This window comes from Mirounga angustirostris, unplaced genomic scaffold (genome assembly GCF_029215605.1).
Source record: "Mirounga angustirostris isolate CCGP_5_RB_7025 unplaced genomic scaffold, mMirAng1.0.hap1 SCAF_10, whole genome shotgun sequence".
Classification (NCBI taxonomy): domain Eukaryota; kingdom Metazoa; phylum Chordata; class Mammalia; order Carnivora; family Phocidae; genus Mirounga; species Mirounga angustirostris.
The window spans coordinates 137,049,773-137,183,619 of NW_026991718.1; the positions used below are offsets into that span (position 1 = coordinate 137,049,773).

Sequence of the window (133,847 nt, forward strand, 5' to 3'; positions counted from 1 at the left end):
ACGCCTACAAGGAGGGGAGTCCCGACACCTGCTGCCACGTGGACAAAGCTTGAGGACGTCGCTCTCAGTGAGATAAGCCCATCCCAGAAAGACAAATACTGCAGGATTCCCCTTACATTACATACTTAGAGTCGTCCAAACATGAGAGGCAGCAGGATGACGGGGACAGAGGGGGTGGGGAGTTAGTGTTTCACAAGGCGACAGGGACTCTGATGCTGCACATCATGAATGTATTTACCACCATTGAACGGCTCACTTAAAAATGGTTAAGATGGGGGGGCGCCTGGGTGGCTCAGTTGGTTAAGCGACTGCCTTCGGCTCAGGTCATGATCCTGGAGTCCCGGGATCGAGTCCCGCATCGGGCTCCCTGCTCGGCGGGGAGTCTGCTTCTCCCTCTGACCCTCCCCCCTCTCATGTACTCTCTCTCATTCTCGCTCTCTCAAATGAATAAATAAATCTTTAAAATAAATAAATAAATAAAAATAAAAATAAATTATTCACAGCCCAGGGGCGCCTGGGGGGCGCCTTGAGCGTCTGCCTTCGGCTCAGGTCATGATCCTGGAGTCCTGGGATCGAGTCCCACATCGGGCTCCCTGCTCGGTGGGGGGTCTGCTTCTCCCTCTGACCCTCCCCCCTCTCATGCTCTATCTCATTCTCTCTCTCAAATAAGTAAATAAAATATTTTTTAAAAAATGGTTAAGACGGTACATTTTATGTCCTGTGTTTTTTACCACAAAAAAAAAAAAGGAAAGAAGCAGTCAGCGGTTACCGGGTTCGAGAGGAAGGAGAGATGGACAGGAGGAGGGCAGAGGACTTCAGGGCAGTGAGACCACTCAGTGCGGCACTATGATGCTGGGGACGTGTGTCACACATTTGTCCAAATGCACGGCCGGCGTGCAGGGAGATGGGCCGTTGGCGACACCACGTGTCTGTGCAGGTCCACGGGCTGTCACGTACCCTCCGGTGGGGGTGCTAATGGTGGGAGGAGGTGTGTGCAGAGGGTTATGGGGGAGCTCTCAGTACTCCCTGCTCACCTTGGGACTAAACCTACAATTCCCCCCAGAAAGAAAGGATCATTAAAAGGAAAGTAAGACGATCGCAAAAACCCGCCTGTCAACCCGTGTTGTCAGGGGGCGGGCCGCTGTGTCCTCACTTAGTTCTTTTTTTTTTTTTTTAAAGATTTTTTTTATGTATTTATTTGAGAGAGAGAGAAAGAGAGAGAGCACATGAGAGGGGGGAGGGTCAGAGGGAGAAGCAGACTCCCTGCTGAGCAGGGAGCCCGATGCGGAACTTGATCCCAAGACTCCAGGATCATGACCTGAGCCAAAGGCAGACGCTTAACTGACTGAGCCGCTCAGGTGCCCTGTCCTCACTTAGTTCTGTCACGTGTTCTGCTCCGTGCTCCTGCCCTTCTCATCAGTGTGTTTTAACTTGTGTTTCTTATATGAATAATGGCGTGGGCTCTCTTCTCCTGTGCCTCTTGCTGGCTGTACCCCTTTGGTGATGTGTCTGGGCACGTCTCCTGCCCCCTTTCGAGTTGCACCCGCAGGCCCTGTGCCTTGCCTGCTGCCCGTGCAGGAGCCCCTGGGCCGCCCGCCCTGCTGCCTTGTCCCCCATGGTGCCCCGCAGCCGGGGGGGCGGGTGCACCCAGGGGCCTTGGCCATACCCGTCTGCCTATGGCCGCTGTCCTTGCTGGACGTTTGTCGTGGAACTAGCCTCAGAAGCGGGCCTCTGGCTCGAGGAGGGCAAGTACTTCGGGTGAGGGTCCTGCGAGGCCACGGGCTGGGAGGGAAGCATGCTCTTCGGGGTCTGCAAAGTTGGTTTTCCTGTACCCTGCTGAGGCAGCTTTTTAATTTTTCCTAACTTTTCCTGCCTGCTGGCCCATGTTCAGGCAGCCAGATTGGACTTTCCCATTGTTGTCTTTGGTTTCCCGGAGCGTCGCGTGCGGGGGTCTCGCTGTCATGGGCTCATGGCCGTGCCCTCTCCCCTGTGGTCTCTGGGACCCTAGGGTTTCAGGATTGATCCAGGCCCCCATGGAGCTCATGTGTGTGGATTTGATCTGTTGGTATTTACCATACTAGGAAATGAAATGAAGAAAAGTAAAAGTATTTAGCTAATTAAAAAATAACAAGCTCATTATTTGTTAAACAACATTTTTAATGAAAAACAGCTACATTTTCCAAAACAAAATTGGTGAGTCTTTAGATCACGAGACAATGGATAAAGAAGTGGTTGTCCTTCAGGGGCACCTGGGCGGCTGGCTTTTGATTTTGACTCAGGTCATGATCTCAGGGTCCTGGGATGGAGCCTCGTGTCGGGCTCCCTGCTCAGTGGGGAGTCAGCTAGAGATTCTCTCCCTCTCTCCCTCTGCCCCTCCCCTGCTCACGTGCTCTCTCTCTCTCTCAAATAAATAATAAATCTTTAAAAAAAAGTGGTTATACTTCAGGTATTACACAGAACATCATATAGGAGTTAAAATGAACACACCAGACTTACGTGTATCAACGTGAATAAATCTTCAAAACAAAAACTACCTTCCACTTTGATACTGTTTATAAAAAGCTTCACAAAGTTTACACATATAAGTGACAAATCGTCAGGCAGCACACATGGTGGCTTTGCTTTTGGAGGGGGTCTCTAGAGCGGGCTGGGGGGGCACAGGGCTCCGAGTGGGTGTGCCCCACTTGCTTACTGCCAGCTGCCGCAGCTGAGTGCAGGATGGAAACGGAGGGCATCCGGTCCGTCCTGTGAGTAGCGAGTCTGGCTAGACGGACAGCGGCCTCTTCCACTCCATCCTGAGCACGCGCATCACGCCTCCGGGAGCTCCCCGCACAGACGGAGACGCCGGCGCTGTCATCACGGGGGGAGTGGGGGGAGTGGGGGAGCCCGAGAGGAGAATGGGGGAGTAGAGAGACCCCCAGGGGAGAATGGGGGAATAGGGAACCCCGAGAGGAGAATGGGGGAGTAGGGAGACACACCCCGGGGAGAATGGGTGGAATAGGGGGACCCCGAGAGGAGAATGGGGGAGTAGGGAGACACACCCCGGGGAGAATGGGGGGAATAGGGGGACCCCGAGAGGAGAATGGGGGAGTAGGGAGACACCCCCCGGGGAGAATGGGGGGAATAGGGGGACCCCGAGAGGAGAATGGGGGAGTAGGGAGACACCCCCCCGGGGAGAATGGGGGGAATAGGGGGACCCCGAGAGGAGAATGGGGGAGTAGGGAGACACCCCCCAGGGGAGAATGGGGGGAATAGGGGGACCCCGAGAGGAGAATGGGGGAGTAGGGAGACACCCCCCAGGGGAGAATGGGGGGAATAGGGGGACCCCGAGAGGAGAATGGGGGAGTAGGGAGACACACCCCCCGGGGAGAATGGGGGGAATAGGGGGACCCCGAGAGGAGAATGGGGGAGTAGGGAGACACCCAGGGGAGAATGGGGGGAATAGGGGGACCCCGAGAGGAGAATGGGGGAGTAGGGAGACACACCCCCCGGGGAGAATGGGGGGAATAGGGGGACCCCGAGGGGAGAATGGGGGAGTAGGGAGACACCCCCCGGGGAGAATGGGGGGAATAGGGGGACCCCGAGGGGAGAATGGGGGAGTAGGGAGACACCCCCCGGGGAGAATGGGGGGAATAGGGGGACCCCGAGAGAATGGGGGAGTAGGGAGACACCCCCCCGGGGAGAATGGGGGGAATAGGGGGACCCCGAGGGGAGAATGGGGGAGTAGGGAGACACCCCCCGGGGAGAATGGGGGGAATAGGGGGACCCCGAGAGAATGGGGGAGTAGGGAGACACCCCCCGGGGAGAATGGGGGGAATAGGGGGACCCCGAGAGGAGAATGGGGGAGTAGGGAGACACCCCCCGGGGAGAATGGGGGGAATAGGGGGACCCCGAGAGGAGAATGGGGGAGTAGGGAGACACCCCCCGGGGAGAATGGGGGGAATAGGGGGACCCCGAGAGGAGAATGGGGGAGTAGGGAGACACCCCCCGGGGAGAATGGGGGGAATAGGGGGACCCTGAGAGGAGAATGGGGGAGTAGGGAGACACACCCCCCGGGGAGAATGGGGGGAATAGGGGGACCCCGAGAGGAGAATGGGGGAGTAGGGAGACACACCCCCCGGGGAGAATGGGGGGAATAGGGGGACCCCGAGAGAATGGGGGAGTAGGGAGACACCCCCCGGGGAGAATGGGGGGAATAGGGGGACCCCGAGGGGAGAATGGGGGAGTAGGGAGACACACCCCCCGGGGAGAATGGGGGGAATAGGGGGACCCCGAGAGGAGAATGGGGGAGTAGGGAGACACCCCCCGGGGAGAATGGGGGGAATAGGGGGACCCTGAGAGGAGAATGGGGGAGTAGGGAGACACCCCCCAGGGGAGAATGGGGGGAATAGGGGGACCCCGAGAGGAGAATGGGGGAGTAGGGAGACACACCCCCCGGGGAGAATGGGGGGAATAGGGGGACCCCGAGAGAATGGGGGAGTAGGGAGACACCCCCCGGGGAGAATGGGGGGAATAGGGGGACCCCGAGGGGAGAATGGGGGGCAGCCATGCCAGCGCTGTCATGGGGGGGAACAGGGAGGCAACGCGGCACTTGTGTCGCTCCCCAGACGGCCACGGCCCGTGTCTCCGGCGCTGCGCCCACGCGCGGGAGTACACGGCTGTGATTCGGTGACCTACCCCTGAGGTCGCGAAGTCGGCCCTCCCCAGCCCCAGCGTCCTAAGAGCCCCTACCCGGGGGCTGTTTCCCGCACGTCTTGGGACCTGGCGTGTCGCCCTAGCCGTGAACCTGAGACGCCCCTTCCCGCCCCGCAGGTGCCCCCGCTCTCCGGCGACGGTGGGGGTGCGGGCTCCAACGCCCACCACTCGGTGGTCGCCCGCCACGCTGTTCCGGGCGCCGCCGCCAGGGGCCGCCGCCGCGCCCCTATGACACAGCAACAATAGGAGCCGCTCTGGCCCGCGCACCGCCCTCCCGCGCTTCCGCCGGAAGGGAGCGCGGGCGCGGGGCGGGCCGGGGCGGGCCGATGGACGGCTGTCTCTTCCAGTCGCTGGCGGCTCGGCGCCGACCCCGCCCCTAACACGGCCCAATAGGCGGCGAGAGCGGCGGGAGGGGCGGAGCGAGAGGGGACTTCCGGCGGGGCCCGGCAGGCGCTGAGGAGGAAGAGCGATCCCGGACGGCGCCTCTCGGCCGAGTCGCGGCGCGGGCCAGGTGCGGGGGTCGCCGGGGGCGGGACGGCTGCGGGGGCGGGGTCTGCGCCGTCGGGGTGCCGGAGCCGCCCGGGTGTGTGTTCGTGGGGGCGGCCGGCGAGCCCGGGGGGGGCCCGTGCGCGGGGCGGCGGCTCTGGGGGGCCTCGGGCTCGAGCCCGCCCGGCCGTGTGGGCCCGTCCGCCCGGCGCGACGCGCGGGGGCCGGAGCTAGGGGTGCGGCCCCACGCGGGGTGCAGCGGCGGGGCGGCGGGGGGCGGCGCGCCCCCCGGCCGCGGAGCCGGCCCCGCTGCCCCGCCGCGCGTTTCCCCTGCGCGGCCGCCCAGCCGCCGCGCTGCGGTCCGGGGGGCGGGCCCCGCAGAAGCCGGCTGACGGCTTCGCTCCCGCCCAGCTCAAGTTTGTCAACTTGTTGGGGGCCCCAGGCCGTAGGAAACCCGCGTGCCGCGGGGGGCTTGGGGGGCCACCCGCAGCGGGGCGGGGAGGTCATGCTCGGGAAACCCGAGAAGCGGCGGCGGCGGCGTCGCCCCGGCACCTGGCCCCGCGGCCGGGCTCCGCGACCACAGCTTCCCGGGCCCCCTTCCTCCCCGCCCGAGGTGGCCGGCGGGCGGCCCTGCTTTGACCGGCTTTGCATGCTGGCCCCTCTTCCAGGATGACGACTTCAGGCGCTCTCTTCCCAAGCCTGGTGCCAGGCTCCCGTGGGTCCTCCAACAAGTACTTGGTGGAGTTTCGTGCAGGAAAAATGTCACTGAAAGGAACTACCGTCACCCCAGATAAACGGAAAGGGCTCGTGTACATTCAGCAGACGGATGACTCCCTCATTCACTTCTGCTGGAAAGACAGGACGTCTGGGAACGTGGAAGATGTAAGTGTCTGTTACCCTGAGTCTGGCCTTAGGGAGCGTGCGGCTTCCTCGGGACGGGAGCGCGTGGAGCTGCCTTCGCTGCCTTCGGGACACACAGCAGCTGTTTTACACTCGGAGCGCGTTGCTGGGATTCGAGGGCACTGCTGCTTTGGTGCCCACATCAGCTGTTACGCTTTGCTCGTGCATGTTCCGAGTCTCAAGGATTCTGTAGAGTCCTTCCATCGTGGTCTGTGCGTCACACTCTGAAGATTAGATGCCCAGAAGTGCGCCGCGTGTGAATGCTGACCTGTTACCAGCTGCTCTGTTTAGCATTCTTTGTCCTTCAGACTAACTTGTTCTTTGTTGAGAGCAGTGCAGAACCACCTTTTAACTCGTTGTGGAGCATCATTCCCAAGATGTCTTTCTTAAAAATCCTTGAAAAGCTGCAAGCCCACCTTCCTTGTTGCGGACCGAGCCCCTCTCCTGGCCCTCATGCCCTTGGTGGGGTGCCTCTGACCCTGGCTTCTCCACCCGGTGGAGACCCTGCTGGTGAGGGGCCTTGGTGACTTGATTGTGTCTGCATCCTGTGCCCCCTCCTCCCGCCCCCACGCAGACGTAGGAGCCAGCGTGTTTCTCTGGGAGGCTGTGGGATCAGCAGTGTGTTTCTGTGAAGCTAACTCTCTCCTCTTCTGTGGCTCTTGGAAGGACTTGATCATCTTTCCTGACGACTGTGAGTTCAAGCGCGTGCCGCAGTGCCCCAGTGGGAGGGTCTATGTGCTCAAGTTCAAGGCAGGGTCCAAACGGCTCTTCTTTTGGATGCAGGTATGTAGAAGGTTTTGATCTCAATATATGTTTCTCTGTCATAGAATCAGGTTAGAAACTTGCTCACTGGACCGTAGAATTCACTTTCATGAAACGGCTGATGCTGACTGAACGTGATTGTCACGGACCCTAAAATTCCCGTGTGTCCTCTTGTGGGGGTGGTAGGTGGGGGGCACTGGAGCAAGGGGCCTCTTCCAGAGTCCAGACGCTTGTGGTTGGGCTCCGGGTGCCCATGCAAGATCGGAATCCCTGGCAGACCAAGAGTGGTTTCTGGCCTCGGCCCCAGTGTTGCTGCGTTGACAGGTGCATAGCCTCTGGTTTGCTTGTCTCGCGGTGCGTGCCCCCCATCCCCCCTGCCATGAGCACCCCAGAGCGGAAGCAGGGGTGACTATGTGTGTTCTCCTTGCTGTGTTTTTTACAAAAACGGAGTGTTTTCTCCCAAGCTTTTCTCAGCCCTGCCTTCCCTGGTTGCGTGCTTTGGGGGTCTTTGGGGGTCAGTGCACCAGGGCACTCTGGCGCCCACAGCTGCAGTCACTATTCCGTTGAGTTTAACAGCCGTCGCTCCTTCTCCCACGTGTCGGCCATTGGGCTTGTTTCCGTCCCCGTTTTGTCGCTGGCAGTGGGTTAAAGGGTGACTCCACGCCGAGGCTATTTTCCGAACAGGGTGGGGGTGGGGGGGTTCTGTTAAAATCGAGAAGTAGACTTGTTAGAAGTGGGTATACGGGGGCATTTACAGTTCTGACAGATGCTGCCACTTTCCTTCCCCAGAGGTTGACCCCGCTGCCCTTCCCCTAGCACGTTCTAGAACAAGGCAGAGGTTTCTCTCTGGGGGCCGGATAGGCTGTGCTGCAGACACTTGCCTCTGCCCACGTAGCGTGAGAGGCACGTGGACAAGGAGTAAATGGACGGGTGCGGCGCGTTGCACCGAAACTTCATTTGCAAACACAGACGGGGGCGGGGGGCCTGAGCTTGTTTCTGCACGGTTTTGCCAGGGAAGTTTTCATCAGCCCTACCTTACCTGATTTTGCTTCTCTGCCCTGCTGCCCTCCACCCTGGGGGTGGGGAACTCTGTCTTGTCCCCCTTCTTTGTCCCTGGCCCCCCAGCAGACCCACGGTGCCTCCTCAGTCGTGGGTGCTTCGTCTCGTAGTTCTGGGGGCACTGATGGGACAGTGCTGCCTGGTGACGCCCTACACCCCGAGGTGCTGGTGTCGAGTGCCTGCCAGGTGCTTTCTTGAGTTTCCACCTAACCCTGAAGGGCCGCGGGCTGGGGCTGGTTCGTGGGCGGTGGTGTGATAGAAGGGTTCTTGTACTGTTACACGGGTCACAGGAAGGCATCGGGGCGTTTAGACTGTTGTGGAAAGCACGAAATTCTGGAGGGTCGGAGGGCGTCGCGGGGTGCAGACTGGGTGCCCTCGGTGCTTTAGTCTTCCCGCCCTCAAAACGAACGTTGCCGCAGCCCAGCGATTTCAACGGGCTGCTGTCCTTTCGGCCCTGCTGGGTTCTCTCCTCAGTGCTGCGTGGCTGTGGATTGGTACCTGCCCTGTTGACCCTCTCGTCTGTAAGCCACGTCACTGGCAGCGGGCCGCTCCGTTGCAGCTGTGGTCCTGTCCTCCCCCCACAGGAGCCCAAGACCGACCAGGACGAGGAGCATTGCCGGAAGGTCAACGAGTATCTGAACAATCCTCCGATGCCTGGAGCGCTGGGGGCAAGCGGGAGTGGAGGCCATGAGCTGTCTGCACTGGGCGGTAATGGTCACCTTCCAGAACGTGTTGGCATGTCAGTGGATGTCAATGACGTGTATTCCTGATGATGCAGCCTGGTTGTTTTTGCTTTTGGTTTTGGTTTTTATTTCATTTTTTTAATAAAAGAGCATGTGCAGGTGGGAGGGACAGAGGAAGAGGGAGAAGCAGGCTCCCCGCTGAGTAGTGAGCCTGACGAGGGGCTCGATCCTAGGACCCTGAGATCATGACCTGAGCTGAAGGCAGACACTCAACCCACTGAGCCACCCAGGCGCCCCCGGGCTGGTTGTTTTTGAGTAGAAATGGAGGCTTTCAAGTCAGAAGCCTCTTAGTTCCAAGTGCAAGCCTCCGCCCAGCTTCTGGTGATAAAACTATCTGAGCTCCGCCCTGTTGGCTCCTTCCAGGCGCTTCTGTACAGTGCCGGGAAAGCCAAAGGGAGGGATCACGGTGCGTGCTATCTCAGCCCAAGGCCCCCAGCCTCCCCATGGCCCCGTGGGTGTCGACCCGGGGACCCGGCAGCCCCAAGTCTGACCTCTTCTGTCTTACAGGCGAGGGCGGCTTGCAGAGCCTGCTGGGGAACATGAGCCACAGCCAGCTCATGCAGCTCATCGGACCTGCTGGCCTCGGAGGACTGGGTAACTCCTGTGTTAGGAGTGGACAACCTTCAGTCACGGTTGCTTTGGGATTTGAGTTTTTCCTTCTCATTGGCTCTCAGTGACATCTGTGAACGTGTGTTCCCTGTGCCAGCTTCCCTGGGAAGGGCCGCATGCTCTGTGGTTTGAGCTGAGAGCTGGTCCGTGGTGAGGACCCAGCTCTGTACTCGAGGGGAGCACAGCTGGCCTGGGAGCGGGGCTCCTGCCTGGGGCCCTCTGCTCTGGTGCCCCTCTGGTGGGCCTGCCCGCTGCCGCCTTCTGTTGGGCTGGGATCGGTGTGTTTCTTGGGCGGCAGGGAAACACTTGCTACTCTGCCAGGTTTGGACTGCGTGTTACCTTGGACCTAAGTGTGTTGTTAGTGGAACGGGAGACAGAAACGATCTGACTTGCGGAATAAGCTTCCAGAACGCTACAGTCTGAGCCATCGCTACTCTGGCACCCCAGCCCACTGTGGTCACCACTTCTCCCTGCTTGTCCCTTGGTGTTAGCACGGGATGTCTGGTGGTGAGGTGGGCTCTTCTGGAGAGCATGGCGTCTGAGCTCATGTCTTCTTGCAGGTGGGCTGGGGGCCCTGACCGGGCCAGGCCTGGCCAGCTTACTGGGGAGTGGGGGGCCTCCAGCGAGCAGCTCTTCATCCAGGTGAGCCTTGTCCTCTGCCCCACCATGCCTGGGTGCCACCAGGGGTCCCCCACCTTCAAGGAGACTGGACATAGGAGATGCGGAAGGGCGGAAAAGACACCTGGGGAGGGTCCTTTTCGGGGTCTAGACGGATTCCCAGCAGTTCAGGGACCCCTGCCACAGGACGACTTGCTGTGGGCGCCTTTAGGGTGCCTGGCCGCTCCATTGCTGCCCTCGCTCTTCCCAGCTCCCGGAGCCAGTCGGCAGCCGTCACCCCGTCCTCCACCACCTCTTCTACCCGAGCCACCCCAGCCCCCTCTGCTCCAGCAGCTGCCTCGGTGACCAGCCCGAGCCCCGCACCCAGTTCAGGTAATGGAACCAGCACGGCAGCCAGCCCAACCCAGCCCATCCAGCTGAGCGACCTTCAGAGCATTCTAGCTACTATGAACGTGCCGGCCGGGCCAGGAGGCGGCCAGCAAGGTAACATGCTGCTCGGCTCCAGGCTGGGGGGTGAAGGTGCCTGCTGCCCCCTGCCTGCTCGCTTGCTGGCTTTCCAAGGCATGGGGCCAAGCATGTCCCTGGGCTGAGCCGCTGCCCCCTTCCCTCACCACACCCAGTGAAGTCATGGCTCGGGCGTCTGTGGCTGGCCTCCAGCCGCTGATGGCCGTGTGCTTACGCCTTAGTTGACCTGGCCAGTGTTCTGACGCCCGAGATCATGGCACCTATCCTTGCCAACGCGGACGTCCAGGAGCGCCTGCTGCCCTACCTGCCCTCCGGGGAGTCACTGCCGCAGACGGCAGAGGAGATCCAGAACACGCTGACCTCGCCCCAGTTCCAGCAGGTAGATGCTGTGGCCTGGGTGCCCCCTGCTGTGTGCTTGGTGGCAGGGGACATGACTTACCTTCCACGTGGCTCCCTGTCACCAAGCGTCCTTGCACCTGCGACTGGCCCAGGCACCTCCCCCCCCACCCCCCCCAGGGCCTTTGCCAAGTGAGTGCTCAGGAGTGTCTGGCTTTCCTTTGCAGGCCCTGGGCATGTTCAGCGCGGCCTTGGCCTCTGGGCAGCTGGGTCCCCTCATGTGCCAGTTTGGCCTGCCTGCAGAGGCCGTGGAGGCCGCCAACAAGGGCGGTAAGTGCCTGCCCCCCCACCCCCACCCTCCCCACCCCGCGTGGCGAAGGCAGAGTTTGCACATCATAGGGCTGGCTGGCCTGGCTGGGGCATCTCGGGGGTCCTGGGCCTCAGTCTAGAAATTTTTATGTTCCCTCCGGTCAGCAGTTCCAGGCCAGGGTCTAGAAAGGTCACCTCGTGTTTTTAAATGCATTTTAGATGTGGAAGCATTTGCCAAAGCTATGCAGAACAGTGCCAGATCCGAGCAGGAGGGTGACGGGAAGGACAAGAAGGACGAAGAGGAAGACATGAGCTTAGATTAATTAACTGGTGTCCCCAAGGGGTCGGGATTTGCGGCTGGCGACCTCAGTGATGGGGCTTGTGGTGCGGTACATGCCCTCACCTCCGTTCCAGCTTGCTGAGAAATAAAGGTCTTGTCTTTTACCTGCCACCTCTGGTTTTCCTGTGTGCCCAGGAGGGGAGCTGGTGTGAGGGGAGCCCCCTGGGCAGGTGGTTCCCCGCCACGGGCATGTCCAGGGTCTAGATCTGCCTCTGACCGACTGCTCTACTCCTTTCACATTTGAAGTCAACGCTCAAACAGAAGTTACTTTTTTTTTTTAAGATTTTATTTATTCATTTGACATAGACACAGCGAGAGAGGGAACACAAGCAGGGGAAGTGGGAGAAGGAGAAGCAGGCTTCTCGTGGAGCAGGGAGCCCGACACAGGGCTCGATCCCAGGACCCTGGGACCATGACCTGAGCCGAAGGCAGACGCCTAAGGACTGAGCCACCCAGGCACCTCTACTTTTTAATTAATTTTTAAGAAGCAGGGCCGATTTCTGATGTTATGAAAAATTGGTGGAGGGAAAATCTCATCATGAAGCTGAAAGATAAACAGTATTAAAAACGCCAGTTTAAAATGTCCGGTATAACTTAAATCGTTTTCAAAAAGATTTATCGCCTCTAGAATCTAGAGTCCAAATAAATAGACTTGATGTGAAGTGGGCTGAATTGCAGGGGCTGGAGGCTCTGAGACGTGGGAGCCTGCCTGCCCAGGGCGGCCCTCCTGTGGACGCCAGGCCGGGGCCCCCGAAGGCTCTCCTGCGTGGCTGCTGGAGGGGCAGCTTGCTAGGTGGCTGGGCAGCCGCTGGCCCCCACTGCCCCCTGGATGCCCACAGAGCGAGACCAGGTGACGGGGGACCCGTTCAGCATCAGATTCCTCATGCAGCCGCGATAGGCTAGAGGCCTAGCCTGTGTGTTCGTGGGCTCTGGGGGAGCAGGGGAAGATGGGGAGACAGGTCAGAGCAGAGGCCAGCGGCCCACTGCCCCCCCTCCCGCCACGCCTCAGTCTCCCTGGCTGCCCCATCACAGGAGGGTGGAGTGAGAGTGGGGTGACCCGATGCCTGGTCCTGGAGGGGCAACTCCCACCCCAGGCTGAGGCTGCACTCACTAGGCAGGCCCCCGAGGTGCAGAGGTGCTTGGGCGGTGGCCATGGAAGCCACCAGCGCAGGGCCCAGGGTCTGGTTGCTCCGTGCGTCCACCTCCAGCTGGAGCACGTTCCCGCTTCTGGTCACTGTGGGCACAGGGTCCTTGTGATGGGGGGGCGGGGCCAGGGGCTGTTTGCCATGCAGCCTGCCTGGGGGGCCCACCACTGTTCCCTCCTGGGTGCTGTACTCAGCAGAAAAGCAGGGATGGGGGTGGGGCCAGCTTACCCGCCAGTCGGTGCCACTGGCCGTCACACAAGGCCGCCGGGCACATCACCCACGTGGAGAACTCCCCTGCACCATCGTCCGCCCGCAGCAGGACCTGGGAGCGGGGCAGTGGGGGGAGGTCAGGACGGCCTTGCGAACCCCAATCCCCCGCTGCGGCCGTAGCCCCCTCTCCCACAGCTCACCTGCTCGGCCCGCACCTGCAGCTGCAGGTAGGGCGGTGCCTGGACCCGGCCCAGGTGGAAGATGAGGCCGGTGGCCGTCCGAGGCCGTACCTCCAGCTCCAGGGCCGCATGAGGCAGCACGGCCCCCGCGGTGTCTGTGAGAAGGGGGCTGTGAAGAGGGGCAGGGCTGCCCAGGCTCCCCCCTTCTGGAGCCCCGCTCCTGCCCCATTGGGCCAGGGGCACACCCACGCCCTACAGACCTAGGGTGACCACACCCCCGCTGTCTGCGAAGAACAGGCCCTTCTCCAGGGGGCCTGAGAAGCACGGCGTGACCCCCATCACCCGTGTCGGGGCCCCCAGGGGCCGCCCGTCCAGCCTCAGTCTCCTCACACAGCCACTGAAGCCAGACCTGCCGGTGGCCACCTGCGGGGACATAGATGGGCTGGTGTGGGGCAAGGTCCCGGGGCTGGGGAGGGCCGTTCAGCCGGCGAGGGGGGTGGAAGTGAGAGCAGGGGGCAGGGTGCGGAGTGAGGTGGTTTAGGGTTGCGGGGGTAGATGGAAGGGGTTCTCACTGGGAGCCTCGGGCTGAAGCCACTGGCAGGGAGGCCCCCCACAAAGAGAATCTGGGGCCGGGGGCTCCCTGCCCCCTGGTGCTGCTGGCCGGGCCCCTCCTGGTCCTGGGCCCAGACCCCATCTGTCGCCAGCTGGATCCGAGTCTTTCCCCACCGCACAGACACCTGGGGGCAGGAGGGGGCACGTCAGAGTGGGAGCTCCCAGGACCCGGCCCGTGTCCCCTCCTCAGCTTCTCTCACCATGTACCACCGGCCAGCCCGTGAACGCTGGCGGCTCTGGACACGGAGCTGGGGCCCAGGGCCCTCTGTCTGGGCAACAAAGTGTCCGTGGCTCAGGAGGAGAAGCAGAGAAGGGCTGCTGGCCGTGCGGGGGGCAGCGAGCAGCAGGAGTCCTCGTGGGGTGCGAGGGCGGACCAGCATCGAGAGGTGGGACCTGGAGGCCAAGCAAGGCCGTCAGCCTGGGCGGCCCCTCCGCACCCTCCCCACCCGGCCCAGCCTTACCAGTTCCCGGGGGGTGCCGGGATGTGAGCAAACTCCAAGTAACTGGACAGGGGGCCCCCAAACTGGTAGGCATCTTGGATGGTCCTGGGAGGCCAGGGTGGTGTGCAGGCAGGGTCCTGAGGGGGCTGGCGGCTGCGTCGGCCGGGCTGAGGGGATCAGATCGGAAGCAGGAATGCGTGGGACCGCCTTCTGACCGACCACCCCCCCTGCCCGCACACCAGCCTCCGGGTGCCCCACCTTCCGCGCCGCTGCGGCCCTCAGTCCTCGAGGTGCCTGCCCTGGGGTCTGGGTGCGCGGGGTGGGGGCACAGCCTGAGCTCACATTGACTTTCTTCCAGTCCTGCTGCAGGTCGAATACACGTTGCGGCCCCACGGGCCTGAGGAGGGTGGCACGGTCAGCACTGGAGGGGTGGGGGGTGGGCACTGGCCCCCACGCCCCCCCGCGCCCCCCGCCCGCAGCTCACCGCATCACGAATACGTTGCTGATGCAGCCCTTGAAGTTGAAGTAGTCGCCAGTCTTGGACAAACCTCCTAAGAAGAGATTCTGGGACTCCTGTGGCTGGGGCCTGGGGGGCGGCCCCTGGTGGGGCTTCATCTGCTGAAGCTGGTCGTCCACATAGAGCCAGACCCTGCAGGGAGGAGCAGTGTTTCCCCCGCCCTGCCCCATCCTCCCACCGCACTGCCGCCTTCCTGTCCCTGGACACCGCCGCCAGAGGCCCGGTGGGCCAGGCTCACCCTGTGTCGTTGCTGTAGAAAGCCACATAATGGGGGACGCCGTCGGCAAACCTCCCTCGAGTCTTCACCTCTGTCCTCAGCAGCTGCAGTGTCACACGGCCCTGCTGCAGGGACACCTGGTATGGCCCATCCTGGGGACAGTGGCCAGGTCAGCAGACCGGGCCGGGGCCCGGACTCCCGCCCTCCAGCCCCCCGAGCCCCACGCGGCCGCTGCTGGGAGCGGGGGCGCACGCACCAGGAACGCTTTGTGGTAGAGCAGACCAGCGTCCTGGGTGCTGCGGAAGCCGAAGCCGGAGTAGATGTGGCCCGAGACGGGGGGGACATCGGGGAGCTCCAGGGACAGGTAGCCGTCGCCGTGGAAAGTCATGGCCCGTCCCACCTGCGGGAGGAGGACCATGAGGGCCCACGGCACAGGCCTGGAGGGGGTGCTGCCGGCCAGGGCGGGGGTGGGCTCACCAGCAGGTCGGCAGTGCAGCCCGAGCTGATGCCCGTCGTGTTCAGCCTCTTGAGGTCCACGTACTTGCCCTGAGCCTTGATGCCCTTAATGCAGCCGCGGATCGAGCCTCCAGAGGGGAAGAGCTGCTGCAGGCTGCAGGGGACGAGCATGAGGCCGCCGCCGCCTTCGAGACCCCGGCCGCCCCCGGCCGCCCCCGGCCGCGCCCGGCCGCCCGCTCACCTCGGGGGCAGCTGGTCGGGCGGCACGCCCCCCAGGTAGTAGGCGTCGGCCAGCTCCAGCGAGCTGCTGTGGTCCACGCTGAAGACGTTGTTCCTCTCCACGCGCACCAGCACGCGGCTCACACGGCCGCGATTACCCCCCAGCAGGAACACCTGGATCTGCAGGGTGCCCACGGGCCAGGGCTCTAGGGTGCGCCGTGGGTCCTGCAGGTCCTCCCGGAGCCCCCGAGCCCTCCCCCGAGCCCAGCCTTACTGCCTTGCTGGCCGTGGTCATGGTTAGCAGCTTCTGCATGTCCTCGTGCTGCGGCTTGGCCCGCATCAGGCCCGCGCCAAAGTCGTAGAGGAGGAGGAGGCTGCCCTTCTGCGCGGCCAGGCACAGGAACTGGTCCTGGGGGGAGGGGCAGGGTCAGTACGCGGTGGGGAGCGGAGGGGGCGACGTGCGCTGGGGCCGGGCAGCCCGCGTGCCTGGTGCCGCATGAAGAAGATGATCCCGTTGGAGGACACAAGCCGTATCTCCTGCTCGAAGCGTTTGGTCATGCCGATCTGACTCTCCACGCTGATGCGCGCGAAGCCAGAGCCGTCCAGGTGGGAGCCATCTGTGAGCCACGGGTCCCCGGTCGACTTGGAGCTACAGGTCAGAGGCCACAGGAGTCAGCCGAGAGCCGGCCGCAGCGGGATGAGGGCCAGGCCCTGGCTGCACGTACCGGGCACAAGGCCTGTCCACGGCTGTGTCCAGCTGGAAGGTCTCCTCGAAGTTATAGACGCTGAGCACCTCCTCGTTGAGCGTGTCCATCTCGATGCAGCCCAGGTAGCCAGGGAAGCGGAGGGGCTCAGGGGGCTGTGGGCAGGGGGCACAGTCAGGGCTCCTCGCCCCCAGGCAGACCCAAGGGAGGGCGCTCAGTGCGCAGCCGGACGTGGAGCAGGACTTGCTGGGACAGGAGTGCCGGGCCGCCCCCCACCAGGCCAGGCTCACCGTGAAGTGGCTGGGGTAGCCCCCCACGTAGAAGACAAAGTCGTCAGGCCGCAAACTGAGCAGCCCCTCGGCCCCAGGGGCCACTGTGTCGCCCTTGGTCTCATGGAGCATCTGCTTCTCCACCGTGACAGACATGTGACCAAACTGGAGGGTCCTGAAGGCAGAGGGGGGGTGAGGAGTGGACCCCGCCAGGCGGTGGGGGGAGCACAGGGGGCCGGGCCACACACCTGTCAATGCTGACTGCTGCAAACTGCTCCCCGATGTCTTCGTCGACGCTGAGGGCTGCGAGGCCCGCCTCCCCCAGGCGGTACACCCAGTGCACCTTCTGGTTCCGCAGAGCCACGCCCATGTAGTCCCCGACAGCCTGCAGCGACAGGAGACTCAGCGGGACGGGGACCCAGCCCCGCCTGCCGGCTCCCAGCTAGTGCCCGGCCTCGCCCAGCCCGCCGTGCCCGTCCTGCCCGCCTGGTACCTGGCGGCTGCCCATGTAGAGCACAAAGCGATCCCCGGGGACTTGGCCAGACTCCGGCTCTGGACTCTGGAGGTAGAACTTGAGAGCGGTGTAGGCGGCGAGGTCAGAGAGGTCCCGCGGGGCACGCAGCTGCACCCCTGAGCGCCCGTTGAACTTCATGGACACCTTGACCTGTGGAGGGGGGGGCGCGTGGCTCATCAGTGTCTGCTGCCTGGTCTTCCAGAGGCGACTGTGCCCCGGCGCTTGCTCTCACCTTGCTGGCAGCTCCGCGGGCCTGGGCGATGAGCTCCCGCACGCGGCCGATGCTGGCGGACAAGGCCAGGCTGGCGTTGTGCGTGCCACGGTTTTCCAGGAGGCTCAGCTTGGCTAGCAGCTGCGGCAGCGTCTTCTCCAGGGTGGACACTGCAGGGAGCAGAGGGTGTGACCCCAACAGCCTGGCCTCACCCAGTCCCTGGCCACCCCCCACCCCCACATCAGGGGACCCCGGGGCCCACCTGAGCGGCCCGCGTCGAGTACCACCTGGCCCAGGTCCTGGCTCCGCAGGCCTCCGTACTGGCCCTGCCACTGTTCCAGGTGTTTCTGCATGTCCTGAATCCGCGACTGCACGCGGGCGGCCGTGTCCTGGGCTTCGGCGGCCACAGCTTTGGCGTGAGCAATCTTCTTGCTTGTCTCGTCTGTGGCGGGCAATGTACAGGCAAGCTCAGAGGGACACAGGCAAGGACTGTCCTGGCTTCACCTCCCCTCTGCAGTGGGTGGGGGGGGACCACCAGCCCCACCTTGACAAGGTCCAGCAACAGGGGGCCCAGCCCCCAACGATCTCCCGGGAACCACAAGCAGCAGGAACACCACGTGTGTGTCCTGCCCGGACAGCTCCCTGTGCCAGCCTCTCAGACCACAGCCTGGTCACCCCGACACCCGTCAGCTCAGCCCCGGCCCCCCACGGCCACCATCATCTGTCCCAGCGCCCTGCCTGAACCTCCACAGCCCCCAGGTCCGAGCTTGCTGGGACCTTCTACCCAAGTTGGCGGCTGCACAGATCGACCTGAGTCAGGCGCACCACCCCTTGCCCAGAGGCCTTCCCCGGGTCCTTGGCTCCAGCCACACTGGTCTCCACGCTCCCACCTCCACCTCATACCCTCCAATCTACTGTCCCCTCCCTTGATGTCCTTCCTGGGAGCCCGAGCAGGCCCGTGCCCCTAACTTTGGGGGATGAAATGTCCCTGCCGCACACTCCCTGTGCTCCCCCAAACCCACTTCTATTTCTCTCCAAAGCACTTCCTGTTCCCTTCCCACTTTCACCTGCTCCTTAGAACTATTTTGTGTGGCTTCCTGCCCAGCGCTCTGGACACCATGGGTGTAAACACCCCCCCCCCAAGTGCCCACTGGAGAGCCCCAGCTGGCACCCTGCCCGTGGGGGGGTGCTGTCCACCTTGGGATAAGCAGAGGGCCAGGGCAGGGGCAAGGAGCAACTTACCGGTGTCCATGGCCAGCATGGCCTGTACCTCCTGGACTCGGGCCACCAGCTGCTCCTTCTTGGCCTGGGCATCTCGGAGCTGGGTCCCGGTGCCCTGGAGGGTAGCCCACACTGCGGGGGAAGGCAGCCTCACTCCCAGCGTGCAGGTACAGCCCACCTCGGCCCACCTCACCAGGAGGGGACAAGGCCAACGTGCACACAGACGGAGACATCCAGACCTGAGGGCCCTCAGCTTGGGGAGGCACCGGCCCCCCCGCAGATGTAATTATCTCCGTTCCACAGGTCACACAAGAGAAGCTCAGGAGAGCCAGGCCACTGCCCGGGGGCCGCCAGCACCCTGAGGGTCTAGCAGCAGAGCGTGTGCCCTTTGCCCTTTCTCATCCACCTGGCTCCCATCGGGACAGTAGGAGGAACCCCTTCCCAGCGCCCCCACAGTCCCCAGGGCAACATGCCGAGCCGGTGGTAAGCAGGACTCCCACACAGGGCAGCCATCACCCTCCCTCCCACCATCACCTACGACCACCGGTCCCCCATCCACCGCCCCCCATGGGACCGGACATAGGGCTCCCCAGCATTCACCGTGGCCCAGCCTCTGCTGCCCCCTGATGGTGGCCTCTGCCAGGGCACTGCTGTTGGTCAACAGGTCCCGGGCTCGGGACGCCAGGCCTCCCCGCACCACCATCTGCAGATATGGGGGCAGGATGCGGTTCATACCTGCCTGGTGGGAACCAGGGTCGGGTCGTGGGGCGGGGAGGGAGGCAGGGGCTCCTACTGGGGCTGTGGGGAGGGCCAGGGCCTCACCGCCCATGTGTGGGTCGCCTGCCGCAGCGCCTGACCAGCAGCCCCCTCGGCGGCCTGCACGGCTTGGAGAATGCTGCCGTAGGCGTTAGCGGCCTCGATGGCCCGCTGGATGAAGCGGTCCTGGTTGACTCCACGGATGATGCTGTGTGGGGGCAGGAGAGGGACACAGGATGTGTGGTCGGGGGCCCGGGCCCAGACAGCTCAGGCTCTCCTGCTGTCACAGCTGCTGGGCCAGTCTGCCTGCCCCCTCCAGCCCCCGACCCTTTGCCCCTGCCCTGCTGCCCGCCAGGCATGCCTTTCTTATCCCTTGCACCCCATTTGGGCCAGGACCTCGTGGGGACAATGGCCTCTTCCTCCAGGAGCCCTCCCCGACTGGCTGTGTCCCAGCAAGGACTCGGCTGCGTCCCCGGGGCGCCCTGCAGGCCTCGCACCTGGACAGGTTGAGGGCCAGCTGGTCCAGCTGCTGTGCGTGGGCCTCCGCGGCCTCCACCAACTCCACCTTGCTGCTTGCGGGGGAGAAGGCCCGCATCTTCTCCAGCAGGGGCGTCCGGGCCCCATCCAGGTTGGCAGCAAGGTGCTCATACTCCTGGGTGGGGACAGGTGGGGGGTGTAAGTGGGACCCCCAACCCGATCCCTTACTCACTCTCCCCTGATTTGGGAACCCAGAAGCCACGCCCTGCGTGCAGACCGCCATCGGAACCTGCCTCGGTGCCCCCGAGAGGGGCGGCACTCACCTCCCTGGCCTGGTCCATACCATGCAGGAGCCCAGAGAGCTGGGCCAGGGTGTCACTGGCGGCCTGCAGAGTGGCCCTCAGAGTGGCATTGTCCCTGGACAGCTCCTGCTTCCGGTGCTGGAGGCCACGGGGAAGAAAGGGGGTGACAAGAGCAGAGGTATGACATGGTGGGGACAAGGGGCCGCAGGGTGGGGGGGAGCGGGGGAAGGGAGCAGGAGAGGAGGGCCCCTCACCAGGGCATCCTCCAGGCGCTCCTGGTTTCGGCTGTTGAGCTCCTCAGCCTCCCGAGTGGTGCCCACTGCCAGGTTCAGGGCCCCTCGAAGGTCCATGAGGCCAGCCTCGTGCTGGGCCAGCTGGTCCCGGGCGCGCGCGGCCAGTGCCCGGTTCCCCTCCCAGCGGCTGCTCAGCTGCTCCTGCACACGGGCCAGCACTGGCCCAGACCCCAAGTGGGGATGGTTGTCCAGGCAGGAACTCCGGGTCCCCGCCCAGTGCCCACCCAGCCCCCGTCTGCCGCATCTCAAGCTGATCTCAGCCACTCACGTCTCTGGGCCGCGTCCAGCTCAGCCTCAGCCGCTGCTCTCGGGGCACCCAGGTCTCGGGCCCGCATCTCCCCCAGCAGCCGCTCCACCTCAGCCAGTGTCCGGCGCACGTGCTCCCCCGACGGGGCCGAGGCGTTGGCCGGGAACAGGTGGTCCGTCTGGGACTCGAGCTCTATGTGGCGGAGGGTGGGGGCAATTAGGGCCGGCCTGCTGCCCAAGCAGACCTCTGTCCACTAGCTCCCACGCCCGAGACCCCACCCAAGCATGCTCAGAGTGCCTGCACACAACCCAGAAATGCCCCGGATGGCTCCAGGACACAGCTCTGCTCGGCTGTTCGGCTGCCTGAGCTCCTCGCCCCCACCCTCTCACCTTCCTCAGCCCCCACCCCAACACCCTGCTGCCCATCTGCTCCACCTGGCCCAGCCAGCCCCTGCTCCAGGTCAGCACTCAGCTGCAATTTCATTCCTCCCCGACCCCTGGGCTGGGCCACGTCCCCCCAGTCTCTTCTTTTGGCAATAGGTCTGTTTGTAATTCAGGTATCCACCACCAAGTATTCCCATGGAGCAGGGCACCTCCAAGGGGAGGCATGGTATCCCCAAAGAGGGCACCAGCATGCCCCTCAGTGCCCACCTGCCCCGTCTAACCACACCACATCCTCTCCTGCCTCCCACATTGCCCTGCTGTTCACTCAGCCACGTCTACACAGTCAAAACCCTGCCGGTTCTTCAAACCCTGCCCCGACCCTGAGCACCATTCTATTTGCCCACCATCCTCTGCCCAGCTGGGCTAGCCCCTACCACTCAGGATGCGGTCCACAGCCCTGATGGCCACCAGCAGCGTCTGCGCCTGACCCAGGGAGGCCTCAGTGCTGTCCAGCAGCCGGCCGGCCTTGGCGAGAGCTCTTGTGGCCTGTGGACACAGCATCGTGTCAGGCCACAGCCTGAACCGAGGATCAGGGGCGACACTGGACAGTCTGGGGCCCCGGGAGAGGGGCCTCTGGGGGGTGCAGTCTACTGCAGGGGAAGGGTCCCAGGGGAAGGGGCTTTTGAGGGGAGGAGCATCCCAGGGAGCTTTGGGGAGGGGCCTCTCAGGCAGACATCCCCAGGGTCCTGCCTGGCCGTCCAGCCTCTGTGCGTCCTGTCTGAGGCTTGAGCTCTGCTGTTCCAGGGTCTCCAGCTGCTGCACCGTCTCGTGGCGGAGGCCCAGGGGGCTCTGGAGCTGCCTCTGGGGAGGACAGAAGGTGAGAGCCCGCAACCCCAGAGAGCAGTGGGGGGGGGCCGGGCTGAGAGGTACCTGCAGGTCGGCGACGGAGGCGTTCAGCCTGTGCAGCCGGGCCCAGGCCACGGAGCTGGTGTTGACGCTGTGCAGCTGCTCCCGGATGGCGGGGAGGAGGGCGCCAGCCCGCTCCAGGTCGTCCAGGAGCAGGACCACACAGTGGTCACACACTGCGGGCAGCACAGGGGTCAGTGCAGGGCTGGGGAAGGACTCACGGGGCCAGCACGGTGGGGATGGGTCGGCCAAGGGTCATGGAGTTGGCAGGAGGTGACAAGGTTAGTGGGAGTCAGAGGTAAGCATGGCCTTTGCAGGACCAATTGAAAGGTCAGTATGGAGATCAAGAAGTCAGGAGGGAATGGGGCAGGTGCCAGGAGGTCAGTATTTAAGCTCGGGGTGGGGCCGGGGGCGGTAGGGGTCAGCTGGGGAGTTCTGGACTTGGGAATTGGAAGGCGGGAGTGAGGTCAGCGTGGAGCCCAGGGGTCCCTGGGAAACATGAGAGGGAGCTGAGGTCGCAGGGTGTCTCTGGAAGTGGAGATTAACAGAGGGGCCACCAGATCATGAGGGCTGGGACTCACATGCCCCCAAGTGCACCCAGAAGGAGCAGGCCTAGGGCACAGCGACGCACCTTCACAGTGGACGCCATGGCCCCCGGACCCGCCAGGCACCAGCACCTCGTGCTGTTGGCTGCAGGCGTCACAGCGCTCCCCACTGAGCCCGGAGGGGCAGGTGCAGTGGCCCGTGTGCACGTCGCAGTGGCCCCCCTGGCACTGGCAGCCTGGGTGGGGGGAGGGGCGGGGTGAGCGGCTGGCAGGGGTCCCAGGGCGCCGGCCACCCCACAGCCCCCACCATCCGTACTCACGCCGGCAGCCCCGCTCAGGCAGCCCCCAGTGGCCAGGGGCACACTCGCGGCACTGGGGCCCTGCGGCCCCCGGCCGGCAGGGGCACTGCCCAGTCTGGGGGTGGCACTCGGAGCCCTCCGCGGCTGGGCCACAGGCGCATGGGCGGCAGCCCCCACAGTCCTGGAAGCCGAAGTATCCCTCCTGCGGCACAGACTGCGGTCAGGCTCCGCCCGCCCCTGCCCGGAGGCCCCACCTCCAGGCCCCGCCCCCTGTCTGCAGGCCCCGCCCCCTGTCTGCAGGCCCCGCCCCGCCAGGAAGCCGTACCTGACAACGGTCACAGCGTGGCCCAGTCACGCCTGCCTTGCACAAGCAGTGCCCACTGTGGGGGTCGCAGGTCTCTGTCCCGCATGCGGAGCAGTCACACCCTGCAGAAGGGGTGCTGTGACAGTGGCCCCGACGCCCCTCCCCTTCCTGAGCTCCCGCCCAACGCGGACCTCCTCCGCCCCGCGTCCTTCGCTCTCCCTTCGCTCTCCCGGGGCATCGCCCGCCCGGCCCTCCGCACGAGCTCCCGCCCGCCGCTCCCCGCCTACGGGTGCAGTTGCCGGGCACCAGGGCGTTGCCGTAGAAGCCGGGGGCGCAGCTCTCACAGCGGGGCCCGGCGGTGTGGCGCAGGCAGCTGCGGCAGGCGCCGGTCAGGGGGTCACAGTCGCTGAAGAGCAGGTTGGGGTCGCCGTTGCCGCTGCAGTCGCACGGCTGGCAGGAGCTGCCCAGCACCAGCGGGTTCCCGAAGAAGCCGGGCGCGCACCTGCGGCGGGCGCGAGGGCGCGGTCGGCGGCCTGGGTCCCTCGGCCCGCGCGCCCACCTTCCCGCACGTGCACCTGCACGCTCGCGCACCCGCCCGCCCTCCTGCCCGGCCGCCCCGCACCCCACTGCCTGCGGGCCTCCTGCGCCCCCCCGCCCCCCCGCCGCGCCCCCCCCCGCTCACCGCTCGCAGGAGGCGCCCGCGTAGCCGGGTTTGCAGAGACACTGTGTGCGGGCTCCTCGCAGGACGCAGCCCACCGCAAAGCTGCAGACACCGAGGGGCTTCTCTGACAGCTGCACGCCACCCGCGGTCCCCACCTGGCCAGCCCACCCCCGCTGCTCTGGCCTCCAGAGGGCAGTGCTGGCCCAACCGGGTAGGAGATGATGACCTTCCCTACCGGGGCTGTAAGGGCATCTGACCTTGGCAGGGCTGGCCCAGCTTACTTGTTGGAAGGCACTGCGAGGGGGCAGGGGCAGCTGACACAGGGGGCCATCGGGTCCTCGGACCCACTGCGCACAAAGCCAGCCCGGCAGTGCTCACAGTGGTCACCTTCAGTGTTGTGCTGGCAGCCCTGGGGCAGAAGGGACGGGTCAGCACTGATGGTGGAGGCTCTGTTTCCCATTAGCTCTCACCCCAACCGTGCCAGGGACTCTATGCCCAAGGCCAGCCAGTGCCCCGCCCAGGACACCGACCTTCCCCCTGGACCCCAGCGTATCCGTACTACTGGCCCAAAGGCCCCTGGTCTTCCCTGTCTTCCCTAGTCTGTGTCTGGGGTGTCTGCCCTGCTTACCATGCAGACGCCCGAGCCAGGGAGGCAGCGGTCTGAGTGGCCATGGCACTGACAGGGGACACAGCGACCCAAGAAGAGACCTTTGATGTCCCGGTAGTAGCCAGGGGCACATTCCTGGGGCAGAGGCACCGTCGTCAGGAAGGAAGCAAGGCCAGCCCGAGGCGCCGGTGAAGGACCATGCTCTCAGACCCTCAGAGGTGCTGGCCCTGACCGGCTAGACACAAAGTCAGAGCCCCCAAAGCCATGCAGATGCCCTGGCTCAGGTGACAGCCCCCCCCATGTGGGCCAGGGTCACCTCTTTGTCCCCCAGACACCTCTTCTGAGCAGGTGGGCGTTCAGTCACAAAACCCCTCAGATGAACAAGCAAGTGCACAAATGTGAGACCCGGAGGGAAGGCAGGGTGTGGGTAGGCGGCTGATGCCTGGCTGGACCGGGCGATGAAGGAACACAGAACAGCTGGGTGCACGGGGGGCCAGGCAGGGACACAGGTGACAGTGCAGGGGCAGACAGATAAGCCAGCGGGCTGGCCCGGCCCGTGGCGGGCAGGCAGGGCTGCGGGAGGATGGTGCCCAGCGGGTGAGGGAGGAACCGGGGAGACAGAGCGGGGGGTGCCCACCCCCACCACCTCACCTGGCACGAATCTCCACGGTAGTTGGCCGGGCACATACACAGCTCCACGTTGCTGGCCGGAGGCCCCCCGCCCACCTCGCCGGCCACCTCCAGCACCACGCTGCGCAGGGAGACGGCCGAGGAGGTCTGGGAGAACAGGGCGCGGATGTGCAGCCGCTCCAGACTCGCCAGCACCATCATGAGCTCCTCGCGGGACACGGCGTTGTGCGTCTCCGTGTGCCGGAAGGTCCCCTGCGGGCCGCGGCGGTGCTCAGGGTGGGGGCGGGGTGCCTCGGGGGCTAGAACAGCCCACCGCCCACGGGGAGTCCCACGCCTGGGCCCCTCCCTCACACCCGGCACAAAACCAACTCCAGACGCATTAGGAATTCAAACACACAAAGAAGATGCTTTAAGCTTTTGGAACAAAGCACAGGTGTGTACTTTCTAATCTCGGAGAGACAAATACTTCCTTCAATAAAACAAAAACACCAACCGCATGTGAAAAATTGATAAATTTGAGTAAACACCTGAATTGCTGTTCATCAAAAGACACTTTAGCGAAAGACCAAGACTACGAGCTGGGAGAAGAACCGCGGCTCCCAAGGCGGACATGGGGAGGCGGCAGGAACTACACACAACTTCTCTAAAAAGGTAAGGAAAGGCCACAAGCGAGCGGAAAGCACAAGACAGCTCACGGAGGGAACTGCAGGGCCGTGAGCACCCAAGCAGCTGCTCACGCATCCAGGGTCAGGGCTCCGCGGGCCAGCACGTGGCCAGGAGCGCTCCTAGGCCCCGTTTTCCGTCCTAGAGGGCAGGCACGGCAGCCTTTGGCCCCTTTGGCCCCCCTGGGCTGTGCCAGGCTCCCAGAGGGACCCGGGTGCCCAGGCCAGCTCCGCTCACCTCCACCAGCTGCAGTCGTCCGTGGTGAACGTGGCCGGGCGCCGGGTACATTGGCTCTAGGAACGTGATGCTCATCTGGTTGCCCTGGGGAGGTGTGTGGGCAGATGAGGGCTGGCAGCCGGGCTGCCCGCCGTCCTGCCTGGCTGCGCCCACCTGCCCACCCAACCACATCCACGCCGTTGGCCACCTGTAGCACCACGTCCGGCCTGCTTTCTGTGGGGATGAACACGTCTCCACGCTGGGCCTCCGAGTGAAGTTCATAGCGGAGGGTCCCACCATAGGATGACACCTGGCGGCAGGGCAGAAGGTTGTGACCCGGCCAGACCCTGATCATGGGCCCAGAGTCGACAGCAATGGTCTTGGGCATCCCTGGTCTGGGGGCCGGGCTAGGCCTGGGCACCCTCACAGAGTCCCCATCCCTCCCTGGACACGGGCAGCCTCGTTGTCGTCTTCCCTCCACCTCCAGGGGGGCCTGGACATCTTCACAGTGCCCGCCCCAGGGCCCGCCTGGCCGGCTCACCCTGTCCCCCAGGTAGGAGGGTGGGGCCTGCCAGTACAGCTCAGGGAAGGCCTCGAAGCCGTGCCGCAGGTCCGCGTAGAGCAGTTCTGCCTCTGCCCGCAGCTCGTGAGGAACCACCTGCCGGTCGCTGCTCAGCAGCGTCCAGCCCTCCATGTCCACGTGCTGCAGGCACACGGGAGGAGCACCGACGTGAACGCCCAGGGCACGCTGACAGGGTAACGTGCCCCCTCCCTGAGGGGGCGCTACCCTCGGTCTGGGTCCCACTGCCCGCACACCTCACGGCGGGCGTGGGCCGAGCCCCTGCAGCGCTCGGTGGCCCCGAAGCAGAAGCAGCGGGTGCAGCCCTTTGGGTTGGTGTCTTCAAGGGAGAAGGTCCCAAGGCGGCACTGGTCACACCGAGGGCCCTGCACGTTCTCCTGGGGGCGGGAGGGCAGGACGGGTCAGTTGGCCGTGCGCTGCAGAGCCCGACCCACCCTGGCTCGTCGTCACCCCCTCCCCATGGGCTGACTCTCCCCAAAGCGTCCAGGAAGGCCCAGGGGTCCCCAGGGGCTCCGGCGGCTGAGGCGGCGTGGCAGTGGGGGGCCCGCTGCCTCTCACCTTGCAGTGGCACTGGCCCGTGAGGGGGTCACACATGCTGGGCATGGAGCCCGCCTCATGGCAGTCGCAGGGGCGGCAATTGGGGTAGCCATGGAAGCCAGGGGCGCAGGCGTCACAGCGGCGCCCGGTCACATTGGCTCTGCACCTGCCGGAGGGAGGCCAGTGGCTGCCGGGCCTCCCCTCCACCCCGGCCCCTCAATTTGAACTGAGACTGCAGGGCCCCCCACCGAGGCGGTGGACCCCCAAGGCGTACCCCTCCCCCAGCCCCCACCCCCCGAACTGGACAGAGTGCTCTCGGTGGCCATGGCGCCCCTGACTCAGGACCAGCCCAGGGCCACGGGGGCAGCCCCGCTGCCCGGCTCACTTGCACTGGCCACTGTCCACATCACAGGTGGGGTCGGTGAGCTCCTGGACTCCAGGCCCCGAGCAGTTACACTCCTCACAGCCCACCAGGGGGTGGCAGCCGAAGCTCTGGGGCTGGCAGACCACGCAGTCTGGAGGGATGGTGCGTGGCGGGCAGACACATCGGCCCGTGAGCTCGTCACACAGACGGCCTCGGCACTCGCAGGCTGCGGGGAGCGTGCGCGGAGGGGGATGAAGCCCTGTGCCCCATCAGAGGCCCTGGCTGCAGCCCGGGGGATGCACCCGCCCCCACCCCGGCGCAGTTTCACCCAGCTCCAGGCCCCAAGCCTCCGGCAGCTCCTCTGATGGGGGCCCAGTTGCCCAGAAATGCCGTCCGGTCCCTGGCGTGTGACGCCCTGCAAGGCCTGGGCCACCAGCTGCCCGAGGGCCTGCGGACAGGGGCCGGCAGGGGGGTCTGCCGAGCCCTGGAGCTTCCCCTGGCCGCAGTAGCCACGCTTCCGGCCACCGGGAAGCCCCCCGGGGGTCAGGCGCCGCCCCTTGGCTGGCCCTCCCGAGGCCTCAAGTACTCACGCCTGCAGCGGGGGAAGCCCCAGTATCCGGTGGCACAGCGGGAACACACACGGCCGATGACATGGGCCCGGCAGGGACACTGGCCCCCAAAGCGCTCACACGCGGGGCCTGTGGCACCCGCTTCGTGACAGCCGCAGGGCTGAGCCCCGTTGTTATAGAAGAGAGAGAGAGAAGAGGCAGCGCCACGACAGAAGGGGGACGAGCTGGCGGGGCTGTGGCGAGAAGCAGCTGGTGAGCCCAACCCCCCGGCCCGGCCCCGGACCCCCCTGCCCCGGGGACCCTGCCCCACCGCCCCGGGGACCCCCCTCGGCCTGCCCCGCCCCCCCCGCCCCCGCCCACCTGATGTGGTACCCATGGCTGGCACACTGGCTGATGAAGTCATAGGATTTGTCCAGGGGCTCCTCTCGGAGATAGCTGGAGCTGTAGACCTCCTCAGGGACCACCAACACATACTCCTAGGGGATCAGGGCCTGGTGACCTTCCCGTGGCGGGGAGAGGACCCGGGCTAGGGAAGTACACCAGAGCCTGCCAGCCAAAGCACATCGCCAGGGGTCTCTGTGACTGGCCAGGGTCCAGCCGGACAGCCAAGACAGTAGTGCCCACGTCACACCCCAGCCTGGGCCCCAGCAAGGCTGGCAGGTGCTGGGCCCCCACTGGGCTGCTCAGAAGGAGGTCGGCTTCTGTGGCCTAATGGAAGCCTGGGGGCTGTGAGGAGTGCCCGGCCTCCTGGTGTCCCCTCCCATCCTTGCCTGCCAGACATACCTCTGCCCTCCCTCTCCCTCTGGCCAGGCCTCCTCCTCCAGGAAGGCCACCCTGACCAGCAGGGCCCCAGGGGACTGGTGGACCACATCTCGGCTCTTAGGTATTCGCCCCACACCACAGCCTCACAGCTTGGCCTGGAGGCCCCTGAGGGCTGCTCCCCGGCACCTGGCATGGGGCTGGGCCCAGCCAGATGGGGGACGCACCCGGGCTGGGTGGCCGATGGCGTGACAGCTGGGAGGATGGCTGGTCCCTGAACAGGGTCAGGACGTCCACGCCCAGAGAGGCTAGCCCCACGTCAGGCCCCGAGAGTTCCACGTGCAGACGTGGCAGCCTTGGACTCACCAACCAGAGCCACCGGCCCTCAGGCACCCGCATGGTCACGGTGAGCTCGCTATCAGTCACGTCCAGGACGGCCTGGCCCTCACACACAACCAGGGTACGGCAGCCGTAGGCGTGCGGGCAGAAGCTGGCATTGGCATGGCCTGGGGGGAAGGAAAGGCAGGTCAGTGTGTCCCCCCACACCCCACGGGCCAGCCCAGGGCCCCTCCTGGAGTCAGCGGGGAGGAAGAGCTACCACCGCCCAGGAGCGTGCACCTGTGACCCGCCTGAGGACGCCTGGCAGGGCCCACTCACGTGACACGAGTCAGGGGTGGCCACGCACAAAGGTCACTGGGTGCAGATCCCTGAGCTCGGTCCCGCAGAAACAAAACACACACACACGTAGGAACACAAGTACCATCACCGTGTGTCCCACGGCAAACCCTCAGTTACCCGTGTATGTGACGGGGTGAACCTTGACTCCTAAAATGGAGTCGGGAGCGGAATCTGGGGCTGCCATGTGCGCTGGGCCCGGGGCCCCCATTCGAGAACTGACGGCAGGACGGATCTGTCCACGGATTGTGACGACCACCACACGGTGCGGCTGTGTGAGGAGTCCGCCCCCACGGTCCCCCACGGCCACTCACCCTGCCAGACTCGGCCCCCGCTGATGAGGACCTCCACGGGGAAGGTGGGGTGGTCGGGCTGGTAGCCGTGCAGCACGAAGGCGTAGCGGCCCAGAGCGGGCACCTGGGTGGTGAAGACCACGGTGCCCTGCGGGGAGCGAGGGGCTCTGGTGAGCAGGTGCAGGGGTGGGGACCCGGCGAGGGGCAGGGCCTGGAGTCCTGCCCCTGTCCCCCCTGGCCCGGGCCCTCACCTGGGGGTGGCGCAGCAGCGTGAGCTCCACATCGGGGTCCACGGCAGTGGGGGGCCGAGGCTGGGGCCCCGACGGGGGTGCGCCGGGTGTGAGGTCCTGCGAGTGGACCAGCGGGAGGCCAGAGGGCAGTGGCAGCACCTGGCAGTCCCTGAGGATGATGGGCTGGGGCGGCTTCAGGAAGCGAGAGAGCAGGCAGGTGGCACTGGGGACGAGCGTGGAGGTGAGGCCCTGCAACCTGGCTGGCGTGCCCCTCCGGCTGCCCGGGCCCCTCCCGCCCGCACCTGCTGGGGCTGAAGGCACCGTGACTGCTGACACAGCGGACCCGGGGCTCCACGAACTCCACGCTGAATGTCTCCATGGGCACCAGGGTGACGCTGTGCTGCAGACAGACGACCAGGCGTGGACGTGGAAACGCAGGCCGGGCCCCTCCCACGCCCCTACATCCGACCTGCGTCCCCCTCTTTGCACCAAGTCCCTGCCTCCTCGGGCTGCTCGAGCCCCAGCCCTCAGGTGCAGTTTCTGGGCCAGGAGCACGTCTCGGCTCTCCTCACCGCCACCCACCCTGTCGCTCCAACTCTACACGTCGGCCACCAGCCTCCCCTCCAGCTCCAGGGAGCCGGCACGGACAGGCACTGGGCGAGCACGGGCTCGTGCGTGGGCTCTCTGCCCCGTGCCATCCAGCACGATGTAGGTGCGTGCGAGGCAGATATGGCAAGACCCAAGGCATCAGAACTGTCTGGAAACGCCCCACGGGGAAGACCGGAATGCCGCGTGGCCGACCTGGCGTCAGCACGAGACACAGCACGGAAGCCTGGCCTGTGGGACGGGCTGGTGAAGCAGCTGTCAGAGCTGGGAGGCGGCCACCGGGGACCGCGGGGTGTCTAGGGGCAGGCGCGTGGCTTCCTGGCCTGGGTGCTGGGGGCGGGGGCACGCCGGGCATGCCCATGACGTGGTTCTGTGGACACTTTACAACAAGCCAGTTGCCTGCCACAGGGCTGAGGGGAGGACGGGCCGCACATGCCCGACGCCACTAAGTCGGGCGGAAGCGACGGGGTCTGCGCTCTAGCACCGCGGGTGGGACGCATGGGCTCCCGCGAGCCTGAGCAGCGGGCAGCCGCGGGCGGCTCCTTCCATCTGCAAGTCTCTCGTCAACACTGATGCGTTTACAAAAACAGGTGCATCGGTGATGCATCTGTTAAAGGCTCGAGGGAGGCAGACGTCACTCGCTCGGTCCCTTAGCGAGTGGACACCTGTGGGCTCTGGGCGTCAGACGGGTCTGCAGGGGCCCGCCTCACCGGACGCAGCCCTCAGAGCACTGACGAGGGTCTAGAGCAGGCTAACGACGACGCCGACGACCCCGCCGAACAACCCCTTCCTCCCACCGGGGTGTTCTCGGCAGATATACCACGAAGCGGCCCCTTGTGAACATGGTTTCCTTCTGCCCCAGCTCCGATCCATCACACGCCCCCTTCCCCGTGTGGAGAGCGGAATGCTCTCCAAATAAGTCCGTATTTTGTGCCCACTGGAAAAAATACCCCACCCTGCAGGTGAGGAAGGTTCCGGAAGAAATGTGGGTGGGCGCCCAGTAACGGTGCTGCTGCTGACGGCCCCCTGGGCTCGCCACGCTTCCACCACGCTGCTTAATGTTGTCTGATGGGCCTGACGCCACAGGGGAGTCCCGGGGGCCTGCGCCGTAGAGGGCTCAGGGCCTTACCAGGAAGAAGCGCGCCTGCTCGGCCGTGAGCCGGACGCTGGCCTCCGTGTCCAGGTGGAAGGCAGCCAGGTGGTGCTGGGTGTCCAGGGCAGCGCCCCGGCACAGGGTGCTGCGGGATGGGGGCAGGGCAGTCAGTGGGGAGGGGGCGGGGCAGCCCTGGGGCCCGCGCCCTCCCACACAGCTCCCCCGCCTGGAATCCTCGGCCCTCCCTGCACACCTGTAAGAGCAGGGGTGGAGAGTGAGTGCCCCCTGCTGCGGGGCCCGCTGGGGGGTGTGCACAGCCACGCCCACCTCCTGCTGGGTGTCCTCACTGGCGTACTCCACCACCAATGTGTAGTGGCCCGGCCGGGGCACTGCCACCTGAAGCTGAACGTCCACCTGGGGGGCGGGGGGAACGTGACCAGAGGGCCCAGCCCAGGCCCCCATGTCCTCCCCGGACACTGCTGGACACGGCCCTTACCACCCTCTGCTCCCACAGCCTGGCCCCCAGTGCCAGAGTCTGTGCCCCTGCTGTCCTTGCTGCCCGGGGCACCCCTCCAGGACACCCCCACGGCCCCCTGGCCTTCCAGCCTCTGCTCACTCCGAGCCTCCCCCGCCTCGCCAAGGCCTGCTGCCCAGAGGCCTAGCTTGGGTCCTCGGAGCGAACCGGAGGGCAGGGGTCACTGACACCCCATCTACGAGTGAGGCCCCAGGTCAAACCTGTGTCCTGTCCTGGCAGCGTGGACCCCACCCCGTCCCTGTCCTCCAGGCCAAGGACACGCCTTCCCCAGGTCCTGGCCCTCCTTGCCCCTCCACGAGGTCCCAGGGACACGCACGTCACTGCCCAGGCAGGCGGCCAGAGGCGGGTGTGAGGGGCTGAGCCGCTCCGTGGGGCAAGGCCGGGGTAGGCTGTTGTCATGGCGACACAGGGCCTCGGGTCCAGCAGCTGAGGGGAAGCCATCCAGGGGCAGGTGGGTGTAGAGGAGGCAGCTGGGGTGCGGGAGGGGCGACACGACTGTGGTCAGCAGGGGCGAGTGGCCCGCGGCCCAGGGAGGGTCAGGCCCCCCACCCTGCCGGGCCGGCCCTCACGTCTCCCCGGAGCGCTGGGCGGCAGGCCGGAACGTGCAGGCCTCGGTCACCCGCAGCTGCAGGAGCGCAGCCTCGTAGTAAGTGCTGGGTAGCAGAACCACGTAGTCCTGGCGGGCAGGGGGAGAGGTCGGTATGCTGGCCCTCTCCCCGGGCCCGCTTCCAGCCCGCTCAGCCCCCGCCTCACCAGGAGCACCCCTTCGGCCTCCACGAGCAGGGCCCAGGTGCCAGGGTTCAGCACAAAGGGCCCCCCGAGGCCCCTCTGGGGCACAGTGACAAAGGCAGGCTCCGTGCTGGGCGGGAAGGCGACGGGCTGGCTCTGCTCTGTGCCTGGGGACACGGAACGGGAGACTCCTAGACTCCCCACCCACCGGCCACCCTGGGCGGCAGCTGCCCCAGGGCCAGGGTGCAGGCTGGCCCCCCACCCACTCAGGGGTCCGAGGTGGGGCTGGGGCGAGGGGAGGGGGGCAGGGGCGGGTCAGGACAGGCGGTGGGGGAGCAGGGCGGCCCCCAGGGACTCACAGTTGCTGCAGGTGGCAAACCTGCCCTCTTCCTGCACAGAGACTCGCCCACTCACACTGGTGGGCCCACGGTTGACATAGCGGAAGACGAGCCGGAAGAGGTCGGGGGAGGTCACGTTCAGCTTTGCCACGATCCTGGGCTGGGGGGGGAGGGGCACGGGGAATCAGGGTGGCCCCTCCCTGGCCATTCCCAGCCCACCCCCCCACCAGCCACAGGGGTGGGGGTGGGGGGCGTGAAGCCAGCATCAGGGAGGGGCAGCCCCTCCCCCACCTGGATGAGTGTCATCTGCGCATAGCCCCTCCAGCTGAAGCTCTCGAACTCGAGGGGGTTGAAGCCAAAGCGCACGGTGTGGCCGTCGGGCGTGGCCGCCTCCTCCAGCTCCAGCCGCAGGTCGTGCAGGTCAGGGAGGTAGTGGTCTCGCGCCGGCCTGGCCAGGGCAGGGGTGGTCAGGGGCAGCCCGCAGGGTCTCTAGCAGGTCAGCTGCCTTGCCAGCCCCCTGCTCCCCGGCCCCGGGAGTGGGGGCACCCACTCGCTGCAGGTGAGGCCCTGGGTGTTGGGGCGGCACCGGCAGGCGCCCGTCCTTGGGTCACAGCCCTGTCCTAGCGCCCCACCGACGTCACAGCGGCAGCCTGCGGTGGGAAGGAGCAAGGTCAACGGCTGGCCCCCACCCAGCCCCGCCACTCTGCCCACACTGGGCTCCGGATCCTGCTGCGGCCACCCAGGCCCCTGGGGCTCTGTCCACTCTCTGTGGAGAGCAGCAGGGGCTGAGAAGCCAACTCCTACTGACCACCAGGGGCTGCCTGGGGCTTTGGACAATAACCAGACCCTGGGACTGATCAGCGAGGTCTGCCAGGGGCGCAGGAAGGAGGGGAGGAAGACCAGAGCAGCCCCTCCCTCCCGTGCCCAGCACAGGCCTTCCCAGACCCAGGCGCCCGCCTCACTCGTCCCTCCCTTGCCTCGGCCTCCCCCAGGACGCGGGCTGAGGGCTGCCGGGCACTTACTGCGGCAGCCAAAGTAGTCGGCCTGGTCCAGCCCGAAGAAGCCATCCCGGCATGCTGCGCAGGTCTGGCCGCACACGTGAGGCTTACAGGAGCACTGGCCGTCGCCCTGCAGCCGAGGGGAAAGGTGAGACCGAGCTGGGGGGGGTGGGGGGGGGTGCGGTCTGGCCATGCCTGCCCCACAGCCCCTGGGAAGCTTGGCCCTCAGACTCACCGGCTGGCACTCGGTAAGTCCGCCCAGCGTGCCCCGGGGATCGCAGCTGCAGCCTGGAGGAGAGCAGAGCGGGCCTGGACGCTGTGGGGCCGGCCCTCACCTCCCGGCGCTGCTCCCCTCCCCCAGCACTCCCACACACTCCCCCCCAACCCCACAGACTCACGGGTGCAGCCCTCAGGGTTCCTGGGACTCAGCCCCCAGAACCCGGGTTTACAGCGATCGCAGCTGGGCCCCTCCACATGGGCCCGGCACGTACAGGGGGCCTGTGCCTGGGAGAAGGTGAGACTGAGGGTCAGGATGGGTCCCTGCCCTTCTACCCGAAACCCTCAGCCCTGGAGCCCGGACCCGGCCCCATCTCTGGCATGTCCCCGGAATGGGGACAGAGGACCAGCCAGGGGACCAAATGGGCCCGGAGGTTGCCAAGGCGACAGAGCAGCCGGGGAAGTGACCGTCTCCTGGAAGTGATGGGCTGACCCCCACTGAGGGCTGACCGGGACTTACCTCAGGAAGGCTGGGACTGGCCGGGGCCAGGCCGGCAGGATGGCAGGAGCCAGCTGTGGAGAGACCCGGCCTGCGGTCATTTCTCGGTCACTGACTCCGATGGCCAAGGGCCTCTGCGGCCCGGCCCGGCCCCGTGGCTGCGTGGGAGCCGGCCGGTGTGCCTCCCACACACGTGGGCGGGCGTGAGGCCATGGGCTGTGCCTGCTCTCTCTGGTCCCCGCGCGCCCTCCCCCACCGCAGGGCACAGTCATGACCACGCGACAAGCATGCGAGGCCTGCAGACGTGTGTGTGAACACGGACTGTGCAGACAGCTCTGGGAACACGCGCCTGCCCGAAGCCCATGAACACAGGCCGATGGGCCTGCACGTGGAGGACGACCACACACGGAGGGCACACGCGGCCCGCGCGAGGCTCACCTTCACAGGCGGGGAAGTCGTAGGCGCCGGGAGCACACGCGTCACACCGCAGCCCTGTCACGCGGGGCCGGCAGCTGCACTGCCCGCTGCGGGGGTCGCAGGCCGCGTGCAGGGAGCCCTCGGCGGAGCAGAGGCAGGCTGGCAAGGACGGCAGGGTGTGGGCCCGCGGTGAGGACACGCCCCCGCCCCGCCCCGCCCCGCCCCGCCCCGCCCCCGCCCGGGCACTCACGGCCGCAGTCCGGGAAGCCGTGGAAGCCGGGGCTGCACTCCTGGCAGGCGGCGCCCGCGTAGCCAGGGCGGCAGTGGCACGTCCCGCCTGCCCCGCAGAGCTGGTCCAGGGCGCCGCGGGGGTCGCAGGTGCAGGCTGCGGGTGAGACGAGGTCAGGCCCTGGGCACTTGGGGCGGGCCCTCCTGCTCCCCGCCCCGGCCCTCTGCTCACCGCGGCAGTCGGGGTAGCCGTGGTGGCCCGGGCGGCAGCGGTCACAGTGAGGGCCGTCAAACCCGGGCCGGCACGGGCAGTGACCAGCTTCGTCGCAGCCCTCGGGCAGGGTCCCCGCAGGGCTGCAGCCGCACACTAGGGAGCGAGGCAGCACACAGGGCCCCCTGAGCCAGGCGGGCCGCGCCCCGGGCCCCACGCCCGCCCACCCACGCCCGCGGGGGGCCTCGCTCACACTGGCAGAGAGGGAAGTGGTAGTAACCCGGGGCACAGCGGTCACACGCGGGCCCCTCGAAGCCCTCCCGGCAGGTGCACCGGCCGGAGTCTCGGTCACAGTCCCCGTCCACCACTCCAGGGCTGGAGCACTCGCACGCTGCGGGAAGGGATGCGTGCTCAGTCGCAGGGGGCGCGGGTGCCCGGGGTCGGCGCGAGGACGGGGTCGGGGCTGCACTCACGCTGGCAGCCGGGGCCATAGAAGCCTGGGGCACAGAGCTCACAGTGGGCGCCCTGGAAGCCGGGTTTGCACACGCAGCGTCCCAGCCGCGGGTCCTTGCGGCAGGCGTTGCCCTGGGTCCCGGCCGCGCTGCAGTCACAGTCTGGGGGCAGGGAGGGGGGTTTCAGACGCCTGCAGACCCCAGCCCTCCCGCCAGAAACCCTGCCCACCGCAGACTCGCTTCCTTACACTTCCATGCTGCGCTCATACAGAGCTAAGAGACAAAAACCCCAGAAGGCAGAGCCGACGTCTCTGGAAAAGTGTGCAATGAAACCGGGGCGGCTAAAACTACGAGTAGTTGTTTATGATGTGGCTACTAAGTCAACTGCAGGCGTTGATACAACCGGAGAAAATGTAAAAACAAAATCATAACAAAGCAAAAAGAGACTCATAATCTTTATAAATAATTCTGCAGCTTGGAAAACAGGAGCGAAAGTGTGCTAAATGACTTAACTTATGCATGAAAAGAGGTCATGAATACTGTTCGTTACTTATAGAAAAGTATGGGTTTTTTTTAAATTTTATCTATTTAAGAGAGAGAGAGGCGCCTGGGTGGCTCAGTCGTTAAGCATCTGCCTTCGGCTCAGGTCATGATCCAGGGTCCTGGGGGGTCGAGCCCCGCATCGGGCTCCCTGCTCGGCCGGGAGTCTGCTTCTCCCTCTCCCACTCCCCCTGCTTGTGTACCCTCTCTCACTGTGCCTCTCTCTGTCAAAAAATAATAAAATAAAATCTTTTTTAAAAAAAAGAGAGAGAGAGCGCGCACGCAAGCACAAGCCCCGTGAGGAGGGGCAGAGGGAGAGGGAGAAGCAGACTCCCTGCTGAGCAGGGAACCCGATGCGGGACTTGATCCCAGGACCCTGGGATCATGACCTGAGCCAAAGGCAGACGTTTAACTGACTGAGCCACCCAGGAGCCCCAGAAAATTATGGTTTGACATTTGTCAAAGACAAAGGGTGACCTGGGGCTGGACCAGAAGAGAGAAACAGAGCTTGCCAACCCTCCAAGAAGGAAACACAAATCATCCAAAACCAAAATACAGTCTGTTGTCCAACCCAGCAAGACGCAGGCAGGAAACACCTCAGGAGAAGGAGAAATGAGACAGAAAGAACAGGAGCGAGCCCCACCTGATGGCCACAGCCCTGCCCGGGCCACGGCTCCGAGATCTCACAACACAGAACCAGAGGCCTCAGTTTGGAAAGGAAAATCTTGTCATGTTCTCTTGAAAAGATGCACTTTGAACCAAGGACCCAGACGGGCCACAGAGAGCTTCATGAAGGGACAGCAAGGTGCAGAGAAGGTGAGCATGGAGACCCCAGAAGGTTCTGGAGAACCCTAGGCCACAAGCATCAGCAGGACGATGGGGAGCTGCTGTGTGGAAGGGGGGTTTGCCCCCTGGGTCTGCAGGAAGCCCCTTGCTGTAAAAGCAGGACCAAGGGGTCGAGAGGTGCTAAAGGCCGAAACTCCTGAGCTGGAAGGATCTGGCAAAACCATCATCCTGCACAGAAAGATTGAAGACACTGTCCTCAGAACCTGATGAGGATGGAGCAGGGACGGCGTGGATTTAAACGGCATAATGAACATGTGTGCTTTGTGGGCGTACACATGGCGATTTGTATCCCACACAGCACACGCGGGCCCGCCACACATTCACGGAACATCTAAAAGGCGTCACGTACGAGGTGAGAAGCAAAGAAAATCTCAAATTCCAAAGACCCTATCTGACCCCAACGCAATGAAACTAGGACTGAGCCATCAAACAAGGACAGAAAGGCCATCTAACCACCCCGTGGGAGGCACTGGCTGGGGCTCCCTCGCCCCCGGGGACAGCACAGCTGAGCCGTTACCCGGGGTCCCCCGGCCTGGGCGCCGCTGCTGGTGCTCTGGGCTGGGTCGTGCCCGGCCCCCCCACGACATGCCCGTGGCACCCCTCAGTCGTCACAACCCCAACTGTCTCCAGACACTCTCCTGTGGATCAGGATCACCCCTGATTGAGAACCAGCACTCCACTCCTGTTTGTCAATAATTAAGAAAGTGAAACTAATAAATCCAAGAAGCCAGGAGAGCAGTAATGAAGCAAAACAAAGAAAAGAGACAAACACCAAGTGATCTCACTTCTATGTGGAATCTAGCACAAAAACGGAACACTGAGCTCACGGAAACAGAGAACACGGTGGCCGCCGGGCTGGGGGTGGGAGACACGGGGAAGGCGCAGACTTCCAGGCATAAAGCGAGTAAGGTGTGGGGCCGTGAGGGCCAGCGTGGAGGCTGTGCGTAATCACAGCGGACTGCAGGGGTGCCTGGGGGGCCCAATCGATGAAGTGTCTGCCTTCGGCTCAGGTCATGATCTCATGGTCCCAGGATCGAGCCCTGCTCAGCGGGGAGTCCACCTCTCCCTGTCTCTCTGCCCCTCTCCCCACTCGTCACGCGTGCTGTCTCTCTCAAATAAATAAATAAAATAAAATCTTAAAAAAAAAGGAAGTTAAATCTCTCCCCCAAACTGAAAAGAGAAAAACCCCAGCAGATCTTATAGGTAGAATCTTAAGCTGTATTTTGAAAACACCAATAAATTCAGCAAATTTCTGATACATCTAATAAATGAAGGAAATAAAAGAAATTAAAATAGTAAGAGAAATGAAATGTACAAATCACGATGGAATGCTGCACGTGATTTTTATACCAATACATTTTAAAATCCAAAGGACACAATTTGCTAAGAAATAAAAATGACTAGGGTGCCTGGGTGGCTCAGTTGGTTAAGCGACTGCCTTCGGCTCAGGTCATGATCCTGGAGTCCTGGGATCGAGTCCCGCATCGGGCTCCCTGCTCGGCAGGGAGTCTGCTTCTCCCTCTGACCCTCCTCCCTCTCATGCTCTCTGTCTCTCATTCTCTCTCTCTCAAATAAATAAATAAAATCTTTAAAAAAAAAAAAAAAGAAATAAAAATGACTAAAATGGACTTACGCTGAGGTGGGAAACGAACAGATACAAGAACCACGGAAGAAACGAGAACCATAATCTAAGATCTCCACTGAACAGGTGTCAGGTCCAGGCATCCTTAGAAGTTCTATCAAACTTTTAAGAAATGGGTGATTCCTGTGATTTTTTAGTCCACTGTGGAGCATAACCAAGTATGGGTCATTTTCCAGGTATTCTCAAGGTGAATTAGAAAACCAAAGCAAGGGGCGCCTGGGTGGCTCAGTTGTTAAGCGTCTGCCTTCAGCTCAGGTCATGATCTCAGGGTTCTGGGATCGAGTCCCGCATCGGGCTCCCTGCTAGGCGGGGAGCCTGCTTCTCCCTCTGCCTCTCTCTCTCTCTCTGACTTCCATGAATAAATAAATAAAACATTAAAAAAAAAAAAAGAAAACCAAAGCAAGATGGCACACACACCCAAAAACAACAACGACCAAGGAAGCTTTCAACTAGTCCTCCTTACGGATACAGACACACGGGTGTACGTTAGGAGAGACACGAATAGGATTCACTGTTTGCACTGAACCCCCACTGGCATGGGCCGTTCCGGGGCGCCGGCCCTGGGCCGCGGGGACAGCAGGGCTCCTCAGCACTTCCGCTGGGCACCAGCAAACCACAGTCCCAGGGCTGCTCTGGCTGGTCTGCAAATAAAGTTTTATCGGAACACGGCCAGGCCCATTCACATCCACACGGTCGATGCCACGTTCCAGCTGCAGCACGTGACAGCGGAGCTCAAGAGCCACGCACAGCAGGACACCCGGCCCTCACAGTCGGAAGCAAGCAAGCACTGTCTGGTCCTTCCTGGAAGAAGTCTGCCGACCCCCGTTTACAGCGCCGATGAAAACCGGACACCGACGCGTAAAGAAGAAACCGTCAAAGACCAACAGGCATGAGGGTAAGTGAGCTTAGGGCCTGCCGCCTCCAAACGACGGAGTCGGCGGCGAGTCAGAGGCAAGAACCACGTCCACAGAACCACCTAAGGGCTCGCACGCCAGCACAGGAAAGAAGAGCCCGGAGACACGGGGCAAAGGGCCCTGCGGGCAGAGGCGGCTGTGCGGAGAGCAAAGACCCCGGATGACACGCTCCCCGGGAAAGCAAGTGCAAAGTCACCTCACAGACGGGTCAAAGACACCCTGCAGACGACAAATGTCAAATGTGATCTAACCGAGACACCGCCAGCAGCCGTGCTCGCCACGTGATGCCGTCAGGAAGAAAAACCGCCGGCCGGTCAGACTGACACACCGTCCCGAGGCGCGCCCGATTCCAGAAACACGCAGGGGCAGGCGGTCTCTGCTGGGTGAGCGTCCCGCCGGGCAAGCTGACAATCGCAAGCAGTGCCCGCCGTCCAGCGAGGACCATTCGCGCCCGCGGATGCTAACGCCACAACGCTGAACATGGTTTCTTTTAAGAGAGCGATCTGGCGACCTACAGCCAAATAGGTCCCAGAACAGGCGTGTCTCGTGACTCAGAACCTTCTAGGAAATCGTTCTACAGAAATTATTGAGAATTTATGGAAAGTTTTAGCTGCAAGGATGTTTACTGTAGCATTTTTTTTTAATTGGAAAGAACTTAAATTTCCAAAAATTTGGGGGTTGACTGAAGAAATACTGCATCTGTCTGATGACAGAGAACATGAGGTGGCACGCTTACAGGACCGCAGTGGGAGGAGACCCAGAGCAGTGCCCACCGCACATATCCGAGTCCACACCAGCGCCGTGCAGCACCCGGGAGGGTCCCAGCTGTGGGGAGAGGGGTCGTTTGAAAGTGATGCAACTCTGGGTACCTTCGTTCTTCTGCTTTGGGCTTACCTACACTCCTGAAGTTTTCTTAGCTCGAAAATGCATTATTTGCATAAAAACACAAGGGCCGAACATGAGGTGACCACAATGACAATCCCGCTCTTGGCGGGGCAGGACGGGGCCTCGGAGGACACTTACTCACAATCTGTCCGGCTGGCAGCACCTGCTCGCTGGTGTCATTGGGGGAGAAGGAGGGCACCGCTGAGGGGGGGAGACAGCACGGGTCAGCCGGGTCGGCTCAGCGCCACCGGATAGGTAGGCAGGACCTCTGGGCGTAGGCAGGCTCCACCCGGGGTCCCCACCCTGGGTCCCCCACGGGCTCCGGGGACAGCGCCCCGGCCCTGCCCCCGGCCCCCCAGGCTGACGCCCTCACGGTGGCAGCGCGGGAAGCCAGTGAAGCCCTCGGCGCACGCGTCGCAACGCTCCCCTGTGAAGTTGGGCCGGCAGTAACAGTGGCCGGTCAGGTCCTCACACGTCCCGTCTGTGAAGTCCGACTCGCAGTTGCAGCCTGGGTGGGGGCCAGGGAGTCGTGAGACCCCAAGCCTGGGGCCCAGCTGCCTCCCCAGCGTGGGCAGGGGGAGGAGAGCCAGGCCGGGCCTCCCAGAGCAGTGCGAGGGCCCCCCTCTGGACACCCTTTCCCCTGGAGGCCCCCCCACCCCAGGCCAACCCCACTCACGGCGACAAGCGTGGGGAGAGTCGAGAGGATGGTCCGGGGCCCGGTAGAAGCCGGGCAGGCAGCGTTCACAGTTGATGCCGGTGGTGTGATGCTGGGGCGGGACGGGGCCACTGAGCGCAGGGACCCTCCCACCCCCCTCTCTCCCCCCACCCCAACCCTGGGTATGCCGACCATGCGGGGGGGGACAGCCCACCACCCCAGTGCCCCAGACCCGCCCTAGCTGCCGCCACGGGCTGGCCCAGCCCCGTCCCACCTGGCAGTCGATGCACACGCCCCCGCCCTGGTAGATGTTGTCCTGGTTCTGGCTGGCATTGTGCCGGTCCACCTCAGGGTCGTAGAAGCAGTCGTGGGCGTGGCCGTGGCAATTGCAGGCTGGAGAGAAGGGGGCACAGCTATTCACAGGCCCCCCATGACCCCGCCTCACAAACCACCAGTGACCCCAGATGTGGCCTGGTCTGGGGGACAGCACACACCACGTGGCCGGAGCATGCCTCAGGCCACGGCAAAGCTGGGTGAGTGTGTGCAGGTGGGCCGGCGTGAGGGTGAGCAGGTGAGCGTGTGAGCAGGTGAGCAGGTGAGCGGGTGGGCATGTGAGCAGGTGAGTGGGTGTGTGTTCAGGCGAGCGGATGAGCAGGTGTGCAGGTGAGTGTGTGTGCAGGTGAGCAGGTGAGCGGGTGAGCAAGTGAGCGGGTGAGCAGGTGAGCAAGTGAGTGGGTGTGCAGGTGAGCAGGTGAGTGTGTGTAGGTGAACAGATGAGCGGGTGAGCAGATGTGTGTGCAGATAAGTGGGTGTGCAGGTGAGCAGGTGAGCGGGTGTGTGTTCAGGCGAGTGGATGAGCAGGTAAGCGGGTGAGCAGGTGAGCAGGTGAGGGTGCAGATAAGTGGGTGTGCAGGTGAGCAAGTGAGCAGGTGTGCAGGTGCCGGGCACTCACACTGGCACTCGTTGGCACTGTCGGTGGTGGCCGGCTTCCACGGCCGCTGGTTGAAGCCGGGACAGCAGCGGTCACAGGAGCCCCCACACGTGTTATGTTGACAGGCGCACTGAAGCCTGTGGGGACACGGGGACGGGAGGGGCCACACTGTGGACCCGGGGGACACAAGGGGCTGCGCCCCAGCCTTCATGGAGGGGGGGAGGAGGGGACAGGATGTGTTGGTGGGTGGGGCCTGGGACGGGGCACTGCGTGGTGAGTGTAGGTGGCCTTCAGGATCGAGCTAACCCCTCCTCACCATGGCCGGGCCCTCGGGCCAAGCCCACAGCCTCCCTGGCCCAGCCCCAAGGCCCAGGTCTCACTCAGCAGTGTGAGCTCTGCCGGACGCCCCCATGCCTCCAGGGCGCCTCCCCAGGGGCGAGGGGCAGGAGCTGTTTCCTCTTCCAGCGGGGGTGGATACCAGTCAGAGGGCTGGAGTCCTGCTTGCCGGCCCGGAGAGCAGCTCCCGTTGGCTCAGTGGTCAGGGGGAGAGCTGGCCACAGCCACCTACCGCTCAGACCCACCCTCCCAGGGCCCCACCCGACACACACCTCCAGAACTCAGCCAAGGGGGGGCGCTGCCTGCTCTGTGGGCCTCAGACCACACGGTTAGAGCCTGTCCCCCCCCAACCAAGTGTCTGCGGGGGCCTTGAGAATCAACACTGCTGCCCTGGGGCGGGCCTGGGGCTATCTAGGAGGCCTCTGGGGGAGAGGAAGCAGGAGCGGCCTGCCCCCGAGCGGCGGCCCGAGCAGCCTGTCTTGGCCCCAGCTCTGACGGCCTGTGACGTCGGGCCCGCGGCTGGCGTCGGGCTCCGCCACAGTCTGCACAGTCAGGGCACCAAGGAACAACATAGGAAGCGGAGCCCGGCGGTGGTACCCCGGGGTGTTTGGCGAAGGCCCTCACCAAACCACTCGGGTGTGACCGTCCCCAACCAGGGCACAGAGGAGGCGCCACTGAAGAACCAGGGAGGGCACAATGCGGCCGGCCCATCAACACAATGGTCAGCAGGATCCAACTGCAAGAACTTGGGAGCAAGTCGGTAGAAACCATAAAATAAGAACGTTTGAAGTTAAAACAGAAGGAACCCAAGACATAAAAAATGCGATGCTATGAAACATAGGGAGATGTGGCCAAAGAACCAATCGGAACTTCTATAAATGGAAAACAAAATCACTGGAGTTGAAGACGGCAGACAGGCGATGCTCAGCTGGAGATTCGGTGGACCCAAGTACCGATCCAGAGGCAGCTCAGAAGACAGGGAGGGGGTCACAGGAGAAACTCGGAGACAGAAGGAAACCACAGGAAGAGCCCATCTACGGAACGGGATTCCGGAAAGAAAAAAGAGGTAGAAGAGGAGAGCTGACAGGCAGAGCTGCTGGCCAGGAATGGTCCTGAATTAACGACCCACACTCTCAGATTCAAAAGGCAGGAGTCCTGAGCCACAGAAGACATGTCCGCTCCTTGACGCCACAGAGGAAATCTGCAGAGCACCAGGGGAAGGTCATGGAACCCTCCAGAAGGAGCAGACAAGCCAGAGGGGCAGCAGTGCGGGTGACCACGGACTCTGCCAACCATCTGGGATGCCAAGCGACAGGGAAGCGGCTTCTGTGAAGTGTTGGCATGGCCACCATCCCGAGTTCTGCAACCTGCTAAACTGTCCCCTGAGAGGGAGGCCAAGACAGCCACCGCATCAACGGTCATCGGACAAGGACACAGACTCACGGGAAGAACAACTGAAGGCTGCATTTTAGGAAAAGGAAACTGAGTGCCCAGGGGTGCAAGGTGATTCAGGGAAGGATGCGGAGCCAGGGCTTGGGTGGACGAGGAGGCGGCTCCCGGGCAGTGGCGAGGGAGCTCCCGCCGGAGAGAAGCGCCATGCGTGGGGCCGGTGCTCGCGGGCGTCACGTGAGCAGGGCCACATGGCAGCTGGTCGCGAACGCCTGCTGCAAAGGGCCACCGTTACACTAAACAGCCGGCTGAACGCACGTGTCCCCGACAGTGTGAAGCCTAGTCCCCGAGGCGATGGTATTTGGAGGTGGGGCCTTTGATTAGGTCTGAAGGTGGGGCCCCCATTAGTGGGATTAGTGTCCTTGTAAAAGGACCCCAGAGAGCTCCCTCACCCCCGTGCCACGTGAGGACACACCAAGCCGTGGGCCCTCGCTAGCCTCCAGAACGGTGAGAAGTTTCTGTTGTTTCTGAGCCACTCATCCACGGTATTTTGTGATGGCGGCCCAGCTGGACCAAACACATAACTTCCAAGCCAAAGGAAAGGGGGAGAGTGAATGAGAGGTTTGGTACAGAGCTAGGCTGGTAGGTGGCAAAGTGGTGGTGGTGATGGAGGGAGGATGAGGTGGGCTTGGAGGAGATGGGGGTGGTGCCAGTGGGGACGGTGGTGCAGGCGGCGGTGGGGACAGGGGTGCAGGCGGCGGTGGGGACGGTGGTGCAGGCGGCGGTGGGGACAGGGGTGCAGGCGGCGGTGGGGACGGTGGTGCAGGCGGCGGTGGGGACAGGGGTGCAGGCGGCGGTGGGGACGGTGGTGCAGGCGGCGGTGGGGACAGGGGTGCAGGCGGCGGTGGGGACAGGGGTGCAGGCGGCGGTGGGGACAGGGGTGCGGGTGGTGCAGGCGGAGGTGGGGGTGGTGGCTGGAGATGACGGGGTGTGGGGCTGAGACGGGGCAGAGCCCTCCTGAGGACAGGCTGAGGCGGCAGGAGACGGGAGCAGGGAGAGCCGGGCAGGCTGGTGCTTTGGGACACTGGCGCGTGCCTGCGGTGGGGGGGTATTGGTGTCTGGGTCCGGGGAAGCTGCCCAGCCCGCCCCACCCCTCGCGCCCCCAGGCGGAGCCGGGCTCAGGGCACACCCATGGACAGGTGAGTCAGAGTGGATACCTACACCTTCCCAGCAGGTAAGGGCAGGCCCGCCTCTCCTCTGAGGCCAACTTGGCGCCCAGCGGGCTCCCCTCCCGGCCAGCTCGAGTTCCCGCTTGGCACTTAATTCCCCAGAGCAACGAGCAGCGCCTGAGCTCGGCGCCCGAAGCGCAAGGACCACGCCAGGGGAGAAGACGGGGACGGCAGGGAGCGCTATCTGCGTCCCGAGGGAAGGGAGGTAGCTGGAGAACAGGGACGTGCAGCCTCAGGTCAAGGACGGCCCCCACTGCCCGGCGCAGGGCCCTGGCGGGGACGGGAGAGGCCACTGGCCGCAGCAGAGAGGTCCGACCCGGGCGCAAGACAGCCCTCACTTCACCGCGCACGTAAGGAATGAGGCCGGGGAGGTCACGCAGGGCCAGGGACACAGTGGGCAACGGAGCCCGGTCTCCTCCTCCCTGAGCTGGGAAGGGGATGCGGAGGGCAGGCGGGGGCGGCGGGCCTCACCTGAAGGGGTCCGCGGGGTCCTGGGCGTCACAGACGTCCGCGTGGCCGTGGCAGACACAGCGGCCCCCAATGCTGATGTCCTTAATGCTGTAATAATACTGCACCCGGGGGCGGAGGGCGGTGAGCACCACGGCCCCACGGCCCCACGGCCCGGCCCGACCGGCCCCCAGCCCACGGCCGCGTCTCACCCGGCGGGTGACGGTGGGGTCCCGCAGCGCCTTGCCCATGAGGTGGCCCAGCAGCGTGTTGGTGCGTAGGAAGCGCAGGCGGATGTTGGTCGCTTTGGTGAAGTCACGCAGCAGGGGCGAGTAGGAGAAGTTCATGGCCCCGGGGCGCCCGTTCACCAGGGAGACCACAATCTGCACACAGGGCAGAGGGTCAGGCCAGGGCGGGGGCTGCCCCCACACGCTAGCAGGGACCGGCCCCCGGGCCGCCCCGGGGCCCACCTCGCCGTTCTCCAGGGGCACGATCCGCGAGTACTCGGTGGAGCAGATGACGTGGTCGTCCCGCGTGATGCGCTCCAGCGTCTGTGGCCCGAACCGTTCGAAGCAGTCCCTCTTGGAGGCTGTGGGGACCGGGCCAGAAGGTGAGGGCGTGGGGCCCCAGGATCACTTGCAAGTACTGCTGCGCCTCGATGGGCCACCCCGCCAACCCCACAGGGTTTTGTTGAAGAAAGAGTGAGGCACGCGGCTGAGAGAGGAGCCTCCCCAGGAGGGCACGGTGGGGGTGCAGCCTGACCCCTGCCGAGCCCAGAGCCTGGCAATTCTGAACCTGCCCACGCCTCGTGGACTGACCCCTCCCGGCCTTCGCCACACCTGCCCCTCTCTCTGCAGAGAACAAGTGCCCCCCCACTCCGGACGGCCATCCTCATCCCCGTCCTTGGGGGTCCATTTCCAACTGCCCTCCAGAGGACTGTCCTACCCCCACTCTTGCCCATGGAGTTTTGGGGGACCCGTGACCAAGGTCCACCCAACTGGAGGCTCCCCATCAATGTGATCGGTCATGGAGGCCCTGGACGTGATGGGCCAGGGAGCTGCCGTGCCTCCTGACCGGCTCCCCTTGTTACTTCAGGAGCTGCCGGACCACGAAGCCGGTCGAGAGGGAGCCAAGAGGTGGCACCAGGGACTCCTGGTGCCACCAGCCCCTGGGCCCAGCCGTGCCCAACCTCAGGGACAGGAGCTGCTTGACATGCACCTGCCTTTGGGAACTCACGCCCGACACCCGACGCTTGCGGGAGTGGGGACCCTGAGAGCGCCTGGTGATGGCAGCCCACCCCAGGGGATGCCCCCCCGCCAGCCCCCGCCAGGAGACTCACACGCGAAGAACTGCCATGGCTGGTAGGTGTGTCCGAAGTCTGTGGACCGCTCCAGCACCCAGAGGTCTGGCCGCGGTGAGTTGGCGAACTTGATGAGCACATAGGCCACGTGGAAGACCTGTGGGGGTGGCGAGGTGTTGACGCCCCCAGACCCCCTCCACTCACCTCAGGGCCCTGCACACACACCCGAAGCGCCGCCTCACCCTGTAAGGTGGGCTCTCTTTTCCCACGTTGGCCATCTGGGGGTTTGGCCTATGGGGGCCAACCGGCTCAGGGGGCAGCCCCCCAGTTCACTCAGGCCCACACTGGGGACACAGAGACAAAGGGTGGGAACACACCATTCCTGAATGTCTCCCCTCCTGGGCCTGGAGGTGCCGCCCTCCAACCCTGCCCCAGAGACACAGGGGTCCTTCAGGCTCTGAGGCCATAGGCGGGCCTGTGGGGGGCTGGGATGGAAGGGGCACGTCGGGGCAGCCTGTCCACAGTGTCCGGGCAGTGAGGCTGGGCTGGCCAAGACAGGAGTTCATTCCACGGTCCCCGAAGGTCTGGTGGCCGGCCTGGCCAGGTGGCCAAATGGCAGCCCCAGCTCCCACATGAGCCTGGCCTCCTCAAACAGCTTGCAGCTCCCAAGACAAGACCCCTGTCCCAGCCCCACCCTGGTCACCCCCTCATCATTCTCAGGGCTGACTCAGGACCTGCCCCCTCTCCCTCTGACTGGCCCATGGCCACCGAGGCCCCAGGGACAGGCCCCTGCCCTCATCAGGAGGCCCCAGTGGATTAGACAGACCAGGGAACGAGCCCTCTTGGGGCTGGGCCAGGGAGACCCCAGCAGCCCAGGAGCTGCAGGCTGGAGCGTCACGGGGCCCTGGGCATGTCAGGGCAGCACCAGGACGGGGGGGGGAAGGGCGAAGCTGCTAGTCCAGAGGCCCCGAGAACCCCTCAAGCTCCAGCCCAGAACCACCTGTTCTGTCCCTGGTCCCAGCACAACCTCACTCCCAGGGCGTGTTCATGCCTGTCTCTCATCTCTTCCTGACCAGAGGTCAGCATCCCAGTGGATGCCCCTATGTCTTGTGCCCCTGGGGGCTTGCTGGGGTCCTTCCTCTGTTGACTGCCCCCTGGCCCTGCACTTAGCAGGTCCGAGCCTTGGCCCCCCAGCCTCATCTGGCACAGCCTCCAGAGGGCACTTTGGACGCCTCCTCAGGGATGCCCTCCTGACTGGCCCATCCGTGCTCGCTCAGAGGCGCTGGTTATACAGACGCATGGGGAAGGGTAATTAAGGGCCCCTTCCAAGAGGCAGCTGTCCCCCAGAGGCCGGAGGACCCTTCCAGGTTGTGGAGCTGGGCTCTCGCTGCCAAAGGTACCCCTCACCCCACTCCCTGGGGATGTAGTACCTGGCAAGGGGTCCCCACATCAGCGCCCAGACCCCCCAGCCCTGGGCCACAGTTCCTAGGAAAGGGCTCCGAGGCACGGAGAACAGCCTGTGGGTTCGGACAGAAGCACCTGCCCAGCCCGGGGCCTCAATGATGAGGCGGAGAGCGCTACCCTCACACGCCCAGCCGTGCATGTCTGCTGCTCCCCTGCACACACGTCCGGGGGTGGCGTCCGGGCACCCACCCCAGCCGCAGCCTCCTACGTGATGATCGTCGGGGAGTGGGCTGGGGGCAGGGACGGTGGTTTCCAGGCCCTGGGGCTCTGAGGGCCAGCCAGCGCCTCCCCTCCCCCAGCCCTCTGCCCCGGAGCCAAGAGAACAACAAAGCAGGCAGGGCCACTGTCCAGGCTGGGCTCTGTGCAGGGTATGTTTGGGCTCCAAGGAGACCCAGGCAGGGAAGGCAGCGGGGCCCAGGACACCCCCAGTCTGCACTGGGAGGGCCAGGCGCTCAAGACGAGTGGGGGGCCCCAGACAAGGGCGGATAGAGCTGGCAGACATGCCCCTTGGGGGCCTGAGATGGGAGCCCCCACCCCAGGCCCCCTCCCAAGGGCACCCCCAGGTAGGCAGTGAACTGTGCACCAGCCTCAGGGGTGACATCACTCTCCGGGCCACCCCCTGTGCCCTCAGCAGGGCCCCACCAGACCTGAGAGCAGGTCCTCTCTAGCACCTGCTGCCCCAGACCCGCAGGGCTGGGCCCAGAGCATAGGGGCCCCACAGGACAGGGAAGGGGCCCCTTCAGGGCTGCCCGAGGCCCACAGTCAGCCCCCCACCCCCCATCAACCTGAGGCCGCTATGGTGATTCCATGAGGGAAGGTGGGCACAGGCTGCTAAGAATGGGGGGTGGGGGGGAGGTCCCAGCCCCTGAGACACGCCTGTTCGGAGTCCTGCCCCTCCCAGAAGGCCTGGTGTTTGCAGAGACAGGCTCAATTCAAGTTAAGAGCTGCCTTTCCCCGGGGTGGTGGTGGTGGGGGGGCCACAGGCTTATTTACCCACAGCCAGGCTCTGACGTCATCGTCCACTTAGCCCTGCCCATCGAGGGAGGGGCTTCAGTCTCTGGGGGTACAGACCCTACACACAGCCTGGCACCTTGGCTGACCCTCAGGTGCTCCAGGGAGACCCGGGAGGACCTCAAATGGCCCCGATGCCAGGAGGGGTCTTTGTGAGGAAGGGTGGGGGGAGAAGGGCCGGGAGTGGGGGAGGCTGGATGTGTGTAAGATGCCCACAGGCCGCTCTTGGGGGGTGGCCAGCAGCTTGGCCCCCACCAAAGGCCCCAAGGAAATTAAAGGTTCCCGCCAAGCCCCCCTGGGACCCACCCCCGCCTTTCCCTGAGCGAGGCCACCAGGCTGCACCCTCCGCTGGACAGCTCTGTCCCTCCCCCAGGTCGGCGGCTGGCTGCATTTTTCCCAGCTGAGAGCACTTGCACAAATATTGATTCCAACGCACTGATCAGGCAGGACCAGGGCAGCGTGGAAGCGTCCGCCCCGGTGCACAGCACCCTGGGACACGCTTAAAGAAAGACCCCTGCCTCCATCTGTCTGCCACCTCGCCTATCACACAGGGGCCCTCAACGGCTGTCCCCAAGGCCCTGGGCTGGAGGAGAGGCAGACATGCACCCAGCATTCCCCATCTGTTCCCAACTGGTTCCGGCTGCCAGGACCCCACAGCTGCCCTGGACAGGACCTGGGAGCACGAGCAGACCCCTGGGTTCAGGCCCCCGCCCCCCCGGCCCGCCTGCTCAGCCCCACTGCTAACTGGGGCTGACCTTTCCCGCTGCTACAAAGTTCTGTGCAAAAGGAAAAAAATGTCTTTTAAAGCAAAAGCCAAACAAAAGCCTCCCGAGTTATTTTTAAAAATCTGGCTATTTTGGGGGCAGGCACGTCTCCAGCACAGCAGCCGGACCTGCCTCTCGGCCCCCGCCCCCCCGGCCCCCACGCCCAGCCTGAGCACAGAGGGTCAGGGCTCCCCAGGAGGGGACATGCCCCGGTGACCACTGCCTGAGGGGGGCCGGGGCCAGGGCAGGAGGCCCGGGGTGGGTTCCAGGCTTCAGTGGCTGTGTGGCCCCGGCTGTCGCTTCCCCTCCTGGGACGGGGGGCAGTAGGAAGACAAACACAGCAGAGGTGTGGGCCGGGACACAGTGCCTCTCAAGAGCCCGAAGCAGGCAGAGACCACCTACCCCTGGAGATGGGCAAGCAGGAGTTAGCAGCCCCCTGGCAGGGAAGCTGCAGGGGTGGGGGTGGAGTGTGTGTGTGCACGCAGGGCTGGGGTCTGGACGACACACGGAGAGCTAAAGAAACACATTACTCCCACAGACCCCAGCGGGGGTCTCTGGGGCCCCCAGGGATGGGAAGGGGGGCGGGGGGGAGAGCTGGTCAGCAACCTCTTGGGCTGAGGCACCCACATCACCAAGGGAGGGCCGTGGCTGGCACACCCCGCCCCTGCCCCAGCCGATCTCGGGGCCGGGAAGACCCAGGCCGGCCCTCGTGCCCCTGTCCCGGGGGCAGTGGGGGAAGGGAGGGAGCCTGCCTGCCCCCCCATCCGCTGGGCTGGGCGGCGTGAATCACCGGGCAGTCTGTGACTCAGCCCTGGCCCCACAGGAAGCAAGGCCCCATGCCGATTCCCGGGATGGGCCAGGGTCCCAGGCTGTGGCCGGGCGGAGGCAGGAAGCCCCTCCTAGACCAGGCGTCCGGGTTCCCCTTGGAGTGAGCACTGGGGCACCCAGACCTCCTGGATCCCCCCCACCCCAGACTGCCAGAGCCCACCCTCAGGGCCCCGCACCCCCAGCCTGCCCACCCTCCCAGCAGAGACCCCATCAGGAAACACAGATAACAGTGAGGACAGATGGCAGAGCAGGGCCGGCGGGCCAGCGCAGGCGTGTCTCCTCGAGCCCCCAGCTGGGTAAATAAGCATGGACGTCCACACAACAGGATCAGGAGCCTGAAAACAGAGCCAGGAGGGGCAGGGCGTGGAAAGCCACGGCCCCAGGAGAGCAGAACACGGACACGCAGAGGATGCAGGGCGGCCTCAGCGCTCTGCCGGTCGGGACACCTGCCGCACAGGTGTGCAGAGCAGCGGGGGAGACCTTCGGGGAATGGGGGGTGGGAGGACCCCTGACAGCTGTGCAGGACCCCACCAGCGAGAGCGGAGGGCGAATGTCCCGCATGGCTCAGCACCGCGCCAGCTCTGGGCCTGTGGCTATTCCAAGACCCCCACCGCCAGGGGCTGTCTCGGGTCCCCGGGCCAGAGCTCCCTGCCGCGTCCCCTCCTCCCTGAAGCCTGGCCCGGGTCAGGCCAGATGGTCAACCGTGGGCCTCAGGAAGTAGAGTTTATCCCCGGGGGAGCCCCCAAACCGAAACAGTTTAGTCTTGGTGAGTGGTATTGCTGGAGACCAACGCGTGGGGTTTGTTTAAACACAGAGAACAGGAGGCTTTGGGGGCCACCAGAGTCTGGGGGGGGGACATAGGAGGTGGCGGGGAGGTGCGTGTGTCCAGTGTGAGTAGAGATGAGCGTGCCAGGACAGCTGCGGGCAAGCGGGTCAGTGATGAGATGCACAGGGTTGGCGACAAATGGCCCCCAGGCCTGAGCGTGGGCGGCCCCTCTGGCCCCATGTTCTCTGAGCAAAGGGTCCTGCTCATTCTCATGAGGAAAGGCGTGGCCCATACTGGAGAAGGGGGCGTCTACCCCAGGGATGCCACCAGGACCCCCCAGTGTCCTCCCCCAGGGAGCCCATGTCCGGTCCAGCCCCCGCACCTGTCCTGGCTGTGGGGCTCCATAGCCAGAGCCTGGCCAGCCTTGGCCATACTTCCTGCCACTTCCCCTGAACAACCCCGCTGACGCCCCCAGGGTGCTGGCCACATGGCCAAGCGCCCAGCCGGGCCAGCAAGCCAGGCCAGTGGGAGCAGGGGGCCTGCCCAGGGAGCCCTGAGCTGGCTGGCCTCTGAGGGCAAGCTGCCCAGACCTGGGGCGGGCAGGGCAGAGCTGCCAGGGACCCGAACAGCTGAAGCAGCCAGTGTGTTCTGGGGCCCTTGCCGAGGCACAAGGCCCACAAGCAGGAGCTCTCCTCCCCACAGTCAGAGATGAAACAGTCCAGGGGGCACAGCCCATATGGCCGGGCTGTGACCAAGCCCAGCATCTCCTCTGGAGACCAGCACCACACTGGCTCAGTTTCCCCAAGTGCCCAGGTAGGGTTCACCGCCAATGGTCAGTAACTGTGCCAAAGCTTTGCTCCTCCATTCCCCTGTCTGGTGGGTGGTGGCAGCTGGTGTCCTCCCTGTCCCCCACTGTCCCCAGGGAGGGCGCAGCCTCTGGACCCTGGCATTTCTAGTCCTCAATGCTTTTGGCCTCACACCCAACCACCCCAGCCTATACCCCAACGCTGGCCCCTGGCCCCCCTCTGCACCGCCATACCCTTCCTCGTGGCCTCGCAGGGCTGAGACATGGGCCGACCTGCCCCATCACAGGTAAGAACACAGCTGGGAGGGGTCAGTGTTCCCCACCTGAAGCCAGATCTGGGCAGTGTGGCTGCACTGGGCAGGAAAGGGAGGGGTTTGCTGGGGGGAGTCTCCCCTCCATGGCAGGCCCCAGAGGGCTGTCTGGAAAGGGAGGGGTCTCTCCCCACAGCAAGCCCCAGCTATCTCTGCCTAGCTCCTTGAGACCCCACGGCAGAGCCCCCAGTGGGGGCAGGGCACCTGAGCCAGGACCTACCCTGCCGTGCAGCCTGAGCCGGGCTGTCAGAAACAATACCCACACTGCGCTGGGCACAGGGAAGGGGGAGCCTCAGGCTGGCGGGAGGCCGGGAGGACCCCCAGGCAGGCCACTGGGACTCAGGAAACCACCAGCGGGGGAGCCCTCCTGCATCCCTCCAGAGGAGACCCGCTTCTGAGGCTTGTGCCCAGCAATGTCAGACCAACAGCTTGGTTCTCTCAGGTCTGAGGGTTCCCAGAGGCCAAGGTCCACCATGCAAGCAGGACAGGGAGCCAAGGCTTGGGCCTCCCCGTGCCCTTCCCAGCCAGGACTTTATTCATGGAACCTCACTTTCTCCATCTGCCAAATGGGAAGGAAGAGGATCCCACTGTCCCCCGCCTACTGCAAGATGGGAAAGACCACCAGGGGATGAGAGGTGACTCAGGGCAAGAGGGAGCAGGCTCACGGAAGCCCCGTGGGGCTCCCATGCCCCCAGACAGATGGACACCGCAGGGATCATGCCCCATCAGCTCCGTGCCCCGCCACCAGGCGTGCAGCCCACCTGCCCTCTTTCTCAGTTCTCCCGGTGGCAGGAAGGCCTCCTGATGCCCAGTGCCAGCCGCCTCCTCCCCCTTCCCAGGGTATCCGCTCCAGGTCCCAGAACAAAGGCTGCTGACAGCCCGCCACAGGGGGTGTGCCCAGGCCCGCGGCCCGCTCAGCCTGGCTTCCTTGCGGAAGCCCAGCCCCACCCCAAGGCCCAGGCCGCCAAGGACTGCCGAGTCCCAAAGTGGGAAAACCCGGTACACAGCCAGGACCCCTTGGGCTAGCTTGGCCAGGCTGCTCTGGTTCAGCCTGTCACCCCATCTGCGCCAGAGAGTGGGCTCAGAGGGTCCTGCCCTGGGGACATCCTCAGGACCTCCCCAGACAAGGAGCTCTTAAGGGCTCAGGCCCCAGGGACGTCTGGGTGGCTCAGTCGTTAAGCGTCTGCCTTCGGCTCAGGTCGTGATCCCGGGGTCCTGGGATCGAGCTCCGCATAGGGCTCCCTGCTCGGCGGGAAGCCTGCTTCTCCCTCTCCCACTCCCCCTGCTTGTGTTCCCTCTCTCGCTGTGTCTCTCTGTCAAATAAATAAATAAAATCTTTAAAAAAAAAAAAAAGGGCTCAGACCCCAGGTCACTGTGAGGGCCACGTTCTAGGCCCCCAGACACGTCCCTGGTGCTGCAGCCCCTGCAGCCTCTACCCTCCAGAACCCTCACGGGTACTCCTTCTACCCTACGTGGGGCTCCCCAATGGGGCACCAATGGCAAGGCCTGGCCTCCATCCCCAACCTGAGGAAGCAGGGGCACCCGTCCACGGGACCCAGTTGCCGCTCTGTGGCTCAGGGAGGAATGAGCTCCGTTTCCAAGAGAGTGGTGGTGAATGTGGGAATTTCCTCTGGGATTCCATCTCCGCGGGGAAACATGCCCAAGAAAGAGATTTCTCTCACCCATAAAGCTAGAAACTGGTGGGGCACCTGGGTGGCTCAGTCATTAAGCGTCTGCCTTCGGCCCAGGTCATGGTCCCAGGGTCCTGGGGTCGAGCCCCGCATCACGCTCCCTGCGCTCTCTGCTCAGCGGGAAGCCTGCTTCTCCCTCTGCCCCTCCCCCTGCTTGTGTTCCCTCTCTCGCTGTGTCTCTCTCTGTCAAATAAATAAATAAATAGTATCTTAAAAAGAAAAAAAAAATAAAAGCCAGAAACCAGGTCCAGGTGCGCTGCCCGGTAGTGGGCAGTCCGTGTCCTCCCCTCCCCCACCCCATCCAAGCTGGCAGCCCCTCGGTCAGACCAAGACTGGGGCTTGGGTGGATTCACCCACCGGCAGTAGAGGGGAGGGAGGGGGAAGGGGTGGGTGGATCGCGGTGGGTCAGAGGGAGGGTGGGTGGGTGGAAAAAAGGGAGGAAGGGTGGCGGAGGGAGAGAGAGGAGTACCGCTCTGTGGATGGGTGAGTCTCTGTCCCTGCAAACACAGCTGGAAAGGACCCGTGTCCCCTCTGTCATTTCACAGCTGGGGAAACTGAGGCTTGGAGAGTCAGGATATGCAGTGACACCCTCTCACTGGCCTGGAACCACCAGTGCACAAAACAAATGTACTGCCAGCTGCCTCAACTCTGGCCCGTTTCACAGATGTGGAGCCCAGGGGCCACAGAGCCCCACGCGGGCAGAGCTGTGGGGTATGGCGTGGGGCGCTGTCCGAGCCCCTCCTCAGCCCCACTCACTGCACCCCGGGGGGAACCTCGTGCCCCCCTGCTCTGCGGCCACCCTGGCGTTGCCATGGTGACAGTGTCACCGTGCACCCGCTAGGGGCCCTCCCCCCCAGGTCTGTCCCATGCAGGAGGAGGGGAGGCAGAAAGAACCCTCCAGCTCAGCACAAGGTCCCTCCCACGGGCCCCCCAGGGCTTCTGATGTCCCTCCCAGACTCCCTCCAGGGGACAGGAGAGCGCAGATGTGATCAGAACCCAGTGAGCTGAAGGGAAGTGGAGCGGCCCGGGGGACCCCGAGGCAGGGAGCCCATTCGGGGGAGCCCCCTCCCCAGCCCACCCTGCCCCCAGCCCAGCTCCTTCCGCCTGCATGTGGCTACTTCTCCCTAGGGCACAACAGCTAATGTGGCCGTTTGGGACCTGAACCCACTCCCCTCACTGCCCACCTCCCCCTGGGCCAGGCCTGCAGGCCTCCAGGCTGGGGGCAGGAGGAACCCCAACAGAGCACCCCAACTCTGCCCCCGGGGCCTGCCCTTCCAGCCACTTCCCCACCTCTCTAACATTGTCAGGGTGACAGCGGGATGGGGTTCGGCAAGGAGCAGACACCCACCTGGTCGCACCCCAGGACGGTGGCAAGATAGCCACCATGAACAGGTAGGGTTCCGGCAGGATCCACCTTGTAGCCGGGACCCCAAGCAGGCCCAGGGTTGGTCGCTTGCAGGCTCAGCCCCCTCCACCTGCCCCCACCACAGCCCCAGGGGCAACAGGACTGCTGGCCCTTCTCACAGGCGGGTCACCAAGGCCTGGCAAAGTCCCCCACGGAGCAGGACAGAGCCCGTGGGAGCCCGACCCCACCCAGATCCCACAGGCGGGGCTCATCGGTCACTGAGAAATGCCCGCGCCCCTGCCCCCTGCGCCGGGGCTTCAAAGGCCAAGGAGAGCCCAGAGCTGTGGCCTGAGCAGGCGCCCCTGACCCCAAGGCAGCCTCCACAGCACAGGTATGCCGGGAATGTGCACCCCAGCGCCTCCCCCAGCCTCCCCCACCGTCCGGGCCCCTCCCACAGCCGCCAGGCAGCGCCAGGCTCCAGGCGAAGGAATTCCTCCAAGTAAACACCAGGGCCTCCCAGCATCTGGGCCGGCCTCCAAGCTGTCCCCTGGCCCTGACTGTGGCCTCTGGGAAGCCCCCTCCCGTCCTCCTGTCCCCCTGCCGCCGCAGGGGTGCCGAGGGAACACGCAGAAGGTGCCCACGCCACGCCTCTGTCCGCGCCGGGCCCCCACCCGCAGCTCCCTCCGGGCCCCACCACTGCCGACCACCTACCTGGCCCAGGTCCAGGGTGACGTTGACCTCGTTGTACTCCGGTCCCCGGGACAGTGGCGGGCTCTGCCACCAGCGCTCCGTGCCGTCGATGGCGTTGCTCACGGGGTGCGCCCTGTTGCTGCTGGCGGCCGAGCAGATGTCGCAATACTGGCCCTGTGGGGGAGGGCGCGGTCAGGCGACCTGGGGGGGCTGGCGCCCCGCCCTCGGTCACCCTCCCGCCCTGCACACCCCCAACCGGCCACCCTCACCTGCCATCCCCCTGCGCTCGGCAAGCCCCTGCTGAGTGCTTACTGCATGCTGGGCTCCCGGGAGAGACGGTCACAGCCCTCACGGAGGAACAGGAGAGCGGGGAAGAAGGGCACCCTCTTTAGGTGGGAAAATCCCTGTGGGCTTCCCTGAGGAGGTGCTGTCTGAGGCCTACACTGCAAGTGGGGGGTGCGCTCCAGACAGAGGGGTGACCCACGCGGGGCCTGGGGCCAGGAGGAAGCGGGCAGCACGGGACACAAAGTCCAATGGAGCTGGAGCCGAGGGGGAAAGAGAGCCGGTCTAGGGGGGAGTCACAGTCCCCAGAAGGAAGGCCCGGGAGCATCAGGGCGGGGAGGGGGCGGGGAGGGGTCCGGGAGGCCAAACCGCCTCCCCAGCTCCTCTGGCCCCTCACGCACAACCCTCCTGTCAGGCTCTCACCCAGAGCCTGGATTAGGGTCTCCAGAGAGACGGAAGGAATTAAGCCATTCCAGGGACCTGCGGGGAGAGGCCCCAGAGTGGAGGTGTGTGGGCAGACGCTAGGCGAGGCCTGGACCTCCTGGCTCTGCCGCTTCCGAGCCCTGGGACCAGGCCAAGTCACGGCACCATGAGCCTCAGTGTCCCCATCCGAGGAGTGGGGATGGCACCTGCCTTGGCCACGGCAAGATTAATGGATCCCACGTGGGGCCTGGCAGCTGCTTCTGTCCCGGTCCAGCCACCTGCTAGGGGCCTGTCCTTTGGGGGCACAGAGGCGTCCCTGTCAGGGAGGAGCAGGTGCTGGGGGCATGGGGGGCGGGGGGGCAGAGCTGGGTGCTGGCCGCTGGCTGAGGGCAGGCCCAACCCCCACCCCGGAGGAAACCAGACCTGCCATCCCTCGGCACACAAAGGCAGCCCTCTGGGACTTGGCATCGACTGAGGCCCCAGAGGCTGTGTCTGGGAAATGTGGCTGCCCCACCCCTCCCAACCTCCCAGGGGGCCAGACCTTGTCCTAGGAGTTGGAGGTGGGAGCGTGGGAGATCCCTTGCTCCCCCACTCCCAGGCCTGGCAGCCACGGAGAGCCCCCAAGCCTCACAAACGGGGCTCTGCCCCACGCTCCTGCTGTGTGCTCGGGCTGGTGGGACCCAATGCACCGGACCTGCGCACCCCGCCTCCCACCCAGCAGGCTCCTGGGACCCCTTGTGCTAGGTGCTCCGGGCTGCCCTGTCTCAGACCTTGTTCCGGCCAGTGGGCCCTGGCTCTCATCTCTTGTCCTGTCTCAGCTCACATGTCACCTCCTCCGCAGGAGCCCCAGAGCTCCAGACCACCCAAGCAGCTAACCTGCTGATCCCCGTGCATGCATTGCCCTGCTTTCTTTATCCTATCACAGAGACCTGAAATTCTCCGGCTACTAGTGATCTTCTACTTACTGACCCCGCCCAGGGCCCAGAGCTCGGCGGGGGAGCGGGGGACGGACGGACCACAACACCAACTGCTTCACTCTGTACTGTGCCTCTGAGCCCACCCCCAGGGCTGCCATACCTAGGGACTGGAGCAGTAGGGAACACTCAGAAAAGTTCTACCGCCTAGCTCAAATGGGGACCCCCAAACTAGAAGCCAGGGCTCTGGCTCCCAGGGCCGGTGGGAGCTCCCAGTGGGTAAACAGAGGAGGGGGCCCAAGGGATCACTGAAAGCACCACAAACATAGGTGTAAGGCATCAGAGGCCTGGCGGGGCCGAGGGTGGTAGGGGGCCTTCTTAGAGAAGGTGGGCAGGGCCACCTGGCTGAGTTGATGTGGGCCTTCCAAAAAAGGCTGCCTGTGGTCAGACGCACCCCCCCCCCGCCGCCCGCAAGCCCAGGAGGAAGCTGGGTCAAGGGGGCCCAGGAAAGTTTCTGCTCAGGCCCACCCAGAGAGTCAGAGGTGACTCTAGTCCCCACAAAAGGCTACAGCGGACGTCCGCCTCTCGGTGATGTGGGCCTCCTGGCCGGCCTGTCTGCCTGGCTTTGGCTCACAGTGTTCAATGCTGGGGAAACCGGGCTCCCTCCACCCTCTGCTGCAGAGGGTCCTGCCGGGAACAGAGTGAGGAAATAGGGAGCAACGATAAGGACGTCCCCTCCCCGTGAGTCACCATGCCGGCAGCTGAGCCCCCGACTTCCCCTGCGGGGCCCAGGGCCAACCCGGAATTCCTGCAATGCCCACCTGAGGCCACAGGGCTGGAATGCCCCCATTGCCCTCTGCCTGCTCCAGCTGCCTCCAGGCCCACCTTGCCCAGACACCAGTGGGCCTCGTCTGTCTCCTCCAGGGGCCCTGGGAGCTGCCAGCCCCCAGGCTCGGGCCCCACATCCCGCGACCCAACGCCCATGCTAGCCCAAGACTGAGCTCTTAGGACAGAGAGAAGGTGGGCATCACCTGCCTGGCACCTCCTGCCCCCAGCAGCTCGGCTCCAGACGGGGCCTATAGGCAAGGCTCCCTCACCAGCCCATTCGAAGGCCAGGGCAACTAGAGAGGACAGAGGCACTGGCCGGGTCAGGGATTCAGCCAAGGCCACACGGCTGTGCAGCTTGCCTCCCTTGGGCCAAGGGGCTTCCTAGCACACCGGCAGCCTCAGACCAGGGGTGCTCCAGACCCTCAAAGGGAAGCTTCCGCCTCTCTCTTGCCAGACCCTGTGGAGTCCGAGCTGTGGGGGCAGGGCCGCCAGGGCTCACTCAGGTCGGCTCCCTCCCACGTGACACCATGTGTGTCGGCCTCGCTACGTAACCGATGGCTTCCCAGGCTCCTCAGGCCATGATCCCAACCTCAGGTGAAGCAGCTCTCATGCCCATTTTGCAGACGAGGAGCCTGAGGCCCAGGGAGAGAAAGCGCACCGCTACGGAGCAGAGGAAGGGGGCTCTGCCCCGGGCCCCCAGACGGCTCCTTTAAGCACAGTAAGGGAGCAACAAAGACCAGGGATCGGGTAGCTTCGATGACCTCTGGGGGGGGGTGCCCCTGACGCACCGGGAACAGGGGCATCGAGTACTCAGCCGGGCCCTCTGGGACAGCTCTGGGGCAGCTCTGGCCACCCCCACACAAGCTCCTTCCTGCCACCCAGCCCCTTGGCACATCAACCAGATGTGCCAAGGGCCTGTGGCAGGGCTGGGTTCTCACTGCTCGACCGCGCCAGATCCCAGCCTGACTGTGGGGCTTTCAGCAGGTGTCCACAGTGCAGCTCTCGGGCCTCAGTTTCCCTATCTGAAACATGGGCTTGACACCTTTTCTGTCAGCGGTGCTGGGCACAGGGGAGAGCACACGGGTGAGCCCAGAAGCCCAAGGGAGGAGAGCTTCCAGGGCAGGATGGATCCGCAGCACCAGTGCCCCTCTCGGCTCCTCCCTTCAGGGGAGGACCCAGGGCAGTGTGTCTGGTTTTTCTCCCCTTATACTGCCCCCCCATATCTGCCTCTTTCTGCAGGTGGAGAAGGTGCTGGGGGGCCCAGCTGAGGCTCCTCCGTTCATCACCCACCGGGGCTAATCCACCTCTAACTGCCGCCCTCCCCTCCCCCTGCCTCTTCCACCAGGACTGTGGTGACTCAGGTTACAACCGCCTTGGGGCCCCCACTCTCCCTAAGGTTCAGCAGGAGTAGGAAGACCAGCCTACTATGGGGCGTCAAGGAGTCCCTGGAGCAGACCCTATCCCCCTCCAAGGGTGGCCAAGCGACCTCACAGGATCCTGCCAGCCTGTGTGCTCGGGCGGGTGGTCTTCGCAGCCCTGCCTTCGTGGTCAAGTGTCCATGCCAGTTGGTGCCACTGGACCCGTTCCCCACCCACAGACTCATGGCTTGGTGGGCCTGCCTCCGGAAGGTCCTGGGGGTTGAAACCCCATCTCCTCAGGGAGACTGAAGCCGACAGACCCACCACCTGCGGGGCAGAGATGCGGCCCAGGATTTGCACCTGTGTTCCCAACTCCAGTTAAAAATACCATTGTTTGCCCTCCACATACACACACACCCCCCTTGAGGGTCCCACCATCTCCCCAGATCCCCAGAGGGAACGACTTCAAGCTTCTGCTACAGGCAGCGAGAGCCTCCAGTGTCTGGCCCCAAACTCTAGGAACCCAGTCCCATCCGCGCCGGCAGGTTCCAGCCTGTCCCTGGGAAAGGCAGAGCGGGTCCGCCCCCTCCCCGCAGCGGCGGTGGAAGCCAAGTCCCGCCCTCGCCGGGATCCCGGGACTCGAGGCCGCCAGGGACTGGGCACCAGCGCCCCGCCCGCCCTGCCACCGTCGCCCGGGACGCGCACTTCTCTGGCGGAGCCTGAAAGGCCGGGCTGGGGTCCCTTCCGTTTCCCGAAATGCGGGACCAGGGCGACGGGACGGATCGCGCGGGCTTCGCTCCGTACCTGGGCGCTCCCAGCCAAGTCCGTCCCCGGCGCCCGCGTCCCCGCGACGGCGTCCTCGCCACCCCGCCCGCCCCGCGGCCACCCAGCCCCGGCCCGCGCTCACCTGGATGGTCTGGTTGGGGTCCCCGCCCGCCACAGGGCCGCCCACCAGCTTGCAGTAGAGGTCCTCGGTGGGGCGCGGGGCGCCGCGCGCCGGGGCCTCCTCGCCGCAGGTGGCCGAGGCGGCGATGCGGGCGCCCTCGGCCAGGTTGAAGTAGGGCGGGTGCAGGCTGAAGCCGCCGTCCGCCGACTCCTGCGCCCGCGCTGCGCCCAGCAGCGCCAGGCCGACCAGGAGCAGCGGCCCGGGGCCCCGGGGGGGCCCCGCCGCGCGCCGTGCGCTCCCCGCGCGGAGCCGCGCGCCCAGCTTCGCCATCTTCCAGCTCCGGGAACCGCGGCGCCGCGGGAGCCCGGCGGGAGTGCGGCGGCGGCCGGCCCGCTCGCCCCGCCTGCGGACGTCAGGCCCCGCCCCGGCCCGCCCGGGCGCCCGAGCCCCGCGCCCCGGGGAGGGGGCGGGGAGGGGGCGGGGGAGGGGCGGCCGGTGGCCTTAACCCTTCGGACCCTTGCCCCCGCCGGCCTCGCGGAAGGGGCACCTGCTGACCCCGCGCCGGGCGTGGGAACGCGGCCCGACTGCGACCCCCCAGGGCGTGGCTCCCGGTCCCGAGCGGCGCCCCGGGTTCCGGGCGCCCGGGCCGCTCTTCCCAGCCTGGCGGCTCAGCTCTTTGTTTCCCTAACTTTGGGCACCTCTTGGCGGCCGAGCGCCCCCGGCGGCCCGGGGACAGGCGCTGCGGCGAAAAGTCAGGCAGGCTTGTCCGGCGGCCAGGCTGGCCGTCTGCCTCACCAACAGCCCAGCCCGTTCCCACCCCGCCACCCCAGAACCGGCTCAGTGTCCAGAGCGACTGCCCCACTGGAGCCTGGACGCTTGGTTCCCTGGGACTTGATGGCGTGACCTCCCCAGACCTGGTGCAGCCTCTCTCCTCTCTTCCTGTGTTTGGTTTTTCTCCCCTTATACTGCCCCCCGCATATCTGCCTCTTTCTGCAGGTGGAGACGGTGCGCCCTTGCCAGCCATTAGTGGCCATGGGTGGGGGCCCTAGAGGCAGTCCAAACTACAGAGGGATAGAAAGACCTGGATTGGGGACCCCATGCGTCTCTGGGGCAGTCAGGTCAAATTCAACCCTGCTAGCTCCCACCGGTACCAGACTTGGCTTTTAAATATTCTAAAATAGGGAAATGGATCAAGAGGCACCGGACACAGGTCCCCACTGCGGGGCCCCTGTGGCAAAGGGAGGATGCTCAGAACCCCGAGGGTGCCGGGCAGATGGGCTGCAAAGGACTTCCACTGAGCACCTGCCACGCAGCAGGTCAGCTGGGAGCCTGCCCCTGTGCCTCTGAAGTACCGGTGCTTTGGGGCACTGTGGACGCCACCATCTTCTGCCCTCCAAGCCCTCCCTGCTCAGGGCTACGCCCCCTGCTGGGCAGCAGCCCCCCCCCGCCCCCCCCCCCCCCCCCCCCCCCCCCCCGCCGCTCTCGCTGGAGGATGCTTGGGAAATGACACAGGACCTAGAGGCCAGAGCTCAGGGTTGTGTCCCAGCTGTTTCTGCATTTGGGTGGCTGTGGCCACTGGGTCTCCTCCCCCCTTCTGGCTCCTGTCCCAAATCAGCCTCACGGGGAGCCCGGGGGGGGGGCTGGTGTGCAGCTGCTGGGCTGGCAGCTCCCCCCATTCTCTGAGCCAGGCCAGCTGGGTGTACGTCCCACGTGGGGCCCCCTGGGCAGTCCTGGGTCACGGGTAGAATGAGTGCAGGGTGGCCAGCTGGTCCTGGGGGGGTCCTGCGGCAGCTGTTGTGGGAGGGTGCACTACCATTCACATCCTTCTGGCTGGTCCTGGCCGCCGGCAAATCCTGTATCTCAAGGGAGCCGGGTGGCCCCTTGGGACATAGGCAGTGAGGATGACCCTCCCTCCACCCCTCCAGTCCTCCACGATTTTGTAACTTCCACCTGGGGGAGGGCAAAAAGAGGCAGTTACTTCATAGGAGAAGTTTTGAGTCCGGGAGGGGCTGGCCCAGAGGGTGGGCAGGAGACCTGGAGTAATCTGGAATCCCCAAGCAGACAGGCCAGCTCAAGAGCTAATTTATGATCCCTTGCAAGGGACAGACGGAGAGCCACCTCTGGGCAGTAGCAGAGTTCCCAGATGGGAATTTGACCTGCCCCCACCCTGTCCTCCCTACTGCCCAGAGGTCACCCCATTGCACACATCACTGCACCACTCTCTGGACCCTGGTAGTCCGAGGGCTGGAGGCTGGGGACCCTCCCACCCCCACCCCCACCCCAGGTCAGCTTCCCAACATGGGGGGGGGCGGCAATGGGCAGAGGTGGTGGGCAGGAGCCCTTTGAGCCCCCTAGCGGCCAGGCCTCTGCCATCCGAGGGCACAGAGCAGGCAGGAGGGAGGGGTGGCTGCCAGAGAATGTGCCGAGTCAGCCAGGGCACCCGGTGCGGGGAGGGTTAATCCAGAGCTAGCTGCTTCCCAGCAGACAGCTGCCCTGGGAGCAACTGGTGGCTGGGAGGGTGGGGGGTGAAGTGGGCAGGGGAGAATGTGCCCACCCTGTGCCCACGCCAGCTGGGGTGCCCAGGGAGGGGGCAGTGTGGAGGATGAAGATGCTATCCCAGTCAGACTGCACACTGGGCTCTTGGAGGGGCCCTCTGCGGGTGGGTGGGCAGGGCAGGGCAGGGGAAGTCTATCTCTGCCCACCTCTATCCCGGCCGCCCGGGTCACATTTCCAGCAAGTCACCCCCAAATGGTCCAGTGATGTCTCCCGTCTTCTTTTGACTCCCAGGCTGGCCAGCCACTTTTCCTTCTTACAAGTGGGGAAACTGAGGCCAAAAGGTCCAGGAGTCAGGAGGGCAAGTTAGCAAGGAGGACGGACTTGGTTAGTCATGCATTTTTCTCCCCAACATTTATTGGGCATCTTTTGGGCACTGGTCCCTGATGAAGGGTCCCCCTGCCCTGCTGGCAACCCGGCAGCCAGCCGGGCATTCTGTCCTTCAGTCCTGGGTGGGGGTGGGGTGGAGGTGGGGGTGGGGCAGATTATCAAAGGAGTGAGCTCCAGGGGGAGGGGCTCCGAAGTGGCCTCTCTTCCTCCTCCTACCAGACTCTGGCCACCACCAGATGGGAGGCCCCAAACCAGAGCCCCTCCCCACCCAGCCATAGAGTAATTGGGACCTGTGGGAGGTTGGAGACAGGTGGGGGAGGGGGCAAGAGGTACTCCTGGTCCTGGCAGACTCGCCCTAACCCCTGGGCCAGACAACTTGGCCTCAGGACCATCCCCTCCCCTGAACACCTACCCCACTCAGAGGAGGCATCCCCAGGAGTCCCCTGCTCAGCCCCATCCCAGGACCGATGGGGGGGGGGCAGGGCACCCTCATGCCTGACTCAGCCTGAGCCTCAAACTCGGGAAGGCGGCCTGGCTGGGAAGCAGGGGCATGGGGTGTCCACTCGGTCCACACGCATGACACATCATCGCGGTCACAGCCGGTTAACAGACGACTGTGCCGGACCTCCTGTCCCCAGAGCCCAGCTCTCCCTGGGCCCTGCACTCTCGGGTGGTGTCCATGCCGAACTATGTGAGGAGGAGGAGGCCCTGCAGTTCGGTCGGCCACTGAGTGAGGCCACGGGGAAAGTTTGTCTCTGCAGGAAGAGGGCTTGCCAAATAGCTCGCGCCGTGGTTTGGAATATTGGAGGGGTGCTCCCTGTCTGGGGCCTGCTCTGATGCCCTTCCAGGGAACCCAGCTGGTGAGAACATGCACCCCGGCCCCGGGGCAGAGAGGCTGGGAGCAGGCACCAAGCTGAGCCCGGGGGCCGCTCTTAGCCTTGGTGGAACCTAGTCGTGTGGGAGGAGAAACAGACCAGCTGGGCACCCTGAAGACTCACAGCTGGGAGAAGGCCTCATCGGGAGGTCATCAGCCCAGCAGGACTGAGGGAGTTCCTGGTCCCCTCCTGGCCATTGCTCAGCCCACAGCCTTCCCATGGCCTTTCGTGGGAGCCAGCCCAGAGCTTAGGAGCTCAGTGGGGCTGACGGCCAGTGGGTACAGGACAGGCCTCAAGGAATGGGGGCCAGGGTCCGAGGGCTGGAACGGGGCCCAGAGCAGCAGCTGGGCCCCTTCCCTAGGCTAGGAGCACCCCTTACCTCTGGGGCTGCCACCCATGTTATGCACCGCCGCCTCCCCCCCCCCGGGTTGCTGCTCTCAGAAGGATGGGGCCAGGGGAGAGGGCCAGCAATCCTGCATGAGGAGGGGGCCCAGGGACAGGCCCCCTATTGCTCTGAAGGAGCAGTACTTTTTCCTCCCTGCCTACAGCCCCAGCTGGCCATCAAGGGGCTCCCCTGGGCTAAGAGGGCATGTGGTCTGGGAAAGCTCACAGTCTGCCAGGCTCTGAGTTGATCCCAATCAGGAACAGATGGTTTTGACCCATAAGCTGCCCGGCCAAGGCCCCTACCCTGGGAGGCTTCTGACCCCAGAACTCCAGGAGGGTCCCTGTCTGCCTGCTCTATGCCCAGCCCCCAGGCCATGCTCCCCAGGATGCCCACTGCAGGCCTGACCTGTGGGCATCCTGATGGCCAGAAGTGGACTTGCACACCAGAGGGGGCAGAGGCAGGCTTAGGTGTGTCCAGGGGCCAGGAGACCAGGACTGGCCAGTCCCCTCAATCCTCGACTCTCCCAGGAGGGTCCCCAAAGTTCGTTTCCCCAGTTGGACTTGCCTTCTTCCCCACTGGTGCCCAGGACAGGCGGGCTGCCCTATAAAAGCACATGACCCCAGGATGCCCGGAAATATGGGGCTCCGTGACTCTCTGTGGAGCGAGGAGAGTGACATGAATGTGCAGAGGATCCTGGACCAGGGGTTCATAGTCCGGGGTCCTGCAGCCTGGGTGACTCCAGATGAGTGTAGGAGAGCCCTTCCCGGAATGACATGGAGCTGCCTGGTTTTGTGAAATGCACCGTGAGCTGGAAGGAAACAGAAAGGTCAGCAGTGTCAGAGGCTGCTTCCCATGGGTTGGAACTCTTACGATGACAGCTGTAGGCTGCACCGCGCTGCACCCCGTCTCCCCCCAGGCCAAGCGGGGCTTCTACTTGGCTCAAGATAAAAGGCAGACCCCTCACCACAGCCCACTGGGCCCTGTGGAGCAGGTGCCCCTCCGTTCAGGCGTCCTTGCTGAAGAGCATCCTGCTCCCCGCCCCCTCTCTGGGGACTTTGGACTTGTCACCTCCACCTAGAACACAATAGAGCCCCTACTCCTTTGTCTGGCTGCCTTCCTCCCTTCCTGCCTCAGGTCTGGACCCTCCAGGAGCCACCCCACAGTCAGTGGGCATTGATTTCTAGTCTGATTTCTTGGACTTACTGATTTTATTAAATTAAATCTCAGCTGTGTCCTGCCTTGTTGGCCCAGCCGTGTCTCCAGGCCTGGCAAAGAGCAGGTACCAGAGAGTGGCCACACTGCGTGGAGGACCGGCCTCTCGGACTAGCCTCCCCCAGGCCAGCCAGGCTGCGGAGGTCCCTGCGACTCGGGGAGCGATTCAGAGGAAGGCTTCCCAGGAAGAACCCCTCATTGCTTTGCCCCAATGACCCCATTCCTGTCCCCGTCCTGCACCCTATCCCAGCCTGGGGTCTGCGAGCTGGAAGCAAGCCCCTGATGTGGGGAGAGTGGCATCCTTGCAAGACAGGCCCCACCCCCCACCAGAGGCCCCTCCTTGGGCCTCAGGGATAAACTTCAGCAACAAACCTCAGGCCCCAGCCTGGAGGGATGGGGGGAGCGGGAGGGAAGGTCAGAGTGGAGACCCAGCGGCCTCCAGCATCCTTGTGTCTGGGAGAGCAAAGGAAGGGCCTGGTCCAGTGATGAGGTTGCTCTCAGGACCCCAGCCCCACGTGCCTCTTGGGGGGGCCCCATCGGGGCACCTCCTTGTGCTTGCTGGGGTGTGAGGTTGCAGGTCCAGGCTGTGGGGAGCACACATTGCGTGGCAGCCACAGCGGGCCTCCAGGGCACCAGCACTTCGGCAGTGCCGTATTTATCCTGTTTGCCCCTTGGCGCCAGGACTCTGCTACCTCCCTTCTTCACACCCCAGACTGGGCAGCCCTGGGAAAAACAGGTGAGGGGCTGGGGGTCCCCACAGAGGGGAACCCAGGATGGGGCCCGGGCCGGGGCCTGCCCCTGCTGTCCTCCCGCACAGGATCAGGCTCCAGCAGGCCCCTTCCCCGCCTCCATCCTTGGGGGCCTGGCCAAGCTCGGGCTCCAGTGGGGGGTGGGCGGGGGTGAGGGCTCTGCAGCTTTCCAGGAGGTGCCCGCAGGCGGCCTTATATGGCCAGGAGTCCTCGGCCCAGGAGGAATCTGATCCCCCGGGAAGGGCAGGGCCAGGCCTACCAGGAGCCAAGCACTGGGAGTGCCTCCAACCGCCCCCAGACCCCAGCCTCCAGGGCCCACCATCCTTTGAAGGGAGCCAGATGAGCCTGGACTCCGTCACCAGCTTTGGGACCTCTGGTTGGGGGGTCCTGTGATGAAGGGGGTCCACCTGCAGCTCCCCACGGCCTCTGGTCACGGCAGCACAAGCAGACTCCCCTGAATCCTGCTGGGTCTGCCGCCCTGGGGGGAATGCCGGTCAGTCCGCTGCTTCGAGCACACAAGCCACACCAGTACCCAGCAGGTGCGGCCCTCTCCCTTCCCTGCTGCCCTGCTCTGGGCCAGACCAGCCAGGCAGACAGCCCCCACCAAGCCTCCCCCTCTGCCGGGGCTGGCCCGGCCTGGCCCCAGCGCCTCCCTCAGAGCAGCGGCGGGGTGGCGGGGGGGCCACGCCTCACCTTCCTAGGCCCTTGCCTTCCCCTTCATCTTCTGCCTGCTCCCCTGTCTTTCCTGACTCTCCCTCTCTGGGTTCTCACTCTCAGGCTGCTCTCTCTCTCTGTCTCTCTCTCCTCCCTGCTCCATGCCCTAGATCTGCCACACTCAGCCACTCGGGCAGCCCTGGGGCACCCACACCCCCATGTCTGGCCTCAGAGTGCTGGTGTCCCCTGAAGCCTTGGGAGAATAGATTCATTTCCCCTGGGGACGGCAGCAGTGGTGACAGGGCCCCTCCTGCCCGCGAAGCTGTAGTCACAGGGTCCCAGCAGTGCTTGCGGGCTGGGCGGGGGAGTGGGGTGGCTGGTGAGGACACGGCTCCCCCAGCCCCTGAGCTGACAGACCCCCCTCTTGAGCTCTGAGCCGCCACGTGGCCCCAGGACATAGCAAGCGGAGGTGGTGTTCACCTAGTCCAGGGGGCAAGGAGGTGCCACTCCCCCCATGCCCCCGCCGTGTGCTTGCCCACCTGTGTCCACCCACCAGCACACCCAGGCTGCCACCCAGGGAGGCCTGGGGCAGAGGGAGACAAGTGCTAATGGCCCCCGGTCCGTGCCCGGGCATGGCCCTTCACTGGGCCAGCTGTGTAAGGCAGCGACCCTTGCCGCCCCTGCTGTCTGGGAGAGCAGACCAGCGCGGGGGCCCACAGCGACTGTACCTGGGGGCCCGGCTGGGCTGGACCACCCTCTGTGCCTCCCCCAAGCCACTTACTCGGCCAGGTTTCCTGAGAACGACGTGGGGGCCCCCGGGTCCCCCGCGTGCCTGCACCTTGCCGACACGCTCTCAGGTGGCCGCTGGGAATCACTGTTCCATTTCCCAGAAGAGAAACTGAGGCTTGGGGAGGAAGGGAGCCAGGAAGGGGCCAGGGAGGTGCACACCTGCGGTGTGGACAGCCGTCCGTCTGGGATGTGCTCTGAAGGGGACGCAGCGGAAGGCTGGCGGGGGCCGTGTGGGGGCTGGCTGGAGCCCGAGACATCTCCCCAGGCAGCCCTGGCCTGGAAGCCGTCCAGGGGCTGGGACCCATCTGCCCACTGCCCCCACTGAGAAACGGGGTCTCCCCTCTGCCCACCTTGGCTGAGAGGCCGCTCCGCATCCCCCCCGGCACTCCAGCCTCACACACGCCGTGCCCCTTCTAAGGTACCACCGTGATGGAGGGGCTCCTGCCATCAGGAACGCCCCCCACCTCGGCCCACCCCACAGACCACGGCCAGACCCCAGACCCCTGTCTGTGGCACATTCTTCCTTTGTTCACTCAACTATTTCAAATCTCATTGACTTCATTTCGCTTTATTATTTTGTGATTTATCTTGCGTCTGGAGGCCCCGTGGCAGGCAGGCTGATGGGGTCCCAGCTCAGCGCCCGGCCCGGCGCGCCCCCAGAGCAGCCTGAGGTCCATGGCGCAGTCCTCGCTCTGCAGCCACGGCGCCTCGTGGCAGCCGGGGTGGCCTCCTCGCAGACTAAGCCCAGCGCCACCATGGGGCCCGGCCCTTCTGCTGTGGGGACATACGCAGGAGAAACGGAGGCACGTGTCCACAAACGTTGCACCAGTGACGTCGGTGTGCGGGCGAGCGGGGGGCGCCGTGTGGCCAGCGTGCCTGGAAAGCAGCAAGTCCCGATGCCCGCCACAACATGGACGCATCCTGGGGCACGGGCTCTTTGAGGAGGCCGCCCAGGGACCAGGAGAGGGCTTGGGGCACGGCGTGGCCGCTGGCCTTTCCCAGGAGTCCAGAGGGTCGTGGAGGCTGAGTGGGGGTCCTGGAGGCACAGCGCGGGCAGGAACGGGTGACTGGCCGGCCTCAGGTAGAGATGGTGGCGGCAGAGACACGTCAGGGTGCCCGTGGGCCAACCCCCCCCGTGGCCTGCCCGCGCACGCCAGCTGGTCCTGTGGGCCTGTGTTTAGGGCTGCGGTGAACCCCCAACCCTCAACAGTGGACTGACTCAGCCTGAGCATGAGATGCCACTGGGTCCCCTCTGCGGATATGCTGAGTCACAGCACCCCCCCCGCCCTGTCCCCCGCGAGTGCCCCGCAGGCCCCACTGTGCAGGCCCCGGTCACTGTGCGGGGGGCCTGCTGCTGGCGCCCCAGAAGCCCGGCTGTGAAATGAGCCCCGGGCCCCAGGCCTCACCCCTACACATCCCCCAGGGGGCCTGAGCAAGGGCTCTCCTCCGGTCACTGGTGCTCCAGATGCAGTGACCCGTGACCCCATCCATCTAGTGTCACCCTGATTCATACAAGGAGGGCTCTCGGACACCAGCCAGGTGGGGGAGGTACGCAGGCGCCCACCCGGACAGCGCCTGTGGCCTCCAGCTCCTGCGCGGCTGGCTGGGCAGACGGGGTGGACTGCTGAGAGCCCCCCCGGACCCCCGGGGCCGTCCCCTGCCCAGGGGTGAGGCGGAGGTGGCTGGGCTCCGCTCCAGGCCGCTGTCTGCCTTGGGCTGCGACATTTACAAACATGTGTCCGGCAGCTCCTGGGGGAGTGTAAACACAGGGAGACTGGCTGGATCCCTCAGGCCGCTGGGGGCCACTGGGAGTCCAGGCTCCTTCTGGAGAGTGGTCTGGGCCCCACGCCTGCTCTCACCTGAGCCTCCTCTCAGAACCGGCCAGGAGCGGTGGGGGGGGCTCAGGCTGGGAGCCCCGGTCAGACCCACTGCCTCCGCGCTCCCTCCTGGGCGGGCCGTGCGCCCTGACGTCAGGGCCATGGCTTCCCTGGCCCCCGTGTAAACGGGGCTGATTGTGTTTTCCTGCCTTGTTGTTGTCACGAGAAACCCATCTTGCAGAGGGGGGCACGGCCATCGGAACGCTGTGTGACCCTGCCCCTGCCCGTTAAGGCTCTGGCCCGGCTGAGCAGCCGCGCTCGTAAGTCCTGACCTCATCTGCAAGGTGCTCCTTCCCCACCGGGACAGTTTGCTCATCAGGCCGTGTGCCCACAGGCTCGCCGGCAAAGGTCCACCTGAGTCCCGGCAACAGGCCCCAGGGAGCTGAGAGGGGCAGGGCGTGCGCCGCTCTCTGGCTCTCAGGCTCGCTCAGCAGGCCTGCCCTATCTCCGCCAGGAATGCACTGAGCCCCGAGCCCCGAGCCCCGTCTCCTGCCCACCCCGGGGAGGAATGTGGCTGAGGCTGCCGGGAGCTGAGAAGCCGTCTGGAATTCCCCGGGCCTGCAGCTCGCCCTGCCCCCAGCCCAGCACGCCTGTGGCTCAGTCCTCCCCCTCCTCACTGCCCGGCAGTCGCTGCCTTCCCTGACCACCCTTCAAAACCCTAGACCAGGCATTCTGGGCTTGACGCCTCCCTGAGGGGTCGTACTGGGCACTGGGCTGTGGAGCAGCGCCCCTGGCCTCCACCTGCTAGCAGCCAGGAGCACCTCTCTTCCCCCAGCGGTGACAGCCTTTGGCACGGTTCCTGGGGAACCGCCCCCGGGTGAGAGCCTCTGTCCCGGCCCTCTTCCGCGGGTCCTGAGCTCCCTGGGATGGGGACGGTGGTCTTGCACACTGCAGGGCCCAGTGTCCACCCTGCGCCCAGGAGCACCGCACGGCAGCCTCCCCATAGCCACTTGCACCAGGTCACGGCTGGTGGAGGGGCAGTGCTGGACCCCAGGAACTCAGGAGCCGAGAGCAGAGCCGGGCTGGGGCGGGGGGTGCAGCTGCCCGCTCCCGGAGGAGCTGGGGGCCCCACCGAACGAGACAAGCCTGGGCCAAGCCCACGTACCTGGGACAGGAATTTGGATCCCATCACTCTCCAGCTTGGCTTTTGAGGCCAAGCACACCTTTGCCTCTGGGCGTGCCTCGGCAGGGGCTGGTGGCGGGGCTGGGCCCAGAGAGCCCGCCCTGTCAGCGCCTGGGGCTGGGGACTGGGCCACCTCCCTGTCCAGTCCCTCTCTGGCCCACAGTGGGTGTCACTGGGGTGCAAACCTGCAGGTGCCATGCCTAAGACCCCAGCATGCACCCCCTTCTCTAGCACAGAGGCCGTCCCGGCTGCGTTTACCTCACCCCTCCGCCCCGCCTCTCCCCAGCTCTGTGACTCTGGGTGGGGGGGCGACTTCCTCTCCCTTGGCCTCTGTTTCCCGCTCTGTAAAATGGGCTCACAGCCGTACCTCCTCTCAGGGCCGCCACAGGACCCTGCGGGGCCCCGACAGGCGCTAGGCCGGTGGTCGGGACGCTGCCCAGGAGGCGGCGTCACTCAGGCCGAGGTGCACAGGCGGGAGCGGCGAGCCTGCGGTGGAAATGCCAGGTGGTGAGCTCCCTGCTCACGGCCGTCTGGCCGGGCACTGGGGACCCCGCTGCCGGCGGCTGTTTGCCAACTCGCACACGCTGCCCGTGCCTCCAAGGGCAGGATGAGCTGGGGCCCAGGAGCGGCTGCAGGGTCGCCCCCCAGACAGGCAGGCGGGCAGGCAGGGAGCCCCCGACCCGTGTCCAGCGGTGGGGGGCAGCAGCAAAAGAGTGGGTGCAAGCGTGCCCCATGTCCCCTCGAGTCTAAGCCCAGCCCAGGTGTGGTGCGGTGCCAGCTTCACTCCCCTCGCCCTCCTTACCAGGCTCCTAGCCACCCCCGTGGAACCCCGGCCTCCGCCCTTGCAGTTGGGAGAACGGCCTCACCTCCTGCTGGGTAAATGGAGGCTCAGGAGGGAGAAGGGCCAGGTGTAGGGGCACAGCCCTGGAGTGCAGGCCCTTCCCAGGTCCCCGCCGTAATTACTGTGCTCCCCGCCCTGGAGATGGGGCGCCTGCGACGGGGCTCGGTCTGCGCCCGGGGTCCGAAGTCAGCGTGGGCTCAGACCCTGGCCTCTGCCCCGGTGGGCTTCGCTACCTGTGCTCGGCAGCGTTCTCCCACGGAATCTGAAACTCCCCCCATCTGGCTGGAACATGCCCGCCTTCCGCCAGCCCGGCAAACCCTCCGTGTGCGCGGCGGCGAGCCAGCTGGACGCTGTGTGTGTGCTTGGACGGAAGTGCCTCCTTTCCTGTCACCTGGCCCAGTCCTCTGTAGCCAGCCCACGGGAGGGGTGCGGCCAGAAGACGGACGGCCTGAGGCGTCTCTGGGCTCAGTGTCCCCCCGCTGGAGGCTGCCCCTCGTCAGCTGGCCGTCCCGAGTGCCTCCAGCTACATCCTGGGAAGGGGCCTGCAGGAACCTCCTGGGAGTCAGGTGGGGAAGGGGACTGGCCCCAGCACTGCATGGTCATCAGGAAGCTCTGCCCACCTAGGTGCACACGGGTGCAAACATCCAGGGGGGGAGCACTCAGGATCTGTATTTGTACTTTTTATCACATGTGGGTTGCATCTCAATAAAGAAAATCTAAAAGTAAAATAAACAGTAAAATGACAAAATAAAATATCTGAAATAAAGTGAAATAAACTGACATATAAATAAAAGATAGTGAAATAATAAAATAAAATGACAAAATGAGATCATAAAATAAGGTAAAATCAAGTGAAATGGGGTGCTGGCCCAGCCTTCCCAGGCTCCCCGAGGCACTGATGGTCTGAGTAATGATGCCGGAGGCCCTAAGCCCTGGGGCAGTAATGTTGAGCCGTATGGTGGAGCTGCATGCCCACCATGACCTCCTTTGACCCTCATCGAGATTGGGGAGGGCCAGTGACTGCCCGTGTCTGAGATCAGAGGACAGTCCGGAGTCAGGCTGGGAGGCTGTGGCGACAGGACCCGGTTGGTGGCGGCCCCAGGGAAGGGAGCCAGGCCTTTTCTCAAGAGAACGAAGGGCAGGCTAGAGGGCCTGGTGGTGCAACTCCTGGCCAGGTCTGGTCAGCCCTGACCTGCCGCTCACCCTGGCCCCCCGCCCCAGGCCCGGAAGGAGGGTTTCCTGGTTTGGGGCTGGTTCCCTTCCGCACACAATGCATTTCACACTGGCCTGGCTCCGCCTGACCCAGAAACAGCTACTGTGGGAGGAGGAGGCAGAGGGTCCCCTGGAAGGCGACACTCCCCCACATCTCGGGGCCTCATTTACCTGTGTCTGAAGTGGGCCTGCAGGGTGTGCTGGGGAATGGGCAGGGGCTGCTACACAGACACCAACCGAATGCAGCCGGCCACCACCGCCTGCCTGGGCGGCCTGAATGCGGACCCGTATGAGATTGGGGTGGTTTCAGTGCGGCTTCCTGTCACCAGCTCAGGACACAAATCCAGCCATATGACCTGGAGCCACAATGCAACAATAATGATGGTGATGGTGAAGGTGGTGATGGTGATGGTGGTGGTGATGATGATGGTGGAGATGGTGAAGGTGGTGAAGCAGGTAATGGTGATGATAGTGAAGCTGGTGAAGGTGATGATGATGATGGTGATGGTGGTGATGGTGATGAAGCTGGTGAAGCAGGTGATGGTGATGGTGGTGATGGTGGTGAAGGTGGTGAAGCAGGTGATGATGGTGATGGTGGAGATGGTGATGATGATGATGATGATGATGGTGATGAAGCTGGTGAAGCAGGTGATGGTGATGGTGGTGATGGTGGTGAAGGTGGTGAAGCAGGTGATGATGGTGATGGTGATGATGGTGGTGATGGTGGAGATGGTGATGATGATGATGGTGATGAAGCTGGTGAAGCTGGTGAAGCAGGTGATGGTGATGGTGGTGATGGTGGTGAATGCTGGCATGCTGAGGACTTCCTGAGTGCCACACTCACTCTGAGCACTGCATGTTAGTCCGCTGAACGCACACAATCCCAGCCCTGTGGGGTGTCTCTACTACCACTGCCCCCACTTTACAGCCAGGAGAAGGCAACTAAGTGATTTATCCAAGGTCACACAGTTAAGAGGCAGAGAAAGTACAAGCTCAGCTCATGGTCCTGATGTGGTATTGATGGTCAAGGTTATCTAAGTACTTGGGAGGGTAGAGAGGGGGCAGGATCAGGCATATATTCTTGAGTAGACAAGGGTGCACTCGGGAACCCTGACTGGCACCTCCCTGCAAAACAGCTGCTACTGAGCTCCTGGGGGTTGCCCCGGGATCTACAAAAAAGGGCTCAGCCTGACAGCGTCTCAGGTGCCAGGTCCTCCTGTCCCCGACTCCCTTTGTCCTCCCTGGCCTCTGGCCCTTCCCCAATCTGGAGACCCCACAGGGAGCTCAGTAAACAATTTACCCCATGGGCGAGGGGCCAGGGCTCTGAGGGAGGTGGCTCAGCCCCCTTCAGCCAGCAGGGAAGTGGGCTGGGAGCAGACAGCTGAACCTCTGTTCTAGGGCCTCTCCCGCAGCGGCAGGCAGTGCCAGGCACAGCTCTTGGACACCCCATAGCGGTTGCTGGGGACAGCGCAGGTGCCAAGGGCCATCCCTAACCAAGGCTCTTGATGTCTGCAGCCACCCCTCCCCTACAGGTGGCAGGGTCCCTACTGATGAGAGGCCTACCTGGCTCCCTTCAGGGACCACTTACTCCACGGGGGGACTGGGGACTTCAGACAGCAGGGTTTCTTAAGAGAAGGGCTCATCCAGATGTCATGGGCCATAGGGTGGGGGGCACAGAATTTCCCCTTGAAGAACTTGGCCTTGGGACTCTGCCCTAGAGGAAAGGACTGTGTACCCCATTTGTGTCCTATAGTCTCACATTTTTTTCTTATTGTGTGTTTTTTTTTTTAACATTTAATTTTTTTATTTATTTGACAGAGATTGGGAGCACAAGCAGGGGGAGCAGCAGGCAGAGGGAAAAGCAGGTTCCCCACCGAGCAGGGAGCCCGATGCGGGGCTCAATTCCAGGACCCTGGGATCGTGACCTGAGCCGAAGGCAGTTGCTTAACGACTGAGCCACCCAGGCGCCCCATTTTGTTGTGTTAAAATACACATAACATGGAGCGACTGGCTGCCTCAGTTGGAGTGTGTCTCTTGACCTCGGGGCTGTGAGTTTGAGTCCCATGTGGGTGCAGAGATTACTTAAAATCTTTAAGGGGCGCCTGGGTGGCTCAGTCGTTAAGCGTCTGCCTTCGGCTCAGGTCATGATCCCAGGGTCCTGGGATCGAGCCCCGCAGCGGGCTCCCTGCTCAGCGGGAAGCCTGCTTCTCCCTCTCCCACTCCCCCTGCTTGTGTTCCCTCTCCCGCTGTCTCTGTCAGATAAATAAAATCTTTAAAAAAATAAAATCTTTAAAATAAACACACCTAATGAAAAACCTACTATGTTAACAATTTAAGTGTACAGTTCAACGGTATTAAATGTTAGTAACGAACTACCATCACCACCATCCATCTCCAGAACTCATTTTGCAAAACTGAAACTCTGTCCCCATTAAACACTAACTCCCTGTTCCCCTTCCCCAGACACTGGCACCCACCATTCTACTATCTGATTTTGATGACTCTGAAGTACCTTATAAAAGTGTAATTGAGCAGTATTTGTCTTTTTGTGATTGGTGTTATTTCACTCAGCATAATGTCCTCAAGATTGAACTATATGCATGTGTCAGAATTTTCTTCCTTCTTAAGGTTGAATAATACTCCCTTGTACCTGCAGACCACATTTTGTTCATCTGTTCATCCACCAATGGGCTTATGGGTTGCTTCTGCCTTTTGGCTATAGTGAATAACGCTGCTATAAACGGGTGGACAAATAGCCCTTCCGAGATCTTGCTTTCAATTCTTCTGTGTATACACTCACAAGTGGACCTGCTGATCATTTGGTAATTCTTTTTGAGGAACCACTACAGTACCCACCACAATGGCTGCACATGTTCTATTTCTACTAACGATGTGCAAGGGTTCCGATTTCTCCACATCCATGCCAACATTTTTTTTTTAAGATTTTATTTATTTATTTGAGAGAGAGAGAGAGAGCACATGAGAGGGGGGAGGGTCAGAGGGAGAAGCAGACCCCCCGCCGAGCAGGGAGCCCGATGCGGGACTCGATCCAGGGACTCCAGGATCATGACCTGAGCCGAAGGCAGTCGCTCAACCAACTGAGCCACCCAGGCGCCCAACATTTTTGTTTTTATAGTTGCCCTCCTAATGGATGTGAAGTGGTATCTCATCGCAGTTTCGATTTGCATGTCCCTCATTAGTGATGTTGAGCAATTTTAAATGTGCTTATTGGCCATTTGTGCATCTTCTTTGGATAAATGTCTACTGTAGTCCTTTGCCTAATTTTGAATTGGGTAGTTTGCTTTTCTGTTTAGTTCTCATTCTCTATTCTGGATATCGATCCCGTATCAGATGTATAATTTGCAGTATCTTCTCTCATTCTGTGGGTTGCCTTTTTACTCTGTAGATCATGTCTTTTGATGCACAAATTTTAAAAATTTTCATGAGGTGCAATCTGTCTTTTTTTTTTTTTTTAAAGATTTTATTTGTTTGACAGAGAGAGACACAGCGAGAGAGGGAACACAAGCAGGGGGAGTGGGAGAGGGAGAAGCAGGCTTCCCGCAGAGCAGGGAGCCCGATGCCGGGCTCGATCCCAGGACTCCGGGATCATGACCTGAGCCGAAGGCAGTCGCTTAACCAACTGAGCCACCCAGGCGCCCAGCAATCTGTCTTTTGTCCATGCCGTTGGTCTCATATCAAAATCATCAAGTCCAATGTCATGAAGCTTGTGCCCTATGTTTTCTTCTAAGAGTTGTATAGTTTTAGGTCCTTGATCCACTTTAATTTTATGTAAGGCCCAGCTTCATTCTTTTGCATGTGGATGTCCCGTTTCCCCGTTTGTTGAAAAGATCTTTGCCCCAGCGTGGTCTTGGCAGCCTGGTAGACTATCATTTGACCATGTATGTGGTTTATTTCTGGGCTCTCTATTCTGCAGAATGCTCGGGGAAGACCCTCCGCAGACGTCGGTCTCCTGCCTTCCAGCTACAGGATCTTCTGATGACCAGCCCAAGCTGTGCTGACCCACATGCAGACAGACAGGCCGGCTGTGTGGATGCCCAACCACAGACGGGTCACGTCTGTACACGTGTCAGGGGGCCTGGAGAGAGCACATACCTCACCTCTCAGGGCTTGCAGGCGCTGAGTGACCTTCCAGAAGGGGCTGGCCTCAGTGGCCACACTCCTGACGCCCCCCTGCTGGAGCTTAGCGGCAGCAGACACCCTGCTTGCAAGGGAAGGCTTCCCGGCACGTGCGGACTTGCAGCCTCGGCCCCAGCTACGCCAGAAGGTAAACGCTCCCGTAGCCAGAATGAAGCCGGCGAACGGCGCGCGCGGCCAGGCTGACTCGACTGTGCTCTGCGGGCCCGCCGTGCGGGGTGCCAGTGCGCAGAGCCCTTAACCGTGCGCCCGGGCGCAGGCCTGGCTCAGGGAGGTGGCGTGGGCGCCCAGGCGCACGGAGGGCGTGCCGGGCAGAGGGCCGCTCCCCCTCCCGAGCCTCGGCCGCAGGCAGCCCCCGCGGGGGAGGCAGGACGGACCGGGCGGAGAGACGAAGGCCGAAGCCGGGCGGGAGCTGAGGAGCTGCCGAGCTCACCCCCAGGCCCGCGGGCACGGGCCCGTCCGGCTCAGCGCGGCCCGGGGCCCACCCCAGCCTCGACAGCGCCCCCCGCGCTCTGCTCGGCCCTCGGTTCCCGGAGGGCTGGCGCCTGCGCGCGGGTGCCCCCGTCGCAGGGGACCCCAGCCCCGGCCCGGCTGCCCTCCGCCGCCCGCCCGCGGCTTCCCCGGGCTCGGATCAACTACACGCCCCGCTGCGTCCATCCGCACCTGGCCCCCGGCCACTTGCACGGGGCAAGCCCCAGGACGGCTGCACGCAGCCCGCGTCGCCGCTCTTCCGAAGCCGAGGCCCGGCCGCAACCCGCCGCGCGCCGCGCGCCGCGCGGAGGCCCCGCCCCCGCCCGCCGGAAGCGGAAGTGCACGCGAACCGGCCGGCGGCGCGCGGCGCGCCGGGACCCGGAAGCACTTCCCGAGGCCCCGCCCCGCGCGCCAACACCGCTGCCGGGGGACGCGGCGCTTCCTTTCTGCGCTCGAGCGCGTGGTGGTGGCAGCAGGTGGGCCGCGTGGCCGGGCGGGGGCGCCGGGCGGGGCTCCGGGGCGGGGGTCGGAGACCGGGGCCGCGGCGGGCGGGGGCGGGCACACGGCCCGGCCTCACGGCGCCGCGCGGTCTCGCAGGCGCGCCCTCGACATGCAGAACGACGCCGGCGAGTTCGTGGACCTGTACGTGCCGCGGAAATGGTGAGCGACCTCCGCCCCCCCGCCCCCCCCGCCCCCCCCCCGCGCCCGCTCACTGCGCCCCCCCCGCAGCTCCGCCAGCAACCGCATCATCGGCGCCAAGGACCACGCGTCCATCCAGATGAACGTGGCCGAGGTGAGCCGGGCGGCGGAGGGCCGGTCCCGCCGGGGAGGGAGTCCCCAGGGCGGCCTGCGGGGCCGGTCCTCCCCGGGCCCCAGGTTAGGGCGAGCGGTGCCTGGCGGTCTCTGACGCGCGTGGACGACTCGCAGGTTGACAAGGTGACGGGCAGGTTCAACGGCCAGTTCAAAACCTACGCCATCTGTGGGGCCATTCGCAGGATGGTGAGTGTGCCCCTGCTGCACTCCCGGCGCGCTGTGGGCCGGGGGGGGCGGGTGTGGGGGGTGCCGGCTGCCCGCCCCGTCCTGGGGTGCGTGGGGAGGGGGCGAGGGGCCAGGGGCCGGGAAGGACCCCGCCGTGACCGAGCCCTCAGGCCGGCCTTGACCTTGCGTGGCGCGTGCGGGCCGGCAGGGCCGGCCTGGCCTCCAGAGGCCCCCGCAGTCAGGCGTGAGGCCGGGAGACTGGGCTGGGCTGCGCTGCGGCGCGGGGAGCGGGGCAGGTGGCCTACCGTGCTTTTTTCCAGGGGGAGTCCGATGACTCCATCCTCCGACTGGCCAAGGCCGATGGCATCGTTTCCAAGTGAGTGAGAGGGCCTGCGTTTGGGCACAGAGGTCCTGGACCTTTCCAAAAACAAGGTGTAACATTGTCCTTGTTTTTGTTCTAGGAACTTCTGACTGGAGATCACGGATGTGGGATGTTTGTCATAAATAAATACTGAAACCCATTTGTGTCGGTTTGTTCTATGACTGGGTGCGTTCTGGGTGTCAGAGGGTCGGGGCCGCTCGGCCGAAAGGAGGCAACCACCCTACAGAGTACATTGCAAAACCACGTTTTACTTCGAACCACAAATACATGACCATTTGCAAACAAATCACCACATGTGACTGGACAATGAGGTCAGATAGTCGCGTAGCGCACTTTTCAGTGACCGCTGCTACCCAGTGCCGAGAGCCGTGTTGGCCCTCAGACCCGTCTCACACGTCTGGGCTTGTTCCAGAGAATGAGGGGTTCAGGCTGAAGTTTGGCTTCAATACTGGCTTTGCTGCGGTGACAGCTGAACACCACACGAGAGCAGCTTTCTGCACAGATGACACGAGGACACAGCAAGGGAGAAGCTATGGGTTGTATCTGAACACGTGAACTCCGGTCGTCTCAGCTGTTCTAAGGTCTGCACGGAAATTCCAAGGACACGTGCCCTTTTCTGAGGTGAAGCTGTGGACCGGGATGTACACTTGGGGTCGGTCCCTTGCAGTACTTGTAACCTAAAAATATCCTTGAGACACGGGGTGGGACAGGTTGCTATCCAGAAGGAAACTTCCACCTTCACCTTGGGTACGTGTGGTTGAAGGGGCCATGTTGGAGAGGACAGGGCGGTATTCCACAATAAATAAGCTTGGAATATGGACTTGGGCTTTGACCTCCATGCTGCAGTCTCCCCTCACCCCAGGAAGGAATGGCTGGCCTGTGGGCAGACACGGATGCTGGGGTCTGGGTGGAGTTGCTGGTGCCTGAGCGCTGTGATGAGAACTGGGGTCTTCTTTTTGCAGAAGCACCGGTCCACACACGAGTACAGGCAGGGCTGTAGCCGGGGCCCTGTGACAGGTTCATAGGACAACAGTAGGGAAGCAGCTAAATGGCCCGGCCAACATGGTCATTTTTGGCAGCAGCTGACCCAAGGGGAGAAACTCCTCAGTTCTTCAGTGGTTGGTGGGGCAGCACGCTGGAGAACCAGGTCACAGAGCGTGCGGAACGGACACGCAGACCTGGGAAAGCAGAACAGGGGCCCTGTTGGCACACGGGGCACAGGCGACGGCCACTATCCCTTGGGCTCCTTTCACGACAGCGGGGACTGCTGCTCCCTCCTGCCTGGGCAGAAACTGTGAGCACCGACCCCTTTAGGGAGGTGGTGCCATGGGGTGCAGGGCCGTGGAGGAGCCCGTCTCCTGCCTGCTTGAGGATCAAGTGTGGTTTTAAGTCAACCTCAACAGATCTCATGTAACCAGTTTTTGTTCCCTTAAAAAGACCCATAGAACCAAATCCCAAGTAACAAATAACGCTGTTTTTCTCCATCACAATATTGCTTAGGAAGATCAAGAGCCAAGAGCAAGCAATCCAGACATCCTGAAAGTCCAGAGTGTCGCAGGTGAGCAGGGTTTCCCGGTGAGAGGTGAGGGGCAGGTCCCCCAGGGGCGGACCAGTGTCTGCGCCGAGGCCCGCTGGGCTGTGCGACCCTCGGGCACCAGGATTTCACAGTGACAGGATGCTCGGAAGAGTAACGAATGAGATAAACCGGAGTCTGCTCTGGTTGACTTAACCTAACGCCAGAGCTCTGCCTGTGGACACAAGGGAGGCAGATGGGCATCCCCAGGGGGGGCGCTGCTGGGCTGGGAGCGAGCCAAGCCGTGGGGGTGCAGTGCCGCGTCTCCACATCCGAAAACCTGTAATAGCCAAGACTAATGCTTCGTTACGTTAACTTCAGCAATTTCAGTATGTCAGGTATGGTCTGGAAACCCAGATCTTCACTGAGATGCTTGCGCAGCAGCTGTGGTTTGCGGAAGACGCAAGGGAGAAGGATGCTGCAGAGCTGGGATGACTGCACAAGGTGAGCCAGGGTCCCCGTGCAGCCCGCTCTCAGGCATGTGGAAAAGAACACAAAATCTCCCACCTTGTTCCTGTGAAAATGCAAGCAGGCTCTCAGGAGTACCATGGGCATGGTGTGCTTTGGAACGAAAGCAGTGTCCCTCCAAGGACGCAAGGGTGTGCAGACAGGGTCGTCGGTCACAGAGGGCAGGTGGGTCCCCGCCAGGTGGGTGCCGAAGTGGGGACCTGTGGGCGTGCCCTGCAGTGCCTGAGAACACCTCCCCGGCCCACGTGTGAGTGCCTGCACCAGGGCTGTCTCGGCAGCGGAGGCCAGCCTCCCGGCATGCGGAGGCCGGCCTCGGCTAGAACTGCTGCGTGAGGCGTCGGTAATGAGGTAACACCTGGCTCTCGGGAAGGTAGAGCGCGAGTTCCAAGGCCACCAGCACCGTGAACTCGAACCCAATTAGATCCCGTCTGTTGAATCGAAACCTTTCTTCTAGCTTCTGCGTTGAAAAAGCGAGGAGATTATGCGGGGCCCGGGCCCCGTCTCCCACCCAGGGCAGCGGGTTGGGGTGTGGGTGCAGGCCAGCTCCAGGTTCCCCACAGGCTCCCCGCAGGTGGCCAGGCCTTGTTGGGGGGTGGGGGGGCTGCAGGCCAGGCTGGGGCGGGACAGGCACACTCACGTCGATGAGCTGCTTCACTTCACTCCTGCGGAGGTCGCTGCTGATCTTGGCAGCGAGCAGCACGCACGCCCCGGCGCACAGCTTGCGGTTTTGCTTGTTGAGTTTGCCCTGCAGGACGAGCTTCTCAAAGTACACGTAGGCCATGGACACCGTCACGGGCTCCAGGCTGCACTCCTCAGAAAGGTTCCGCATCTCCCGCTTTAAACTGCAGGTTACACGGAGGCCCAGGGCTCAGGGGCCGAGGAAGTGGCCACCCTCTTCCTGCCCCAGGAGGGCCCTTTGGGCTGCTGAAAAAGCCCCATTCCCTGCGGGTGGGCCTGGCGCAGCACTCGGCCCGCAGCGTGGAGGGCAAGCCGGCTGATGTTGGCCCGTGGCATCCCCCCCCCCGCCCCGCAGCTGTACTGGCCGGCCCACGCTGTCCTCCAGAGAACACCACAGAGGACACAGTCCCTGCTGTCCTGTGGCAGTGAGGAGGACAATGCGGGGAGAAAACCGCCTGTGGAAAGGCCCGTGGTGTAGACACGCTGAAGCAGCGTCTACACCTTCAGTGAAGCCCCTGCGGGTGCTGCTGGAGAGGGGTCAGTGGGACACAGTGGGGCCAGATGGACCCAGGGCAGGGCAGTCCGCCACTTACTCGCCGTGAGGTCCTGGGCAAGCCTCCTCGGCCCTCGATCCCACTGATCATGGGGGGTCAAGTGCCCGTCTCCCGTGCTGTCCCAGGACAGCTAGGAGGTGTGGGTATGAGAGGCAGCGAGGTGGCCTGGCCCACGGAGGTGGTAGGTAGGGGGCTAGGGAGCTGCTGATCTTGGCCTGGGCAGACGGCAGGGGGGGTCTTGGTGGGGCACCTCTGTATTTGTCAAGCTCAGGGACCTACCAGAAACGGGGGAGAAGAGGAACGGCCCCATCGGGCGGTGGGGCCCAGAGACCTTGCCTCAGCCCCCCTTACCTCCGGATCTTGCTCAGTGTCAGTTTGATGTGCGGGAACTTCTCTCGGAAAGTCTCGTTCATGTCCTTCTTGAGGTCAGAGGGCTTCACATACTCTATCACCGTGGTCTGCAGGAGAGAAGGCAGCAGGGTAGGGAGCTGGCCCTGCACAGGCCTGGGGGCCCACCCGCCCCAGCCCGTGGGCTGATCTCATGCTGGCCGGGGACTGCGATGTGAATGTGTGGCGGCTCCAGGCACCAGCGCTGCCGAGGACAAGCCTCCGGACAGAGGGGCAGAGTGGGCAGCCCCGGGCCGCCAGGGCATGGGCTGAGGGCAATGGTGACCCCAGGGCGGTGTGGTCAGCACAGCCCTCCGGCCTACTGTGCACCCCCTCCTGCTCCTGTCCCGAGGTGCTGCTGGTGTCCAGGGGGTGGGGGGCACGTCAGCCCTGCCCTGGCGGCTTGCCCTCGGCCCGCCCTCAGATACCCAGAGGCGTGCGGACTGGGCACGTGGTGATGCTCACCGTACCATGTAAGAGGCGAAGATGAGGACCCGCTTGTGCTTGCCGCAGGGCCACTGTGGGTCGTCCAGGAGGTTGGGGTTATACTCCAGCGCATCCCCTGCGTCACTCCCTGCATGCAGAGGGCAGCCCTGACCCACCACGAGCCCCCAGCTCTGGCCAACCAGCTTCTGCCAACCCAAGCCTCAGCTGGAACCCTGGTCTAGTGCTGGGGGGGCCATGCTGCTGGGGTCTGGGGTCTGGGAGGGGCTGCAGGCCGTGGTTCCCCGTCCCTGAGGGCTGGATGGAAGGAAGGCTGTCCTGATGAGGAGGGGCCCCCTGCCCCCCCACGTCCATGCCAGTGCCTGGTTGGGTGAAGCCTAGGCTGTCTGCTCTCATGGGAGTCCCTTCTCCTGACCCTGCCTCTGAGCCTGGCGCCCTGTCTGGACTGGGGACTGTGGGCTGGAATGGGTCTCTGGTCGGCCACATGCTGTCCCTTGCCCAGCTGGTGTGGCTGCCTGCCCTGGGCCCAGTTAGGGCATGTGAGGCTACCTAGCTCCGTGCCGGCTGGCGCTGACTTGGCCGGGGCTGGTTTGTATCTTGAGCCTGGCAGAGCGCGGGGGACGCTGGGCCGGGGCTGGGGCGGCAGGCCGTGGCTGTCCATCTTGTGTGTGACCAGGGCATTGGTAGGATACAAGAACTTGGCATAAGACACCACCTGGAGAGGCAAGGGTGTCAGGGCTCAGTCCCTATTGCCCCTGGGCCCATGGCCCCGTCCTGAGACCAGAGGGAGGGCAAGCTGAGCCTTACGCCTTCCTGCTGCAGGAGGGCCCCGCACAAATGCCACCCTTACGTGGACGGGGAAGGACCTACTGAGAGCTAACGCTCCCAGGCAGCCCCGCGCTGGATGCTGCTCACCTGGGGTTAGCGTCCTCAGCAACAAGAATGTTCCAGAATGCCACCCTTGCCCTCCTGTGTGGGGTCTGCCGCACAGGGACCTTCTCCCCGCCTCTGACCGACAGCAGAGGTGGCACCGGGACACCCTCCCGACGCAGGTCATTTTTCGTCACTTGGCCACTGAGTGAAGCGACGGGGCCTGTTCTTACGGGGCTGTGGGGTTTCCTCCCACCCACACCGGGCGTTTTATAAGATTCAGGGGGAAACGCAGCTCCACGTGTTTACTGCCTTGGTGAGCGCAAGCTCTGTGCTCGCCCACCCGCCCCGACCGTGGACGGCACCCACACTTGCCTTCCCATCTGCTCCCAACTCGACACCTTCCAACTCAAAGACCATCTCAGAAGACACGGAGATGCCACCGGAGGGGTGCCTCTGCTTCTGGCTGTCCACCCTGAGGTCACTGCAATGCACAGGATGGGGGATAGCTGCCTTCCTCTGCCCCTGGAGGAGGCCCAGTCCCGCCGCTCCGCGGGCCCAGCACTTCCTGTTCCAACACTCTGGAGGTTGGCAGTAACGGGGCAGCACTGACCTCTACCTGAGGCCACCCCCTTGGCCAGCGTGGCCCAGGCCCATCCCCCGTGAAGGGTTCCTTGTTGCCAGGCCCCCTGGTGCCGCCCCCACCCTGACGGCCGTGTCCTTCTTCCCGGAGTTCTGTGTGGGACGCATTTGCCTGGACTGCTCACGAGGACGCAGGGCAGCATCCCCATGAGGCGCGTCCCAGGCATCTGCACTTAAGCAGCTCAAACAAAGTAACGGTGCAGACACACCCTGCTAGAGAACCAGGACCCAAAAGGCCTTCAGAGCTCCTGAGGAGCTTCGGCAGAGCCGATCCCGAGCTCGGTGCCTCCCCGGGCCGCTCACCTGACCCGCAGGCCTTCTCCGTAGGGCAGCACTGAGAAGGCCGCACACAGGGACCGCCTGGCGCAGATGAGCACGATCCTGGGGGGGAGGTGTTGGTCAGAGGAGGTGGCGGGCGTTTCTGGGACAGAATTCCTTCCCCCCTAGACTTGGGTGACACAGGCTGCTGGCTGGGACTACCGGGCCCCCGGGCTCACTGAAGCCAGCCCAGCGCTCAGCACCAGCACGAGCCCGTCATGCTGAGGGTCACGCTGCGGGGGCGGGGTCTGGGCCGCTGCTAGAACAGAGCTCCCCTACCAGGGCCGCTGGGTGGAGGCTCGGCAGCATGGCCTCCAGCAGGAAGGGCAATGGGCTCAGATGCCTCAGGGCTGGCAGGGCGGGCCGTGAGGGTGGGCGATGGGAACCCCTGGGGCCCCCACACAGCGCCTACAGACACAGAAGCTCCGAGGGCCACCGCACCAGGCCTGTACCCGTTTGGGGCCCCTGCATCCTGGCTTTTGGCTCAACCACCCCCTGTGCTTCCCAAACAAACCAAGCCCTTCTCTCTTGGCCACATTCCATTGCCACGCCTGCTCTGTCCCTTCACCTGGGCTACCAGCGAGGACAGGATAGGACCCAAGCCCTCGCTAGGTGCGAGGCAGACACGGTGGGCAGCTCCAGGACTATAGGCAGGGGCCCAGGATCGGATGGCAGCCCTGCCTCTGGGCGGCCACGTGCTTGCCGTGGCACGTGGTACCTGCTGTTCCTTGTATCATACTGCCTCATGTTCTTGATGAAGTGAGTCTTCTTCAGGCCTTTGTGTCTTGGGGATCCGGATATGTGTTTGGTTCTGCAAGGTAAACACCAGGTCACTCTTCCCTCCCTCGAGACCCCCTCTGGCCCCGGGTCTCAGAGACACTTACCTCTGAACTGAGGCACATCCCACAGCATCTTCCAGGAACTCGAGAGAGCAGCGCTGGGAGGCGACTCGCCTTCTGTAAGAAGACAGAGCAGGGCCTCAGCTAACAGACCTGGGAAGGGGCTGCTCTTGGACCCAGAGATGTGCTCTCAGTCTTCTCCCTGCCGAAGGGGCAGCCCACAGCCACCGACCGGGTCAGGAGCCTGTCTGGGGTGAGGTCTGAGCCTTGGGGAGGGCCACCCAAGGACCAGAGTTTGCCAGAAGAATCCAAGCTGGACCAGCACCCTGGTCCGCTGCCCGTGGCCTCCTAAAGCTCAGCCTACACATTCCAGGCGTCCTCTCTGGCCCAGGATTGGCAGGGTGGGTCGTGCTTACCCACAGCAGGCTGAAGGCAATGAGGCGCTGCAGGAAGGCCTTCCAAGGTTGGAGGAGCTGCTCCTGGAGAGCTCACAACCTCCTACCCCGTGTCAGGGGAGCTTCTCACGCCTGAAGGCTCAGAAACCCTGCGTGTCTGCACCCTCGGTTCGAGATCACAAACCCCGGTTACTGGCACCCAGGCCACCACTGTGGTCACCTGTCAACCTCCTAGTCCTCGTGGGGCAGACATGCACATCTCACCGGTAAGGGCCACTTATAACAAAGCTGTGCAGATGGGCCCCAAGTCCCCACACCTTCCCAATGAGAGGGAGGCTCCCAGAGGCCAAGGCTGCGTGGCCCACAAAACAAAGCGATATGGGCGCTGCACTCAGCCCAGGCCGGCAGGTGCCAGGTGCCCTGCGCATCTAGAGTGTGAACTGAGTCCGGGCTCCTGGGGAGGGGTCGGGGGGACACATGTGGCCGGGGGGGACACATGTGGCCGAGGAGGCCACTTCTGGGAGCTACAGCCTGCCCAGAAGCAACTCTGTCCTCCCGTAGGACCCCTGGCTGACAGATGAGGCCCAGTGTGGTCAGGCCACCTCACCAGGTGGAGCGCGCCTAGAATCCACGTGGCCACTGTTGTGTGCTAGGGGCCCAGCCACCACCTCCTGCCACGGAGCCACTGCCTATGGGAGCGTAGAGCAGCTGGGCACCTGCCCCAGGTCACACAACCAGGGCAGTCCTGGGGGACTCCAAGGCTGTCAGCCACAGCCCAGGCTCCACGTAAGTCTTTAAAATGACAGAGGCAGCAGAAACTCGTTGAAAAGAAACCAGAATCGAACACGGCACAACCTCTAGTGAAATGCTGGGTGTCCCCCACTGCGGCCCCACCTCCGGAGAGGGGTGATGCCTGGTGGTGGTGGGGGAGGGCACCCGCCTGCCGGATGAGAGTGCTTGAGGGTGCTGTGAGTGCGAGAGTCAATCAGATAGGGGGGCCTAGGCTGGAGCCGCAGTCTGAGGACCGGCCGGGGGGCAGGGGGAATGGGCCCAGGGGCCTCTGCAGGCGGGTGTGCAGCTGGTCAAGGGACGGCAGGAGGGGCATGTCCGGCAGACACCCAGCGTCCTAAGAAGCCTGGGGGGTGGGGGCGGGTGAGTAGGTGGACGGGCAGGACCCGTGCCAAGAAAAGCCGCTGACTTGGGTAGAGCCCGAGCGGCCCTGCAGGACTGGGCTCAGAGGCCCTGTGCAGCGGCCCCATGAGGCTTCCTCAGGGCATTTTCCAGGTGGTGCCCCAACGGCTTCCGCACACCTGGGACCTCACCTGCAGGGCCCAGGCCAGCAGCGGTCTCCACAGAGGCCCGGCCCCGCACACAGCCTCTGGCCCGCTGCCCGGCAGGCGAGACATGGGCCTCTGCCGCCTCGCTCGCACCTTCTGTTGATTCTGGGATGATGCCACTCAGCTCACCAGGCTTTAAAATCTGTTCCCAGTTGCTTTTGCAGGTACCTGTGGTTTTCTTCCACTTCTCTCTCCTCCTGAGCATTTTACAGATACTCAGCCCTCATGATAACCGCACACGATGGGCGGTGTTTCTACTCTCAGTTCACACGTGGGGAAACTGAGGCACAGAGCGGGCAAGCAAGCTGCCCGAGGTCACACAGCTGGTCAGGCGCTACCGGGACCTGCACGCCCGTGGGCGTTCTGTGCATTTGCCAGCAGCAGCAACACTGCCTCTCTGCCCCCTGCGGACCCCGGGGCTGGGCTGGCTGGAATTGAGGCCACCCCCCGGCCATGCCCTCGGGTGCTCCTCTGCTGAGCAGAGGAGCCTTGGCCTTGGCCTGCGGTCCAGGTGTGCTGTTTGGGGTGGCATGAAAAGCCTATGGCAATGCTGATCACCGAGCCCCGAGCTCTGATGCGCAGGTCTGCGGGGGCACGTGGGACATGGGAGGCCCAGGCGTGCAGACCTACTGTGTTCTCAGGATCAGGCTGATGTGCAGATATGGGGGGGGGTGGCGGTACATCCCCGTCTGCAGAGGGCCGAGTGAGGGCACAGTGATGAGCTGGTGGCTGCAGAACATTCTGGAAGTGCAGCGTCTGGGCAGGAGAGAGTGTGGGCTCCCAGGGACCCCAAACTCTTTGGGTGTGGAGGTGACCGCGTGTCGGGCGGCACCTGGTCCGCAGGGTTCTCAGAAAGTGAAGGCGGTAGGGAAGCTGGCAGTCAGAGCCCTGGTCGTGGACGCACACGACTATCTAGGGGCCGCCCCAGGTGGTCAGGCGGTGCCTACCCTTCCCAGAACGTGGAGCAGCTCAGCCGCTTTCAAAAGGGACTGCTGGCTAGTCAACCTCTGGCAGGTGGCTCCTCTGGAGGAATGTCCAGCCCCTCAGTGAGTCCCAAGGCGAGAGCACCACGCCCTCGCATGTGGCCCCAGCAGGATGGGCTCCGGCCAAGGGTGCCCTGCTCAGCCTCTCTGGAAGCTGCCCCCCAGGAAGGTGTCTGTGTGGCCAGCAGGCATGACAGGACATCCCAGCAGCTGCCTCTGAAATAGTCCCCGCGGGAGGCAAGCCAGCGCGGTCAGCGGGAGGCTGGGCACACCGCACTCACAGCGCGCCTGGATGCACAGCACCCACGGTGGGGACGGAAGCTGGCTGCGGAGAGCTTCTGGGGGACAGCGTGTGCTGCCCCCAGGGCGGGACACACATTTTACACCCCCACTTAAAAACACTGCTAACAGATACGCTACAAAGAACAAGACTTGGGCTCTCTGCTACCTGCCAAGTCGCCCCAGCCCAGGAAGCCTCTCTGCTGAGCCACGGCCAGGGCCAGGGTCCATGGGATGGGGTCTGCTCACCGGCGACTGGCCCGAGGCTGCCTGCGTAGGACTCTCTGGGGAAGAAGGAGCCAAGGGTCGGGTGTGGGAGAGGCACAAGCGGCCACCGTACGGACCACGGGCCTGCTCAGCCTCCGGTTCACTGTCAGAATTGCCGCCCCCCACCCCGGATGTGAAATGCGCCTGCAAACAGGAAGAGAAATCACTACTGGACGGTTTCTATTGCCTGACTAACGCCCTTTACTTTGTCACTGCAGAAATACCCAGCCAAGGAAGGCTCCCACCTGAGGTCTGTTTGAGGGCCGAGAACCATCCAAACAGAGTGAGGGGCCAAGTGAAGGGGTCAGACCAGCCGGTGTGGGCTGCTGACAGGCACTTGTGCCCACGACTTGGGCCCCTCTCCTGCTCCGTGCCCATCTGAGCATGGCACCTGACCTCGCAGATCCTTGTGCATATCTGTCCAAGGAGTGGTGGTCCTGGGCACCCCATCTCACCAAGTCCCTGCCAGGAAAAGCACAAACCCCACATTCCAGCCAACCGCTCCGAGAGGCCTGAAGTTCCCCCGGTGATGGGACCCCAGGTGTGGTCTCTGGGGGCCAAGTCTCAGCAAGGCCTCCGAGCTGCCATGGGATGATGCACCTCTAGGCTCTAACCTTGGCAACCATCTCCAGCTGTCCTCCAGCAAGAAACCCCCAAATCAGAGTTGAAAGCAAACTGCCAGATGCTACACTGAAAATGGTTTAATTTCGACAGGAGCTTGGCAGCTTCGGGAACACGAAGTGGCTCCTGGCCAGCATGGCAGCTGAAACCCCAGGCCCTTTCTCGGAATCGTTCCAGTGTGAACCGTCCAGAGCTGCAAGGCTTTCTGCTCCCCCCTACCGCAGCAATGTCCCTGGCCTCATGGCAGCACCCCTAGCTCCCCTGTGCCTTGGACACTAATGAGGGCTGTCGTGGGCTGAGCTGTGCCCCCCAAAAAGTTATGTTGAAGTCCTGACCCCTGACATCTGTTATTTTGGCCCTGGTTAGAGACAGGATCTCTGCAGATGTGACCAAGTGAAGAGGGGGCCCTTCAGGTGGGCCCTGATCCAATGACTGGTGTCCTTACAAGGAGAGGCCAGGTTCAGACACAGACACACAGGACAAGCGTCATGAAGAAGGAGCAGAGACTGGAGGGATGCCTGGGCCACCCAGAGCTGGGGGAAGGCAAGAAGGCTCCTTCTCTGGGGCTTCCAGAGGGAGCGCAGCCCTGACCCGCCCCGATCGCAGCCCTGCGTCCCCTAAGACAGCGAGAGGAAGTGAGGCTGTGGTCCGACGCTGCCCAGCTCGCGGGAACCCCCTCGGGTTTTCTAGGAGAGGAGGGTGCGGGGCCCGAGAACCTGCTTCTGCCAGCTGGAGGAGCCCAGAAGCCCACCTGCTTGCCTTAAGTGACCGCGGTGTTGAGATGAAAGTAAACACCGTGTTAGAGGTTCTAGGAGGGAGGTTTGGACTCCAGTGACTTGCTCACTGGCTTAGCAGGAAAAGCCACACCGGGCTGAACCCCGAGGGTGAAACACAACTTCCCTGCTGTGGACTGAGTGTGAGCACTCACTGGGTAGCCTGCTTGTGACAAGTGTCTGTTCACCTGGCCCTGGCCATGGCCACCCCTCGCTGAGCCCTTGACCGCATCTGACCTCACAGAGCCCCTCAGGTATGTAGTACAGAAGGCAAAAGCACTTCACAGAGGAGTAAACTGAGGCTCAGGGAGGCTCCTGCCCAAGGTCACAACAGAGCCCCTTCCGGGTGGACCTAGGATGACAGCGCGTCTGTCCCCAGAGCCTGGCTCAAACCACCACACTCATGGTACAGACTTTAGGAGGGGGCCCCACTACCCCCACTCTGGAAATACAACTGATCCTCAGACTGGGCCTGCAGCTAAGAGCCCCTTGGCTTGGCTGGACGCCCCTCACACACTCTGTAGCGACTCTCTTGGGCAGAGCCCGAGGAGGGACAGTTCTGCGCAGGCAGGTGTGGCCCCGGAGGGCAGGAAGGAGGGAGCAGCAGGAGAGGGTTCATGTCCCGGGTGGAGGGACAGAGGGACGGGGGTGGGTGCAGCAGGAAAACCAAAGGGCACCCCGCTCACATCATTTCCCATCCTGCGCCAGCGTCCTCCCCAGCTCCCAGGAACGGGTGGTGCCGGGGCCCCACCAGCCCCTGTGGCCTCACAGGGCTTCTGCTCACAGCTGCTGCGTCCAGCACCCGCGCTCCCCCCCGCCCCCAAGCCCTTCCCTGGAGCGTGGTTCCCAGGGGCAGGCTGCTGGCTAACCTGGTTTGCAGGGTCTGGCCCACAGCAGGGTTGCCTGTTTGCTGAACAGAGAGCCTAAAACGACACGCAGTCTGCCCAGAATGCACACGCACCCCAAAAGGGGAAGGGGGCGGCCCAGCGTCAGACAGCGGACAGACAGAGTAGACACAAACTGCTCGCAGGAAGCTCGGGTCTGGCAGCAGGTGAGCCCCCTTCCCTCTGAAGCCCCATGACTCGTCAACGCCACAGAGGGACTCCAGAGGCCCAGCGTGATCTAGGGACCATCCTCCGGGCAGACTCTACGACTTCAAGGAAGAGGACAAGTAGGCTTCGGGCTCTGGTTTTAAAATGGACTGATTTCCACGGATAAAATAGTTTTTTCTGAACATTAGCCTCCTCTCGGATAAGCAGTCCCGTCTCCCCAGGGATGGCCGGAGTGCGCTGCTGAGCTGCCATGTTTGGGGCTGAATGATCGCTCGGCTCCACTCAGCCCCCTAACTGTCCGTCTCTGCGGCCTCAGCCAGGTCTGCTTGTGGAAGGGTCAGGTCCACGGGCATCCTCCTGGGCTGCCCAGGAGGCAGCCGCTTCTCCACAGAGTTGGAAATACTTCCGTCTACGGTGTGACGGGGCCCTCAGTAAGCACTCATCTGTGGGCCACCCATGAGAACTCAGAATGTAACGTCAAGAACGGATAACCAAGCCTGCATTCTGGTCTCAACCCCATCATCTTCAGCGCTGTCTGACGGCCAGGGGTGTGAGGCAGCCATGATGACCTCCAGGTGACAAGAGCCGCCTCTGAACCCCAGGGACTCGAGGCCTAGGCCCACCCAGGCAGGGCAGTGAGCTGTAGGGCTCTGCTCTCGGCCCCTCCCTGCATACCTGCGGGGCCTGCCTCAGGAGGGCCTGCCCTGCAGCTCTGTTCTGCAGACAAAGGCTAAGCAATGCTCTTCCAGAAGGACTGAGATAGCAGCCTGTCCGGAGTCCCAGGCCCAGGCACCAAATCACTCGTCACAGTGAAGGTGGGCAGTGGGAGGGTAGCGGATAGCCCCAGCGTCTGGAGGAGGGGGCACCCAAAGCTGAGCTCTGCGGGCAGCTGTGGAAGGGTCTCTGGGAGAAGAATGTGGGTGTCTGGCAGCCAGGGGCTTTCTGAGCACAGGCAGACTGGAGGGGCAGGGGTGGTGGCTGCTCTGGGTTGGGCTGAGGGCTTCCTAGACACAGGGAATCAGGGCAGGGAGAGTAAGTGCAAGCTGGGAACAGACAGGGCCAGGGACACTGAGCTCAGAGGGGCTGGGGTGGGGGGACAGCAGTCAGCATGGAGGTAATGGGGTGGACCAGGGACCAGTAAGTTGGGAGGCTGAGAGGTTCGGCCGGGCGCAGGGGCTCGGAAGCCACATGTCACAGGGCAGGGGGACTGGAGGGGTCACTCGGCTTGGAGAGCACAAGGAGACACACAAGGGATGCTTGAGAGTCCCTGAGTCCTGGGACTGACAAAAGCAGGTTGGGGAGGGGCGTGTCCAGGGCTGCCAGGGCTGTGTGTCTGGGGGCTGATAAGGGCGGAGGGAACCCTGAAACTCAGGTTTCAGGGGACTGCCAAGGTTGAAAGGGGCTGACAGAATTAAGGGGACCATGACCCCTGTGTCTGGGGACACGGCCTGAGGACCGCTGACCCCCACATCTTAGACTCATGGGGCCCAGGCAAAACTCTCTTTCTAGTGCTGGCAAAGCCCAGGACACCCCAACCCTGTGTGTGGGGCTCCCAGGGGAGCGGGGCCCCCTTCTGATCGCTAAGTCCTAGGCGACCCTCTGTCATGGGCTCCCAGGGCCCCAGGTGACCCTGATCCCCAAATGCTGTGCAGATGGGGCCCTGGACCCATGACCCCCAGGTCACTCCGACCCTGTGTGCTGAGCTGTCAGGTCACCCCAGCCCTGCGCGGGTCCGGCCCAGGGTCCCCACTCACCTCTGGCGCTGCATGTCCAGCCCGAGTCCCAGGCCGAGGCCGAGGCTGGCGGGCGCGGGGCCGGGCGCCGGGCTGAGCAGGCCCTGGGGCGCCGCCGCCCTGCCCGCCGGCCCGGGCAGCCCTGGAAGGCCGGCGGGGGGCGCGGGCGGCGGCGGCGGCGGCGGGGCCCCGCGGGCGGGGGGCTCGGGCCCCGGGGGTCCTGGTGGTCCCGGCGGCGGAGGCGGCGGCGCGGGCGGCTCGCGGGCCTCGGCGGGCGGCGGCGGCGGCGGCGGCGGGGGTTTCTCTCCGCCCGGGCCCAGGCTCGGGGGCCGGCCGTCCAGGGAGATGTTGTTGAGGAAGAAGAGCGCGGCCTGGCGGCGCCGCGAATCCCCGCGCCTTCGGAGCGCCTGCGGCGGGGCCCTGGCAGCGGGGCCGGGGCCGGCGGGCGGCGGGGCCCTGGCAGGGCCGGGGCCGGGGCCGGGGGCCGGGCCCTGGGCTCCACCCGCCGCGGCCGCGGCCATCCTCCGACTGAGCCCGCCGGCCGCCCGCCGCCACCGCCCCACCTGCGCGCACGCGCCCGCGCACGCCGCCCATTGGCCGAGGCTCGCCCACATGCAAATATATTGCCGTCGCGCTTACCCATTGGCCCGCGCGGTGCCGTGGGCGGGCCGCGGAGTTCCGGGGCGGCTCCCCTGGGTCCTAGAGGCGGTTCTGCTGCGCCCCCGGGGAGCGGGAGACCGGCGCCGCGGGGCACTCCACCCCACGGGGCCTGGCCGGGGGCCCAGCGGCGGCGCTGGCCCAGGTTCGAATCCCCGCCTCGGAAGCAGCGGCTACGGGGCCGCCGGCGCCCGGTTCTCCTTGCGGGGCTGCGGCGTTCATGGTCAGCCTCCGCGCAGCCTGAGTCTTTAGGCTCCAGTGCACGTCTCCTGTGGGGTGGGGGTCAGTGCTAGCGGCTGGGGCGCGGGGTGGGGGGCTGAAGCCGTGCCGCCTGCCCTCTGGGGGGGGCGTTCAGGTTGCAAAGGGCCATCCCCTCGAGGAGCCCCTAAGACTCCCTGGAATGGCGGGCGGTGCCGCCTGGCTTCCCTCGCTGACTGAAGAAGACACCGAGGGTCTGAAGGGAGAAGGCACCTGCCTGGAATCACCGGCAGGTCGGGGCCGTGCTGGGCCTTCAGTCCCAGGCAGAGTCTTGCACTGCCCTCAGCAGCAAAGTGACATTGAGCCTTGGTGCTGCCTAGGCCTCCTTTCCCTCTCCTGTACCCAGGTGCCCCTGACTTCAGAGCAGGTGGCTCCATGCTCAGGTGCTGCTTCTGGAGCCCCCAGGAGCCCACCTGTGTCTTTGCGGGGCAGGGTCCTGCCGCCACCTCTAGGCCACTCTTCTGGTCTGCCCAGCTTTCTGCCTGGGCACTCCGTGAGTGGGCATCCCCAGGCTGCAGGTCTGGGCACCTGCTGGTGGGCTCGCCCACACAGCTCAGAGAGCACTTCCGTGTGTGGCCGCTCAGCACACGCCATTACCCCGCGTGTATTCTGTGCCCATGCTGGAGAGGGTGTGGGGCGGGGCGGGGCGGGGCAGACGCCAGGAGACAGAGCTTCCTGTCCCGAGTGAGGCCGACTGCATGGCCGGGCTCCCCTTTTGGACGCCATACCCCCCTTCATAGTGGCCGTGTCCCCTCCTACTGATCTTCATTTGCCACCATGCGTAGGCTCACCCAGTGTCCAGCCTGACCTCTTTCCTCTCCCCTCTGCCCTTCCAAATTGGTCTTCAAAGCCTCTCCCATGCCTGGGAGGGAGTGGACAGTTTCCCATCAGGTAGAAAGTGGGGCTTGAACACGTGCCTCCAGGTGCTCATGGGCACGAGAACTGCACTCTGAAGGCCCCTCTCGGGGAGTCCCTGTGCCCACTGATGGTGCCCTCTGCCGCTGCTGCCTGCCGATGCACAGGGAGCAGGGAGCTAAGAGCCTCAGCTCCAGCTTCAGCCTCCTCGGCCACCTGCCAGCTGGGTGACCTTAGGTGAGTTACTTACCCTCCCTGAGCTTCAGCTTCTCTGTCTGTAAAGTGGGGGTGCTAGCTGTGTGTGCCTCGTGGGGTGCTGCTAAGGGAGGAGTGAGACCAGGGCTGTAAAGTGCTGTGCCCAGGGGATCATGGAGGGGCAAAGTGACAGAGGAGTGTTATCTGCTCTTGCTTCTCGGCTCCACATCCATGCTTGTCTGCAGCATGGTGACAGAGCTGGGCCCTGGAGTGTTGTTTCTCCTTTGCCAGTTGGCGCTGAGTGACGTTTTGAGGGTGGTGGGGGGACCCCAGGAGGAACGTGGTCTTCTTGCAGGGTCTGTTGTGCACTCTCCCTGGGCTCCCACCCCATGTGGCTTCTCCACTGCCCAGGGTACCCCTGAGCCAGCCCTGGCCTACAAGTCAGATGTGAATGGAGCACCCAGCTTTTATTTGATTTCAGGAAAATTAAAGCAACTTTTAACAGGAGGTTTCACACACACTTACACACAAACATGCACATACACACCCCTACACCTCTCTCTTGGGAAATTAGTCCCTTTGGGGTTTGGGCCGGCCACAGGGAGCAAGGCGGAGTGGTGTTCCCATGGTCCGGCCTGTGCTTCCAGTTTGCCCCAGGCCTCACCCAGCCCAGTTATTGCCCGGTCTCCTGCCTTTGTCTTGCATCGGGCAGTTCTTAGATTTCTCAAACTTCATGTGCAGGTGTGACCCCAAGACCTGGATTCAGTGGGTCTGGGATGGGGCCCGGGAACCTGCTTAAGCTCCTCTCACAGAGGGTGCTCTGAGACACACCCTCCGGAAGTGAGAATGGTTGAGGGAGCAGGATATCCCTGAGCGCTAAGGGTCAAGTCCTGGGCCAGCTGCCCTGGGGCCCTGCAGGTGGCCGAGCGGTCGGCGGCAGATGTGGGGCCAGGGCCTCAGGAGTAGCCAGTGAGGAGGGGACTCTGTGGGGGGACTGGTACACATTTCCTGTTCTTTTCCCTGCAGCCCTGCCCAGAGGTGCCCCTCTGCAAACGGGGCTGGTTTTGTTCCTCAGGACTGGATGCATCCCAGGGTCTCTCAAATCATCTGCGGAGGCAGGTGGAGACCCAACTGACCCCTGAGTCTGCCAGCCGAACATGCCATCTTTGACACCTTTGATCCTGGGTGTCCCATCTCTGCTGGGGTGCCCCACACCCTCACCACCCAGCGTGTTTGCGGGACTCCACGAGGGGGCGCCTGAGACCACAGGGACGGGGTGGCCAGGCAGCAGGGCCCTGGGAGTCAGGGAGGCCAGTGGAGTTTGCGATGGTGAGAGGTGGGGGCAGCCCAGGAAGGGTTGCCTATAAGCAGCCAGGGTGGGGGCTGGGCTGGGCTGGGGTGCAGCCGGAGTCACCCCTGCCTCCCCTGCCTCCCCGAACCCTACTTCCCCCAAGGGAGCAAATGCTAGGGTGTGGGAGGGGCAGCAGGACCAGCTGGTCATTTCTGAGATGGGTAGAGATGGAGGGGTTCAAATGACCAGCCAAAGGCCCCCTCTTGGGCTTCCCAGCCCCTGTGGCCACAGGCCAGGACCCAGTCCCCTCCTGCTCTGTGCTGGGCCGTCTGCCGGGCTGGTGGCCAGGTGGGAAGCCATGTCTGGGCAGGCTGTGGTGCCCCTGGGAGCAGCCTGCTAAGTCTCCTCCCAGCTGCTGTTGCTGGGTGAGGGGCTGCTGTCCTCAGGGTGCCTTGGGCTCCCGGGCCCCTCGTGTGCTGTCAGGGGCTCCCCTGGATTCCTTCTTGCCGGTGGCGGCTTCTTGGGGGCTGTGGAGAGTGGAGCAAGGTTAGGTGAGAGCACAGCAGTAGGCTGGCAGCAGTCGGTTCTCACTCACTGCGATGCGGAGTTCTTGCCCAGGGCCTCGTGGACAGGATTTGGGCGAGGGGAGCGAGCACTTGTGAACCCACACTGGTGGAGGTGACTTGTTCCTGGAAACAGGAGACACCGGGCAGGGCTGGTCTGATTGAAGGGTGAGCGTGGGCACCTGGCGGGAGGGTGGGCTCTCTGCGGGCGTGTGACCCTGCAGACCATTGGCCCCAGTGCCCGAATGCCTTGCTGAAGGTCCGGGACCTTCTGGATAAATCGAGCTTCTGGGGAAATGCTCTTAGGGTGCCCAAGGCCCTGGTGGGGTGCCTCCATGGGCCTAGGGTACAGGGGAGGACCCTTGGAGGCAGGTCCTGCTGAGATGCTGGGCCCTAGGCCCATCTCTGATGCAGAACGAGCTCAAGTTCTGGGTCAGAAGAGTCAAGCAGGAATCCTGACCCCAGGCACCAGCTCTGTGAGCTTGGGCAGGTCGTCTCACTTCTCTGAGGGCTAGTTTTCCCAGCTATGAAATAGTAATGACCATTCCTGGGCAGGGTGGTGAGCCCCAAAGGCAGTGGTTACTGTTGATCTCCACCTTGAACCTCTGCACGGGCGCTGCCCTTGGCGCTGAGTGGTGCCAGCCACAGGCTGGGTCAGGGCCCTGTTCTCACTGGCCAGCAGCGTGTGTGTTGCAGCGTTCGGGTGCCTGCTTGGGAGCCCCTGTCTCGGCCTAGCGGGGAGGACCGGGGAGAGCTTGGCTCTGAGGGGGGCGGCGGATGCCCAGCACCCCTGTGGACTGTGGCCACCAGGACAGTTTCCCAGCATGCCCAGCAGGAAGTGGCTTGAAATAAGACAGGTGTGCTGGCCTCCTCCACCGTGTGCTCGAGCAAACACAGGCCACTGTCACTTTCCCGGCAACAATGGCATATTGTGGTGGCCACAGTCCAGCCTGCCTGTCGCGGGCCCGCTTGCACAAACACTGGGGCGGCATCCATTAGGAGCTCGGGCCTTCACAGGCGCCTGGCGCCCTGCGGAGCTGCCTCTGCGGCCAGAGCAGGAAGCGGAAGGTCGCGCTGATCCCCTCAGGCCAGTCCGCTGCCCTACGGGGAGGAGCCCACAGGCACCACCCTTGGCAAACATCTGAGCAGCCCCCAGTGCCTCAGCCGGAGCAAACACCTCCACACCCAGAGGGCAGCACCCTCCTGCTGCTCCTCTTCGAAGGTGGATGGGGGTCCAGGAGTCCCCCCACCACGAGGGACGGGCAGAGTGGCAGGGCTTCAGGGCCCCCAGGCCTGGGGGCTGCTTGTGGCCCAAGAGGCCCCTCCGCCCTGATGGCAAGGACGGTGAGAACCACTGTCCTCAGCCTTAGTCCGTGGAAATCTCACGCTAGCCCTGGTATTGCCCCCCTTTCTGGGGGGAAACTGAGGCTCAGGTTGACGGGACTGGCTTGGGCTGCACAGTGAGGCTGAGAAGAGCCAGGATTCACGCTGTCCTGACCTGGGTCCCTCCTCTTAAGGGGTCTGTGCCAGGAGAAGTTCAAGGGCTGGTTTCTGGTTCCTAGCAGCCAGAAAGGTGGGGTGGGAGCATGGTGTTTTGGCTGCCCCCGGCCCCCCATGGCCCCGTCCGCCATACCTTTGCACCATGGGCCCGAGGGCCGCTTCCTCTTCTGCAGCAGCCCTCGCCCGCACTCCTTGGTGCAGGAGCACCTGGACCCCTCCCCTGGCGTGCTCGGCTTGGCCCCCACCTCGGAGCTCAGGCCCACCTGAGGGGTGTGGGGGTGTGGTCAGGAGAGGACCTTCCCCCAAGCCTGGGGCAGCCCTGGCTCAGTGGCCCCAGCTGAGTGTGTGGCTGAGGACCCACCTCATTGTCCGAGGGGTCCAACTCGTCCAGCTCATCTGACTCCAGCCCTTGCACTTGGGCCTTGCTGAGTTCTGCAGGACGCAGGGTGTGGGTCAGGCCAGGCTGGGGGCCCTGGAGCCTAGCAGAAGCATAGACCTTTCTAATGGGCCAGGCTAGGAGTGACAACTGAAGGAAACTGAGGCACAGAGGGACTGTACCTCAGCGTCTCCCGTACCTTCTGCAATGACCCTGCCAGCCGGGCTGTCCCCAGGCTTGGTCACTCTGTGACGGGGAGCTCACTACCTGCCCTGAAGCCCTAATTGCTAGGATGCCCTTCCCTTCACTGCCTATGATCAGAGATGTGCCTGCCCTGGGCCCCCACCTCTTCTCTGGGTCTGTAGCTGGGGTGCCAAGCCCTAGACCCAGGGTTTGGCGGGGCAGCCCAGGGGACTGAGCTGGGCCCTAGGACAGGTCCCCCCAGCTGATGCTGACCACTGCCCCTCCCTTCCCACTATGGCACCACTTCCTGGGTTCTCAGGGCCCCAGGTACTCACCCTTACCTGGGGGGCCATCAGCATCAGGCCTGTGTGGGTTGGGGGGAGATTTTGGCTTCCCTCTCCCCTCAGCTCCCGTCCCGCTTGGAGAGGGCATGTTTGGGTGGGGCCATGTTAGAGGTTGGGAGGGATCCTGGGGGGAAACAAGTAAGCGGCTTGAATTCACCTGAGGCAACTGCCCTGCTTCCAACCCAGTGTTGGGAAAGGCGGTGAGACTCTGGCTCGGCCCAGGCTGCCGCTGGAGGGTTAGTCATCTCCCCTCTAGTGCGAATCAGGCTTTCTCCCGGGGACCGGCCTGATGGTGCAGAGGGAAGCACAGCCCGGGCCCTGGCGGGGTGCTGGCCCGGGCTGGGGGCATGTGGAGGCCAAGAGCAGGGGTGGGCCCCTTACTGCAGGAGCGGCGGGCCCTTCTGGCTCTGGAGCTCTGGCTTCCTTGGTACCGTTGCTGAGTCCCCGGGGTCCAGACCGGGCAGGTAGCTCCACTCCCTGAGGTGGCGCCAGGCTGGGAGTGTGGGCACTCGGGGGGCTGAGGGACCCCGGCCGGCCCCGGCCCCGCTCGGAGAGGTCCAGGGGCTTGTCTGGGACATAGTCTCGTGTGGCCCTGTCTTCCTGTCCCCTGGGGCTGCCTGGGCCTGTGGGCTGTGTGTGCCCCCCTCCGGACAGGGCTGCTTCGGCCGCCTCGCCCTGGGGGCCTTCCGAGTCAGAGCTGACTGGTGGGGAGGGTGGGGTCCCTGCTGGCGTGGGCGGGCCCCTCAGCCTGGCACTGCCCACCTGCCCCTGTGCCCGCAGCTGCTGGGCCAGGAGCAGGTGCAACGCTCCTTTTAGCCGAGGGTCTCGCACGTCCACCAGGGCCCCTGGCAGCCCCAGCAGGCCCACCGGCTCATCCCAGGCCTCTGCCTCCCCAGCCTTCGGGCCCTGGGGCCGGGGGCCACGGGGGGCTGTGGCGGGGACTTGGGGGCTGCAGTGGGGGCTCTGAAGGTGCAGAGACAGGTGATGGTTCAGGAGGCACAGGTGGTCAGCCTGGAGGGAGCGCTTCAGGGACTCATAGGCCGTGGCGGGGGGCCGGGAGGCCCGCAGAAAGCTGCAGGATGAGGAGAAGCTCAACTCCTGTGGCCCTGGGTTAGCCCCCACTTCACAGGGGAGGGCCTGGGGCCTATAGGCGAGCTGTCCCAGGTCACAAGGTGGGTCGTGGAGAGGGGTAGGCCCACGTGGACGGTTGTGGAGGGGCCAGAGGTGACCCGGGGCCTGGGGCTCTGAGGAGGGACCTGCACATGGAGATCTTTCTCTCTTCGGGGCCTGGGCTACCTGCTCTGTTCCCGGCCACCTGTGTACGATGCTCTCAGACACGGAGGATGGTCTTAGACTACTTCTGAGAGGGGTTCCTTGGCCTCAGTCCCCATTGCTGCTCCCATACCCCCCCGAACTCTGTCCTGCCACCTCTGGAAAGGTGGGACCAGATCTGGAGACTGGGTGCTCAGCTGGGGCTGCTCCTGGTGGTGGCAGTGGGTGGGGCCTCACCTGTCCAGTGGGAGGCTGTGCTCATAGGGTGGGCTGGGCGGGCTGCTCCTGGTCAGTGGCAGTGGGGGTGTCCCGTTGGTGGAGCCCCGGTCAGCGAAGCAGGCCTGGGAGCCCGGCCGCACCACGGCGATGGTCCCGTGCAGCTGGTTGGAGATTCGCTGGGGGCTCTGCACGGGGTGGAGGGGTCAGCGCGGCCCTCTGCCCTGTTCTCTGTTGACTTCAGGCAGGTCACCCACCCCCTCTGAGCCTCGCCGCCACCCAGTGGTCCCTGCATGGCACAGAGGACAGGTGAGCTGGCATAGACCTGGGTTGCCCGCCTCCCGCCTAGGGCTGCCCAGCAGAAGGGGGTCCTCACCGTGTCCGGGGCCCGTGTCTCTGGCAGGCTGGCACTCGGGGAGATTTTGGCTACTGGAGATGTCCTGTACCCCGTAGACTTTTCTGTGGGAGGAGAAGTGGTGGGCAGGGCAGATTGGGAGGCCCTCAGAGGGGTGGGCGGCTCGGCCCCCTGCCCCCCCACCCCGGGCCAGAGGGCTCTGTGATCCTGCAGGGCCCAGCTTTCTGGTCTCTTGTCCCTCAGAGCACCTTCTCTCTGGGGACTCGAACCTGGATGGTCGTCCTCGGCCTCCTCGTGGCCTCCCAGCGTCTTCTCCGCGATGGCCTTCCAAGCCCCCGGGGAGGGGAGTAGTAGGGGTGAGGGGGGGTCTGAGGCACCCTCCCTGTATTGGGGCTTGAGCCTAACTCCAGAAGGGAGGCAAAGACAGGGAGGGTGAGCGAGGGCAGCACCCCCCAGAGACAATCAGAAGGGCCAGGGCACCCTCCTGGGGGCCAGGCCAGCCCTGCGGGGACACTGGGGTGACCAGGAAAGAGCCCTCTCTGGACTTTGCCTGGGGCTCCACCATCAGTGGCTCATGCGGCAGGGCTGGCTTCTCACAAATACCAGTGTCCTCAGGGGGGTCTCGGGTGTCAGCTGCCACGGAGCTGGGGCCCCCACCCCCACGGTTCTGTGCCCTGCTCTCGGCGCCATGTGCCCGGGGCCTGCCCTGGGGAGGGCCTTGGCGACTGAGGGTGTTCGCCTCCCCGCTCACCGCGGGCCCCGAAGCCGCTTCACTTCCTCTTTCAATGCCTCGTTCTCCAGCTGCAGCCGGTTCAACTCGTTGGCTGCAAAAGGCTCTGATTAGTGAAGGACGAGGGGAGGGGAGGCCGGGCAGGGGCAGGGAGGTCCCCCTCTGTGACCTGTCCCCAGCCGGCCGCCAGCACTTGGCCCGGGGCTCGCTGGCGGTGGCTGCACGAGTGAATGGGTGAGGCTGCTGAGCCTGGAGGCCGTAAAGGGTGGTGGGAGCCCTCCCACCCCCCCACCTCTGACACCAAGCTTGTCTCTGGTGAGAGCCCCAAGGGAAGGGGGGCTTGTGCTCCTCATCGGCAGGTGGGACCTCCGGGCTCTGCGGGACTACCCTCATTACAGGGGGGAGGGGTTGAGGTCCTGAGGGCAGGGGCACCCCCAGCCCAGGTGAATGACCGGTGAGGGACATGCTGGGGCCAGCTGGGGCTTTGTACCATTGTCTGTTTCCCCGAGACCCCATGTCAGGCTGAGCAGGTCCTGGGGGTCACTGGACCCCCACAGGAGGGGACACCGAGGTGCAGGGTGACAGGGGGCGGGGCTCACTGAGGATGAAGACTTGCTGTAGGTTTTGGAGGAGGGAGTTCTCGAACTCCTGCTGCTTCTTCCTGGCCAGCTCCTGGGTGACCATGCAGCGGTCACACAGGCCGGCCCGCAGCCTGCGGGATGGGGGCGGGGGGCGGGCGGTGAGAGGCCACTCTGAAGAGTGAGACTGAGGCCCACAGAGGGGCTGGGACCCTCAGCGCCTGCTCCCGAGATGTGCCCTTGCCATTCCCAAATGGTGGAAGCCCCACCCCACCCCTACCCTGTGGGCTAAGCGCGCCATGTTCCGCCGAGTTTGGGAAGGAGCCTCGCAAATGCAGTTGACCTGAGGCTCTGAGAGTTCCGCAGGGGCGGGGGGCGGGGGGAGACCCCTGCCTCGTTCAGTTTGCCCCAGAACTTCCCGAGCTCCGCCTCCCCCCAATCCAGAGCTCACCTGTTCGCCTCCCCCCCCACCCAGAGCTCACCTGTTCGCCTCCCCCCCAATCCAGAGCTCACCTGTTCTCCAGCACCCGCACATTCTCCTTCAGCGCCTTCTGCTGCTCCCTAAGCTGATGGTTCTTGGCGCAGAGCTCCTCCACCCTCTGGGCGTCCCTGTGGGGATGAGCCGAGGTGGGGGTTCTGCTCTGCCCGGGAGCCCCACGCTGCGTCCGGGCTGGCCTCGCCCACCAGAGTAGGTCCCGGCCCGGGGCCTGCTGGGTGCGCCCGCTGTGGGGACTCCCTGGCAAGGGCTGCGTGGAACCAGCAGCCCAGTCGTGAGTGTGACCGGCCGGGTCCACGCGCTGCTCGCAGTGCTACAGAACTGCAGCCCCGTAAGTGAAGTGGGGAGAGAGGGGCCACCCCACTGGCCGTGGGGCCTCCCAAGGAGCATTCCTACTGATCACTGTTGGTAGCCCAGGTGGCCACCCCCTGGAGAGTCCCCATTCACTCGGGTGGGCTTGGAGGTTCCATTCCTGGCTCCACCTGCTACTGGAGGCATGGCCTCGGGCCAGTGATCACCCCCAGCCCCCACACTGAGCCTCAGTTTCCCCTTCTGCATCACTGTCTTTCCCGCTGAGCCAGGGTCTGTCCGGACTCACCGGCATCTCTCCGAGTTCAGCTCCAGAAGCTTATTCTGCAGGCCTGGAGGAGCCAGGGAAGGGGTTGGGGTCAGGCCCGGTCCCGCAGCAGAGTCCGGGGCACCTCCTGTCCCTGGCTGTCTGGCAGGCCTCTCCGCAGAGCCCCCTCACAGATGCCCCAAGGCCACCCCACCTGAGGGGCTCCTGCCGCATGCCCCCTGGCAGCTTCCACCTAGTCTCATGGCTGTCTGGGACCCCTTGCGGTCTGGCTCTGGTGTCTGCCTGGAGGTTGGGAGGGACCCTGACACTGGGAGTGACCGGCCACCGGGCCATGTTCCGGAAGTGTGTTTTTGGGGAGGCACAGCAGGGTTGAAATAAAGCAGGCTCTTTGGGGAAACTGCAGCGAGAGGTTGCCTCTTTGCCACCTGGTCGCCCTCGGACGCGGGCCTGCTAGCCCACACAGCCCCCTGCGTCGCTGGGCCTCTGGGTCGCTGGGGAAGAGATCCAGGCCCTTTGGCCCTCAGGGTGGTGTGTCAGTGCTGGGAAGAGGTGCTGGGAGGGTCTGGCTGGCTCTAGAGTGGGGGGAGTGGGGTGGCTCCAGCCCTGTGGTTAGGGGGTGGAATGCACAGCGTGGGGGCTGTGGCAGAGCTTGGCCTGGGGGTCCTGCAGGGAAGCAGAGGGATTTCAGCTCAAAACCCTGGAATGCTCTGAACAGGCCTCCAGAGCCATGAGCTCCCATTTCTAGAGGTGGGCAACCGAGCACCCCCCTGCCCCACCCTGGGCGAGGGGCCCATCTCAGCCAAAGCTTCTGGCTCTCCGCTGGGGGCATGGCTTTTAATTTCTGCTCTGCTGTCAGTGGACCCTTTGGGAGAAGACCCTCCAGGGCCACACTCAGGGATGCCAATCTGCGGCTGGGCGCCTGGCTATGTGGCAGCTCTGGGCTCTGGGTTAGGACTCCCTGTCTGGGCCGGGAAGGCAGGGTCCCCAGGTCTGGCAAGAATTGGAGGTGATCTGGAGGAGCACCCTGACCGGGCCCAGGTGAGGGCTAGGGACACCTGCCCCCACCCGGCCCCATGACACTCACCTCGGACCTCGTTCTCGTGGACCTCCTTCAGCCTGTTTAGTGACTCTGTGAAGCTCTCCATGGCTCCCTACGGCTCTGGCCCAGACCCCTCTGAGGCTCCTCTCGGCCTCTACTGCCCCTCTGTTCCCAGCCTGGGGAGGAGGAAGTGGGGAGAGGTCATGCTGGCTTGGGAAGGGTCTGTGGGCTCTAGGGCCCCATACGGATGCGCATGCAGACACAGATCTGTAGAGACACCAGCCTCATCTGCTCAAGGAAGTGGGCCCTGTATTGAGAGGCTGCAGGGCTCCCAGGAGGGGGCGGGAACCCCTCTGCAGAGAGGCCACTGATTGCTGACCCCTTCCCCCCTCCCCACAGGTCCTCAGAGGCACCTAAGTGGGTCCTACACACCCTGAGGTCCACTGCCTGAGACCAGAATTAAGGGGCCCGGAAGCCTGGGGCCTGGGCACCCTGGCCCTTACTCCCTTCCAGGCCTTTCTGAGACTCTGCCAGCCCGGAGAGGTCTCGGGCAGGCAGGCAGTTGGGAGCAGTGAGCTCACAGGGCTGTGGGCTCCCACTCCCTCCCCACCTCCCCTCCCCGGCCACTGCCCCTGTGGCGCAGATGGGTCCCGGGCCTGGCCTACAGTGACTCCAACACCCGTGGGATGTGCTGTTACCCTGAGCTGCTGGCCACACGGAGAGCCCTTCTGGGGAAGTCTCTGTCCCGGCTCCTTGAGAGGAGGGGGCGCTGCCATGGCTGGGGCGGGCGCCGGCCCCCACGCCCAGACCTCTGCCCCGGGTGCCCTTCGCTCGGGCGGCATGCATGCACTGTGTGTGTGTGTCACACGGGTGTGGTGCGAGTGTGTGCACATGCGTGTGCTCTACGTGTGCTGCATGGTGCTGAGGCCCCAGCTCTCCTTCTGCCGTGTTCACCTCGGGTCTGAGTAATTGTGGTGCTCATGCCGACCCTGGCCTGCGCTGACCGAGGCTGAGCTGAAGCCCTCCGTCCCCACCGCAGGGCCCATGCTCTGAGTCTCTCAAAAGACAGTGGGGCTTGTCCTGGCCCGCCTGGGCCGGAGCTTACACTCTTCCTCTCTGATGTCACCACCGGCCGGGGGAGGTGGTCCCTTCTGGTCCTCGGCCCGAGGAGCCCTGGGGTCTGCTGGGTCCCGCCAACAGGCGGCGGGGCTCCTAGCCCTCCCGGCCGCTTGCCTGCTGGCATCCTGCACCCACCGGCCAGCAGTGACTGTTGGTTGCTTCCTACGTCCACCCAGACCTCACCTTTCCCTCCCCTGCCACACCTGCCAGGGCCCAAGCCACCCCCTTTCGTGAGGACACGCTCTCAGCCCAGTGGCGGTGCGGGCCCCGGAAGGCCTCTGCTCACACCTGCTCGAGGCCCCATCCCTGCAGGCTGGGCCCGAGTCCCGCTGTGGCTGCCCAAGGGAGCGCGCTCTCCTTTGAATTTCAGTTTGCCCTGAAGATGTGCCCGCAAGTGCTTGCAGCAGGACTCTGAGAACAGCCCCGACCTGGGAACCCCCGCATGCCCCTGCTAGTGGCCTCTGCTGGGAGGAGTGACTGCTCCCCGCCCCCAGGGACTAGCACACGGTGACACCCCGTGATGGGAGCCGGCCTGACGTGGGGTTCATGCACACGGAGCACGGCAGAGGCATGATGCTCTGGGCTCTTGGGAGTTGGGGTGGTGGCCACTCTGGGCATGGGACTGGGGGGTGTCCCTGACTGAGGGGAGCAGACCCCGTGGCTCTAGGGGAAGCCACAGGTCGGGGCCGGCAGGGCTTCTAGAGCTGCCCGAGGAAGACTGGACCGTGGAGTCTGGCTCTCAGCAGGCTCTGTGCCCCTGAGGTCAAGCATCAGAGCACCGGAGGCGTCGGCCAGGGGACAGAGTGAGGTCCCGTGTCCTGCGGTGGCTCGGGTGCGGATCCAGCTGAGCAGGGCTGTCTGGGGTGTGCTGGGAAGGTGGGGCTCCTTAACTTGTTCTGAGGACCTGCCCGGGCTGTGGGCCACTCCCGGGTGATGGCCAGGGGCATGGGGGTGGCTGCTGGGAGGCTGTGTGCTGAGTGGTGAGGGCTTAGGAGGGTCCCGCCGCCCGAGGCTGGGAGCTGACACCCGATGAGGGACATCCTTGCAGGTTAGGAGACCACACCGTACATCTTAGGGCTTTGGGAGCAACCAGTGCTCGAGCGGGTACAAATGACAGTCCCGGCCCCATTCCCAAGCCACACTGTCACTTCCTTTGCAGCCTGTCTGCCCAACCCTGGCCACACTGTGGGGAGCCCGCTCTCCAAGTGGGGAAACCGAGGCCCCAAGGGGTAGCGTCGTGTTCGTGGGAGCTGCGGTTTGAACTCACTCTGGGGTCTGCACGGACCAGAGACGAGATCCCGCGGCCGAGCCATGCAGGCTGTGGCGATGTTTACCTTACGGCCGGGCGCCTGGGAGCTCAGGCCGGGGCAGGCGGGGCGGGCAGGCTGAGGTGGCCGGGCAGGGGCTGAGCTGCAGCTGGAAATTCCACCCCGACCCGCCAGACAGGCCGCTCCCCCCCAGCCGGTAAAGGAGCCGCCCGAGGGCGCCGAGGGTGCCCGTAGGTCTGGACAGGCTGTGCGGGCTCTGATTCTGAGCGGGAGGTGGGCACTGGAGGAAGAGCGGATGGGTCAGCCTCGTTGATGACCCTGTGCATCACCTACACTGGGCGGAGGGCTAACCCTGTGGGTGTCCAAGCCGACAGCCTGGGTGGGGGTCCCCGTCCTGCCTCTATCCTCTGTGTGACCCAGCAAGTCGTTCACCTCTCTGGGCCTCAGTTTCCTCACTGGGGGGTAATACACCCCCCCCCCCCCCCCGCAGCAGCTTGTTACACGGCTCCTTTCCGTCAGGTGATGCATGTCCAGGTAATGCTTTTCCAGGTAACACATGCCCAGGTGACGCGTACCCAGCCAGAAACCTGGCAGGTCGAGGGCTCGGCTAAGTGCAGATGGAGACCCCCGAGTCCGCTGCCTGCAGTCCCTCCACGAGCCCCCCCCTCTCTCGCGGCCCCAGGGGCTCACAGTGCGCTCACAGGAGCGCCTCCTCTCTTGGACAAGCACGAGTACCGCAGCTACCAAGTTCCTTTGCAAGAGGACCAGATCCCCCAGCCCCAAGCTCAGGGGAGAGGGCTCAGATTCCAGCAGGCACACACTTGCATCTTTGGACAGTTGCTCACTGTGTGGACACTTTGGGCCCACGAAGTCTTGGTGACTGCGTCCAGGGGAGGTGCCATCCAGCCCCTATGCACAGAAGAGGGTGCCGAGGCTCCGGCTGTGGCCCCGGACCTGGGCTGGGCGCTGTCAGGCTGTGCGGCAAAGCCCACCATGATGTGGGGTCTTGCCTCCTCCCGTATCTGAGTGTGTGGCCGTGGGAGCAGGGCTCCTCACCCCCTGGCCTGCTCCCCTTGTTGGGGCCGCCCCTGCTCCAGCAGGCCCCCCGGGTGCAGGACAGTTGTGCGGGTCCCCCTGCCCCCGACTCTGCCCCTTCTCTGCGGTCGCTCCTGTCTGTCTCTCCACCCACCCCTAAAACATCAACAACAGTGGTAGAAGGAGCGGGACTGCTGCCCCCGAGCATCCGCTCTGTGCTGAGTGCTGGCCCTCTGTGCGAGCCGGCCTCGAGGCAGCTCAGACGCTCCAGGGTCTCCCTCCACCCTCTCTGGGGGTCTCTGTGGTGATGGCCAACGCTTCCGCCGCAACTTTGGCCAAGTCACGTGCCTGGCTGTGCCTCAGTGTCCCCGTCCCTAAAACAGACGGTGGAGGTGGATCCTGCCCTGGGCTCCTGGAGGCACGCGAGTCCATGCCCGCTGGGGCCGTCAGGACTCCTTGCACGTGGACAGGCCGGCTGGTGGTCAGGGGCCAGCCCGGGAGCCCTGGGTGCTGGGCACCCATGTGAGCGTCACATGCAACTGCTCCCCGGATCTCACGCTCACCGTGAAGTAACTAGGACAACCCCATTTCACAGATGAGGAAGCTGAGGCTCAGAGCGACATCACCTTTCCACGGTCGCCAGCTTGCTAGGGGCGCAGCCGGGGCAGAAGCCCACAGCCTGGGCCCCCTAGCAGCCCCCGGGCCAATTCACATGCAGACAGGTATCACTGCCGGGGTGGTTCCAGTATTGCCAGACCCATAGCCCATGACACACAGGCATGCACGTGTGATGCCCACACACTCCCAGGGAGGCAACAGCGTCCTAGCAGTGTCCCGGCACATGTCGGCGTGCACCCCAACACAAAGAGGCCACGCACACGTGTGCCATCCTCGGTCACTCCCTGCACCACACGCTCAGCCCCGCACAGGCCCAGGGACGGCCGCACACGCACGTGCACACGTGTGCAAATGCACATGTAGTTGTGTACCCCTTGCACACGTGTGCACATGCACAGAGGAACAAGGCAGGTGTGCGCTTGCTTGGCGGGCTGAGGTGTTGCTCTGCGGCTCAGGTAACGGCGGGCCCTGCAACCTGACTCCTTGAGGATGGGCTGGCCCTCGGTGGCTGCGCCCTCGCTGGCTTCCACCCTGAGGCCTGGTCAGGGGAGGCTGAGCGGGACCTACGTCCCTGTTTGTCACTCTTTCAGGGGACACCGAGCCGGGGGCAGCCGAGGGCCCCACGGTGCCCAGCCCTGAGCTGGGGCCGGCTGTGCCATGTAGTCCCCTCACCCCCACGGCTGCACCCCTTTGCCCTATGAGGGTCTGGGCAGTGGGGCAGGTCCAGGATGGAGTGCCTGGCCACCGGCCCGTTCCCGGTGCCCCCGGAGCCTCACCAGACGACGACTTCCTGGTGCGGTGCTGTCAGGCGCAACCCTGCCCCTCTGCACCCTGACCCTCCACCCAGGAAACCCACCGAGCCTCCTTCCACCGCTCAGACCCTGGACTGGTGCGCGGGGCAGGGGGCTGTGCCTCTTAGCCAGTCTGCTGACCCCGGCCTCCTGCCCAGCGAGCAGCGGCTGGGGCTCCTGCCTTGGCGGCAAGCACCCCCAGGGACCCTGCCCCGCCTCCCCCACCCGGTTGTTGGAGCCCTGGGGCCCCCAGGTACTCACATGGCCCCTCGCTGCAGCGACCTCCGCGACCTTGTGAGCCGAGCGCTCCCCACCTGAGGGAGACAGAAGAGAGCAGTGCGTGAACTTACATGGGCAACGAGACACGATTTTGACCAAACCCGCTTGACGGGTTTTGGGCTCTCTCCACCAGGAGCAGAAAGGAGACAGAGACTGCCCAAAGCTGCCCAACAGGTTCCGCCTTCACACAGAAAGTGGCAAAACGGGTCGGGGCTGAACCCACACAGACCTGGGATTGTTTCCCCATAATTACCAGTGGCCGAGCCCGAGCCCGGCCAGTTAACTAGCCCAGGGCCCGATGGGGAGGGTGGCGGGCGTGAGGGGCACGGGGCGGGCCGGGGCAGCAGACCCGCTAGTCTTGTCTCCTTAGGGCAGAGGCCTGCAGTGGCCCCTCTTGCCTCACATCCCGGCTCAGCATGGGCTGACCGGTCTGGCCTCAGTTTCCCGGGCTGATGAGCACAGGTGTGTTCCTATGAGAGCTCAGGAGACGGGAATCCAGAGGTGTGGCTGGAAGTGTCCCTGCTGGGTCTGGGAAACGCTGCCCCGCACGGCCTCCTGCACCCCTGGGAGGGCCCAGCCTGGGGACATCACTGGGTCTCAGGGCAGGCGGGGGGCGCCCAGTGGGGCTGGGCCCGGGGAGGGCCACCGAGCTGCGGGAGGAGCCAGGCGCTGTGGCTCCCCGCGTTTCTTCTGTGTGCTGGGACCACCGTGCTGGTCAGCTGACGGGCAGGGGCTCCTGCAGAAACCAGCGGGCCTCCGAGGGCTGCGGTTGCCCATGATGCTGCCCCTGCACCTTGTCCCACGCCCCCGCTCCCCCCATGAGTCCCCCCGCTCTCATTCTCCCATGCCCCCCACCCACCACCGCCCTCTTGCACTGAACCCCTGAGCTCCCCTCCCCACACCCCCTTCCCCACATGCTCAGAGCCTCCCCCAAGGGCACCGTAGTGACTCCAGGGAGTGCTCAGGGCTCAGGGGGGAGGCCTGGGGCTCTGGGCCAGTAGAGCTGGTGAGGGCCCGGGAGGCACTCCCTGCTCCCTGGTGAGGCCCCTGTTGGCCGCCGTGCCCAGACTCTGGGGTGGCAGGAAGGGGCAGAGGTCAGCCAGGGCGATCCCAGGCTCTGGCCAGGCCCTGGGGCTTCAAGGAGGCCTCCTGCACGAGGCCTGCCCACTGTCCCCTCCCGTCTGAGCCCCTTGGGAGTGGTGTGTGCGTGTGAGGGGTGGGTGCGGGAGTGGGGCCATCGGGGAGCCCATGTCTGAGTGTGCTTGCCTTTGGTGCCCGAGAGTGTGCGCTGGATCGTGGCCCAGCGAGTTGTGCATGTTCCCCTGCACGAGTCTATGTCTGGGTGCGCTCTTGTAGTGTGGGGCTGGGGGCACCGCGTGCACGGTGGGAGGTACAGTCATGCGGACGTGCGTCCTGACTTTGCATGTGTGTGCTGGGGTGGGCCCCACGGGGAGGGCAGCGATGGGGGCAGACCAAACCCTCTCCCCCAGCACTGATGACCCTCAAACTGGCCAGGGTCAGCCTGTGTCCTGCTCCCCGTCCCCCTACCTCAGCCGGGTTTGAATCCTGACTCTGTCCCTCAAGCGCTGAGCCACCTGGGGCCAGTTACCCAACCTCTCTGAGCCAGGGCCTCTCCTGCAAAGTGGAATTTGTGCTGATAGCTGGGCCAGGGTCCAACCCAAGAGGTGCTCACCGTGCTGGTCAGCTGACGGGCAGGGGCTCTGACTGGACCATGTTAGTAATCGAATAATAGCTGGAAGTTTCTGGAAGGTAAACACCTCTGCCCCACGACCTAGTGGCCCCATGATGCTCATGCTGCTATATTCACAGTCACTCCGAGTGTGCATCGAGGGGCGGTGGGTAAACAGTCGGTGGGCTGTGCTTCCCGGTGGTCACACCCAGCGATGTGGAGAGTGAGTGTCAAAGTATCTTGGGGTGACAGCTGGGTCCCCACAGAGGGACAGATCCTGGCTCCGCTGACGGGAGCCCCGAACAGCCAGAGGCCCGGCAGAGGTTGTCTGGGTCTGGGGTGGGGGCGGGCCAGTGGGCAGAAGGAAACTTCTGGGGGGCGGAAGTTCTACGTCTTGATCGTGGTGCTTGTTAGAGGGCCATGCTCGTTTGCCAAAATGCAGCCACCAGACACGTGAGAAACAAACTTGTATGCAAATTATACCTCAAAAAAGTTGTTTTTAATTAATAAACTTTTATTTATTTATTTATTTATTTATTTTTAAAGATTTATTTATTTATTTGAGAGAGCGAGAATGAGAGAGAGAGAGAGAGAGTACATGAGAGGGGGGAGGGTTAGAGGGAGAAGCAGGCTCCTTGCTGAGCAGGGAGCCCGATACGGGACTCGATCCAGGGACTCCAGGATCATGACCTGAGCCGAAGGCAGTCGCTTAACCAACTGGGCCACCCAGGCACCCTAATTAATAAACTTTTAAAAAGTAGTTTAGGCTCCCAGCGAAATAGAGGGGGAGGCACAGAGATTGCCTGTGGGCCCCCTCCCCCGCCCCAGCCTCCCCCATTATCCCCCCACCCTGGACATTTTTACTGTCAACGAATCCGCACGGGCGCATCCCTGTCCCTCGGAGCCCACAGTTTTTGTTAGGGTCAGCCTTGGGGTTGCACGTTCTGTGGTCACCCCTTAAAATCCTCGGTGCTCCGCCTGTTCGTCCTCTCCACCTCCCGACGCCAGCAGCTGCAGGTCTCTGGGTCGTCTCCGTAGTTGGGTCCTGTAGCGGGCTTCGCAGCGGGTGGGGCCTCCTCAGACGGGCCTCCGCCTCCAGGGATGGGCAAGTATGGTTCTGCCCCGTCCCTGCAGGTTTCATCGCTCATTTCCGGTCAGCACAGATACTCCGCTGTGCGGATGGGGATTTACCCATCACCTACTGAAGGGCATCTTGCTTGCTTCTGAGTTTGGGCGATTACGAATACAGCGGCCGTAAACATCTGTGTGCAGGGTTTGTGTGGACAGAAGTCGTCTACGCCTTTGGGTAAATGCCAGGGAACGTGATTGCTGGACTGAATGGCAAGGGGACGTTTGGTTTTGTAAGAATGAGGTTGAGTTTTAAAAAGCTAAACTGCTCTTTAGGACCAGGAGGTATGACGGTCTGTCACCCACAGGTCTGGCCAGCAGCGTCAGCCCCTGTCCCCTTCCCCGGCTGCTGGGTGGACGCAGTCCCGGGCTGGCCTTGGGGCAGCAAACCATGCTGGGCTCCGGCCTCGTTTTCCCTGTTTGCCCCACCTGCCTGCCTCCTTCAGGCCTCACCTGGACTCTGGTGTGGCCCCACGGCTCCCCCTCTGCCTCCAGGAGGTAAATAGCTGGACCTGACACAACCAAGGGGACGCAGTCACCTCCCCTGGACCATGTATGTGCGGCGGGTGGGTCCTGGAGGACAAATATGTGTCTCCCGTTCTGTACTCAGGGCCCCCCGTTGCTGCCATCTTGCTGGGATGATGACAAGGCTGTCCCTGAATGCTGACCGGGGCCCCTTCGCACCCCTTCCCCATCTGACAGGTAGGGAAACCGAGGCCAGGGAGTGGGGCACGTCACCTCGTGAGGGATTTGAGGCTGGTCTGCCCGAGAGCAGCACCTATGCCCCCCCAACAAGATGTGGCCCCTCCACACAGGTGGGGAGTCAGGTCCAGGGGGTGGGTCCTCCCCTGGGTGGGGGCGTGGAGGGGAGGCCCCGGGCCCCACCCATCCTACTCCACCATCTGTGCACCCCACAGTCTCCCTCCCCATGCTGCGTGTCCAAGCGTGGCCCTGGGGGTTCCCAGCCTGGGGTCTGTGATGCACCGTGGAGACCTGAGGACGGAGACTGTGAGGTGCACAAAGTGGAGGGGCGGGTGACCCAGGCCTGGGACAGATGAGTGAAGGCACAGGCTGGAGGGGGGATGTGCATGGGGGGCTGGAGGGCTCATGGGGTCAAAACAGGCTGGGAGGTCAGGGGGAGAGGGTGACATGGCCCCTTCCCAAGCCCTGGCAGCCTGGGGAAGCCATGTCTCCCCCTTCGTTGGGCTGGGCGTCGGGAGCCCTGGATCCTGAGCTGCCTCTGATCCACTGGGAGATTCTGGTTCAGGCCTCAGTTTCCCCAGCCTGCCCGCAGAAAGTCCCAGTGGCCTGCAGACACAGAAAGCAGCCCACGGAATGGCACAGCTGGGCTGGGCGGCCCCCCGGCCATCTGGGGAGCGTCCCTTCAGGTGCGCCGAGCTGGAGGCCCCAGGGGAGGCCGCCTTCCTGGGGAGGTTCGGCTGTCAGAACAGGGCACACGGCAAGCTCCCTCTGGCCTCAGTTTACCCATCTGTAACCCAAAGACAAAGGTGTGAGGACCGAATGAGATCCTGTCTTGGCATTCATTCCTTCAGTGTTTCCCGAAGCCCTAGGATGCTAGGTACTGGGGAATGTGATGAACTAGCCCGGCAGCAGGCACCCCTCAGAAGCACCACCCCTATCAGCCCCAGCAAGCAGGCCAGGTGACGGTGCTTGGAGGCTGCTCCGTGGCCCCCATTCTCCAGTGGGAAACTGAGGCCCGGCGGCCCATGCCAGGACTGTGGGGAGTCAGGGGTGGCTCCTGGAACCCAGCCCAGGGCTCCTCTGGGCCAGGCAGCCCTCCCCCCACAGCAGGACTCCTGGGCCCCCCCCAGCCCCGCTTCCTGGGACAGCTGGAGGCAAAATGCCTGCCGGGGGTGAGGTGCAGCCCTCGCTCTCACCGGCTTTTATCCCTGGGGTGGGAGGGGTGGGAGATAAGGCTTCAAAGCCATCTGCAAACGCACCTTGAAAAGCCCGGCCTGTCCGGTCTGCTGTTGGTGTTACTGGATTGATAGATGGGGGAGTGGGCAGCGGCCAGGCTGGGCCTGCTGCTGTGGCCCTCAGATAAATGGGTCACCTATTAATGTGGCCCCATAGACGGCGGGGGGTGGCCCTAAAGGGGCCAGGCTGCTTTCAGTGATGTCTGGGGCTGCAGACAGGCTTCTGATGACCCGGCTGGAACCTGGTGGTTGTGGGCTGGGGGCGGTGGGAGGGGCACGTGTGGTCCTGGTCTGGGCAGCTGGGAGGGGAGACACCCCCTTACCCCTTCCCCTTCACGCGATCCCTGCACCAGGCCCCCAATTTTCCAGTTCCCTTTCGATAGCGCAGGCGCTGCAAGATGGCCACTTGCAAATAAGGCCAAAGTCCTTTCTGTCCTCCCTCCCCGCTCCCAGGCAGCCTCTGCTTGGGCAGACTGTGCCCCCCACCACGTCCTTCCCCATGCAACCATCTCTCTGCGCATGGGAACACCCTACAGGATATAGTTCATCTGGGGCAGTCACAAACGTGTGCAACCACACGACTAGATTCCAGAACATTTTCGTCACCCCAAAACCAAACCCCGTACTTATTCGCTGTGGCTTCCCGTGTTCCCCGGCAACGACTAACAACAGTCTCTATGGATTTGCCTGTTCCGGACGTTTCCTACTACAATATGTGATCTTCTGGGTCTGGTTTTGTTCACCAAGCATCCTAGTTTTGAGGTTCATCCATATCGTAGCGAGTGACAGCACTTCACACTGTTTAAGGCTGAACAGCGTCCCACCGTAGGGCAGGACCACAGTGTCGTCCCACCCTGTGCTGGCCCGAGCGTGTGCGTGTGAAATCCTCCCTCTCTCTCTCTCCACTCAGCTGTTCACAGACACGTGGGTGGCTTCCACCGTTGGGCGACTGAGCACTGTTCCTGCCAACATTACATACGAGGTTTGGGTGAAAGGCCTGTTTCCAGTTCTCCTGGGTGGAGAGCTGGCCGTGGAAGCGCTGGGCCCATGGAGGCTTCTGGCTGGACTTTCCAGGAACTGCCCACGGCTCCGGGACTTTAAAAACTTCTCAGGTATTTAATTGTGCGGCTAATGAGAGTCGTTGACAATCCTGAGCGCGACATATCCTGCACGCTGTGATGGAGTCATCTGGCTCCTTGCTACAATCACTTGTGTAACTACTGGTGCTTGGAAGGCAGGTCAAGAAGCGACAGAGCATAGACAGAGGATAGGTAGGTAGAGGGAGAGACGGGTAGACGGACGGGTGGTAGGTAGAGGGGAGACGGGTAGACGGACGGGTGGTAGGTAGAGGGAGAGACGGGTAGACGGACGGGTGGTAGGTAGAGGGGAGACGGGTAGACGGACGGGTGGTAGGTAGAGGGAGAGACGGGTAGACGGACGGGTGGTAGGTAGAGGGGAGACGGGTAGACGGTGGGTGGTAGGTAGAGGGAGAGACGGGTAGACAGACGGGTGGTAGGTAGACGGAGAGATGGGTAGACGGACGGATGGACACACAGATTGGTCTATGGACAGATGGACGGATGGATAGACAGACAGACAGACGGATAGAGAGATGTTAGATGCCCAGGCCCTGCCCTGCAGACCGGGGGTCAGCAGGTCAGAGGTGAAGCTCTCAGGCAGTTTGTATAATCGGGTCGGTCCTGGGAGCACGATGTCCCCCATTCCTCTTCAACAGCTCCATGGCGTCCCTCAAGATGAACGTCCTCACTGTATTTAGCAGTTTCCCACCCACAGACATTCACGCTGCTTCCGTTTCTGAGCTTTGTTTCGTTTCCCCCATGGCAATGTGCTGCATGTCTTCTTCCTTGAGCGCGGGTACAGCGGATTCCTGCAGAGAGCGGAGACGTGGAATTGCGAGGGGGCTCCCTGCCGGTGGAGGCTCCCAGGACCAGTGCCGGGCTCTGAGCTGGGCCGTGGAGGAGACGCAGGTGCGGGAGAGCGACAGTGAGGGCTGGGGTGGGGGGATGGCTCGGCGCTCGGTGCGCTGCAGGTTCTCTACCAGGGCCGGGATCAAGATGAGGAGAATGTGTGCAAAATTGAGGGAGGCACCAAAAACTCAGTGATCAAGAGAAATAACATACATTGTTGCATTTTGCTTTAATTAAAAAAAAATTTTTTTAAGATTTTATTTATTCATTTGAGAGAGAGGACAGAGGGAGAGTGAGAGGGAGAAGCAGACTCCCTGCCAAGGGAGCCTGATGCGGGGACGGATCCCAGGACCCTGGGATCATGACCTGAGCCGAAAGTAGGCCCTTAACCAACTGAGCCACTCAGCTGCCCCGCTTTAATTAAACTTTTTATTGAGACAAGTGTGGAGTCCCCGCAGCTGTAGGAAATAATCGAGGGATTGAGCAGTGTGCCTTTGACACAAAAAGCATCGCCCGTGTGTGCAAGCACATGCGTGTGCATGCGTGTGCATTCGTGTCTGCAGTGTGAAATTCTACAGCTTTATCTTCTTTGTAGGTTTCTGCACCCACCACCCACGTTGAGACAGAATGTTCCCAACACCCTTTTGTGACTTTCCTCTTGTCCCTTTATCACCCACCGCCTCCCTCCTGGAACCCTGGCAGCCGCTAATGTGTTCTCCGTTTCTAAAATCTGTCATTCCAAAAATATTGTATAAATGGGATCATGCAGGAGGTGACCGTTCAGGACCCGCTCTTCCCTTCAGCACGACGGGCTGAGGGTCCCCCAGTTGGCGGGTGTGCGTCCCAGAGCTTCCTGCTGTTGGCTGCTGAGCAGCACGGCGCGGTGTGGACGGACCAGCGTGTGTACCCCACGGGGAAGGGAGGGCAGTGGGGCCCAGGCCTCCAGCGGCTGTGGGCACTCGGACGCAGGTGTTGTGTGAATAAGTCTTCGGGAGAGCACTTGCTGGGTCGCTCGGTAGTCGCCTGCTGAGTTTTTAAAGAAGTTGCCAATCCTATTGCAATGCAAGGTTTTAGAAGATCAAAATTAATAGAAATATTCCACAGTGACCAGGGTATGCAGTTTTAAACAGAGACAGGGCTGGGGTGAGGGAGCGAGGTGCTCTGGCTCAGAGCTGTGTGAGGGCAGGGTCGCCTCCTGCTGTGGAGCCCTGAGCCGACCCGAGCCACCGGCCTTGTGCCTCTGCTTTTTCTCCTGTAGGAGGGGCTGACCGCGTGTCCACCGTCATATTGCTGGGAAGAGAGGGTGTCAGACACGTGGCCCAGGGCCAAGCCAGCTGGGGGAGGTCCCTTCATGGGACCTTCCCTGTTTTCCACCTGCCACCTCCCAGGGAGAGCCCGCTGCTTTTCCAGTCCGGCAGCTGGGGGCCTCCTCAGAGCCTTGGGTCTGATCTCCCTGGACGGCCCCTCTGTGGCCAGTCCTCCCCCTGCGTCGTGCGAACCTCCTTAGAGCAGCCCTTCTTGGCTGCAGAGAGGTCAGGCCCTTTCTCAGGCTCGCATGGCGACTGCCTCTTGGTTAGCAGGGTAACTTCAGGACGCAGTCACCCAGCCCCACCACCTGGCACATGGTGGGTGCTCCCGAGGACATCCCCCCCGGGCAGATTTTGTCTGTTATTGAAGAAAGAACGTGAGAAACAGTCCCCAGATGGAAGGATGCATGTGTCCACAGAGGAAGGCCCTCGAGGGCCAGAGCAGTGACATGAGCAAAGCCCCACGTCTGGACATCTTGGGGCAACGTTTCCAAGCACCTGGAATCAGGAGGCAATCCTGGGAAGCTTCCAAAAAGAAAGGAAGAGGTCCTAGGTGGGGGATCACGACTTCTCCCCAAGGGTTCTGGAGCAAAGTCTCGCATTCTCGAGACCATGGTTTCCAACCCGGGAGTGTCTCCCCAGCTGCTCCTCAGCTTGGCTTTAGGACTGGAACGCACTTCCGAGGTAGGAGGCGGCTTCCTGGGCAAGCGGCGGCATCTGTGCTCCAGCATACGGGGCGTCAGCCAGGAGCAGAAGGCTGGGCTCCAGGACAGGGGTCCCCACCTAGGACGGAAGTGAGGGTGTAGGGAGGTGATGCCAGGGGTGGGAGCCACCAGCTGCAGGGGCCGGTCTCGGAGGTGCACTCCAGTGGATTGAGAAGGGGTGTAGACAATTGCAGGCAGGTTTGGGCAGTATTTGCTGATAGGAAGACAGAATGAAGACAAAAGACAATCATTTGTTTCCGGGTGTTCAAAAGTTGTGCAAAAAGGGGAAAAAAATCTTAGCACATTCCAAAGCTCACCTCTGAATAGTGTTGTTGGTTTTCTTGTTTTATAGACTATGTTTTAGGTTCACAGCAAAACTGAGTGAAAGTACAGAGGTTTCCCCCATGCCCACTGCCCCCACACACGCACGGCCTCCCCGTCGTCCACATCACTCACCGGAAGGGTGTATGTCGCACAAGGATGAGCCTACACGGACCGCCGTCGTCACCCAAAGTTCGTGGCTCACCCTCGGGTCACCCTGGGTGCCGTGCGCTCTGCAGGCGTGGACAGACGCATCGTGACGTGCGTCCAGCTTTAGAGTGTCATACAGAGTAGTCTCCCTGCCCTGAAACCCCCACTGCCCTCACCCCACCTCCCGCCACCCCAACGACCACTGGTCTCTTTACGTCTCCGTCCTGGTGCCTTTTCCGGAAGGTCACAGGGTTGGATTCCCACGGCGTGTGGCCCTCTCAGATGGGCTTCCTTCACCGAGTGACACGCGTCTGGTTTCCTCCCTGTCTTCTCAGGGCTTGAGAGCTCATGTCTTGTCCGCCCTGGATCCTCTCCCACCGTCTGGATGGACCACGGTGTATTTGTCCATCGCCTGCTGAAGGACGCCTTGGTCGCTTCCAGGTTTTATCAACTGTGAATAAAGCTGCTTTAAACACCCGTGTGCAGGTTTTGTGTGGACGTGAGCTTTCAACTCTTCTAGATAAACACCACGGCGCATGATTGCTGGATCGTAGGGTGAGAGTATGTTTAGTTTTGCAAACATTGCCTTCCAAACTGCCTTCCGAAGAGGCTGCGCCATGTTGCCTTCCCGCCGGCAACGCACGAGAACCCTGCTGCCCCACGTCCTGGCCCGTGTTTGGTGTCGTCGGCGTTGTAGGTTTGGGTCCTTCTGATGGGCATGCAGACGTCTCGCTGCCATTGTCATGGGCATTTCATTTCGCTGATGACACGGGACGAGGAGCGTGTGTTCAGATGCTTGTCTGCGTGTCTTCTGTGGCGAGGGGCCCGTTTGGGTCTTGGGCCCATGTTTTAATTGGGTTGTTTGTGTTTTTGTTGCTATGTCTTGAGAGTTCTTTCTGTATTTTAGTTGACGGTCCTTTATCGGATGTTTCTTTGGCAAATGTTTTCTCCCAGTCTGTGGCTTGTCTTCTCACTCTCGTGGTGTTGTCTTTTGGAGAGCAGACGTTAATTCTCACGCGCTCCAGCTTGTCAGCTTTCTCTTTCACGGATCCTGACTTGGTGTTGTGGTCATTGCCATCCCCAAGGTCACTCAGATTTCCTCCTGGGTTATCACCTAGGAATTGATAGTTTGCACTTTACATTTAAGTCTGTGACCCACTTTGAATTTTCGTGAAGGGTGTGAGACTGCGTCTAGCTTTGTTTTTCTGCAGGTGGACGCCCGGTGGGCTCGGCACTGATTATGGAAGAGCCGGTCTCTGCTCTATTGTGTTGCCTTCTCTCCTTTGTCAAACATCAGTTGACTGTATTCCTGGGGCCTGTTTTGGAGCTCTGCTCTGCCCCACTGGTCTGTCTGTCTCTTCTTCTGTGGGACACATAGGCGTGATTGCTCTGGCTTTGCAGGAAGTCTCGACGTCGGGTAGTCACCCTCCAGCTCTGTTCTTCTGTGCTGCTTTGGCCGCCCTGGGTCTTTTGCCTTCTCTCTGCTTGAACTTTAGGAGCTGTTTGTCAATATCCATAAAATAACTTGCTGGGAGTTTGAGTGGGACCGCAGTGAATCTCCCACCGTCCCAAAACAGACTTCCCTGGCGGCAGGGCGAGGACCCTGGGGAGGGGACAGAGGGGCCGGGGGCCATCCCCCCACCTCTGTAGCCCCAGCTTCCTTTCTGGGACAATAGGGGCTCCCAGCCCACCACGTGCCCTCCTAAGACTGTTGTATTTGTTGCCATTTTGTGGCTAAAAAGGGCCCAGACCCCTCAGCCTGTCGGCCAGGCGGGACATGGGCTTAGGGAGGGGGTTTGTCAGCAAAGGCCATCTTGCCCCTGAGCACAGTGTCCTGGTCACTTGGGCCGTGACGCTCACCTCAAGACCCCGCCCAGAGCAGGGCCAGCAGTTCTGGGCCTCATCGCCGGACTCCAGGAAGCTGAAAACTTGTTTTTCTGCTTACTCGTCCCAGGATATAAACAGCATCGACAGCCAATGGCAGCTCTCCTGGGCCCTGCGTGTGTGCACGGAACGGCCTCCGGCTTCCCAAGCTGCAGGGATTTATGCAAGCGCGTAATGGGGATTATAAATCTCCGCAGGTCGGGAGAACTCCATCCATGATTCTAGGAGAGGAGGGGGTGAGGAGGTGTCCGTGACGGGAGTGATCCCGGCCTTGAGCTGGGCTGTCTATCGGCACATCACAGATAATAAAACTGCATCTTCCTGCAGGGCACGGGCAGAGTGTGTCAACCCGAGATGCTGCAGCTGATGCCTCGTGGCCAGGAGCGTCCTGTCAGAAAGCCGAGGCCCATGCACCACGCATCCCGCACACATCATAAAGATATAGTAATGGTACGCATGTCTTTAGAGAAATACTAATATTGTTGTTTTATGGGAAGCAAGAGTTGAAAATATTAAAAGTCAGAATTTTATGGCCAAAAAGGAAGTTAAATGATGAGGATGTGGGAAGGGAGATCCAAATATCTCTTGTCGCCGGTCCCAGCGTCCTGGAGGCGGGAGGGTGGGAGGCCACCTGGGTGGACCTGCGGGCCGGCGAGGAGCTGCCTCCTCCTCCTTGGGAAGGGCCCGAAGACGGCCAGAGAGGCCAGAGAGTCGCAGGCCCAGGAGAGGGGCTGAGCGTGCCCTGGGCAGGGGCACGATGGCACCAATCTGGCCTCCAGCGAGCACAGGGTCCTCCTGGCTCTGGACAAGGGCAGGGATGTCCCGACGGCTTGCTTTCACTCCAGGTCTTTCCAGAAGGAAATGCTTCTGGCTACCACGGGCTCCTTGTTGGGTGGTAACGCACTGTGGGGCAGGATTTAAGTCTTTATTTTATGGACCAGCTTGGACAACCCGATGAAAGGAGCAAATCAAGGGGCCAGGGAAGGTACTGAGGATGGGTGGAGGACCAGGTGGGTTCCTGGCAGTCCCCCAGCCCCCCGGCTCCGGACTTGTCCCCGTGCGTGAGGAGGACCAGTGATGGGTGTGCCTGGCTGTGGCTGAAGTCCCCCCCACCCCCCTCAGGGTCTGCCAGGGACAGAGTCCTGAGCTCTGTGCACGGCTCTCCGGGCCCTGGTGGGAAGGCTGCCCCCAGGGGTGCCCTGGGACCCCGCACCCCCAGGTTAGGACCTTCCAAAATTTTGCTGAGGTTTACTTTTTTTTAAAGGTGAGGTTCCCATGATTTAAAATGAACCCTGGTGGAGTGAACAACTGATGGCCTTCACAGTGGTGTCCCCGCCGTGGCGTGTCGCGCTTACACACCGTCATCAGCCAGGAGGAGCCCCGCGCCCCGTGAGCAGCCGCTGCCCGTCCTGCGGCCCCGACTGGCCTGCTCTGGACGCCGCCGGTAGACGGAGTCCCACGTGCGGCCTTGGCTCTGCTTCTCGCCCTGGGCAGCACGTGTCTGAGGCTCGTCCGCGGAGTGACCATGCTGCGTCCCCTCTCGCGGCCGAGGCGCACTCCAGGGTGTGGGTGGCCCTGCGATTCCGGCCGGGGCTGCTGTAGGGCTCGGACGCGTGGAGCCCAGAGCCTGCTCTCAACTCTTCTGGGCATTTTGCTCCGGAGGGAGACACGTCTCCTTCCCAGTCCTCGCCGCTCCCGACTAGCCGCCGCCGCCGTGGAGCTTGGCCAGGCGGCCGCGGTTCATGCAGCAGTACATTGATGGGAAGCATTCGGGTTGAAGGCCTTTGGACCCTTCCCTCTCCTCGCCGCTCCCTCCCCTCCCGCCCCGCAGCCCCACTCCGGTGACCGTGGTCTCCTGCAGCGCCCTTGAGCCCACTGTGTGAGCCTCCGGCCGGAGTGATGTACATCCCGCGAGGGCCGTCCACACTCTCGCTTTCCCAGCGGTGGTCCCTCCTCCTGGCTGAGCCCAGTCCCCTCGCACAACCACTCCCCGCGCTGTGCCCTCCACGTCCTCTGGGAGCAGCATGTCTTGGCCTCTGCACCCCACGTGACATGCAATGAATAACACATTTGAAATGACAGCAAGTAGCCATTCACACCTTTCTGTCCTGCTGAAAAGGATGACGGAGGGCAGAAACCGTGGCTGTCTCGCTGACCTGGTGGCAGGGGGGCAGGAGTGAGCTGGGGGCCTTGCTGGGGCTGCCCGCTGGACTCTCTGTGCCCGGATTTGAGCCCACCGCCCTGGGGACACCCCGCCCGGCCTCAGCACCGTGTAGGGCACCAGGGAGGCGGCCAGGTGTCTACCTCCAAAGAAAGCCCCACCCAGTGGGATTGTGAGTGGACACTTCCGGATCTGAGGGGACAAGCAGGACAGCGTCCCCACCCCACGACTGGGGCTGGACGCCAGTCTGTGGAGATGCCCCTCTAAAGCTTCAGTAATGCCCCCCACAGGGAAAAAGAGCCCCTCCCTGGCCTTTTGCTTTAGGGCGGCGGGTGGATTCCTTCCTCCGTACCTGACACTGGTGGGTCGCTAGGTGGCCCTGGGGACGGCTCCCTGACCGTGAGCAGTGGTGAGAGCCCCAGAGCGGAGGCTGGGGCTGGGCCCTGGACCCTCCCTTGCCCAGGGAGGTGTGGCCCCGGGGCTGAGGCCTGTGTGGTCCGTTACGTCCCATGTTGCTTTCCCAAACACGCACAGTTACATAAACGATGATAACACTTCATAAACATTTTTCTAACATGCGGAATGTTTGACATGAATTTCAGCTATTTTAGAACTAATAAACAATTGTCAATGTCACGGTCGACACGGAGCAGAGGCCACAGTGCTTTATGGAAGATCAAAGGCGCGAGCAAAGATCTCGTCTTTTAAAGAAAAAGAGGATGGGAGGGAAGCCCGCCCTGGTCCAGAAGGCAGGGGCTCTGTGGCTCTGGGCAGTTGGCGGGATCCTGGGGCCGGGGCCGGCGGGCAGGGGCCCTCGGAGTCCAGAGGTGCTGGGCCTCCCGAGGCGCCGGCTCCCTCGGGCTCAGCCGACCAGGTCCTCTGCTCAGAGGTGCCTCCAACAGCTCGCCACACTGACGTCCGTGCCGGTCCCAGCGAGGGCTTTCTGGGGCGGGGTCTGCCTTGGTCGGTGTGTGCCAGCAAGCTGCCCGGCCTCAGAGCCCAAGGCTGGCGCCAGAGTGCCGGCCTGCAGAGGCCAAGCCACTGTCCCAGCGGGCCGTGCCACGGGCCTCAAAGATGTGCTCCATCTGTGTGCGGCCCAGGGCAGCCCCGGGAGTCAGCACACCTGCCACCTGAGTGCACGTCCCAGTCGCCACCGGCCCAGTCGGCCTGAGGGCTGCCTGCTCTGGTCTTCCCATGTCATGTGGGTGTCATTTGTCACTGCTGGGGCTGCGTGCTGCTCAGGACATGTCGGTGATGCTCAGAGGACCCTGGGCCAGAGCGAGGCAGCTGCCCTTTCAGGGCAGGGATGCTCAAAGCCCAGGGAGCACAGGGGACCCCAGGTGACCGTGCAGGAACAGGTGCGTGTGGGTTGCCCAGAAACACTGAGACCCCACACTTATGGGGGCAACACAATAGGGACAGATGCATCACCTGTTTTCCTGTGAGCCCTGGGGAGGAGTGGACAGACCCCTCTCACCCTCCATGTCTACACAGTCGGGGCTGCGCTGAATGAATGCATGCACGAAGGAGGGAAGGAGGCTCCACCTGCCTGGTTCCTGGCTCTCAGCCACTTCCCTGAGAGCTGCTGGCCCCAGGGACCCTGCCCCAGCTGCAGTGACTTGTGGGTTCGGGGTCCCATTCGCAACTGAAGTGGTCCCTAAGGCTGTGTCCTCCCAGCATGTATGTTTTCTGTCCTACTTCCCAGAGGCCAATGAGAGGGTTTCACAGGCAGTCCGTGACCACTTCCCAGAGGCACAGCATGTCCCCCTGAATCTGTCCCAACACCGAAGACTGTGTCCCTCTCTCCCCCGAATTCTGCATAGCCTTTACTCAGAGCAGCAGTCTTCCCAGAGGCTGGCGAGGCCCTGTGACCTGGGCTGCGCCCTCTGTGCTCTCCTCTAGCCTCCTTGCTCCCCCTTCCCTGCCCCTGCCTCAGGGCCTTTGCACCAGTTGTCTGCTTTTCTCATTTTCTTCTTCACGCATTTTCTGTCCTGCCCTCACCCAAATATCCACTCCAGGAGGGGAGGGGCTGGTCACCTTCGCAGATGCCTCTGAAGAACCTCAATGGGACTGGCATCTGTTGTGGGGTGAACTGTGTCCCCCAAAAGATGTGTTGAAGTCCTAACTCCCAGAACATATGAGTGTGGCCTCATTTGGAAATAGGTTCTTTGCAGATGTGGCCACATTAAGATGAGGTCACTAAGGTGGGCCCTGATCCGACGGCCAGTGCCCTCCTAAGGTCACATCCCAGGGCCACGGGAGGACGGAGGCAGGGATGGGAGGGACGCGGCCACAAGCCCAGGGATGCCTGGGGCCTCCGGGAGCTGGGGGGTGGGCAGGAAGGACCCTCCCCCTGGAGGCTCCCTCTGGAGGCACCCCGATTCAGACTTCCCGCCTCCAGAACTGGAAGGGCATAGATTTCTGTTGCTGTCTCCCCAGGAGACTAACAGCACATCCTCGACAATGAGTAAATATTTCAGAGTGAACTAATAGTTGAGGAAATGCAGAATTCCTTACTGTGCAGTCGCCTCTGCCACGGACGGTCCCAGTTAACCTCGGGGCCGAGGGCTTCCCAAGTGGTGCTCCCTCGGGGACAGGCTGTGTGCCCTCCGTGGCCTGGCTGGGTCTCGCCACCCCCGCTCCCCACCCAGCCTAGCACCCTCCACCCTCCTTCTCTCTGACTCTCCCCTTGAACCTGGGGTGGGTGGGGTCAAGGTGGAGGGGAGGAGCCAGCCCAGCCCATTTCCAGGGTCCCAGGGCTGGGACGAGTTGATCTTCACATGTGGAGCCCACGATTACCCAGGAGAGTGACAAACCATAGCCTGGCTGGGTAATTCAGAGAGAATGTCCTGGTAAGTGTAGCACCTGCTTCACCTTCTGTCGCTGTAGGGAGGACCCTGCTGGTCACTGCTGGCCTCACCTGCCAGTCCCGCCGCTGTCTGGTGGCCCCATGCACCTGAGGGCTCATCTGGGAGGGGCCTCGGAGGGAGGCGTGGGGCTGCCGGCGGGAGCGGGGTGCCCCAGGGATCACCCTTCTCTCTGTGGCACCCTGGATTCTGCCTGGGCCCCCCTGGGGACAGTAGCACAGGAGATCCCACTCACGAGCATTGCACCCACGCCGGCTGGAGCCGAGTAGAGGGTGTAGTGGGGGCGTGCATCACTCCAAGCCCTGGTGTGTGGGATGCGGCTGCTGGGAAGGCAAGTGGGCAGCGTGGCCTGGCCACCACTCTCCACTCCATCCCTCTAGAACCTCCCCTGTGCGTCGGCCCCAAAATGCAGACCCTGGGAACGGCCGTCGGAGGAGGGCCTCATTCGGCAGTTTGTTTTTTTGCATGAAGTGGACCGTCCCGAGGACTTCCTCGTGCAGAGAGCCCACGGCTGTGCTCGCTGTCCAGCCCCTCCGCCCATAGCCTTGGGGGGCTGCCAGTCTCTGCAGTAATAGGCAGAGCTGTGATAATCAGAGGCACAGAGAGGTTAAGTGACTTGCCCAAGGCCACACAGCTAGGATGTGCAGAGCTGGGGTGTGGCCTGGATCCCGGCTCCTACCCAGCTTGCACCTGTCCCTCCCTGATGGCATGTGACGTCCATCGAGGCTCACGTGCTTGTGTGGAGGACCTGCGGGGCCAGGGCCGGCCGTCTGTGCTCACCATGTCCAGTTGCTGGCCCCGCTGCCAAGGTGTGTGCAGGGCCCTGGCAGCACTACTTACGGGGGTGGGGCAGGTGGGTTCCGGAGGATGCCGTGTGGTTGCACTTGTCCACCCTCCGTGTGGCCCTTCCTGTGTGGCCCAGCGTGGAGAGCGCACGGACTACCTCCTGGTGCCTGGGCTGGCTGGGGCCCTGAGGGAGGCCGTCATCCTCTCAGAAGAACTGGGAGACCCGGCAGACGGGCCTGGCACGTCCTCCTCGCCCCCAGGCCCACCTGGGCCCCGCTGACCTGTGGCTGCAGCCCCGGGGTGATCGGGCCCTGTCCTTTCAGCCGGGCACCCAGCAGCCCATCACGGTGTTCTCACTGGAGAACGCGGTCTCCCCTCCTCCTGGCTGTCACCCCACCAGGCCCCTTCCTCCCCCGGCCATCAGCAGACACGTCTGCCTGGCAGCAGAGCCTGGCACGACCCCCACCCTGCCTGGGTGGCCCGACTGCTCTGGGGTGTTGGCCAGCAGGCTACGTGGAGAGCCCACCCCATCTGTCACTGGCAGAGGCTGTGTCCATGGACCTGGGGGTTCAGTCTGCGGAGGCCTCGTCCCCAAGCGCTGGCTCGACCTTCCTTTTTGGGGTGGAAAGTAACCACGGGAGTCCAGCTGGCCCGGGTGTCACGGAGGGGCCCGGGGGGGGCCTAGGCTCTGCCTTCCTCTGCCATACCTCGGGGAAGGGGGCAGGAGGGGGAGCAGCCTGGCTCCCACCCTCCCCCCCACCTGGCCCCCTGCCCACAGAGCGTGTGCCACCTGCACCTTGGAGCCAGGTACACCCACACGCCCCAAACTGCGCCCCGCCTCCTGCCCGCCCCTCTGCCTGCCCGCCCCGCCCTCCCCGCCCTCCCGCACAGGTGCAGACTACGGCTTCGAGGCCCGCTTGGGTCACTGCACGTCCGTCCACGCGCTGACTCTTTCATTTAGTAGCAAATGCGCACCGGTGTCTACAGCGCCTCACCCTTGCCTCGGTTTGGGGATAAAGCCCCGTGGAGCTGTCTCTCCCCGTGCTGTCCGCACGGAGGCCCTGCGTCACACGTCACTCGTCACTCGGGGCTGCTGAGGACCAGCCGGTCCCAGCGGAGCCGCCCGGTCCGCGTGGAACACACGCGGGATTGCAGAGACCCAGCTCAAACACGAGAACCGGAGGGTCACATCAGACTTTCTGTGGCACTAATGTGCTGAAAGGGTAACAGTTTGGGTACACGGGGTTAAAATAAGTTATTACATACATCCCGCCTGTCTCTTGCCCCTGTCTTCCTGCGGCCTGGCATTTCACAGTCACGCTCGTGGCTCGAGGCATGGCTGTACAAGACAGCGCCGGGCTGGGTGGCGCACAGACACGTGTGATAAGGACATTCCGGATCCCGGTGATGGCCCCACAGAAGAAAGCGGAGTGGCTCACTGAGAGCGGGGTCAGGGTCAGCTCCTCTCTCAAACCCTGTGCACCCTCCTCTGCCGCCATGGGCCCGTGACCGGCCCACTGTGGCCTGGATGAGGGCACCCTGCCTTCCCGTGTGTGGGGGGCGGGGATGGGCCAGGTCACTTCACCAGCACACCGGGCAGCTCAGGAGAGCTGCGGTTGTGAGGTTCATGCCCTTTGGGGTAGAAGGATCCGGGCCCATGTGGGCATATGGGCTGTGGGTTTTGCGGCTGCCAGCAGCAGGGGGAGGCCCTCTCTCCTGGGGGGCCCTCCGGGTGGAGGAGCGGAAAGGTGGTGGGCTGGCCTGGGATGTGAGTGTCCTGGGGCCACTGGAACAAAGCCCATGGACAACGGCTTCAACAGCAGAAGGTGGGGGGCTGGTTCCTTCTGGGGGGGAATGTCCCGGGCTTCTCTCGAGCTTCTGGTGGTCGCCGGGTTCCTGGGCTTGTGGAAGTGTCACGGTCTCTGCCTTCATTGTCACACGGGCTTTTCTCTGTGTGCGTGTCTGTGTCCCGATGTCCCCTTCCTATAAGGACCCCCGTCACCTTGGATGAGGGCCCATCCTAATGACCTTGCCTAACTGAGTGCATCTGCAGCAACTCTGTTTCCAGATGAGGTCACGCTCTGAGATGCAGGGCTTAGGCTCTCAGTGTGGATCATGCGGGGCATGAGTCCAGCCACCCACGTGGGGAGAGGAATTCGCAGCCCCCAGCTCTGGACTCTGTGCAGGGGGCCCCAAACCTGACTTGTGCCTGACACTGGTAAAGAGTGGGGCCAGCAGCCCCAAGGTCAGGAGGGATCTGTGCCGGGACACCTAGCGCTGAACAGACTCTGCGCCCCTGCTTCCCTCGGGACCCATGAGGTTGGCTTCCCTGGAAGCAGTGCCTGTTCCAGCGATCCCATGAGAGGGGCCCTGCGAGCAGGTGGGGCGGGAAAAGATAAGCAGGTTGGACCCCCGGGACAGCGGTGGCCCAGGCCTGCCCAGCCCTGCTCCTGACCTTCCCCGGGGCCCTGGCTCTCAGTGGCTCCAGGGAAGACCCTGCTTTGTTCATTTTCCTTTTTTTTTTTTGTCTATAGCTAGATTTAACTGTAAAGAGCAATAAATTATGAATCAGGAAAAACATCCCTTGTCCCCACAAAGGACGTGGCTGTCCCCAGATGACTAATGACTCTGAATTAACATCACTTAGTATTTATAACTTCCGCCGGACAGGACTTACAGATGTTCCTGGGAAATCCTGCCTGCCCCTGGTGTATTTTTAGTGCCCATTGTCTGTCCTGACCAGGTTCTCCTAGAGCTGTCTCGGCTGAGGAGGGAGTGTGAGAGTCCTCCGGGTCTCAGGGGAGGCCCAGTGGTGCCCAGCCCTCTCGCTGCAGGGCAGGGGTGGGCCCTGGGCCCCTGGGCAGGTTGCACTTCCATCCATCTGGAGTCTGCCAACAATTCCATCCAGTACTGGTCTTTACTGAGCACCTGCTGTGTGCCCGGCCCTGAGCTGGGGGCTGGGGGGCGATGGCAGCGGGGAGGAGCCCCTCGGGGTAGCAAGAACACATGTGAGGACTCTGGGGAGGCCGGTGGGGTAGCCGAGTCTCAGGAGGGGCTGAGCAGGGCCGAGGCTGAGAGTGGGGGGAACCCTCGCAGTCAGGGTGGGGTGGGAGTGGTGGAGAGTGGCATAGAGGGGGCCGTGGAGAGGGCCGGGGGGTCTCGAGGATCTGTTAGCACCTCCTCTTCTCCTGGATCCCCAGGGGCTGAACCTCCTTCTGGGGGTCACAGGGAGGACCCAGAAAGGGGCTCCTTCTCCACTCCAGAGCTGGCCCAGGACGGAGCTGTGCTAGCCTGATGACCGTGACAGGCCCCCCAGTGTGGGGCTCCATGCTCCCTGCACAGAGCTCCCCACCCCTCCATCCCCAGACCCCCCAGCCCGTTCGTGTCCCGGACCAGCCAGCTCTCCTCGCTGGAGCAACCCCTCCGGCCTGGCCGTGGGTTCTCTGAGCCCCCCAAAAAGGGCTGGTGTGGTGAGTGTCTCTTGGCCTCGGGTGCGTTGATGTACTTTATTTGAGTATTTAATGTCCTCTCTCATTCATAAAATAAACAAGGGAGGTTTATCTGCAAGTGGCTGTGAACTCCGGCGGACACCCCGCAGAGCCGGGGCCAGGAAGCCTTCAGAACTTGACCGAGAGGAGGCGCAGGCCGGAAGCCGACAGACCTAATATTTTACCGAGGAAGGTTAATGGGGCTGGGCTGCGGGGTCTTAAATCTTCCACCAGAAGACCCTGGAGGAGCTCCGGAGGGGCAGCCATCCGTCAGCTCCATGAACGGCACACGCCTGCTCACAGAACCCTCGACTGGAGGAGGCCGTGGCACTAGGGTTTTCCGTGTTTGGTTTACAAGCTCCAGAAAAACTCCGTACGCTCTCCCTAAACTGGGCTCCAGGCTCTGCACTGAGGTACTCAGAGGGGCTTCCGGTGGGGGTGACTATTGCCTACCCCCATCCTTCCGGAAGCCACTGGAGTGTCATGGAGGGAAGGGACCCCCAAACCCCTTACACTTGGTTCATCCTATTCCATGTGTCTGGGATGGACTTCCCGGCCCCACTGAAGAAATGACCACAGTCCAGGGTCAGGCTGCCGGCCCGCAGCCAGAACCCCTTCTCCCCCTCCCCTGGTCCCTCACCCCCGAGGGTGGGAGATGGGCCAGTGGCTGCCACGTTCGAACAGATGACCGCGGCCCATTCTCCTTGGGGACACCATGTCCAAACCGTCCAAACCCGGGCCCTGCGTTTTCTTAGGAGGCTCAGGTCCCCAGGACATGTTCTGTCAGTCTCAAGCTGGCCAGTGCCCTGGGATGACCAGGGAGCGCTCCCTGGAGGGCCGCAGTGGTGTGGGGCCCCTCCTGACTCTCTGCGCATCCCCCCATCCCCTGTTTCGGAACTGCTGGAGAGAGATTCCCGTAGGAGGGATGTGGCTGGGTCCTGGCCCGGGATCGGCCATGCTGACTGACTGGGCATGAAGGGCTTTTCGTATTTCTGTCAAAATCTTCAGAAAAGCTCCTCACCCGCTGTCCCTGTGGCCTGGTGGGCTCTGCCTCTCGAAGCTGCAATCCGTTGTCCTCTCCAGCCACCTGCCTGCCTTGTCTTCCTTGGGGAGGTGCTAACCCAGTGGCTCTCGTGTCCGGCTGAGTGCAGGTGGGAGGGGCCAGGCCCTCCCGAGTCCTTCCTGCCCCCAGTGTCCCCCCCAGGGTTTGTCCCGCAGGCATCACACAGTGGGAAGGGACACAAGCCCCAGGCAAGCCCCAGGATGGGCCACTGGGAAAAGGGGGGGTAGGGTCAGGGGGTCAGAGTTGTGTTTTGTCTGTCTCTTTGTCTCTCTGCTTCTCTCTATGTCTGTCTCTCCATCTCTCTGTGTGTGTCTGTCTCTCCATCCCCTGCTGCCCTCTCCCGGCCTTACCCCTCCTCGTCTGCACAAACAGTGGCTTCATCATCCCCATGCAAGGACACGACTGCTCTGGGTCTGACTTGATCTGCCCCATTCCTGGCCACCAGAACCTCTCAGAGGTCAAGGTCAAGGTCAAGGGCCCAGCCTGCCTTGTTCTGAGGTCTTCCGCATATTATTAAAAAACGAAGAAATGCCAGAACAGGGTTTGAAAGTTGTGTAATCTCTAAAATGTGTACGTTGCACAACTTGGCACATTTTACACTCAGGAGACATGACTTAGAAAAGATGGATTCGAAGGTCAGACGTGAGGCCCTCCAGCCACCCCACCCCCCTGGAGTCATTTCCAAATCTCTGGGAACCGGAATCCCTCGGGCTCAGCCTTCTGGCGGGAGGCCTGCCCCACCCCGTGGCCAACCTGAGTGTGTTCCCAAGGCCCCTGGTGTGGGCCCCCATTCCCACCCCTGGTGACCCGGGCATGGGAACCAGCCCCGCCGAGTCCCTGACCCTGGCCAGGCTCATGGGCCCTGCTATTGGAACTGGCCCTGGCCGCGTGTGCTTTCCCGCCCCGTGCGTGGAGCAGCGCCCACCCGAGGGCCCACGGAGCCAGACTGGGGTTCCTGAAGCCCTTTGCTGAGTGCAGAGGGCCGTCCCGGTGGAGGGCGGACGCTGATGTCCACACCCGGGGCCGTGCCCTCGCTCGAGCACCTGTGGGATCAGGCTGGGGCTGCGAGGCCTGGAGCGGCATGGGCGGGCGCTCCTCTCCCCACCCCCTTCCACGTGTCTGGATCACCGCCACACAGATGCCCCCTGGGAGCGTGCTTCTGGGGATCCTGCCTCACCCAGGACCCCTCACCTCACATCTGCCTTCCTGGGGACCCCAGCACACCCCTCCTGTCCCCGTCTTTGGCTGTCCTCAGCAGGACTGAGCCCTGCAGGGTGACCGAGGACAGACAGAAGCCCCCCGTCGCCACGGCGGGTGGTCCCGGGAGGGGCTGGGCAGCCTGTTTCCCCCTGCCCCCCCCGCTGAGCCGGCAGGGGCACCGGGTCCATTCACGCATGGATTCTACCATTACCGAGTGTTGGCCAAGCCCTGGGCTCATCACTTTGTGGCCTCCTTCCTGGTCATAAAAGCCTTGGACAAGGCTTGGGGAGACAAGTTTTAGAATAAACTGTAACCGGTCAGTGCTCTCAGGATCTCTGATCTTGAAGGCTCAGTCTACACAATCCCTCAGTTGCATCCCCCACCCCACGTCTCGGGCACACGGTGTCTCCCTGTGCAAGGGCAGCTCCAGCAGGGGGGATGGCTCTGCTTGGAGACACCTCCTGGCATGGCCTGAGGAAGACTTCCTGGAAGAGGTAGCATCAGA

The 133,847-nt window shown here is 63.6% G+C and overlaps 5 protein-coding genes across 11 annotated transcripts; 2 read left to right on the forward strand and 3 right to left on the reverse strand.

Annotated features, from left to right (window-relative positions):
* The first annotated feature begins 5,047 nt into the window (after positions 1-5,047).
* Positions 5,048-11,431, forward strand: ADRM1 (ADRM1 26S proteasome ubiquitin receptor). Of its 3 annotated transcripts, none has more exons than XM_045886065.3 (10): positions 5,048-5,206; positions 5,850-6,063; positions 6,748-6,864; positions 8,487-8,610; positions 9,153-9,239; positions 9,815-9,896; positions 10,123-10,355; positions 10,559-10,716; positions 10,901-11,003; positions 11,202-11,431. In XM_045886065.3, the coding sequence occupies exons 2-10, from the start codon at positions 5,851-5,853 to the stop codon at positions 11,303-11,305; spliced, it is 1,221 nt and encodes a 406-aa protein (XP_045742021.1). In that variant the 5' UTR covers positions 5,048-5,206; position 5,850; the 3' UTR covers positions 11,306-11,431. The 3 variants fall into 3 exon arrangements, with proteins under 3 accessions (XP_045742021.1, XP_064429502.1, XP_064429503.1); XM_064573432.1 differs by having other exon boundaries at positions 10,123-10,244; XM_064573433.1 differs by lacking the exon at positions 10,559-10,716.
* A 159-nt stretch (positions 11,432-11,590) lies between these two features.
* LAMA5 (laminin subunit alpha 5) lies at positions 11,591-62,000 on the reverse strand. 2 transcript variants are annotated; one of them, XM_045886067.3, is made up of 80 exons: positions 61,356-62,000; positions 56,665-56,817; positions 47,008-47,125; positions 46,139-46,257; positions 45,881-46,051; positions 45,693-45,790; positions 42,289-42,404; positions 41,611-41,729; positions 41,358-41,448; positions 41,055-41,189; positions 40,820-40,882; positions 35,876-36,016; positions 35,656-35,793; positions 35,424-35,558; positions 35,214-35,348; positions 34,985-35,122; positions 34,568-34,620; positions 34,230-34,335; positions 34,067-34,119; positions 33,856-33,961; positions 33,384-33,483; positions 33,125-33,281; positions 32,855-32,993; positions 32,520-32,662; positions 32,336-32,442; positions 32,083-32,236; positions 31,485-31,645; positions 31,268-31,376; positions 29,835-29,932; positions 29,554-29,755; positions 29,324-29,450; positions 28,701-28,840; positions 27,936-28,051; positions 27,597-27,808; positions 27,028-27,232; positions 26,664-26,808; positions 26,342-26,482; positions 26,067-26,228; positions 25,734-25,835; positions 25,547-25,630; positions 24,668-24,898; positions 24,038-24,151; positions 23,691-23,818; positions 23,431-23,511; positions 23,036-23,250; positions 22,770-22,870; positions 22,466-22,646; positions 22,232-22,381; positions 21,625-21,776; positions 21,445-21,555; positions 21,129-21,240; positions 20,333-20,503; positions 20,026-20,222; positions 19,793-19,909; positions 19,490-19,644; positions 19,059-19,200; positions 18,837-18,939; positions 18,258-18,368; positions 17,278-17,457; positions 17,037-17,185; positions 16,784-16,954; positions 16,539-16,675; positions 16,312-16,465; positions 16,043-16,176; positions 15,804-15,966; positions 15,592-15,726; positions 15,340-15,497; positions 15,120-15,252; positions 14,899-15,042; positions 14,664-14,794; positions 14,393-14,557; positions 14,167-14,305; positions 13,930-14,075; positions 13,669-13,861; positions 13,429-13,593; positions 13,117-13,279; positions 12,878-13,011; positions 12,696-12,789; positions 12,434-12,556; positions 11,591-12,251 (listed from the first exon to the last, which is right to left on the reverse strand). In XM_045886067.3, the coding sequence occupies exons 1-80, from the start codon at positions 61,662-61,664 to the stop codon at positions 12,112-12,114; spliced, it is 11,124 nt and encodes a 3,707-aa protein (XP_045742023.1). In that variant the 5' UTR covers positions 61,665-62,000; the 3' UTR covers positions 11,591-12,111. The 2 variants fall into 2 exon arrangements, with proteins under 2 accessions (XP_045742023.1, XP_045742025.1); XM_045886069.3 differs by lacking the exon at positions 35,424-35,558.
* Positions 62,001-78,925: 16,925 nt separating this feature from the next.
* Positions 78,926-80,059, forward strand: RPS21 (ribosomal protein S21). Its single transcript, XM_045886071.3, has 6 exons — positions 78,926-79,036; positions 79,158-79,220; positions 79,290-79,353; positions 79,488-79,559; positions 79,859-79,914; positions 80,000-80,059. The coding sequence occupies exons 2-6, from the start codon at positions 79,171-79,173 to the stop codon at positions 80,007-80,009; spliced, it is 252 nt and encodes an 83-aa protein (XP_045742027.1). The 5' UTR covers positions 78,926-79,036; positions 79,158-79,170; the 3' UTR covers positions 80,010-80,059.
* An 89-nt stretch (positions 80,060-80,148) lies between these two features.
* CABLES2 (Cdk5 and Abl enzyme substrate 2) lies at positions 80,149-94,667 on the reverse strand. 4 transcript variants are annotated; one of them, XM_054510183.2, is made up of 10 exons: positions 94,155-94,667; positions 86,739-86,810; positions 86,573-86,665; positions 85,840-85,917; positions 85,270-85,378; positions 84,574-84,739; positions 84,051-84,154; positions 83,545-83,651; positions 82,599-82,803; positions 80,149-81,098 (listed from the first exon to the last, which is right to left on the reverse strand). In XM_054510183.2, the coding sequence occupies exons 1-10, from the start codon at positions 94,652-94,654 to the stop codon at positions 81,069-81,071; spliced, it is 1,464 nt and encodes a 487-aa protein (XP_054366158.2). In that variant the 5' UTR covers positions 94,655-94,667; the 3' UTR covers positions 80,149-81,068. The 4 variants fall into 4 exon arrangements, with proteins under 4 accessions (XP_054366158.2, XP_045742026.2, XP_064429505.1 ...); XM_045886070.3 differs by having other exon boundaries at positions 80,149-82,418; XM_064573435.1 differs by having other exon boundaries at positions 80,149-82,803; positions 84,046-84,098.
* A 3,118-nt stretch (positions 94,668-97,785) lies between these two features.
* RBBP8NL (RBBP8 N-terminal like) lies at positions 97,786-105,724 on the reverse strand. Its single transcript, XM_045886285.1, has 12 exons — positions 105,664-105,724; positions 104,601-104,643; positions 104,020-104,115; positions 103,528-103,640; positions 102,950-103,022; positions 102,447-102,598; positions 102,220-102,302; positions 101,865-102,031; positions 100,787-101,427; positions 99,814-99,884; positions 99,586-99,715; positions 97,786-97,916 (listed from the first exon to the last, which is right to left on the reverse strand). Exons 1-12 carry the CDS (start codon positions 105,722-105,724, stop codon positions 97,786-97,788), a joined length of 1,761 nt encoding a protein of 586 aa, XP_045742241.1.
* Between the last annotated feature and the right edge of the window lie 28,123 nt (positions 105,725-133,847).

What these genes read in the sequence shown, in the direction of transcription:
- ADRM1 (XM_045886065.3), top strand. Translation starts at nt 5,851, where the DNA reads ATGACGACTTCAGGCGCTCTCTTCCCAAGCCTGGTGCCAGGCTCCCGT. An exon ending in GCGAGCAGCTCTTCATCCAG is followed by an intron (nt 9,897 to 10,122) that starts GTGAGCCTTGTC and finishes CGCTCTTCCCAG; the next exon opens with CTCCCGGAGCCAGTCGGCAG. An exon ending in GCCAGGAGGCGGCCAGCAAG is followed by an intron (nt 10,356 to 10,558) that starts GTAACATGCTGC and finishes CTTACGCCTTAG; the next exon opens with TTGACCTGGCCAGTGTTCTG.
- LAMA5 (XM_045886067.3), bottom strand. Translation starts at nt 61,664, where the DNA reads ATGGCGAAGCTGGGCGCGCGGCTCCGCGCGGGGAGCGCACGGCGCGCG. An exon ending in CAGTGCCAACGAGTGCCAGT is followed by an intron (nt 41,730 to 42,288) that starts GTGAGTGCCCGG and finishes CCTTCTCTCCAG; the next exon opens with CCTGCAATTGCCACGGCCAC. An exon ending in CTCGCAGTGCCTTCCAACAA is followed by an intron (nt 23,512 to 23,690) that starts GTAAGCTGGGCC and finishes CGGTGTCTGCAG; the next exon opens with CTTTGCGGTGGGCTGCGTCC.
- RPS21 (XM_045886071.3), top strand. Translation starts at nt 79,171, where the DNA reads ATGCAGAACGACGCCGGCGAGTTCGTGGACCTGTACGTGCCGCGGAAA. An exon ending in TCCAGATGAACGTGGCCGAG is followed by an intron (nt 79,354 to 79,487) that starts GTGAGCCGGGCG and finishes GACGACTCGCAG; the next exon opens with GTTGACAAGGTGACGGGCAG. An exon ending in GTGGGGCCATTCGCAGGATG is followed by an intron (nt 79,560 to 79,858) that starts GTGAGTGTGCCC and finishes GCTTTTTTCCAG; the next exon opens with GGGGAGTCCGATGACTCCAT.
- CABLES2 (XM_064573434.1), bottom strand. Translation starts at nt 94,654, where the DNA reads ATGGCCGCGGCCGCGGCGGGTGGAGCCCAGGGCCCGGCCCCCGGCCCC. An exon ending in CTGGACATGCAGCGCCAGAG is followed by an intron (nt 86,811 to 94,154) that starts GTGAGTGGGGAC and finishes GTCTTCTTACAG; the next exon opens with AAGGCGAGTCGCCTCCCAGC. An exon ending in GCCAGCCGGCACGGAGCTAG is followed by an intron (nt 84,155 to 84,573) that starts GTAGCCTCACAT and finishes CTCTGCATGCAG; the next exon opens with GGAGTGACGCAGGGGATGCG.
- RBBP8NL (XM_045886285.1), bottom strand. Translation starts at nt 105,724, where the DNA reads ATGGAGAGCTTCACAGAGTCACTAAACAGGCTGAAGGAGGTCCACGAG. An exon ending in ACAGCAAGTCTTCATCCTCA is followed by an intron (nt 103,023 to 103,527) that starts GTGAGCCCCGCC and finishes AGCCTTTTGCAG; the next exon opens with CCAACGAGTTGAACCGGCTG. An exon ending in TGGACCCCTCGGACAATGAG is followed by an intron (nt 99,716 to 99,813) that starts GTGGGTCCTCAG and finishes CACACCCCTCAG; the next exon opens with GTGGGCCTGAGCTCCGAGGT.